The sequence below is a fragment of the Heterocephalus glaber genome, unplaced genomic scaffold (genome assembly GCF_053883595.1).
Source record: "Heterocephalus glaber isolate CG9 unplaced genomic scaffold, H.glaber_assembly_v1.0 deba00000347, whole genome shotgun sequence".
Classification (NCBI taxonomy): Eukaryota; Metazoa; Chordata; class Mammalia; order Rodentia; family Bathyergidae; genus Heterocephalus; species Heterocephalus glaber.
This window is the reverse complement of record NW_028258143.1, coordinates 64,398,907-64,543,085: the sequence shown is the minus strand read 5'-3', so window position 1 is coordinate 64,543,085 and position 144,179 is coordinate 64,398,907. Positions and strand designations below refer to the sequence as shown.

The 144,179-nt window shown below is 36.0% G+C and overlaps 1 protein-coding gene and 1 long non-coding RNA gene across 2 annotated transcripts; one reads left to right on the top strand and one right to left on the bottom strand.

Moving 5' to 3' along the window:
* Window positions 1-25,963: 25,963 nt before the first annotated feature.
* On the bottom strand, window positions 25,964-101,014 carry LOC101725840 (fibrous sheath-interacting protein 2-like). The gene is given in 36 exon segments (XM_087197485.1): window positions 25,964-26,179; window positions 27,549-27,618; window positions 29,935-29,978; window positions 32,965-33,012; window positions 41,847-41,946; window positions 43,391-43,882; window positions 48,593-48,822; window positions 49,529-50,137; window positions 50,140-52,170; window positions 53,121-53,384; window positions 53,387-54,201; window positions 54,203-55,338; window positions 55,340-55,867; window positions 55,869-56,029; window positions 56,032-56,425; window positions 56,427-56,543; window positions 56,546-57,937; window positions 57,939-58,285; window positions 58,288-58,894; window positions 58,896-58,922; window positions 58,924-59,457; window positions 61,253-61,289; window positions 62,125-62,164; window positions 64,722-64,773; window positions 66,692-66,795; window positions 68,252-68,297; window positions 69,122-69,234; window positions 76,079-76,156; window positions 78,512-78,620; window positions 84,530-84,640; window positions 85,081-85,222; window positions 86,760-86,899; window positions 87,873-87,962; window positions 88,686-88,847; window positions 98,561-98,688; window positions 98,963-101,014. Coding segments are annotated over 36 exon segments (11,532 nt in total). The 5' UTR covers window positions 99,060-101,014; the 3' UTR covers window positions 25,964-26,042.
* A 7,207-nt stretch (window positions 101,015-108,221) lies between these two features.
* LOC147829996 (uncharacterized) lies at window positions 108,222-136,306 on the top strand. Its single transcript, XR_015447472.1, has 4 exons — window positions 108,222-108,881; window positions 122,363-122,434; window positions 129,680-129,742; window positions 133,843-136,306. It is a non-coding gene; the product is annotated as an uncharacterized LOC147829996 (long non-coding RNA).
* The last annotated feature ends 7,873 nt before the right edge of the window (window positions 136,307-144,179 follow it).

Below are 144,179 nucleotides of genomic sequence, written 5' to 3'. Positions count from 1 at the left end.
AGAAATACATTAAAGAACAAAATAGTTTATTCAATTTTTAAAATAGGCTGTCAGCAACTTTGAAATGCCTAATTTTCAAAAAATGAATGTATAACTAAAACTAAGACATATCAATTAATTATTCTAAAAATTTTGAAATATTTTCAAACATTTGTTTCTTGGTCAAAGACTGTCTTATTTCAAACTTTTAAAGAAGATTTAAGTATGCAAATTTTGGGATTCTTTATGTAGTTATCTACAAAAGATGATCACATATAAAATTTGAACATATTTAATTGCATCAGATCCTGGCTTATATTAGAAACAGGAAATTTGAACAAGTTTGAAATGCAAAAATGTGAGCTATTTAAACATTCTCAAGTAAATAGCAAACTAGTAAAGTACACATTTGTTTTGTTTTGTTTGTTTATATGAACATGTCTTGTTAGTTGTTTTCTGAGGTCTGGTAATTCATATTTGGTAGGCTCAAGCTCAGAAGGAATTCATGTGCACAATGTAGAGTGTATGCAGTATTGTCTCTTTCCATGGGCAAGGGTAACAGGCTGGATTCATTCTCTCACTTATACAAAAACTAAATCAAAAGGCAGACAAAAATATAGAAAATAATTTTTCCCCAGAATTAAACAGATATTAATTTAAGTCTGCAAACCTTTGAAAGAAAGAAAAACAAACAAGCCCAGTCCTATGAACTTCCCAGATTATTACCTGGAAATTGTTTTCTCTCTGTAATTTAAGACAGAGAGCCCAAACAAACCTTGACACAACACCAAGTTCAGAAACAAGGGTAGAGTTTTGAGTGCCAGAGTCAGAGCCCCGGAATGGGGAGAAGGGGTTGTGGAAAGAGAGTCTGAAGATCCGAAGAGAGATTCCCTTGAAACTTTGCCTTGGCATTGATCTGCAAATACATGAAAGTAAACTGCCCAAAGGAAGACAAACAGAAAGACTACAGGAAAACAGTAGTTCAAATATATTCCAAATTTCATACACAAAGAATACTTGTGCTTTGTCCAAGTAGACTATATGGACATTGTCATACACAAAACAATGGGGGAGAATTCTTAGGAAGTTATTGCCTTGGTAAAGGCTTGTTTTCCCTGCACTAAAGTTGCTTTCATGTTTACCAACAAAATTTAAAGACAAGTCTAAAATGGAGAATCCTGATTCTAATTAACTGTACCCAAACCTACACTACTTAAAAGATTATAAAATAAAATTCAGTAATCATCAATATAAAATTCATAATATCCAATATCCAAAGGAAAAACTCCCAGACAAATAACGAAACAGTTAAACATAACACATACTCAGGAGAAAAAATGCTAAATTGAAAAAGAACCAGAGATAACATAGGTGATATAATTAGCATACAAATACTTTAAAATTGCTGCTACAAAATGTGCTCAATATGTTGAAGAAAATAAAAAACCCATAATTATCATGTTGTTTTTTTTGTTTGCTTTTTTTTTGGTACCAGAGATCAAACTCAGGTCCTTGTGCTTGTGAGGCAGGCAGTGGAACCACTGAGCTAAATCCCCAGCCCAAAACATAATTATCATGAAGAGAGAAAAGGAAGGTATATAGGAATGATAAAAATGCAATACAACAAAGAAGAATTTTAGTTAACTTGAATACATAGCAATAGAAACTATTCCAATAAATCATAGAAAAAATTTAAATAATCATAGTATGCCAGTGTCCTTTGAGAACATATGAGAATATATTAAGAGAGTTAACAGAAGTATAATTGGAGTTCCCACTGGAGAAGAAAGAGAATAGTTATAAAAAATTATAACTGAAAGTAATATACTTCCTATATAGTAAAAAGCTCAATAAATCCCAAGGAGAATAAATATAAATGAAATCATAGAAGGCAAATAATATTCCAATTCTTGAACATGTGGTAAGTGGAAAAATTTTAAATAGAGCCAGAGTAAAATCATACATTACAAAGAAATATAACCTGACAGTAGATGTCTTGTTACAAATGATGCAGGCAACAGCATTTTGCTGAAAAAACAGCCTTAAAATTAAAATCTTATGTTCATTGAATTGTTTTTAAAAAATACCAAATAAATATTTCTTAAAAGCTGAAAAAAGTTATCACTTGACCTTTTCAGCAAGAAATTTTAAGGATAATTTTCTGGCAGCTAGAAAATAATATTAAGGACATTTGAATCTATGCAAAGAAATAAATAGCATGAAAAATATTTAATTCATCAGTAAATACATATATTGCAATCATTTTAAATATACATAATTGTTCAAAGTCAAAATGTATATTGCTCAGTTTAATAGTTGCTGAATTGGGTTTTATGACTTCAATAGGATAAAAAGTAGGAAGAGGGAATAGGAATATGTAGATGTCAATTTAAGAAGCAAATTTCAAACGTTAGAAGCAAAAACCAAAGATATGTATCTAATAAACAATAGTGGAAAAATATTTAAATTATGTAACTGAAATGCTCCCCATAAAAGGCAGAGATTTTCAGACTGGATAATAAAACAGGAGTCATCCATGTGTTATCCACAGAAAGATCACTTTATATGAAAAACTTAGATGGATTAAAGGTTCAAAAGATAAAATATGTATGCCTTGTCAGGACTAATCAAAAGAAACAGAAAAGTTATATTAATATTAGAAAGTACTAGATTTCAGAAAAAAGATAATCATAGCTGCCAGTTTATCAGATGCTGCAATAATCCTAAATATGTATGAATTTAATAACAGTTCTTTGATATAAATCATGAAAATAACAATAGAATTGAAAGGAAAAATAGACTTGATTTCTCTATTGTCTAATGAACAATTTCAGAGTATTAATGATGTGAAAATGAATTAAGCATAAAAAGGTATATTTCTAATTCATACATTCTACATTTCTTCATTGTCATGATACATTTAAATTATTTTTTCTAGGCATTAAAATACTAATATAAGATATGCAAACATAAATGCAATAGGATTACCATTTATGATTAATGGGAAGAGCAGTCATAGAAAGAACTTTAGTTCTTAATCTTTGAATCAACATGTTTTGAGTTTTTCTAGATCTTCCAATTATCCTGATCACTGGAAGAATTTCTGTTGGCTGGGTCATGCCTTCTGCATCTTGTATTTCTCATGGTCTTCTTCACAGTGACTCTATTTGAATCCTATGAAATGTCCATTAATTCTCTGTGCAGGACTTGTACCATACCATTGGCCTTCTACACCAGTGGCCCGCATTTAAATCATGAGCGGCACTGGCACATTCTTGCCTTTTCCCAAGTTTTGCAGGTGCAACCAGTTCTCAATGCACCCAAATCTGGCATTCCTTAAGGGCATCACTATAGCCTCTTTTCCCTAAGTTGCTTGGAAATGTGAGAAACATCATACTTTTGTGCTTTCTGTCATTTGTAATTTTACCTCTACATATAAGTCTACTGTTATTGTTTTTATTTTTTATGAATTTAATTATTTCTTAAAGCTGCTTGAAAAAGATAAAAATATATTCTCCATGTATTCATATTTTTACCAATTCTAAAATCCTCCACTTTTTTGTGTAATATAAATCCAAGTTTCTACCTAGCTTTGTTTTTTTTTTCAAATCCTAGTATTCTTAGTTCTCATACAGGGTAGCACCAGTCAGTTGGAAATATATTGACAGTTTGAATAAAAGGTATTTCTTTCATTTTTATTTTTGAAATGTATTTTCAGTAGACATGGAGTGGGGCCTACATGGATAATTTCTTTTATATTTTTAAAACTAGTGATCAATTATCCCTATTTTATATTGTGCTTATTGAGAACACTGTAGCAATTACCTTTTTTCTCCAGTGTATAAGTATATGTTATTTTTAGAATTACTTTGAAAATGTTGGTTTCATCACTTCTATTTTAATATTGCATTATAGTGTGTGTGTGTGTGTGTGCGTGCATATCTTGGTTTGGAATTATTAAGATTTTCAGCTTGTTTGTGGTTTAAATTTTTCTCATCATAAGGAACAGTTTCACTACTACTTTTCAACTATTTTTTTGCCACCCCACTCTTTTCTGGTGCATAGATATTTATGATTGTCATCTCTTCCTCTTAGATTCTTCCCTTTACACAGATATAGTGTCCTTCTTCATCTCTCTTTATCAGTTTTGGTTTGAAATCTACTTGATCTGCCAAGAGGATAGCTACTCCTGCTTTTTTTCAGGTTCCTGTCGCATGCAGTATTGTTTTCCACCCTTTAACTTTCAGTCTATGAGTTTCCTTTTGAATTAAGTGTGCTTCTTGTATGCAGCATATTGTTGGATTTTGCTTCTTGACCCATTCTGCTAGTCTATTTCTTTTGATTGGTGAATTGAGACCATTAACGTTGATGGTTATAACGGAAACGTATTGAATTGTCACTGCCATGACTTTTTCTTTTTGTTAGGTTCTCCCTCTTTACATTTAATTTCTTGTCATGCCAGATGGGTTCATTCTGCTTTGCTTCCTGGGGTTGTGATCCTCAATGTCTGTTCCTAGGATACTGTGTAAAATTCTTTGGAGTGCTGGTTTGGTATTCACGAAGTTCCTAAGGTGCTCTTTGTCATGAAAGTATCTTATTTCTCCATCCATTTTGAAAGATAGTTTTGCAGGGTACATCAATCTGGGTTGGAGGCTGTTTTCTTTTAGGGCGTGGAATATGTCACTCCAAGCTCTTCTTGCCTTGATGGTTTGTGTTGAGAAGTCTGCTGTGATTCTGATGGGCTTTCCTTTGTATGTGATTTGTTTCTTTTCTCTGATTGCTTGGAGAACTTTGTTCTTCTGTTGTGTTTCTGGAATATTAACAATTATATGCCTATGTGTAGATTTTTTTTTATCAAGGCTATTTGGAGTCCTATATGCCTCACTTATCTGTATGTCAAGCTCTTTTCCCCTGCTTGGGAAGTTTTCTGCCATTATTTCTGTGAAGAGATTTTTTTATGTCATCTGCACTCTCTCCTGTTTCTTCATTGAGCCCAATCAGTCTTATGTTATTCTTTTTTGCATCATCTAGCAGCTGCTGGATTGATTTCTCATGTTCCCTGATAATTTTGAAGCAATTTTTCTTTTCCTGGTCACTAATTGCAATCTTATCTTCTGTATCTGAAATTCTGTCCTCACACTGGCTCCTTCTGCTGGGTAGACTTTCAATGGAGTTTTTCATGTCCTGGAAATCTCTTTGTATCTGTTTTATGGATTCCATTTGTTTCCTGTGTTGGGATTCCATCATGTTCCTCAGCTCCTCTCTACATTTATTAATCATGTCTTGCACTAGGGGGACAATTTCTCCTGTTATCTGAGAAATTATTTCTGATTTCCTTTTTTCCAGATCCCCTTTTGTTGCCAGTTCAGTGGGTCCAGGTGGTTGTGTATCAGAGTGTTCTATCTCATTTCCCTTTGGGGTTGCTGTAGGTGATCTGGAAGTCTGGTTTTGAGACTTATTTATGTGTTTTCTCATTTCGACTGGGGCGGGGGGCCGTTAGTGCCTGCACGGATTACCTCCTCTGAGCTGGGTGAGGTGGGACAGGGGCCGGGAGCAACGGTAGGGATGGTGACCCAAAAGCCCTTTCCTTTGGGCTGGGAGCAGCCGGAGGAATGGTGGCCGAGAAACCCCTTCCTGTTGGGAGCAAAGCTACATAATTTTAGGGAAAAATCATTTGGTTAGCCTATTTCTCTTGCCTACAGCCCAGCTATGGAATTCCAAGACATAATTGCATTTTGGCTTCCGGTCTCAACTGAGACCTCAATGATCTGGTGATGCTGTGATTCTCCAGGACAAGAAACATCCTGGGAGCTGAAAACATCCTGGGAGGAACAAAACATCCACTCAGTTCCTCATTTTTCTTGGACCTTTACCATCTTGTTTAGGCGGATGTACTGAACTCTCTGCAAGCCATTTGTTACTTTTGTTTCTCCTGATGTACTGAATAAAAGGTGCAGTAAGCTGGGGGCTTTTGTCTTTGCTGCCCTGAGCAGCACTGATCAGACCCAAAACTCAGCTTCTTCTCACTTTCATTTTTCTATCTTTTCTGTAATTCGCCGTGTGCTGCTGTGGCTCACAGAAGACTAGAACTTACTGCAGAGGTTCTGGTAAGGTCCCCTTCCCCTGTTCCCTACACCTTTCTCTGGACCAGGAGCAGTGAGATGGTTGCTCAGAAGCCCCTACCTCTGGTCTGGGAGCGATGGGAGGGATGGTGGCCCGGAAACCCCTTCCTCTGGGCCAGAAGCAGCGGGACACAAGGTGGCCCAAAAGCCCTTTCCTCTGGGCTGGGAACAGGGGGGAGTGATGGTGACCGGGAAGCCCCTTCCTCTGGACCAGGAGCAGTGGGACAACGGTTCAGAAGCCCCTACCTCTGGGCCGGGAACAGTGGGACTCAGTACCTTGGTCTGGTGGTCTGGTGTCCTCTGTGTCTTTGTAGTGTGCAATCAGGTGGCTGCCTGTCTGCAGCGGGGTGATTCAGTGACTTCCGCGCAACTCAGGACCTTGGTAGGGCGTGCACAGACCTGCCTCTCTGCAGCGGGCTGATTCGGCGTGTTCTGTGGGACTCAGGACCTCGGTAGGACATGGGCAGGCCTGCCTGTCTGCAGCGGGCTAATTCGGCGTTTTCTGTGCGACTCAGGACCTAAGTAGGGAATGGCCAGACCTGCCTGTCTGCAGCGAGGTGATTAGGCGTCTTCCGCGCGTCTCAGGACCTCGGTAGGGCCTCTAGTTTGGTTTCTATTAGGTGAGTTTTCTCCTAATTATGGGATGAATTTTTCTCATCCCTTCACATACCTACGAATATTTTCTTGAATGCCCAGCCGTAAGATTGCAATATTATTGAATGTCATTTTCTCTTCAAAGATGTCAGAATTTGAATGGGCAAAAATGTTAATTGATTCCTCCTCAGCTTGTTCCTTGTGGTGTTGTTGGAAGCTTTTCTTGGGCCTCCTTTCCTGGAAGTAGCAGCTCAGTCTTCCTAAGCACAGGTTTGGGATGAGCTCTGGGCACTTTCTGAACATATGCTTCGCCATCTATTTTGTTGTTGTTTTGTTCATGGTTGACTTTATATAAATTTATCATATACATGTACCGCTTAACTCAATGACATTTCTAGGCAGATTTATGGACTTGACTATTTTCGTGACTACCCCTATATGATATTAAAACAGACCAATTTTAAAGATAATACAAAAAGTTATATCCAGATTAGTGTATTGATAGAAATAAAGTTAAAAAGATATCCAATTAGTAAATTAAAGTAGGTAGCTTATCAACCATTGAGACTGAAGTTAAAATACATGTTAGAAAGGTAAGACATCCTAAACCACTTTATTTTTTTTTAATTTTTATTTTTTATTTTGTACTTTATTAAATTCTTTTATTGGTACATTGTAGGTATACAACACAATTACATTTCTCATTGGGAATTGTACCTTTACATAATGCATCTTGGTTCTTATTTTTTCCCCATTCCTAGCCCTCCCTTCACCCCCTCCACCCTTCCCTATTTACAGAGACTTTATTTCCATTTTTTCCATTTCTCATCATTTTTCCTTTCCCTTCTTTCTTTTCCTCTGCCCCTCCCACTACCCCTACCCCTTTGGACCTTTTCTTCCTATTTTGCATTATCGATTATTCATTCTAATCATTGGTACATTTTAGGTATACAATATAATGACATTCATCATTGGAAATTTGCACCTTTACATAGTCTCTCTTGGTTCTTATTTTTCACCCTTGCCCAGCCCTCCCTTCAATCCCTCCATTCCTATTTACAAAGATTTTGTTCCTATTTTTCCATTTTCTCATATTAATCCCATTCCCTTGTATCCTTTCCCCTAGCCCTCCCACTTCCTTCCCCTTTGCCCTTTTTCTTCCAATTTCACATTACCTATTATACATTTAGTCCTTATTTACACTTTCAGTTTCTCACACCAGAGAAACTATTCGGTATTTACACATTTGTGTCCTATTTATTTCACTTAAGAGTATGATCTCAATGTGCATCCACTTAGCTATACTCAGCCATCTCATCTTTGATAAAAGAGCCAAACACCATCACTGGAGGAAAGATAGCCTCTTTAATAAATGGTGCTGGAAAAATTGGGCTTCACCTTGCCAAAGATTAAAACTAGACCTATATCTCTTACCATGCATTAAACTAAAATCAAAATGGATTAAAGATCTAAATATTCAAATAGAAACTCTGAACCAGTTGGAACAGAGGTTAGGTAGAACCCTTGAAGACATCAGTGTAGGAAAAGATTTTATGAACAAAACCTCAGTTGCCCGTGAACTAGCACAATCAACAAGTGAGACCTCTTCTTATTGAAAGGCTTCTGCACAGCAAGAGAAACCACCAGCAGTGTGAAGAGACAACCCACAATGTTGGAAAAGTTCTTCACCTGATCTTCCTCAGACAAAGGTCTACTATCTTGAATCTATGAAGTACTTAAAAAGATCAGACCTCCCAAATTTAAAGACCCAATCCAAAAATGGTCATCTGAAATGAATAGACATTTCTCAAAGAAGTAGAAATACCAAATAAATACATGAAAAAATGTTCAACATCCCTGGTCATTGGAGAAATGCAAATGAAAACAACGGTGAGATTCCACTTCACTCCAGAAAGAATGGCTGCTATCATGAAATCAACCAATAACAAATGCTGGCAGGGCTGTGGGGAAAGAGGAACTCTGCTCCACTGCTGGTGGGAGTGTAGACTGGTGCAAGCACTGTGGAAATCAGTATGGAGATACCTCAAAGAACTAGGACTGGAAGTCCCATTTGACCCCTGCTATTCCACTGCTGGGGATCTTCCCCAAAGAATTAAAAGAATCATACCCCATTGATATATGTGTGCCCATGTTCATAACAGCACAGTTTGTGATAGCTAAAACTTGGAAACAGCCCAAATGCCCATCAACTGGAGACTGGATAAAGAAAATGTGTTTTTTTTATAAAATGGAGTACTACTCAGCCATAAAAAATGAGAAATTAGAGACATTTATAGCTAAACTGCTTTATTAATAAGGTCATCTTGATAATTACAAGCTAATACCATGTTACAAGCTTTGCAAATGTGATCAGTTGTAATCATCAAGGCTATTTATAAACACTTTTTTTTTCATTCTGAGAGTCATTATAGAACTGTACTTTCCACTCCTCTTTGAAGTTAGAGGCCAGTAATTTATTTAGCCCATGGCCTATCAGTGGAAATTAGTTTCATTCATTGGTAAGGAATATGATTTAGACCTAAATGTTCTCCCAAATTCTCATGTGTTTGGAGGGTTATTGGGTCATGGGGGTGCTACCCTCATTAGTATATTAATCCACTGATGAATCCATAGCTGATTGTGCTATTAGAAGGTGAGCCTGTTCAAAAGAGATGCCTCATGGGACCATGACCTGGAAGGGTATATATCCCTCTCCAGCTCCTTCCTTTGCTCTTGCTGCTTCCTAGCTGCCATTATATTAGCAGCTTTCCTACATGGCAGGCTTTTCCACCATGCTATTTCTGCATTTTAGTTAGCCAGCCACGGACTGAGTCTTCTGAAAGTGAGCCAAAATAAGCCTCATTTAATTTGTGGGTGTCCCAGGCATGAGAAAGTGACTAAGACAGTATATTATTTTATCAGTTTGGTACAATACTTACTATATCTCCTTTCCCTTCTTACAGTAATTCTGAAAGGCATTTGAGAAGGAACTTCCTTCCACCAGATGCTTTAATGATCATTAGGAGAAGAGTTCATGTTCTTGACTTGGCTTACATATAAGTTATTAATAAATAAACTTGTTAAGCTATGGAAAGTTTTGGACAATTACACTAAAGCATATCTTAACAAACCTGACTGCACTTGACATTTTTCTTCAATGTAAACTTAAGTCCAGTTAAATGATATATACTTGTCTAATATTCTTTTTTTTCACTTTGTTTGCTTTTATTTATTAGTACATGTTTGCAGTACATAATGTTTACATTCCTTAGGGCGAGTTGGTATGTGTGCATTCCTTTATTCATCCTCCTTCCCTTCCCTCACTCCATTTCTTGATCCCCTTTTCTTTTGAGAAAGATGTAAAATTCTATGTTAAATTAATATCCTTGCATAATTGTTATGTTGTGTTTATGTGGCAGAGAGCTGGCAGAAGTTTGCTAGTGAACAATGGCAAAAACTAAATGGAAAGTAAATGATTCATTTGTAGCATAGAAGGAAGACTACAGGCAGAAAAGCATTAGCTTTTGGAAAGATAACCTTTCTTGCTTTTGTGGTCCACTTGAAATTTTTCAGAGTTCCATGATATTCCTGATAATTGTTACATTCCCAGTATTTTCTTCACAAAGGTTCTCATCCCCTGAATGTAGGAATTTTAATGTTCTATGTCCTTTTCAAATATTTCACTGATGTCATCCATTTGGGTTTCTATAAGAAAATACTGTAGACTGGGAAGATTATCAAGAGCTCAGATTCATTTCTTCCAGTTGTAGCTGCTGAGATAGTGGGTTCAGCAAGACAGACCTTTATTCTTCAGTATCATAATACAAGGTGATTACATTATTAGTCACACTGCATATCTGGATGCCAAAGAATTTGGAAAGTGTAGTTTTTAGCAAGTATTGTATGTATCTAGTTAAAACACCTATCACAATTTGGAAGAAAGATTTGAGGAAGTAGCATCTTTCTCTGCTATTATTCTTTACCTATGTAACTTTTATTAATAATTAATCTTTCAGTCCCCCAGTTTCCTCACCTACTAAATAGAAGATAGCAATATCAATTTCATAGGACTGCTGAAGTATAATGAACTTTGGGAGGCAGAGGCAGGAGAATCACAAATTCGAATTCAGCCTGGGCAATTTAGCTACTTAACAAGTCCCTGTCTCAAAAGTTTTTAAAAAAGGACTAAGGCTCCCAAAAGAATTAAAAGAATCATACCACAGTGATATATATGCACCCATGTTCATAGTGGCACAGTTTGTGATAGCTAAAGCTTGGAAGCAGCCCAAGTGCCCATCAACTGGAAACTGGATAAAGAAAATGTGGTTTTTAAAATAAAATGGAGTACTACTCAGCCATAAAGAATGAAAAACTAGAGTCATTTATAGCTAAATATAAATATATAACATAATATTTCACTTAAGTGAAATAAATAGGATTATAATGAGTAATTGATAATTTGAAATAGGAAAAAAGGTCCAAAGATGAAGGAGTGAAGGGAGGGGAAGGAGAAATGAAAAGAGGGAAAGGAAAAACTATGAGAAAAAAAATGGAAATGAAATCTATGTAAATAGGGAAGTGCGGAGGGGGTGAAGGGTGCACAGGTAATGGGGGAAAAAAATAAGAACCAAGATACATCATGTACAGGTACAAGCACCCGATGATAAATGTAAATGAATTGTATACCTAAAATGTACCAATAAAAGAACTAAAAAAAAAAAGGACTAAGGCTGTAACTAATGTGAAGATCCTAAATTCAGTCCCCAGTATCACTTCCTTCCCCCACCAAAAACCGTAAGTTTCCTGTGAGTCTGAGAGGCAAATGTTGCTCAGGGGTCAGTCAGGATTTAAAGCACACCTATTTAAAGTTACTGTGTGGCCTTGAGCTCCTTAAGTAGCTGTTCTTAGCCTGTATTTCGTTATCTCTAAAGTGGAGATGAAAGCTGGGTGTGGTGGTGTGTGATCCCAGTATTCTGGAGGCTGAACAAGAGGATCATGAGTTTGAGGCCAGTTTGGGTTATACAGTGAGACCCTGTCTCAAAATAAAGTAAAATAGGGCCAGGGATTTAGCTCAGTGGTTCCCCGCCTGCACCGCAAGCACAAGGTCCAGAGTTTGATCCCTGGTACCAAAAAAAAAGTAAAATAGAGATAAAATAGTACTCTTCATAGTTGTGAAGATTACATGAGATCATATGCGTGTTGGTTTGAGAATATTTATTGAACATCTGTGGCAGGCAAACAATTCCTGCCTTCTAATAGTGTGTGTGGCGGGGGGTGGTTGCGGCAATAAACAAGCATACAAATAACAGATGATAGCTCAAGTATGTAAGAAAAAGTAGTGGGACCTGACTTGTGAAGTCAAGACTCTGGCTGCAGGTGTAGCTCAGTGGCGGAGAGTAAACCTTGTGAAGTGGCATTTAAAAATGAAATCTAGGATTATAAGGAAGGAACTTCCTGTGGTAGAGTCTGTGGATAGACAATGTGGACCAAACTAAGGAAGGCCTAACAGCTGGCTGTCAGTTGTGCCCATGGGAGTGGTGAGATATGGGGTAGACTGTGCTTTCTTCCTGGTATTTTGTTATTGTCTGAATTACTTTTTTATGATGAACATGTATGCTATTGAGAAATATATTGTCTGTCTTTGGGGAAAAAGCTGTATGATCCATATCACATTTACATGATCTATTATTCATTTACAGAATGACAACGTAGGATGAGGTCAGACTTTCCCAAGGATGTTGATTCATTATACTAATATATTATATGTAAAAAAAAAAAAAAAAAAAATCCAGAATTTAAGTTAATTTAGAAAATATTTAGCTACAAATACTTAATATCATCAAAATTTCAGTCATATTTGCATAGATAACAAAGTAAGTGACCTATTGCAATTTCTCCCATGGTTGTTGTTTTGTCTCCCTATTCTAAACAGGAACCTAGAAAATATATTCTATTTTCCTAGATGATTTTGCTTTGCAAGGGAAAAAGTAGAAAATATTTGAGTAAAAATGTCTTTTCCAAATATAGAAGTTGTGATTTTTACTACAGGAAGCTATAGTGAGGGTTTATTATGAGTGGTGACAAAAACACTGTAAAATACATGGCTGTATTTTTCACAGAATGAAAGAGTAACAGATTAGTTCAAAAGAAATGAGTTTCCTTGGTCATTCTGTTATAACACACTTAGGGTGGTGGAATGATGCAATTCTGGTAATGCTCTACACTATTTATTTCCAGATTCTACCCTAAGGACTGGAGTTTCCAAGCTTGACAAGGAATTTCATAATCCAAGATTAGCAAAGATTGAGCCAAGTCACTGGAACTCAAAAGAGTCACAGGAGCTTAGTGAACAGGGATGAAGATAAGAATCATCATAAATTTGATGCTAGAGTTCTTGTCTGCCATTTTCCAGGGAACACTTCTGGGTCTTTCATCCTCATGTGATGTTATAAGGGACACAGCTAGAGCAATGCCTCACATTTAATTTATATTTCCAGGTAAAACCTTTCTAAATTCTAGATTCTTGTGTCTAACTGCCTACTGTGTAACTCCAGTTGCTTAATACATACCAGCAACTCAGACTGTCCAAAATGGAGCCCTTGCTTTGCTCCCTACACATTTCACTCAGATACATAGCCTTAAAGAAATTGGTGTCTTCACCCACAGTGGATGTTTACACTGTGCATTTTTTCTTTAGAATTTTGGCAGGCACAGAGACCATGAAAAATCTGCCAACAGATAAGTCCTTTTACATCTGCTTTTTGTTTTCACTTTTTGTTGTTGTTGTGTTTAACAGGCAAATAAAAAGTACTTAATAAAGAATCATGAGTTTCTGTGAGCAATGAGCTGGCCCTTCTGGTAGAGAACAATGAATGACATTGACACACACGGTTGTTAACAAGCAGTCTGTGATAGAGATTTCAGTTCCAAGCGCTGACTCTCTTCCTAAGTGAAGTGTCGACCATCTGTCTTAAGGCCCCTTAAAAAGGGAAGCTAATGACTGTAGCTCCTTCTTTACTAATACAGCATGCACTTCATCTCTTCTGTTAACGTTTTCCCCCAAATTTAAATTTTTAAGACTTTATTAAATTAAGTACCCGAAACAAATGCTATTAAGATAGCAGCACTATTATAGCAATTTTTACACTCACTTTCAAAAATTTTCCCTCTGGTTGTAAACTATGAAATCTTGATTTTAGAAAGGTTCATATAAAATTGCCTTAAATATGTGAAACTGTAATGCATTTACACATATTTTATTTCAAAACACTCTCTCTTCCATGGTTTGAAAATTTGTTGCTGTCAAATTCATTTTGATTCTTTTTTTCATTGTCTTTTTCTAATTCATTTTGAAACCTAACATATGTGGTGGTTCTGAGAGACAGCGATTTGGGGAGGGGATCGGTTGTATGGACACTGCCCTCGGGAGTGGGACCAGTGTCTTTGTGAAATCCCTTTGGCTGTGTGAGCACATGAGAAATGTGCCATTTTTTGGAGACAGATTGGGAGGGACATTGAGTCCTCTGGTACCTCAATCGTGGCCTTCTCAGCCCCTGGAAGGCTGTGAGCAATAAATTTATTGTTTACAAATTATCCAGTCTAGGGCATATTATTATAGTACCCTGAATGGACCAGCATTCCATTTATTTATAAGTTTAATTAAAATATATCAACAATGGAATAACATACTTATTTAGTCAGAATAAATAGTTGTAAACTTGGCTTTAAATTTTACAGTCTATGGTATTGGAGGAGTCTCTTAACTTTTTTGGATTTCAGTTTCCTCATGAATAAATGAAATTACTAGAAATATCAACATTAGGTATTATTAAAGTAATAATAGTTACCTAGCATCATCTACATATTTTAATCATATAATTGTTATGAAATAATATTTCTTAGTATCTGTGTTAGCTTTCTAGTGTTGTCATAATAAAATACCACAGATGGGGTGATTTACTCAAAAGAAACTTTTCTCACAGTCCTGGGGCTTCTATGTCCAAGACCAAGGTTTCAGCAGGGTTAGTTTCTACGAAGGTCTTGCTCCCTGGCTCATACATGGTGGTCCTCTCAATGTGTCCTCACACGGGCTCTGCTCTGTGGACAATCATCCCAGGTGTCTGTTACTCTCTTTATAAGGACACAGTCAACCACTCTGAACCTCAATTACATCTTGAAATGCCTAGTCTCCTAATAGAGGGGTTGAGTTTTCCGTACACAAACTTGTGTTTGGATAGAGAGTAATTCAGTCCATAATCGCATCTACTGTTTTCAGTAAGAGTAAGCAATTTCAAAGATAAAAGAGCTACCAGATGTCAGAAAGAAAAACATGTGTGCTCCCAACACTGTTTACGTACCACATTAGAGTGCCTAGGCATGCATGAAACACAAACCCTCCATCCTGATATGCATCTCAGCAAAAGTTGGAATACACAATGATAGATGATGAATGTAAAAACAATAAGAAAAGTATTAGTGACTACCTACATTTTCCTTCTAGGAAGATTAATATAAATAAATACAAAGCCAAATTATGAAATAAGAAATCTTAATCTTACAATTTTGGGCAAATAAATTTTTTTCCCCATTAACTTTATTGGTACATTTTAGGTATACAATACAGTCACATTCATCATTGGGATCTTGTACCATTACATGAGTATCTTGGTTCTTATTTTATTTTCCCTTCCCTTGCCCTCCCTTCACCCCCTCCACCCTTCCCTATTTGCAAAGACCTTGTTTCCATTTTTTTCCTCTTCTCATATTTTTTCCTTTCCCTTTTTTCCCTTCCCCTACCCCTCCCAATTCCCCTACTCTTTTAGACCTTTTCTTTCTGTTACACAATATCAGTTATACATTTTTTAAATTACAGTATTAAGATCTAGGAGACATTACCACAGATTTTACAGAATTTGAAAGGATATAGAAAGCATATTACAAAAATCTTTTTTGAAATAAATTTGACAACTTCTAAGAAGTAACTTAGAAGACAAATTAATAAAACTAACTCTGGAGGAAATATAAAATTTGAATAGCACCTATTAAAGAAAGTATCTTCCTAGCTTGAAAATCTACCTATATGACAACAGCAGGCTCATAAACATTTTAACTGATAAATTAATTATATCAAACAAAGCAGAAAAATGAAGGAACACATCTCCCCTCATTTTAGGAACTCAACATTGTGCTAATCCTAAAACTGGATAAAGATAATAGAAGAAAAAAGTATGAACATAGAAATTTGTTTAACAAAACAAATTCTTAGAAGTCAGATCTGGCAGTATGTAGAAAGTGGTTTTGTTATAGGGATGGCAGTGTTGATTCAGCATTGGAAGATCCACCCCCAAAACTCATCATTTTAACAGAGGAAAGGAGAAAGCCATATGATCCTGTCACTAGTTGGAGAAAGAGTATTGGGCTGAATTCTACAGCTGTTCATGGTAAAATCTATCGGGAGACTAGAAGTAGAACAGAACCTTCTCAACAGATCAAAGACATGTACTCCATACTTCCAACAAAAACTCTTTCTATGATTGGAGATAATACAATGTTTTCTCCCTAAGGTGGGGAACAAGAGCATATATGCCTACTCTTCATCTGTCCATTAGACTTTGAAACATAGGTCTAAACCAAAATAGTCTGGCAATAAAATGACACAACTAGGATAGGATTGTCATGGCAGAAGCAAAATCTGTATATGTAGATGAAATGATCATCTACAGAGAAAATACTAAGAAATCTCTAGGAGTCCCTAGAACCTGTACTTGAATTTAGCAGGATTAGAAAACACAAGGTATATATAAAAATTCAGGTCTGTGTATACTTGCTATAAATGAAGAATTGGATATTGAAATTTAAAAGTTATTTAGGAGTACAAAGGACCCAAAAAAGCCAAAAACAAAAACAGTGTTGGAAGACATTTAGCACCCAATTTTAAGACTTCTTCTAAAGCTACAGTAATCAAGGCAGTGTTGGTGTAAGGAAAGACATATAGATCATTGGAATAAAACAGAGAATCTAGAAATAGAACCACACATATATGGTCCACTGAGTTTTGAAAGATTATTTAACATTAGCATTTTATAGAATATAAACTCGATTCAAGAGCTGAGGAAGAGATAGTGTGTTCAGCAAACGAAACTAGAACATCTGGTATCCGTATACAAAAAAATTAACCTCAACCCTTTTTTTCTATACATGAAAATAACTTGAAGGGATCTATGAACCTAAATAAGAAAGCCTAAAAGTATAAAACTTTAAGAAGAAATTATAAGGGAAAATATTTATGAATTCAGGGTAGGCAAGAACTACCTAGGATACAAAAACCATGATGTATAAAAGAAAAAAATTGATAAATGAGATTCCATCAAAATTTAGAACTTTAAATGACATCATTAACATGAAAAGTAGTCCTTAAACAGACCATATTTACAATGCATATAACCTATGAGCAGAATATATAAAGAATTCTTAGAGCTCATTAATAGACAACCCAATTAAAATGTAGACATAAGATGATAAATAGCCAGTATAGCACAAGGAATGGTGTGCAATTCTAGAATCAGAAAAATACTAATGAGTACAATAATAAGATTGAATTATACACTCATTAGGGAGATGAAGTCAAAAGTTTTAAAAGCCTTGTCATGACTTTTTCTTTTTGTTGGATTCTCCCCCTTTGCATTTAATTTGTAATGCCCAATGGATTCATTCTGCTGGGTTTCCTGGGGTTGTGATCCTCATTGTCTTTTCCTAGGGTATTGTCTAAAATTTTTTGGAGTGCCAGTTTGATATTCATGAAGTTCCTGAGGTGCTCTTTATCATGAAAGCATCTTATTTCTCCATCAGTTTTGAAAGATAGTTTTGCAGGGTACATCAATCTGGGTTGGAGAGTGTTTTCCTTTAGAGCTTGAAATACGTCACTCCAAGCTCTTCTTACCTTGAGGGTTTGCATTGAGAAGTCTGCTGTGATTCTGATGGGCTTTCCTTTGTATGTGATTTGTTTCTTTTCTCTCACTGCTTGTAGAATTTTATTCTTCTGTTGGATTTCTGGAATCCTATTATATCCCTATGTGTAGATTTTTTTGATTAAGGTTAGCTGGAGTATGCCTCACTTATGTGTATGTCAAGTTCTTTTCCCCTGCTTGGGAAGTTTTCTGCCATCACTTCTGTGAAGAGTTTTTTTTATGTCATCTGCACTCTCTCCTGTTTCTTCATTGACTCCAATCAGTCTTATGTTATTCTTCTTGCATCGTCTAGCAGCTGCTGGATTGATTTCTCATGTTCCCTTACAATTTTAAAGCAATTTTTCTTTTCCTGGTCACTAATTGCAATCTTATCTTCTATATGTGAAATTCTGTCCTCACATAGGTTCATTCTGCTGCGCACTTTCAATGGAGTTTTTTTTAATCTCTTGGAAATCTATATCTGTTTTATGGATTCCATTTGTTTCCAATGTTGGGATTCCATCATGTTCCTCAGATCCTCTATTTCTTTTTATCTGTGTCCTCTCTAGATTTATTAATCATGTCTTGCACCATGAGCAAAATCTTTGCTGTTATCTAAGTAATTATTTCTGATTTCATTTTTCCCAGATGCTCTTTTGTTGCCAGTTCAGAGAGTCCAGGTGGTTGAGTATCAGAGTGTTCCGTCTTGTTTCCCTTTGGGGTTGCCGTAGGTGATCTGGAAGTCTGTTTTTGAGGCTTGTTTATGTGTCTTCTCATTTCCACAGGTGGGGGGTGCTTCTGGCGCCCACGTGTCTCACCTTCTGTGCCCTAGGAGCTTGGGATGGCAGCAGGGGAGCTTCCTTCTGGGTTCTGGGACCGGCTGAGCTTCACTGCCCTAGGAGCCTGGGATGGGGGTGGGGAGCTACCTTCCGGGTGCTGGGACCGGCAGAGATTGGGGCAAATAAATATTGATAGTCCAATAAGCTTCAGCTATGATGTGAGCTATTCACCTTTGTCATTAGGGACAAGTTTACCAATATCTATTGGAACAAAATTTTTATATGGAAATTAAGATATCTAAATTATAAAGTGTTACACAAATGAAAATGAAAGATTTAAAATATATTCAACTAGAATTTTTGTATTGAGTCCTTTAAATTTAATTCTAGAAATATGAAGTTCCTAAACAATCTTTCTGTATTATCATTTAGTTATATGGATGAATACCCTGTATTATCATTAGTTATGTGGATGAATACCCTGGGAAGCTGAGGGAGAATTCACGTTCAAGCTGAGCCTAGGTACCTTAGTGGCTTAGCTGGACTCTGGCTCAAAATAAAAACTAAGAAAAGGGGTGCAGATGTACCTCTGCATGAATCCCTAGTTTCAGAGCCAGTACTGAAAAAGTATCTATCATTTAAAAGGACTATGACATCTTTAAGTCATGGGAAAGCTGTTGTACAATGGACATGATACAAAAGAACTTATTGATTGTCATAAACAAGATAAAATTTAAAAGCATTTTTCTTTAGAGAAGGAAGCCAGGATCAAAAAGTTTTGTATTATGTAATTCTAGTAAGACATTCTGAAAAAGTAAAAAAAGACAGCTTATAGGCATTAGAATAGATCTGTGTGGCCAAGTGCTTGCTTAGGAGAGAAGATAGATAAATACTGATAAGGATTCATATAAGGGAACTTTTAGTGATAGACTCTCGTATGGTAATATGGTGATATATAGCTTGACATATTTTTCATAACCTAGAGAATTTTACATCTACAAAAGCATAGATTACTCAATTTTTTTTTTAAAAAAAGAGGCTGTTGGGTACTCTCAGGCTGCATATATATGTATGTGTATATATATATAGAGAGAGAGGGAGGAATCTAATTCTACTATAATATTTTCGCTAAATGGGGAACACTTTGAAAACAGTGTTTTGATAGGGTATTGCACTCTACATGTATATTATAGTTTGGTGAGTACATTTGTTTCTTACAGAGACAGATGAACAATTCTGAACCTATTTACATTTATACTAGAATTGAACAAATAAAATGTCATAGATCAAGAGCCAGACTTCTCATTTTTTATATAGCCATTTAAGCAAAGAAACAATGGATAAGGCTGGAAAAAGCATTATGGTACCAGATTAACTTTGGAGATATTAGTATAAAGTTACATTTATTTTTACAGAGTTAGGTAGGTAGGTAGACAGTTAAGTAGGTAGGTAGGCAATAGATAGATGGATAGGAAGAAAGAAGGGGGGGGGAGAAAAATTCCACTAAATCCCACTCACAGAAATGATAGAGTAGAAGGTAACTTGTTACTAACATTATTTTTTGGAAGAAAAAAATTAGTAATTCCAAGTTCAAAACCATTCAGTGTGTATTTTACTTATTATTCACACAATGAAAACATTTAAACTAGATTGTAAAGAATTTCAGTAATATTTTGTGGAAATTTTATAGCTTTAGTATTTATATATAGATCTGTGATTCATTTTGAGTAAAGTTTTATTATGTGTGATGTGAAGATTTAGTTTTTGCCATAGAGATAACATATGGGATATACTTAAGTATAAATTTTATGGTATCAATTTATTTTTTCTCTATAAATGACTAATCAGTTGCTTCAATATGTATGCTTGCTTTATTAAATACTTGGTTGCTGCTAAACCATATTGGAGGAAATTTAGTTCCAAATATAGGGAGACATTTTAAATTGTTCTTTTCTATACATAACTCTTAATAATATAGTGGCTGTTCCCAAATACAAGACACTATTCTTCTAAAATAAAAGTCATTTGGCCTTATGTTTGGATTCTTTTTATTTCAACTTTTCTCACTGTGTTTTGAAAACTATATAGTGAATAGTAAAGGTTGTATCTTCCCCCCATGCAGCCTCCCTTTCAACTATATTCAAAGGATACATTCATGAGGTTTTGCAGAACATAAAGCAGTGTTGCAGTGCTATTTTAGAAATAGGAATTACAAGCTGACCATTTTAAAAACCATTTCTTCCATGTTTTTAGTGTGATGAGACTGCCATCATTGTTTAGTTTCAGTATATGTTTGTATTTCTCTTAGCATTTTTTTCTGGGGCTATTTTGTTAAGTTGTGGCAAATCAAGGTAGAGAGAAGATAGTTAACACTTTGTCTTATGCCACCATCTGTTCCAGAATTGACATTTTATCTTATTGATAGAATGTTCAGAAAAGCTTCAAATCTTCTTTAGCACCTTTTAATGCCTCTTAATGTTTAACTTTAAGCATTGTAGAAAGTTTTTGTCAATGTTCTTTGAACTCATCTTGCATCTATACTTTCAATATATGGACTTTTTTCTGTATATGTCATTGGTGTTTTTTCTTTTCCCACTCCTAGAACAACTTCCATTTATTTCACTCAATCATGGCTTGATAAAATAACTTAAACATTTAACAGGTACTGTATATTAACATTGCGGGTCTGATTGTGTAGTCATTTGGTGCTTATCTCCTGTAATATTTGCTGAATAAATTGAATGAGAATATTTTGTTGAGACATCTCATACTTGATTAGACCCAATTTGACAAAGGTGTTTAATTTGCTTATTTACTAAGAATTCATTACAAGACGGTTTTGAGAAATGATTTGTACTTGTAAAATTATTAACATTGAGGATAAATAATTGACAGTGTCCTTTAGCTATTATGTACAATTTCATTTTGTTTAAGTATTAGCAATCTTTTGGTGAAATGCAATGAAAGTTTAATTAGTTTTGTGTCGATGAGTTGAGTGCATTGATTATTGTGCTCTACTAAGCATCAAGGCAGTGCCCTGTTACCTAATATGTTTTATTAATAATTAAATGCAGGCTCCCACCTTGTTTAAAATGCCTCACAGAAGCACAACTTTTATACTGCTCAAACTAGTGTGAAATGTGATTATTTGGTTAAGTTTATCTAGGTTATTCAATAAAATACTCATGAGAGAATTAGAAATTATTTTGTTTTCTTTTTCTAATATTTATTTCTCTTGGGAAAATATATTTATAGAATCCTGAGAATAAATACGGACAATGTGTAAGGACATTTTCCCTTGTCATGTGACTGCATATCCTAGTGTTTGAGGGGTAATGCAACTGAGAAACGAAGCACTTGTGTGAGGTTAGAATGTTACTCATTAAATTCCTGTTTCAAATCTACCTACCTGAATATACTTGTACCGAGACAAATGAGGCTGACAGAGGTGGATTGCTAAGTCATTCTTTCACCACCATTGCTAAACTTACCGATATTTCTGCTGGTACTTAAACTTCTGTGGTTATTAATGCCTGAAAATTTTGACAATAAAATGTAAGAGAAGTAATTATTTAACTTCCAAAATGCATATGAAATTAAATAATAATGACTTTTATCTGAAATTTTTTTAAAAATATTTTTTTAAAATGAGTGATACTCAGACCTAACACAGTTGTTTTGAATTCCCTACTGCCTTTCAGACTTCTCTGTGTATATTGATAAATGTTTTTTTAAATGTCTTGGTATCTGACTGCTAGTCTTCCTTATAGTATCATTAGTGTCATTTATAATGTGATTTAGGTTTGTGTTTTATTACAAAAGATGTAACATTTATATTTTCCTTTTCTTAAGTTTATTATTATAATTCCTAAAGAACTGAGGTTCAGTATTTTAAAATTATGTAATTTGCTATATTTAGTTATGCATGCTTTTCATCTATATCTTTATCCTTCATGCTTTGCTTACATTGGTTAAACCACTTATGACACAGTGATTAGTAGCTACTGTGTGATTTTTATAAATATTATCCTGAGCTGCAAGTTGTTTTCCTTTTTTTTTCTTGTTATCAACTGCTGTACACAGTAACTGAGACAGAATAGAAGCTCAGTAAATATTTGATATCATCTCTGTTATCATATTAATGAGCACTGTAAACTTGAAATCCTGTGGACAATTTAAAGTAATGTTAATGTAGCTTTTGAGATCTTAGACACAGCACATGTAGTTCTTGTATACTAAAGGTGAAAAGTCATTGTCAGCTCTCTCATCTTAGATCTTTCTGAGTGCCAATGAACTGCTTTCTGTGGGTGTTACTGTGTCCAGTGGAAAGAGTTCATTCCCTCAATAAACCCCTCTATGTTTTGGGGGATAAAACCTCTTTCAATGAAATATAAACTAACATGAATAAAGAATTTAAGCATCTCTTAAATATATTTTTATCATTTTTCCTTACAAAAGGTTTTACATATCTCCAAATTTGACATTTCACATATATGAAAAGATCATAAGAGTTGGGCTCAATGGTAGGGGCTGGAGTTGAATCATCAAGAACAACAACAACAAAAACAAAACATGCAGAAGACATTCATGCCATAGATACCTTAGATGTCATTATATGTCTTTGAAAATAAAATTGCATAGCTATTAACTCCTCTATTGAGCTACCATAAGCTGAGTGCCATAGATGAACCCAAACTGGTTTTTCAATATGATATTATGGATTATTTTAATTCCCCAGAAAAGAAATTTGGACGCAGACACTACATGGGACTATGGTCATGATTTCATGTGAATATTTTGCAGTTAATGTCATATTGTCCTAAGTGTTATACATATTAGAAATCATTCAATGTAATTCATCTTCCCAAAATTACCTATCATTCATCAGCTTCTTAAAATTTCAAGGAGTTTTTGTGGTTGTTGTTGTCTTTGAGACAGTGTCTCTATGTGTAGTTTAGGGTGGCCTTGAACTCACTGTATTCCATAGGCCATGCTGGCCTCAAACTCCTGAGGATCCTCATGTCTTAGCTGCCCAAGTGCTAGGATTACAAAGGTTGGGCACCATGCCCAGCTCAGTGAGTTTTCAAAGTAAGATTTCTTAGAAACTCCAGTGTGATGATTTTAGTCCATCAAAATAAACTATCATATACACTATAAGCTATCAGATACACTAACATAATGTTCCTCAAAAAATGGATTTCATTCTGTTTCAATGGTTGAAATCTTATATTAGCTAGCATTCTTTAAATGCTGTAGCATCCAAATGTGTAATTAACAGCACAACTTTACAGTTTTGGAAGAATGCATAATTTAGTGATGTATGTGCACACTTTATATGACTAATCTAAAGTATAATGTGACAATGTTTACACCAGTTTGTTACCTATATGAGACTTATTATACATCAGATTCCTATATATGCTCATCATATATATGTGCTGTGCTGTGTCCTTTGTCTTACAACACATTTGGCCCCTCCATTCTCCACATCAAGGGTAACCACTATTTTATTCTTCAGATTTATATTTTTAATTTTTTTTAATATATCAGTTACATCAAGGGTATTTTTCTTTCTGTGTTTGACCCATCCATGTTGGACAAATGGCAGGAGCTCCATTTTAAGGTTCTGTGATATTCCACTGTATACATATACCATATTTTCCTCCAGCATTCATTCATCAACAGACACGTAGGCTGTTTCCATGCCTTAGCTGGTAAATAATACTGCAATGAACATGAGAGTGGAAGGCAACACATTTCCTGATTTAAGATTATATCATAAAGTATAATGAAATGATATAGTATTAACACCAAAACAGTAAAATAAATCAATTGACACAAAAAGAGAACCTAGAATAGCTCCAAACTTACATGATCAAATCATTTTTTGACAAAATCACTGAGGACACAGTGAGGGAAATGATAATCTCTTCAATCAGTAGTGCTTATCAATAATGAGTCACTTAAGAGATCAACAATTGAACTTTATGAACTAATTTTTTCTGCAATGAAATTTGAATTTTTCCTAATAAAAGTCACTACTTTGCATGAATAACCTGCACATCTCATATCATAATAAGCACATTCAGCAACAGAGGTCAACCATCTAATACCCAAGGGACAGATGTGGTCTGTCACCTACTTTTGACTGATCAAAGAATCAATTTTATATTTTCAAATTACTGAAAAAGATCAAAGGGGCAGTAGTACAGGAAAATACATGAAATTCAAGTTTCAGTGTCCATAAATTTAATTTTATTTGATCACATTATATTCCTTTATTTATATGTTGTCTACAGCTGCTTTTGTGCTCCTGAGCACATGGAGTAACTTTGACAGAAACTGTAAGCCCTACACTCCTAAAATGTTTACTAGTTAAACCTGTCCATAAAAAGTTTTCCAACTTCTTTTTCAGTATGATATAAAGAGAATGAACAACAAAGGTAAGGCAGAATCCCTGACTTGAAATTATACTACAAAGCTACTGTGATAAAAATAGCATGGTGCTGGCAACCCCCCCAACTCCCCTAAAATCAAAAATTAGTGGAACAGATTAAAAGATGCAGAAACAATTGCAAATACACTCAGCAACCTTATCTTTGACAAAGGAGCCAAACTCCTTCATTGGAAGAAAGCCTCTTTAATAAATGATGCTGGAAAAACTGGCTTTCCATATACCAAAGATTAACACTAGATTCATATTTTTTCACCATGCACTAAACTAAAATAAAAATGGATCAAATAGCTAAATATTAAAGCAGAAACACTAAATCTGCTTTAAGATAGAATGGGTAGAACTCTCGAAGACAATGGGTGCGGGTAAAGACTTTGTGAATACATAAAGAACTAAAAAAAAAAATCAAACCCCCAAATTTAAAGACCTAATCCAAAAATGGGCATCTGAAATGAACAGACACATCAGATGAAGGAGTAGAAATGGTAAATGGATATATGAAAAAACAATCAACATCACTGGTCATCTGAGAGATGCAAATTAAAACAATGCTGAGATTCCATCTCACTCCACAAAGAATGGCTGCTATCAAGAAATCAACCAGTAAGAAATGCTGGTGGGGTTGTAGGAAGAAAGGAACCCTTCTCCACTGTTGGTGGGAGTGTAGACTGGTGCAACCACTGTGGAAATCAATGTGGAGATACCTCAAAAAACTAAAACTAGAGGTTCCATGTGACCCAACTATTCTTCTTGGTATCTTCCCCAAAGAATTAAGCACATCATACCACAGCAATATTTGCACACCCATGTTTATAGTAGCACAGTTTGTAGTAGCTAAATCTTGGAAACAGCCCAAATGGCCATCAACCGATGAGTGGATAAAGAAGTTGTATTTTTTTCTTTTTTATGTGGTGGAGTACTACTCTGCCATAAAGAATGATGAGCTTCAGACATTTATAGCTAAATGGATGGACCTTGAGACCATACTCCTAAGAAATACCTTAGTAAATGAAATAATTTTTAAAGCATAACATGGTGTCTGATGATTCTTATGATGTTGAGCATAAGAGCCAAAGAAAATATGAGAGATCTGGGTAAAAGAAAAGTTTAATAAATACTTTTATAAAATTAAAATTATAGGCATATTTATATGTCAGATAAAGGAGCTTCAGTGGTCATTCTGGTGAGGTGGTCAGGAAGATTTGGGAATACAGGACTGAGAGCAGGAAAACACCTTCGATAGTGTTGAAGATACTCTTGCCAGCATCTTACGCACTTGTTTGGAAATACTGGGGTTGGGAGCATCTGTGGACAGAAAAAAAAGAAAGTAGATGTTTATTAGACATTTTAATTTAAGGTAGTTGTGTTAGGGTATTGATAATTTAGAATTCAGAACTTGGCATTTAGAAAATATTTTGTGTTATTCAAAGAACATACAAATATATTAGTTTTACTTGACGTTCGTGACTCTTTTGAAGGAAACATGAAGAGCAAGAATGAGGTCTTCAGTTTTAGACCCTGAAGCTTGGCAAGATCGGATCCCTGGCCAAGGTCACAGATGTAAAAAGTGGCCATGGTGGGAGCAGGGTGCGTGCTTTCTGCCCTTGTGGCACTGTTATGCCTACTTGACCTTGAGATTTTCTTTAGTCACATGTGGAAAGTCTTTTTGTAGCAAAAAACTCTGAAAATGCCTGATAAGCTGAGAAAGTAGATTTCAACTCTATACACTGAGGGTGTCTAGTTTCAGAATGCTCAAGTGAAAGCAGAAGCACCTTCAGAACGTTGTAATTTCTCCCCCATTGGGTAAATTTTCTGTTGATTGGACTACTCAAGTGACTTTTTATTATGTAAAATAGGATTATACAGATAATAAAAGTCTCTCTGTATGGCTTCTTTTATTTTTTTATTGCTTATCTAGCATATACCAGCTATTATCATTTATCAGTTGAACAAAATGATTATTTTCTGTGCAGTGATATCAATAAATATTTGTGTGTTTTGCTGAAAATTCATGATAGCTTGTGACAGGATGGGAAAACCTGTTACACCATACCCCATATTTTCTTAATTGCAGAAAGTCAGGAGTTGTCATACAAAACTTCAGCTTCTCTCAGAAATTGGGAAGATCTGCAGAGAAGACCTGGGAAGGACCTAGCTGACCAGATGGAAGCACCCTCCTTCCATGGAGAGTGCTATCTCCAGAAGCAGAGGCCCTTGCACAACCTGCTGCTCTTGCTCCCCCTACCTACTTTGCTCTAGTCACCACTTGTAGGTGTAAGCTCTGATGGCGTGGAGTGAGCTTGGGCTTTGCAATCATGCAGATCTGTGTGGGAATCGTGGCTTTTCAGTTTACAAGTCATGTGGTGACCTTGAAGAACCTACTGTAAATTTCCTCCTTAATTGTTCTTTCTCACCTTAATAAAAGGTGGGTAGCTAGGGGCTTAAGAACTGTTTGTTCCACTATCTGTTGCCCCTTTTGTGTAAATTAAAGACACATACTGCAGAATGAACTGCAAATTTCTCTTTATAAGAATATTACTTCTGTTCCATATTGGTAATACATGAAGGAAAGGCTTCTTGTTCTGAGATTGTAAGATAAAATAATTCTAAATTCAAAATGATGTAATTAAGACCTTTATTACACTAGTTGTTAAAAGGATAGTTTATTTCATACCTGAAATGGTTTTTTTTGTGGGAGATGCCTTGTCATCAGCATCCTTGGATCCTTCAAAAAGGGAGATAAACTGCCAAGATGAATCAGTACATTAGTTTAGTCTTACTTTATACTAGATATACCTAGAAATACTCAAAGGGTGGAGCAGGACCAGCACAGAATCTTACACTAATGAAATTCATACCATGCAGCCTCAAATGACTGTTCTCTGAGACCAGCCCATAATTTTTGCCAATCATGATTCCTAGAGTTGGTCTTGTGTATGAATGTGGACCTTGGTTACCACATAGAGAAGGCCAAATTCTCGACCACAAGAACTCATGAAAAATGTCAGCTCTGTCTGCTCACATCCCCCTTTGGATTTACTGGAGTCAGTTACAAGTCCTTTTCTAAGAATAGATAACAGGACAAGGGGAGAAGAAAAAGAATCTTTATAACTCTCAAGTTCTTTTTACAGAAATCTCAGCCCCATGGGATCTGGAACAATAAAGCGGTTGTGTGTGCCTGGTATTGCTGGGAGCATGGCTCAGGTATTACCTTTATTCCCATGGCATTTCTTTGAATACAGGAGCAGGAATTACCCCCATAAAGGCAGAGTGTTAGCTGCTCATAAGACTATGGTTCAAATTCTCAAAGCTTTTTGTCTATGAAGCGTAAAGTCAATTCCAGGCTTGCATGGCTCAGGGGAGACTTTAAGAGCATAAATCGAGATCCCTTTGCTTGAGGCCTTGCCTGCCTGCCTACCATTTCCCTCAGTCTCTGACTCTCAGAAGCCTCTTTTCTAGTGCCATGGTTAGAGTGCTTTGGCTGTCCCCTCTTTGTGTATGCTGTTCTACACTTCCCATGACTGCATTCTCTGTGATGGTAAAGTGACAAGAGAAAAAAATAATAGGTTCATCTCATATATTTCAGTGTTTTGGGAGCCATTTTCCTAATTCAGAGAGAAGAATTTTCTTTCAGAATTTTAACTTGTGTCTCAGTAGTCCTTTCTGCCACTGCCGTGCAGCTCCATGACTGAAATTTGCCTAGAAGTGTGGCCACGGTGGAGGAAATAGAGCAAGGACTGCCCCATTCCCAAGGAAACTGCTTCTAACTCAGATCAGGGAGCGATGCCTTCCCTTAGAACTTTGTTCTCTCCCTTCCTTCCATGAAATGCAGTATGGAAGTTCTCCAAGGCTAAATCAGGAAATGAGGGAAGAAAAAATACCTAAGAAATTTCTCACTATATTGGTTGTTGTTTGAGTTTTGATTTCCCACCCAAACTCCTGCTCTCCTTCCTTCATGTTGAGATCTTCAGTGTTTTAAGTTGTAGTCAATGAGCGAGATAGAGGGAATTGCGTTTACTCCACCTTACTTGGGACTGTAGTGGATAACAATTTTAACCACAGTTTTACCATGGAAAAGGTAGCAAATGAGAGAAAGAACAGAGTGGCAAGAATGGAGGTTTGCTGGGAATTGAACTTGACACCAGGAATGTCAACAGATTCCTTAGATAGAACCTCTGCCCTTGCTCTTCATTTCTGTATGATTTTCTTTTTGGAGTGTGGCCTACATGAAGTCGGAAGTTGTTGTGCAGATGTTTATATTCATAAATAAGGATTAGGTCGAGTATAGAACTGCCATAGCATCTTTGAAAATCTGGCAAAAATATGTGTGTGAGTTATAGGATTTGAAGAACTCTGCTATACTGTGATACTGAGAAGTGAATAAATGCTGAATTAATAAGTGTACACGGAGGTAGGAAAACATTGAAAGGTACTTGAATTGGATCAAGAAGATGACAGTATGATTTAAAAAAACCAGAGAAGACAATCTGTAATTTGATTCCCCATTGGACAGGAAGATTAAAGATGAGGAAATTTTGTGGCCTCACAGTAGGAAGGAAGTAGCCTTTTTGAAATGCTGCCTGTAGAGTCTGTCTTTAGGAATACAGGGAGATGGGTGAAATAAGGTCTCATTTCCGGCAAGCCACCTCCACCCCTGCACTGCCATGTTTGAAGCTACTGTTCACTTCCTATCACTACCAAATCCTCTCTGCGGTCCACTTGCTCACAGCAAAGCCAAGTGGTTCCCTCTCTCCAGTCTCTTCTTGAGACTGCAGTAATAGAGCTAATGGATAGAATTGCACTTGGGTTCCAGGAGAATCAGTGGCTTACTCTCTGTACCTAAACAAAGAATGGTAATTTAACCCCAGGGGTGAAAATTTTCACTGAAGGATCTTCGGAAACCAGGGATAGTCCCCAGTCATAGATTTGAAGGAGCTGTAAAGAATGTTTCCTGATGTTCCTCAAATTGTATAACCCAGTCTCTGATCAGACTGTGAAAACTGGGCTATTCTCAGTTGGATCTCAAAATACAACAGTTGGGAGCTGTTAACAATATTTACCTGAAGACCTGTTGAATTATCTGGTTTTCGCTCCAGACAACTTTCTATGAGAGAGGAAGAAAAAGTAAAATAGAATTTTTTTTCTAAGGCACATGTATTTGTTGACACAAATCACTTTTCATTTCCACCAAAAACTCATATAATTTAGCATATAGAAGAAGGTGTTATTATTAATACATAGACAATGGGAGCAGTGCAAAAGTAGGGTGGGCCCTAAAACGCTGGAGTATGTCCTAGACATTGATCTGGAAAGTAGGTAAAAGGAAGTAATGTGGAGGGAGAGGCAGATTCTGCAACTTATTAGCTGCACGTTTATGCAAAATCATTCACTCAGTTTATATGAAGCTTTATTCCCCTAGTGAGGGGTTGCCCTAAAGATGATTCCAGAGGGCCCTTCCAGCGGTAACAGCCTGTGTGTACCTAGTTAAAAGCAGATATTTGGAATAAAGAGGAAAGTCCAGGTATGATGAAATAGTTAACTTCTGGTAGGAATCAAGAGAGATTGAAAATCATGTTAGAAGAAATCTGATGAAATTGCTACAGAACTAAATTTGTCTAAGGTTCCAAAGGAAGGAGTCTATATACCAGTGCAAGAAATTTGGTCACGGAGTTAGAAATGACAGTGTTAGATTAATTCTCACAGAGATACAAAGCTAAGGAGACAGATAATATGCTAGGGGATCAAAAAGGCAACTGTGAGTCTTAGCTTCACTGCTTAGAGCTGTGCAAATATTGGCCAATTAAATCTAACTTCTTTTACTCTCAATTTCCTCATCTCTAGAATGGAAATGAAGCTATCTTCCATGGCTATTTCACAAGGTGTGCAGTGAAATATATGTGTGAAATCTATAGATTTTTATACACATGTATTTATCAACAGCTCACACAAGCAATCGCGCTGACTTACTCTTTGAGGTAATGCACATTCTAGGGGAAAATTAAGTAAAACCTCAATTTCACTGAAATATGAGGGAGATTGAATTGCCTGATAAACTTAGTACAATTTTAAGTGTGGTTAGTTATATTCTTAGTGTCTGAACTCCATATTGCATGTAATGGTACTGATCTTTGCATTTAAATGCCTGACCAACACTGGGATTTAAGTTTCTAGGCTATACAGGGTTTCAGACCTCCAGGACAAACTAGAAAATTACTGATATAATTTAAGAGGTCCAAATATTCAGATTTATTTTACCTGAGATTTTATTGTATATTTTACAAAACTAGGAATACGTATACCCAGCCTGACTTCTCCATTGAAGTCTAGACTAAAACATCCAATTGTTTATGTGACATCTCCACTTGAATGTCTACTGGGCATCTCGATAGCAGCAGCCCAAATGCTATTCACACGTGCAGTTCTGCCTCCTTAGTTCATACCTGGTCTCGCCTACCTCCCCACGTGCCTTCATGTACTACATGGCAATGGGCTGTTTTTGGAAATACAGCTGTGAAAGACATAAATCCCCACTTCATGAAAATTACATTCTAGAGATAGTCAAAAGTCAAATATCTAAAAATTTTCAGGGAGAAAAAGAAAGTAGAGAAGTAGGATAGGAAGAGCCATGATGGGAAAGAACTACAATTTCAGAGAGTGTGATCAGAGAAGGCCTTTCTGAAAAAGTTACATCTGAATGAAGATCTGAAAGTGAGGAATGAGCAATGAAGATACAGGGGGGAAAACCTGAGGTGTATCAGCAAGGGTAGAAGCCTCAAATGCCTGGAAGGTTGGAGGAACAGTAAGGAAGTCAGTGAGGTCCGAGTGGAGTGAGCCAAGAGGAGAAATAGAGGAGGAGGTTACAAAAGTAGGAGGGGTCTTAGGGTGCTGCCTGCATGGTTACTTGTAAGCCACTGCAGTGACTCAGAATCCTGTCATAAGAGAAGTGAGTACTTACCAGTGTGTGAAGCTAACTTCCATTCTTACCCCTGGACTCCCCACCCAGGTTAAAATGCAAATTCCATGACAGCGAGGACATGGACTCTTGTATCAGAAAGGGGACTCGCAATATATCTTTGAATAAATACACAAACTATTGATTTGGACAGCTCCCATATTATCAAAGGATATAAGAGCTAAGCATGATCACAACAATGAAGTCGGAGAAAACAAACTGTGTAGTGAACTTAAGGACAAAAGATCCAGGCAGAACTCTGGTTTTCACTTAGACTGATACTGGATGCATCTCTTCTTCACCCACAGCTGGAGTTTTTGCATTTATAGCACAAAGACAATTCTACTGCTGTATACAGTTTTTGTCTGGGCCTAACAGCTCATTATTTCATAGTTCAGAAATCCAATCAGTGTCTGTTGATACCTACAGCTTATGGTATATTGTGGGAGTTCATTCATACTTCCTGCAGTTCTCTGAATTATTTATATTATTCTATGGACTGCCTTAATGAAAATGATTTTCATTGCCAAGTCAGGAGAATGTTTCTTTCGAAAAACAGTCATGATAAAATGTGATTTGAGTTTCAAGAACACACAACACTCCACATTTTGTGCATCCTCTCTTTTAGAGAACTACAATTTCCCAACAGATGTTCTAAGGAGACCATAAAAATGAGTACTTAAAGAGAAAGAAAAGAAGGTCCATCCTACCTCAATTTAGTTTTTGAAAGCCTTGTGTATACTATACTACAGCCAAGATATGGAGCACCGAAAAATACCTTTTGGAGGAAATAATTAAAGTCCAAGATAGTGGGTCCTGGTCCAGATACAAACTAGCAGACAGTGTCCCTTTTTTTTCCTCACAGAAGCACCATAATGATAAATTTATAATACAACACAAACTATTTGATACTAAAATCATTAATGAAGTATTAACAGCAACTCAGACAAGGCAGTTTGTGCCTTTTAACACCCGAGAGATGTACTATCACTTTCCAACATCACATACTCAAAGGAAAACAAAGAATTGGTTTCAAATTTGATAACTTAGTTATCAAATTTTGATAATTTTTTAGTTATCAAACCAGCAGGTGAAGTTTCATTTTGAATACTTTCTAAAACTGAGAAAAATATCCAACCTTTTAATATCTTACTGGTTGGGATAGCATCAGAATCTTCTTGCCCACTGAAACAAAAGAAAAAGAGACATTGTTTTTTTATTTCTGTACTTAATAGATGAAATTACTAATAAAGCAAAAGAGCAATCAACATTATTCATATGGAAGCAAATCTGTGATAATGTATTGCTGAAATTGCAAACTATATGAAAATGACTTCCAAATTGCCTTTTTCCACTTTAAAAATTGTGAACAGAAAATTTACCAGCTTTACTATTTTAAGTGTATAGTTCTGAAGCATTAATTATATTTACACTGTTGTGTAACATCAACATGTACAATGCGTCTCAGGAATATTTTCCTCTTCTCCACTTGAAACTGTAATTGCTAAACACAAAGAGCCCTTTCCCTCTCTCTCTTCTCCTCCTGGAAACCACTATTCTACTTCCCATCTCTAGGAACTTCACTACTAAGAAGAGCGTCATAAGAATAGAATCATGCAGTTTTTGACCTTTTATAACTGACTCATTGCAATTAGCCTAACGTCATGGCGATTCTTGTGTGAGGTAGCATGTATTTGGATTTACTTTCCTATTAACACTGGATTATAATGTCTTGAGTACATATGACAGATTTTGTTTTTCTATTCTTCCTTTGACAGACACTTGGGTTGCTTTCACTATTTATTGCAAATGATGCTACATGAGCATAGGTAGGTGTATAAATACCTGTTCCAGTTCTAATTTCAGTTCTTTTGGATATGTACTCAGAAGTAAAATTACAATACTGGACCACATGCTGATTCTATGTTTAGTTTTTTGAGACAATAATCATGTTTTCTGCAGTTGCTGCACCATTTTATATTCATATCTCCCATGCAAGAAGGTTCTAGTTTCTCTACATCCTTAATGAATGCTTGTTATTTTCTTTCTTCTTCTTTTTTTCCTTACCCCTCCTCTTACTCTTTCCCTGCCTTTCCCCCCAATAGCTCTCGTAATGAGTTTACAAGAGTATCTCCTTGTGTTTTTGATGTGCATTTTCCTGATCATTAATGAGGTTTAACTATCTTTTCTGTGCTTTTAGCCATTTGTACAGCTTCTTTTGAGAATTTTCTACTTAATTTGTTTGCACAGTTTTTCACTCAGGTTTTTGCCCTTATTGTTGTATCACAGTTCTTTATATTTTTTTACATATTAAGCCCTTACCACATATATAATTTGCAAATATTTTTTCTCATTCCATGTGTTGACTTTTCACTCTGTTTACAGTGTCCTTTAAAGCACAGAAATTTTTAATTTTGATGAAATAAAATTCCCCATTTTTCTTTTCTTGCATGTACTTTTGGTGTCATATAAAAAATTACTGCTAAATCCGATGTCATCAAGCTTTTCTCCTATATCTTTTTGTAAAAGTCATTAGTCCTGATTTTTAAACATTTGATTCATTTAGAGATAATTTTATATGGGATAAAGTAATGGCCCAACTTCATCTTTGTTGTTATTTGTCTTTTGCATTTGGATATTTATTTTTCCCTGGTATCATTAGTTGAAAAGGCCATATCTTACCCTTATCAAAAACACTTGAGCAGGTACTGAAAGGTTTACCCCTGAGGTCTCTATTCCATTTCATTGCACTATAAGTCTGTCTTTATATCAGTACTGCACTTTTTGTTAACTGTGGCTTTTTATTAAGTTCTAAAATCAAAAAGTGAGAGACCTCCAGTGTTATTTTTCAAGGTCGTTTTTGTGGCTAAGGGTCTTTTAAACTTCCAGTAAACTTTAGGATGATTTTTTCTTTTTTTTTTTGGTGTAAGAATTTCTTTGATTCTGTAGATCACTAAGGAGAGTATTGGGATCATAACAATATTAGGTTTTCCAATTTCTCACAGGAATGTTGAGTAGTTTCTGGTGTACAAGTCATTTGCTTTTTCAATGAAGTGTATTCCTAACTATTTTATTCTGTTAGAAGCTAGTGTAAATGGAATTTTTTCTTAATTTTTGTTTTAGAGAGTTCATTGTACATATATAGAAAAATAATTCTGTGTGTTGAATTAGTATCCTGCTATTTTGGTAAATTTCTATTTTCAAGATTTGGGAGGACACATTAGAGTTTTTCATATAAAATCATATAATCTGTAGATCATATCATCTGCATATACCTTACTCCTCTCCTCTGTCTTTGAATGCCTTTTATTTCTTTTCCTGACTTTCTCTGGGACTTCCAGGACCATAATGAATAGAAGTGGAAAATGAGTCTTTTTTCTTGCTGTGGATCATGGAGGTAAAAACCTTCATTCCTGCACAGGGAGGACAATGTCAGCTGTAAATTTTTCACATACGGTCATCTCACCAGAGCTTGTCCTTCTGCTCCAAGTTTGTTGAGTGTGGTTATTATGAACACCTGCCTAATTTTTCTATTTCTGAAAAAAGTTTTTTTTCTGCATTCATTGAGCTAAGTGTGCACATGTGTGGATGTGTTTTCTGGTTCATTCTGATAATACAGTGTGTCACCCACATTTGTTTTTGTATATTAAAACTCCCTTGCATTCCCAGAGTAAATCTCACTTAATCTTAGTGTAAAAATCTAACATGCTGCTAAATTTGGTTTGTTAGTATTTTATTAAGGGCATTCTTATTTGATCGATACACAACTGGCATACTGGTTTGTAATTTTATTTCTTCATAGGTTCTTTCTGTGGCTGCAGATTCAAGGTAATGCTGGTATTTTGAAATTAGAAGTTTTATCTTCATTTTTTGGAAAAGTTTAATAATTGATATTAAATTCTTTAAATTCTGCTGGAATTCACCAGCATAATCATCTGTCCCAAGCCTGTCTCCATTAGGAAGATATTGATTACTGAGTCTCTCTACTTACTACCTACTTACTATTGATTACTGATTCTCTCTACTCTCTCTCTTACTACAAGTTGAAAACTTGTTCGGGTTTTTCTAATTCATCCTGAGTCTGTGTTTGAAGGTTGTGTGCTCAGAATTCATCATCTCATCCAGGCCATTCAAGTTATTTACATAAAACTTCATAGTTTCTTCTTATAATCCCTTTTCATTTTTGTGAATTCATTGGCAATTTCCTCTCTTTCATTTTCTCCTCTTTTTTTCTGTGGACTTATTAGTGAATGTTAATACTGCAGTGAGGTTTGTTTTGGAAAGTTGGTACATGAATGTAATCTTGATGGTTTGTGATCTCATCAGCCCCATTCCTTCACCCCTCATGATAATCCCCTTCTGCATCTCCAAGAGTCTACCTCCTGGTATTGTTATCTCTTCTTTATTTACTAATTTATTTTTACCTTTCCCATATAAGAAAAAACTTGCAATATTTAATTTCTGTGTCTGGTAAATTTCATGCAATACAGTGGTTTCTATTAACCTGCGTATGACACTAATTCAGTGTTCTTTTGTTTGAGTAATACTTCACTGTGTACATATACCATATTTTCTTTATTCATTCATCTGTTGATGGGCATCTGGGCTGTTTCCATAAATTAGCTATTGTGAATAGAGATGCTATAAACATGGGCATCACTGCAATATGTCTTTTAATTCTTTGGGGAAAGTACCCAGGAGAAGTAGAGCTGAGTCTGGTCTGGGGATGTAGCTCAGTGGCTCTGTGCCTGCCTGGCAGCATAAGGTCCTGAGTTTGAGTCCAGGTACTAAAGGAAAAAAAAATGTATAGCTGGGTCAAGTGGAATTTCTACTTGTAGTTTTTTTGAGGAATCTTCATAGTGATTTCCATAGTGATGATACTTAGATTCTCACCAAGCATGTAGAAGGATTCTTATCCCCACATCCTTACCAGCAATTGTTGCCTTTTTGTGTCCTACATAATAGCCATTATGACTGCACTAAGATGGAATCTAAGTGTGGATTTGATTGACATTTCCCTAATGGCCAAAGATTGTGAATTTTTTTTCACAAATTTATGAGCCATTTGTACTTTTTCATTTGAAAAGTGTCTATTCATCTCATTTTTCCCATTGAGTAATTTGTTACTTAGAAGTCTTTTCTTTGTGTTCTTTATACAGTTGACATATTAATTCTCTGTCAGAGGATTAGCTGGCAAAAATCTTCCTATAGTCTACAGGTTGACTCCTTACTTTGTTGATTGCTTTCTTTGCTTTGCAGAAGCTTTGTAATATAATACATACCATTTGCTGATTCTTGGTATTATTTCTTGTGCAATTAAGGTTCTTTGCAGTAAATCCTTACCTATGCCTATGTCTTCGATTGTTTCCCCTATTTTATTTCCCAGCAGATTCAGTGTTTCTGTTTTTATATCTCAGTCTATTGTGGATTATATCTTAATGTCCCACCAAAGCCTCATGTGCTCAGAGGTGGAGTTTTGGGAGGTGATTGTATCATGGGAGAGTGATTAAGACTAATTTACTAATGAGTGTATACCTGCATGTATTATTGGGAGGTGAAGCCTGGTCAGAGGAGGTGGATCACCAGGGGCGTGGCCTGGAAGGGTGCATCTTCTCCCTCCTTGCTCTCTTCCTCCTGTTCTCACCCCTTCCCTTACTCCCCCTCCCCCATCTCTCTCTCTTCCTGTTCCTGCCTCCATGGCATTAGCAGCCCTCCTCTGCCATGCCTGACTCCAGTGCCATCCTGCCTTGGAGCCCGGGCACAATGGATGGAAACCTATACAAACTGTGAGCCAAGTGAACCTTTCCTCATTTAAATTTTGGGTGTTGGGTATCCAATTTGATTTGATTTTAGTACAGGGTAATATGTATGGGTCTGGATTCATTCTTCTGCAAGTGAGTAACCAGTTTTCTTAGCACCATTGGCTAAAGAGGCTATCTCTTCTCCAGCATTTGTTTTTGGGCACTTTGTCAAAGATCAGATGGCTAACGGTGCCTGGGTCTGTTAATGTGTCTTTATTCTATACCATTGGTCTACATGTCTATTTTTGGACAAAACTACGATCTGTTTATTAGTACAGCTTTATAGTCTAACTTGAAATCTTGAACTGTCATGCCTCTTGCTTTGATCTATTTGCTCATAGTTGCTTTAGCTATTCTAGGTTTCTTCTTGCTCTGTGTGAATTCAAGAATCATTTTTTCTACTTCCATAAAGAATAATGATGGCTTTTAGATTGGAATTGCATTAAATCTATATATAATTTTTGGTAAATGGTTATTTGATAATATTGATTCTACATATCTTGATAAGATCTTTCCATTTTCTAATGTTTTTTCAATCTCTTCCTTCATAGTACTAGGGATTTTATTATAGAGGTATTTTACCTTGTTAGGATGATTTTCAGATATTTAAGTTTTTTGATGCTACTTTAAATGGGATTGTATTCCTGATTTCTTGCTTTGTGGGTTCTTTATTGGTTTACAATAATAATATTTATTTTTTGTATGTGTTGATTTTGTATCTTGCTACTAAGTGCAATGAAAATGAAGACCCTTGTTTTGTTCCTGCTTTTAGAAGAAATGTGTTCAGTTTTTCTCCATGTAGTATGATGTTGGCTATGGGTTTGTATAAATACCTTTTATTAGTTTGATGTAAGGTTTTTCAATACCTATTTTTGTCAGCGTATTTTTTTTCTTGAATGTATGTAGGATTTTCTCAAAGATTTTCCTACATCTATTCAGATGGTCATGCAATTATTATCCCCAATTCTACTTATATAGTGTATTGCATTTACTGATTTATGTATGTTGTACCATGCTTGTATCCCTAGAATGAAGATGAATTGGTCATAATGTATGATCTTTTTAATAATTTGTTTAATTATGTTCATATTAAGTGCTAATACTGAAAGTTATTTACCAATTCCTGTCATTGTATTATTTCTTCAGTTCTGATTCCTTTATATTTTCCACCTCTTTAACTACTCAGTTAGATGTACTCTTTTTGGGGGGCTCTTTGTCTCTTGAGTGTCTAGAATTCTCTTGAATTAGTGGTCATGAATTTCTTTAAATCTTCTTTGTCATTAGAGATTTTTATTTTTCCATCCATTTTGAAGGATAATTTTGAAAGATATAATAATCTGGATTAGCAATTGTTTCCATTCAGGACTCAGAAAACTTTGCTCCATGCTCTTCTGGCCTTTAAGCATGATGTGTCATGGAAAGGGTTTTTTGTTTTTTGTTTTCCTGAGCACGTCTATTTGGAGTTATATATGCTTCATTTACCTTGGTGAGCATTTTATTGCCTAGAGTTTGAAAATTTTCCTCAATGATCTTGAGGAATAATTTTTTTATAACTTCAGTTTCTGTGTTAATTGCTCTCATTGTCACTAGGTCAAAATATCTAATAGCTACAACTTTAAACAAGTGGAGGTTCACTTCAGTCCACATTTTAGCAGTTTCAGACCATGCATTTTTGCAGCATGGCTGAAAGGATTGGTGGAAGGAAGGTGCTCACCCCATGGAAGCCAGGAAGCTGAGCCGATGAAGGGAGGAGCTGGGAAGGGAGATACATCTTTCCAGGAGATGTGCACAGTGATCTGTCTCTTCTGCCCAGACCACACTTTATAACAACACATTCAGCTACGATTCTTCCATAATAAAATCACCTTCCAAGCACATGAGCTTTGGGGGTCCATGTTAGATCTAATGTATAACATTCTTTCCCTGCCTCCCAAAAGATCGATGCAAATCTCTTCATGCAAAATACATTTAGTGCATCTCTAAGGGTTGCCAAATTTGAACAGTTTAGCATGTGTTAAAATTCTAAATCTGAAGCCTCCTTTGAGACTGCTAGAAAACTCTTGACTGCGAGCCCCTACAAAAATTAAAGGGAAAGTTAAACATTCTAACTTCCAACAGGGTAAATATTCCTATCCCAAAAGGGAGATAAAAGCATATAGAAAGCAGCAAGACTCTAAAGCAAAACTCAACCACAGCATGGGATACATTGAATGCTCTAGCTCCCTGTCCAGTTCTCAGGGTGAGCTGTGGTGAGATGTGAATGCTAATAGGCTTAGGCAGCCCCATCCCTGTATCATTGCTGGTGACTGTAGCCTTCATGATTTTTCTCGGGCTGGGATTTGCTCAGTTGCTGTGGCTTTCCTCAGATGTTTTATGTTTCTGGCTTCTCCAACTTTCTGGGGGAGGAGGATGTACTTTTGGCCTTTTCTCATAACTTCCTGCATTGTCTTTTCAGCAACACAATGAGCCTTCTTCTGAGATCTGATTGGAAGTTTTCTCAACCCCACAATCACTGCATTTTTCCACCATGTGGATGACAGCAAGATCTCCTGCCAGCTTTCACAGTAGTCAGACCCCCTTAAATCATGGCTACAGAAGCCTCCAAGAGCTTGGATAATTGAGGTCTATGAACCAAATCCTCAGGAACCAATTTCTTAGTCAGCCTTTCTCAAGCAGTGTGCAGATCCCTGCTAATAGTAACTCAGGTATAGCACCACCATAATCCAATCACATTTCAAATCCGTGAGGCTTTGGGGGCTGTTTTCAATCAAAACCATGTTTCCTTTTGCACCCCTTCTTGACATCTATAATTCTTAGATTTGTTCTTTTAAAGCCATTTGGGATCTCTTAAATCTCTCATACTTTCTTGTTGTTTAGAGCATCACTGAGTCTATACCTTCTTTTCCTCAAGTCTTAATGTTTTCTCTTTTGATTTTTCCTATCTACTTGCATGGTTTTCAGCTATATATTTCACTTCCAATATTTTTGCTTGATTCTTTTTTGTAATCTCTAAGTCTTTATTAAAGTATTCATTCATATCTTTATTTGAATTTTCTTTAAGCTCATTTATCAGCTTTTTAAATAGAACTATTTAACTATGTCTTCTCTGAGCTCACTGAACATCCTACTAATTGCCTTGTGCATCTGTCATTTTGCCTCATCTGTGGGTCTCTTTAAATATTCTAAAATTTGTCTTTTAAAATTTTGTCTGTAAATTTATGCCTTTCAGTGCTAATGAGGGCAGCTTATGGGGAGGTAAGAACTTTTGAAAGTATCTTTTTGCCTTATTGGCTCATATTTCTACTGTTTTGTATTGAGAGTTGAAGATCAGTTGTGGTAGAAAGTTCTGTGAATACTGTGGAATCTCCTTAGTTAATGGGTATCTTCTTGTTATTGTAACTTTGGCTTTGGGTGTGCTTTGGTGTTGATGCACCTATTCAGTCTATTCAATGTGTTAGGATCAGTTCTAGTTTCTGTATGCAAGAACAGAACCAGTTTTATTAGCATCTATAGAATCAACTATGTATCAACACATAATGCAAAACTTGTTTAACAACTGCACATGTTTTTCAATAACTAAGGAAGACAGTGGATTAGTACTGATGACAAGTAGGCTGGGATAGGGAGAATGAGAAAAGGAAAAAGGAAGAAATAAAGGAAGAAAAATGTTCATTAAAAAAGGAAAGAAAAGAAGGGAGATAATAGAAAAAGACAGAAATAAAGATAGGCCTTTTATGACCAGAGTAGAAAAAAGTGGGTTTGAGAGCTTTTTTTGCCGGGGTGGGAAGGAGGAAGGAAAAAGGAGTAAATCTAATTAGAGATTAAAGAAGGTTGAAAATATGTGATATACTAGTAGAAAGCTTGTTTGATCCTCAATATAGAACTCTTGAATAAGGTCAACCTGACGTGTCAATGTATGATGTTGAATACACAAAAGCGATATTTAACTCATATACATATTCTTAGATAGCAAGAGTGAAAAAAATAAAAATGATAAATAATAAAAATATGTTTTTCTAATAAGTATTTGTGTCATGAGAAAGCAAGAGAGAGGGAAGACTTGAGAGGGTGTGATAAGGGTTGGAAAGAGGAGTCAAGGGAGGAAAGAATGGCAAGTATGGGACAATCTGAGGCTGAATACTTGTGCCTTTACCAGGCACCTCATTCTTCCCATAAGTGCTACACTCAGATTTCTATGTTTGTTCTAATTACATTTATCGGGAAGATGACGTGAGATCTTCTTGGTTGTATGAAGATGTGCTCGTAATTCTGTGTATGAAGTGATGTATTGGTTCAGTAACAAGACTTCTTCCTTCATTCTGCAAATTTGCAAATCAAGTATTACACAAAAGTAGAATTTCATATGTACATTCTCATCTTATTGGACATTTTGCAATCTAATTCATACTTTAATGAGACAGTGTTTCAGAGATTAAAGATGGATGAACCCCACAGTTCTAATTGAAATGTCCTTCCTTGTATAATTCTTTTGAAATGATCAGTGAAGATATTCTAAATTATGAGACTGAGTTTTGAGTAGATTTTAAACATAACATAAACCTAGAGGAGTCTGAAGGATATAATTTTCAAAGTTTTAATGGATAAAGAATAAGCATATCTGCCCTTGTTCCCCACCTTAAGGAGAAAGCATTGTATCTTCTCCATTCATATAAGGTGTTCTCACTGGAAGTATGGAGTGCATGTCTTTAATCTGTTGAGAAGGTTCTATTCTACTTCTAGTCTCCTACTAGTTTTTACCATGAACAGCTGTAGAATTTTCTATTTCTAAACTTTAAATCTATCTTCATCATAGTTTACTAAGTTTAAAAAGCAGAACAGAGATATAACTAGAATTCAGAAGCCTGCAAGCTCATTTATCTTCATACTCTGGTCTATTTGTTGGGAAAATGTGTGTGTCTGAATTGACCAAAGGTGTATCTATTAGTTTTCTCTGGCTCATCTCAGCTCTTGTGTTAATCTGGGAATCATATAAATTGAATGATTAATTCAAAATTTTCTCATTAGGAATTCTAAATCGTATATTCTCCAAACATAGGAACAGAGCATATTTTTAGACAAGGATAAACCATTGAAGCCTACATTGTCCTTTGAGGTTTTGGAATCGGTAACAAGAACTGCCCAGTACAGTGAGAGTGGAGTTCACGGCTGACTGTAAGAGTAATATTAAAAATATTTTCAGTGACTTGTTACATTTGGGCAAGATGGCAGACTATTATTTAAGAACAAAGTTAGCTATGTAGTATTTCCAAAGATTGTAACCAATTAAGAGAAAGGATTTAAACACAGCCAAATTTTCCCCTCCCTCCTTTTTTTCTTTCTTTTCTACTAATGTAGTTGTTAGGCAATAATGTCAATTTCTATGAATATTTTAAACATTTTTCTGTCTCAAGCAGCTCTTAGATCCATCCTTTGGCATGAGACTCAGAGAAATGTTCAATGACCAGTCCAAATACAAAAGGGCTAGAATCTATAATTTTAAGTAATTACCTTGTGTTTCTCCTAACTGGTTTCCATGTATCCCCTCAACTTCTAATTAATCTGAGTTTCTTTGCATCATCTGCTTTCCCTTAGTTGAAGTTCATTGGTATATCTTATTTTACCTAGTTTGTAAATATTTACAGGCTTAGGAGGCCAAATAAGATATTTTGATATTCTTTTCTGCCTAATGAACGTACATTCTTGGATAGAATTTTTTATCTTCTCTACTCTTTCGTATCACTGGGAGTCATGTTTTTCACTTACCTTGGGGAGTGATTCTTTCTTCGTGGAAGAGTGTGCTTCAGTCAAGGTTTTGGAAGTGGTCATGCTGAGCTCAGCAGTAGCCCTATTACCTTGTGTCTTGTTAGAGCCGATTATTTGATTTGAGGCTGCCTCTGTACATTCAGTATTTGAGGTAGCTGTGGGCTGAGAATGTTTTGTTGAAGACTTTTTCATGCTGTCCGAGACAGCTGCTGCCTTGGAAGAAACAATTGTGCTTTGCATGAGCTTCACAACTTCTTTCACTTCATCTTCAGATGGTTCTCCTATGGATTTTTGTCCAAAATACTCTCCTAAAACAATTTCATTTTCATCGGTAGTTATATCATCTTCTGTATAATATTCTGTATCTTCCTGATCAATATCATGAGCCACTAACTGAATGATTAGGTCTTTTTTGTTTCGAACATCTTTTAAAAGCTCTACCTTTGAGATATCAGGCTTTCTTATATTTTGAAATGAATTTCTGCAAGCAGCCTGAAATTGAAGGTGCAAAAAATATTAAACAGAAACATCTCAATTACTTTTTCCCTAGCACTATTATGACATAGCTATTTTCTTATGATTTGTTTCAATTTAATATCTTCAAAGGCCACTGACTGGTTTATAAGTAATATTTTTTTTAAAAAGACAAAAATACATTATTTTCTGATGTTTCTAATTTTTTTCACTTTCAGATCATATTCCAAAAATTAACTCTAACATAGGTTCTATTTTGCTTAAACTTTACATTTTTTACAAAATAATTACTTGGAATTTTTGTCATTTCTCTTAAAAATTTTGTGATAGAAGTGATAATTAAGTATTTGATCATAGAGAAATTTAAATACACACATATTTTTTAGAAAATGATCAAGATATTTCCCGATCTTCACTTGTAAAACCAATGAGTAGCCAAATGTGTGGAATCTGAATTTTCACTTCATAACCTTCCACTCTTGATCCTTTAGGAATATTGTCCAAAATACTCTTTAAAGCATAAATCTTTATGTCTTCTCACTTCCCTGCTCAAATTTCCACTTCCATTTTCAATGTTAAAGACAGATCAAAGATAAGACTGTTGTAATTAAACAACAGAATTGCCCCATTCCTATATCCTCTTACCACATGTTTTAACCTGTAAATTTATTCAATAATTTTAGAGTCTATCTTCCTTCCTTTTCAGATAATAGTGTCTTTATGAATACCTTCTGTGGAAACAAATTATTAGAAATAATTCTTCTAAAAAAATTCAAACAATCAATTTTGATTATCCATTCTAGTAGAGAAGAGTGGGCTAGAAATTCCGCAATCAGTCTACATGGCTTTGGCATTTGTTATTCCAAGAGTTTTTACTATGCAGATGTCAGGAAAGTTGAGAATTTATGGTATTTCAAAGCAGAAAATTAAATTCTATGGCAAAGTAAAAAAATGTCTAGACTAGTATTTGATCTAGACTAGCATTTGATCTAATCTCTTTTTGTCTTTTACTTCTCTGTCCCTTTGTTGAGGACAGACCATGCCATTCTCAGACTGCTGCACAAATTTTATGTGCCTAACTGACTTATCTATGGCTGCTGCCTCCTTCCCTCCATTTCTAGGTTTGTTTTGCTTTCTCTTAAAAAGACACAAGTAATTGTTCTTGTTTATTCTCACTTTTTGCTTCCTGAGGTTTATAAATGTCTTTAAAAGAGGGTTGGTACCTAAAGTAGGATTTGTTACAAACAATTCTATAATTTAAAACTGATTTTCAGTAATTATATTCTATAATCTTTTCACAAAAATTTGATTGCCAAGTGTTACTTATATATAAATGAATACCACTAAGTTTATGCTAATGTAGTGACAACCTAGATGAAAGGTAATTTTAAAACCTGAAGAGAACTAAGTTGCAAAGAACTAAGGGTAAAGATTACTAGAGGAGGCTCAATCCATGCCAATCTCAATATTTGTTTTAAAATATAAAGAAGTAATTAACTCATTTATGAATCTTGAACCTTAGTTCAATGGATGATGAACAGTGTTGGAAAAAATTCGTTCTGAGTGGATGCCCCAAGGAATATGTTTATAGAAAACCTTGTTTGACATCTCCAGGCCACAGGCCATGCCCCTCAGCACACATGAACCTCTTAGCAAAGTCCCACTGCAAACACAAGATGCTTTCATATACATTAAAATGAGTCATGGAATAATATAACTTGATACATTTCCCACACAATTTTGTTTTCTTCACTAGATGCTTTCTTATAAAAAGCAAATAATTTTTGACATTTTGAAGTCTCAGTTAATTTAATTTATTCATGGCCTGTGTATAGGGCTACAGGACACAGCTGTGTCTAAACCAAGCAGAAACTGTTTCATAAAAATAGCAATGGGGAGCTGTGTCTAGAACAAGGGTAAAAGAGGAAGGAAACTGGGTATCTCTTGAGAGGATAGAGTAAATGGGAAATATCAGCATAATTAATTTAAATCTCAACAAGTGTAATCTAGGAGTTTGGAGTTTGCAGTCTAATGTTTGTTGAGGAATGTTATTAAAAGAAAAGCAACACTACTGTGGAGCTTTAAATGTGTGAATTAAAATAACTTTAGATGATTTCATGCACCCTGATATTCTACTAACTGGCCCATTTTGAACATCTTTAGATAGCCAAAGGAAGGCCTAAAGGAATTATACAAAATTATGTTTCTTCTGAGACTTGAAATAGCAATTATATCTTCAGTTTGGTATTATTGTCAAGGATATGTACTTATATCCCTATTATTAAGAAACTTGCTAGACTAAGTGGATTATCTTTGAAAAAATAGCCCAAGACCTTTCAAGAGAGTCTCAGACCTGATGAAGCCAGGCCTGGTGAGTCATGTGACTGTACAGATGAGCCAGTGCAGCCAGTGCTCTGCCCGCCTTGGCAACAACTGCAAACGTGCACTCCCACATTTGCTAAGGGTCTCAGTGTCACTCGTTTTTCTGCATTGCCTTTGCACTTAGCTCAAAGGGCTTTATATCGAGTCGACCTGTAGTATCCAAAGAGGTACGTCTCTCTCTCTCTTTCTGTTTTCTAAATCAGGGGAGCTTACAGCGGCATAACTCCTCCCATTTACTGATGCTTGTCTCAGTTCCTCTACGCTATGTCCAGTTCTTTTTAAACATTCTGTCTTCATTTTCTCTAGTGGCTGAGTCTTCACAGAGATGACTACTAAGTGCTGGGAAATAATGTGTGGATTTATTTTGATTGCTTTTCTTCCAACATGTGGAATTATTACAACTGAGTATTCTTCTCCAGATTTATCTTCCTTCAACTTACTTTTGCCATCTATCATTTTCTCAGCATGCTTTTCTGTTTTTTTGGTGATTCTATCAACGGCCACATCTCCAAAGATACCCATATATGAACTTGTCGAGGTTGCCCTATCCAGTGGAACTTTTGAAACTCCATCAACAATTAAACTGGCCACCTTAGGAAAGACTGTGTTTGTATCTTTTAGGTCATAAAGTTCTTTTTTTGATTCTTCACCACGTAAAATGGTTGTAAATGAAGATCCATAATTTCCTTCATAATGAAGCCAGCTATTTTACTGAGAAATGACCCTCCTTTTTTTGCTTGCATCTTTCTGTACTTCAGCTTGGAATTCAGGTTTAGTCAAAATATTGTTACATATGGAGTCAACCAAATTCTCAAGGACTTCTAACTGCATGCTTTCTGCGTTCTCCTCTGTGGTGGCAAGTTGGATCTCATGTTCAAAAATTTCTTTTATAATTTCATCAGTCATTGCTGAAGCTGCAGCTGCAGAATCATCATCTGGAGTCAGTTCTTCCTCTGTTGGTTTATTTTCAGTGTCAGCTGGAGGAAAAATACGCACCAGGAGCTTGTAAATCATATCTTCTAAAAGAGAACTAGGTAACACAGTAATACAGGATGGCAAGGTGCTACCGTCACTCAAGATGCCGCTGAGGACGTTTCTGATGATGTTGTCAGCTCGAAGGGAAGAACAGGAAGAGGACCCTAATTCTCCTGAAACTAATGACTTCACCTGATAATCATAAATTTCTTCCAATAGAAAATGATATATTTTTCTTCCTACACAGGTAGTGTCACTTTGTATAGCCCTATTCACGTGAACTAAAGATTTATATTCGTCCAATAATTTTTCATAAATCAAGTCAACAGTTTCTTGAACCATTTCTTTATATTCCTCTGAAAAGAAGATTTTCTTTTCTAAGCTATCTGCAACTAAAATCTCTGATGTGGTAAATTCTAGAATGATAGATTTTACTAATGTTGTAACAATGCCAGCCATTTGGGCTTTTGCTATGTCTGGGTTTTCAACAGCCAAGACATTATGTGGGAATGCATGAAGAATTTTGCATAAAAGCTCAGAAATAACTTCCTCCCAAAAGACAGCTGAGTTCACAATGAAAGACAATCTTTTTTGTTTAGGATGTATGGCTTTCTGTTTGTAAATGTGATCAACTGAAGCTGAAAGAGGATGTTTATCACTAGATGAAAATGACTGTAGATGATGGTTAAAGATTTATTATAAGACTTGCTATTTTTGGAACAGGTATGTTACGCCTTTTTTGTCTTCTGTGAGAGACTTGTATACTTTTGAATGAGAAAGATCAGCATAAATAGAATCAATCATAGATTGTATATTTTTTTCTGAAATCATATTTTGTTTTTCATTTCCATGTTTAGTGATACATATTGCATTTTTTGAAATTATTAACATGATCTCATTTATGGGTTTTATGGCTGTCTTACTTAAGCCTGATCGGGAAGTATCTGGATGTTCTACAGTGGATGTCAGCAGATTAATCTTAGATACAAGTTGAGTGACTATTTTTTCCAAATGACTTTGTGATAACATAGTAGTATATATTGTTGAAGCCTGTCTTTTGAATCTTGACTTACTAATATTACATTGGACTCTGTGTATCAAAACATTTTCACTGAGTTTGGAATGGGACTTAAAAGGCAGATTTGCTATAAGATCTGGACGAATTTGGAAATCAAAAATTTCAGTCAGGATGATTTTAGTTATCCGAGCAGCCAATGTCCTTATATCATTCAGAAAATCTTTATGAGGCATGATTTCCATTTCATATTCTTCTAAAACTCTACTATATACTGCATCAATAATATTTTTTACTATGTCTCTCTGCATTGGAGGCAAACACAACTGTTCCTCAGCATTTTCTATAACACTAACCTGATCTTTTGAGAATTTCTCTGTTATCAAATGTATGAGTTTTTCAGCGTTATCAAACAGTTCATCTTCTGAATTTGTCATTTGTACAATACCAACCACCCTGTGGAATATTTTGGTTAAAACTCCAGATACCACATCCTCCAAAAAAGTTGAGGAGTAAACACTGGCATAAAATGACTCCTGTCTCTTATAATCAAGATGCCGTGTAGGATGAGGAAGATGAATTGACATTCAAAAATGGCTGAAGATGTTGTTCGCAAACATATTTAATGATGAAACCTGCTGTTCTATCAATAAGAACATCATTGTTGTTTTTAATATTTTGCTTCACCAATTCTTGAGACTCAGAGTTTTGTAAAATATTTTTGAATACTGAATCAACAAGATTTTGAACATCATCTTCTGAATAAACAAACTTGGTTTCTTTTTCATCTTTTGAAAATCAAATTTCATGTTGGGAAATCTTCATCCTAATATCACTGATTAGGTTGGAAGCAATTTCATTAAAATTCACTTTTGACTTATCTTTTGGAGATCAAGGAAAGAATCTTGATAATAGTACTCTGATCATATCTTCTAAGAATGTATATGGCAGTAAGGTGTTATATGGAAGTAAGCTCTGGTCTGACCTGGTAGATTGACTTATGTTACTAAGGACATCTTGAACAATGTTCTCAGCCATCAAGATGGAATAAGATGAAGTTGACAGATCACCAGCAAACAACAGATGAAGAAGGTAGTTTGAAATAGTTGTTACAATTAAATTAGTAATATTTCTCACAAAAATATCACTATTTTCACTCTCTTCATGAGTGTTAGGGTCTAGTCCCTACTGGTTCAACACATTTCTGTAAACTGAGGTGACAAGTTCATCTAAAATATCTGTATCTATACAGGGCAAAGACTTCTTGTCATCACATAAATTGTGAATTTTACCTGTTTCAAAATACTTGTTCACAGAGTTTACTATTTTTTGTGTCATGGTTTCCAGCTCAAATTCAGTGCTCGGCCTAGGGCTAAAAATCTTTGATAAAAGTTTGGTAACCATCTCCCTTACAAATAAATAGATCAGGGCAAATACAAATGGTGGCTTCTGGGGCCTGTATGATTCTAGGACTTCATCAAGAACCTGTTCAACCGTATTAGATACAGCATCTGGTGGAGTCCCTGGACAAGGTAAAACCTCTCCATGCAAAAATGGATGAAGATGCCATTCAATAATTTCTTGGATAATAAAACTGGCTATGCGATCAACCATAATTGGGCTTTGGCCAACTATACTTTCCTGTACTGAAACAGAGTCAGACATCTGTAAAATATTGCCATACACAGAGTCCACCATCTTTTGGAGGTTCTTTCCTGAACAGAGGCATTGATTTTCATAGCTAGTAAACCAGATTTTATGTTTTGAAATGGCCGACATAACCTTATTTATGATACAGGTGGACATCTCATTAAAATCTGAAATCATTCCGTATGTTTTTTCCAAAGGGGAAGATTTAATAGATGGAGGAATGAGCTGAAGTAAAAGTCTTCTGATCACATTTTTAAGAAGGAGTGTGGTAACATGGTCCTATAGCTTTTTGAAGACCTGGTTTGGAAAGTAAGATTTCTTAGATTGCTTTGAAGCTTCTGCAGTATAACTTCAGCTTCGAGAGGGTAACATGAATGAGTTCTGAGGTTTCCCTTGAGGGAAGATGGGAGTTGGTAGTCTGAAATCTCTAATATACCATTTGTTACTTGCTCAGCTATTGCAGCATTTTCATATACCAGGTTGTTACCACGGGTCACTTTCAATTCATATTGCTGTAAAGCATTGTAATAAACTGAGTCAACAATCTTCCTGACCATTTCTTTAAGGATGGGTGGAAAATACAGCCTTTCTTCAGTATTCCTCAGAACAGTGACTTGAGCATTATTAAACTCATTTACTACGTGGTTGACGAACAATGTATTCATCTCACTGAGCTGGGCCTTGGTGATGTTTGCCTTTTTTTTCCACAGGGACGTAGAGAAATGAAAAAACAACTCTGATATTATTTCCTCCAAAAATGTGGCTGGATAAACACCTGTGTTCACATCTCTTTGATATATGTTACGAATGACTACTGTATCCAATTCCTTTGTTTTCTGTCTGTTAAGAGGTGACCAAGAAGAGGATTTTACTGTACACTGCTCACCAAATGATGACTGTATTTGGGAGCTAGCCACATGGGGATTATTCCGGGATTCTGTCAAAGAAGTGCTGCCATAACTTGCCAATTCTGAAGAGCTCTTACCCTGTCCTAACTCCATGAGTTTTGGCCCTTTTGCCTTTGGAACATTAGATTGTATTTCTCTTGTTCTATGGTTCTCATATTTGTTTTCAAACAATGGATTTTCAGGAGCTTCTTGTGAACTCTAAGATAATTTATCCATCAATGATTTCACCAAGCTGTGAGAAATAATAGTAAGTATACAATCTGATGACAATAAATCTTGGTCCATTTCTATCACGTTTTCCAAAAGATTTGACATGCAATCTCCTTGAAGATTTTTGCAGTCCACTGATCTCTCACAATTACCAAGCTCTCCATCTTCTACCCTTTGAAGAGTTTTTAAAAGATGATGTACTTCTGCTGATATTTCATTAGAAAGACCATCATCAAGAAGGACAGTGCCTGTGCATTTTTCCAGAAGGGTCCTAATGAGTTTCTCACATACAACATTGAGAAGAAAGACTGATTTGGGGGAGAGCCCTTGGTTATTTCTAAAGAGTCTATTACTTTGTTGATTGTTTGAAGAAGAGGAACATCGTCTTGCTATTTTACCAGAGTCCACAGCTCCACCTGGGAATTCATCTGGCAAAAATAAATCTATAATAATATTAAATACTTTATTGACTACTTCTTTGGATTGATGAGTTTTTAGGCTGCCAATAAGGCTGTCTAACTGAGATGTCATATAATTTAACTTCTCTTTTTGAACCACTTGACCAGTTTGGTAAGTTGATGATTTCCAACCTCTGGAGCATGTATGTTGGTCCATGGTATTGGTTTTATTGCAAATAGACCCACTACTGCTTCCAAGCAGGGAACATGATTTGTTTCTTCCATTGTTTTTAAAGTGATGATTTATTCCTATTTCTTCAGACAGTACTTGAATCACTCCTGTTAAGAAATCCTGAAAAAAATCATCAAAGTTGACAGAAGTTATTCCTGGACAATAAATGTATTTTGTTTTTATTGACACCATTTGCTGTCCAATGTCTGCCTCTATAATGTTACTGTTAGAAAGAATTTTAATAATGATTTCATAAATACTTAAAGCAAGTTCTCCAACAGATATTGATCTGTTCTCAAATACTTGAGAATGAATCAAAATAATCTTGTTAAATGCTGCACTTTGGATTTCCCATACTTTGTCTTTTTCTCTACCTTCTTTGCTATCATCAGAAATGCTGGAAGTTAAATAGCAAATGACTGACTCAGTGTGATGATTGCAGAAATGGTTAATTGAAGAATTACTGTACATGCTTCTTAAAGGCTGTCTTGATTCACAGTTTTTACTTGACAGTGTAGAAACAAGAGATACCTTCTCTGCAGTAAAAACCAAAAACAGAAAACATTGCCATTTTTAGTACACATTAAAGGAATATTGGAAATTCCACATGTGGTAATTATACATGTTGGTAATTACCTATTTAGGTGTATTTTACCTCTGGAGTACCGCACTATAAGGAAAGAAAAGCCTAATGAAGAAATTGTGTTTTTCTCAAATATTTATTTCTCATGCTGTGGAATCTTAATTTTACCCAATAAGTTTAGAAAATAACATCAAAACTCAAACCTCTAAGCCATATGTTGGTATTTGTCATATATAGTTATGGGCTCTAAGATAGAAATTCTAGAGCAGAGAAATATTTTACAGGTTTAGTGAAACCGTTTATTTCTCCAGTGATGCTGAACGTCTCAGATAAATATTTTATAATATTTAAAGTTATCTTTTGTTTTACTTTAAGGATGCTAAGGAGTTTGTTGCAATGTCATCTTGACTAAAATAAAGGTTACAAGTCCAAAATTGTTAGTAATAGATTATGAAGGCAGAAATATGCCTATGATCTTTGAAAACCCTGGAATCCATGCCTGACATTCAAGCAAAATCCCTTGCTTTAAAGTTGTCTCATTTTTCCCCTCATCTACAGATATGGAAAAGCAAACAACAAAATCTTTCAATTTAAGCCATGCAAATATTTAAACTTTTGGTATTTTTTTTTAGCATCCTGGGAGATTGCAAAGCTGTTAAATAGTCATCTCACTTTCAAGGCTATTTTCATTAAAAAAAAAAAAAAAAAAGCACCTGAAAATGCATATATGCATATTCTTGGACAGGAGATCTTTTAAACATGTCTTTTAGTATTTTCTCTGAATCACATCAACTTTTTAATTTAAAAATTTTTATTGGTACCTTTGCAGTACATAATTACTACATCTATCATGGGAAGTCAGTAAAAGTACATAACACATCTTAATGGTTATCTCTTGCTTACCTCTAGTTTTGAAGTTCTTCAAATATGTGATCACAGATGTGGTAACATGCACTGCTACCAGACGAATTTCATTTGGACCCAGTTCATGATCAGCAAACGCAGTGACTTCAACTTCTTTGCAAGTCTCTATTGACTTAATCTTTGGAGTCTTGTTTTGCCATTTTTGCAATAAAGAAAAATCTCCCCCACAAGCTTCAGCGATTTCATTTTCTTCAGGCCCACACCTGATTCTTTTAGCCCATTTACTAAGTAAACTATTTTTGTTTGTCCTGTAGATATTTCAGATAAATAGTTTGTCTTTGACATAAAAGACGGTTTCATTGCTTCCATGCTTTTATTAGTGTGTGGTTGATTTGGAAAACCATAGCTCAACAGCACAGTATTGACAATATTTTCTACAGCTAAACATATTCTGAGTGGAGAAACCGTTGTCTGAATTCGGTCTGCCTCAACAACTGCTTTTAGGGTCCCAAAGTGAAATACTCTTGGATTTTCACTTTTTCCCAATGGATAGTTTGTAAGCAGAGGTAATGAACTGTTTTTTTCCTTCTCTTTGTGTCCCAGCAATATTTCATTTGATAGAGTTAATTGTGAAAAGTTAAGATTCTTCTCTGAGGAAAAATTAATTTCCTTTACAGATATTTTATTATGTAAAATCTTTAAGATACTGTCTATAATTTCACTCACAATTACATTTTTTTGGAATAAAATATTGTTTGGATATGGATGCATCTTTTGGATTTCTAAGTCTAAGTCATTTTTAATAAACTTCAAAGTAGCACTGGCAATGATATCAGCATACTCCTTCAGGCTAGCTTGTGATAAATGAATTATGGCTCCAAGTTTTTCTCTGTAACTGGCAAAAGTGGGTTCTGTGAGCTCTTGGCTGAGAATGGTTTTAGTTGTTGATCTTCTTGGGACACTCACCTCTAGTTACTCTTGGCTTGATTCATGAAAAACACTGTCATCTTGTGTATAATTCTCCAATTCTGGACTAACAATTGACATTCCTTTAGGCTGAAAAGTGAGAGTAATAAGTGAATCTACTCTTTCTGCGGCAAAAGTTTGCAGCTGATCAAAAAGTTTTAATGATGAAGTCAGCACTTTCCTGACATGCTTCAGGAACAGAGCTCTTGGTGTCCTCTTTCTCCTCTAAAGCTGTGTGATCATCATTGCCGTATGCTTGTTTCTTATTGCTTGAATATGAAAACCACTCCGGTCTTCCTTCATTATTTGACTCCATAAAAAGAGATGCTTGATATTCTGCTTTTGGAAAGATATCACAGAAGGTTGATCTTGCAAAAATGGGATCCTTCACATCTATGCCAAGCATGGCAGCAGAAGTGATACCATGAAGAACAATATGCACTACTTCCTTGGTTAGCAAAAGGACATCTGACTTAGGAACTGCAAGTTCAGGAGTAATCTTATTCACACCCTCAGGGAACATTTCAGAATTTGGTTCTGAACATTCACCAGCTCTGTTATCTTTCAGGGTGAGTGTGGGAAATGAGAAATTATTCTTGTGCAGGGTTTTTTCATAAATATCACATAAGACACCTTCAATGGTACCTTGTATTTGAAACTGAAGTTTTTTTCTATACTCAGTCTTATTGAACATCTTTTCAATAATGCAGTCAGGCTGAGCAGAGTCATTCTCTTCCTCACAGCTGTTGTTACATCTGTTTTTGCACGATATAATATCTAGCATTGTGTTAACAACTTGACTTGTAATACTTTCAGAAACCACAATGTTATGAATCAAGAAAGGACTTTCCCTTTCTTTATCTAACTCATGTTTGATCCTCTGTAAAATTTTTCTAGCCACTTCTTTTGCATAAATATTTAGTTTAGGCAAAGAGATTTGGCAGGATGAATTGGTCTTATGATCCACTAAGCAACACAAAGATTGCATGTCAGAATATGAATCTTCAGCTGGTAGTGCTCTGCTCAGTGAATGATCTTGCTGAGTAGACAAAACCTCTGGGACTGTGAAGTTGACTTGGGAACAAAACAGAGATTTTATTTTGGAAGTAGCAAAAATTTCCAAGTTTTGAAATACTGCCTGTACAATATCTTCAGTCATCTTTACCTTGGTCTGTTTGTCAATATTGAATCTGTGCTGAAAAGTGCAAAGATTTCTGTCCAATGTAGGACCAGAGTTCCCTCCATAGGTATGTTCACAACAGGAAACAGGTGCTGAAAATGTGATGTTTTTAACATCTGTTTTCACTTACATTTTCTTCTGTTATGGCAGCTGCATAAAGCTTGTAAAATACAATTCTAACAATATCATTTGCCACTATAATCACATCTGTTTCAGACACTAAAGGACCCATCATTTTATCTGGAAATTGAACCGATGTTTGAGTAGTTGACTCATGAACATTGTGCGGCTCGCCACCAAAATGAGTGTGGGAGAGAGAAAGCACATTTAACTGATTGATCAAATTACTTTGAAAAATTTCATTCAAAATATTTCTTATAATGGGAATGACTGGAGATTTAAATGATTCTTTGAGTTTCATTTCAATTTCATGTAAGCTTGTTTCTAGAACCCTTTCTTTAGGAGAAGAGAATTTAGCTTCCTGTCTCAGTGATGTTCTCTCTCTAGTGAATTTTTTCTCTGTATGCATATCATCTTCTAGAAATGAATCTGATTCAGCTTCTCCAGGAAGAAAATTTCCATAAGTTGGTTGGTATCGGTAGGTTCTGATGCCTCTGTCTTCTGATTCAGTTTCAATTAGACATATCTGAGGATACTGCATCTAAAATTAGATTGACTATGTCCGTAAACATTTGTGTCTCAGGTGATGGCTCTTTTACATTTTTCCTCAAATCATCTGTGCTCACGTTTAATTCTGTCTGAATGGCTTTCAAAATAGCACTTGATACCTTCTTTGCATGTATAAAACAGACTCTAATGGTTCTTTGTGGATATCTGAGAGAAGACTGTTACCGTCACTTTCCCTGTCTATCCTATTGTCTATTTTATTACCACCACTAATATCACCTTGAATTTCTAAATTTCCATTGGCAAACCCTTCCAGTTTAGTAAAAACCATATTAAGAATATCCGAGGCAACAGCTTTCAGGGTATTTTGGTGAGTTTCTTTTGAGCTCTCTGATTTGGAAGACAAAGAAGAAATACTTTTTGCCTTGCTTTTAGTCACCTCTTTAGTATCATTCTGTATCTTTCTGGAGATGATGCTGGATATCATGTTGGTGCATTTGGCAATTTCCTCAATAATTGAAACAAACGATAGCTTGTCAATATCAAAAGATTCTGAGACAGCTGTAAGTCCAGGACTTTACAAAACTGGTATCCACCTCAATACTACATAATTTTTCCAGGATATATTCTAAAATTGTTTTGGAAATGACCTGAATATTAGACTTCTGTGCAGCAGCCTTTTGTTGATCTTTGTATTCTCTCTGTTTTGCCAGCTACAAGATGTCTGAGAATCTGAAGGAGTACCTATCAGTTTGCTTAACATTTCATGTACTGTTTCCCCAATCCTATCTAATACCTGCAAACTGTCATTTTCTTTGAGATCTTTTCTGTTTGCGGCACTGTGGATAGTAGAAGGAGTAGCCAAATATTTACAAAACATTTTTTTGTCCTGTCTACTTAGCAAAATGTTTTGTTTGTCAGTACTGTCATATCCCAATGAAGCTGTAGACCCTGGTTTATCTGAAGGGAGTGAAATATTCTTTTGATTTTCATTTTCACTTAGTAACATTGCACAAATCCAAGTTAATAATGGGCTTTCCAAATTGGAATCTCTCATAACAAATCTCGATGACAATTTCTTACCAATATAAGTAAAAAGCCCTTTACTTGTAAGGGATTTGTTATGGTCTAGCTTCCTGAGAATTACATTTTTCTTATTGACTTCCAGTTCATTCTGGATAGCATGTAGAACAATATTTACTACTTTAGTTGTATAAGTATTAAGTTGAGATTTCAGTGAAGATCACTTGGCAGATGAAGGTTTGAATTCTGCTTGCAATTTTGGACAAACAAGTAACTTCAGCCTTTTAAAAATTGCATTAGTGATTTTATCAACAATTTTATCTACACATTTAGGTTTCCTTTCTCCGGATCTTAACCAGGAAGGCTTTGCGGAATCTACATCAAGTGAAGATAAGTATTTCATTTTCCTGTCACTATCAAACCATATTTTTAGTGGCTTTTTATCTGGTGCTTCTTTGCCTATATGGGTAATGTCAGAATTATCTAGAAAAGTTTGATGAACCGATGATGGAGCAGAACTTTTCGTGGTTTTGGACAAGCAGTTTGATGCCTTAAAAAGTATATTTAACACAGACTCTGTTATTCCTTGGGCCACTGCACTTATTTCAGACCCAGAGAACATCTGATCCATCCATTCTTGATCTGAGAGTCCTTGAGATGCTTCTGAAACAAGAATGGAAGATTCTTTGCCAATTTTGCTACCTAGGTGACCAGGAGAAACAGAAGATATATCCTTGAGCATTTCCGTTAAAATGTGTTTAACTGTGTTCTCTGAAGCCTTTCTTATTTGATGCTTTTGATCTTGGCTAAAAATTGAAACGTCTTTATTTAGGCAGTGTTTTCCCTTTAAAATGTCTTCATTGATAAGTGGTGGTAGCTCAGTCTTTAACTTCCAATCATGAAATGCAGTGTTGCTGTGAGAAGTAGGCTTGGCTGGTGATCTAATATTTCTTTTGTATTCTAAAGAAGTGTTTCTTTTTGTGAACCAGTGATTAGATGTTGGTTCACATGATTTTGCTTTTTCTTCTTTGAGGGCTGAATCAATCACATTTTTCATGATTGTTGTTTATTTCTTCACTATCATCTTCAGAGTAAAGGACCATGCCTGGAACATTAACACGTGGGAGTGGTCTTTTACACTGAGCACCATTAGACACTGCAGTGCCAGTGAGCCTACACTTTTCTTTAGTGTCAGAAAGATTTTTTTGTCTATATTGGTTTCTTTTTTGAACACTTGGTTTTACTGGCTCCTGGTGAAGATGAGTGAAGATATCATTAAGTAGCTGAAGTAATATTATTTTTTGTTCAGATCCAATAAGTCTCTCATAAAGTTTGGTGTGTGTGTAACTTAATATTATGCTGATTGCCTCCTCTATGTAATCAACTAAAGAGGACTGTGAAAAAATGACATTAAATTTTGAATTTCTTCATCCACAATTAAATTAGCTGTCTCATGTTCAGGAGTAGATTTGTTTTTGCTAGCTCTTTGAAGGATGGTATATGTTGGGTCTGTCCTTTGTTGCAGATGGGAATGTTTAGTTATGTCTTTAAGAGGAAGTTCATTTTGCTTGAGTGGTACAGGTGTCATCAGCTTTTCTAAAATGCCATGCACCATATCTTCTGCGATATAACACATAGGTTCCAAAGTACAAGGCAGTGAATCTTCTGAAGGTTTTCTGTTTGATGATGTGAAATATTCCCCACTAGCTGTTAAACTTGATTTAATGTCTACTGACAAATTTTCTTGTGAAAAGACCTCAACACATTTTTTCTCGACTGCAGACTCTAGTTTCTCAAACACATTTTCTACAATGTCTGAAGCTAGTGAGCAGATATCAACATTGGAGACCAAGTCTTCTTTTTCAGGCTCACCATGGTCAACAAAAACTTCAGCAGTAACAGAAGAAATAGAGGGAATGGCCTGGGTTAAATCAGACATTGTTTCTTGAAAAATGCTCTCCAAAATCAATTTAGTTTCCCCTTTCAAGTGGCACTTAAAGTTAACAAAAATACTCTTTTAAATTCTTCAACTCATCCATGGCTTTATCTTTTTTTATCACAAGGCAATGGATGCACTAAGGCATCTGTTTGTGTGGTAGCATCCTTAGATTTCTTTGAACCTGTTGGCAAAGGTGCTAAAAGTTGACTATTGGACTGACAACTTCGGAGTTTGGGGTATGAATATACCAAACTGGCCTTGTTATAGTTGAGCTCCGAAGTTGCAGTTTGTTCTTTCCTGTGATGTGTTTTACCCATAACTGCTCTTTCCACCTGGGCAGAAGGAGGTTTTAAAGGTGGGGTTGGTTTCCTTGCTGACCCATTAACAGCAAACGTGCAAGTCTCTGCCTGAAATGTTTTAGTTGTTGCAGGTGTGTGGCTTCCATATGTAAACTCTTCACCGCATGTGCTGCGAAATCTTGAACCATCCGAAGAAAGGGTGGAGCTGTCAGACACTGGGTGGGAAGAATTTTGCAACCTTTCTTCATACCTTGTGATGGCTGGGTATAGTATACTAGTCACAGTAGCCACTACACAAGTCGATATATTCTGAATTATGCTATTTAGTTCGTCAGAAGTTACCTGCAAAGGAGACAGGGATAAAAACAATTATGTAATGCTATCCTTTATATTTTGTGGACTGACAGTAATATTTAATTTTTATAGGAAACAGTGCATAGCTGGAATAACATTATAGTTTGTGAAGAAAAAATATTACAATCTATTTACAACTGTAGAAGAATTTTAAATTGTTTTTATTTCACACTACATAGAAATACTTATGTATATAATTTTTACTCAGTCACATTCTTTCAGAAGGTTTTATTTCTTTAATTTTTCTAGTTCATTGCTGAGATAAATGAGTTTTTGGTAGGGAAAAAAAAGGAGAAAACACCAAGTTACCATCTCAGCACATGTCAGGCAAATATCTCGGCAAAGAATGTGATAGTCATACACACCAAATTATTATTAAGGCACACCAAAGTATTTCTAACAGGGGTGCTCGGAATCTGTGTGTTTTCAGAGGCGTCTATCTGAGCGTGGACAGGAAGATGGAAAATAAGCCTTCTCATCCATATTCGCTACTGCAAGGGCGAGTCTGATCTGTGCGTGTGCTGAGAACCACTTGTTAGAGAGGTCACAGGCTTTGCACCCACCAGGAAGAGCAGTGCAACCTGTTCAACATCAGAAAGAAGAATAAGAGATGATCCTATGGAGGAACAAATTAATGGAGATGGAAAATAAGGAGCAAGCTAGAACCAGTTTGCAAAGAGCCAATGTTTAGCTGGGGTAGAAAAGTTAGAGTGGTGCCCGGTTTGAACCATAAGCAAAGGGCCAGAAACCAGATTTGTATAATAATCTCCCTCGTGGTCAGTGTGGTTGTAATTGATGTACACAGGATGAGGCATAGGGAAAGAATACACCTATGGGATTCAAAAACATATAGTTACTGACTGCATACATACCCTGGGCTTGCATATGCCATCTTATTTATAATACACCAGTAGTCTGTTTGTAAATTATTATAATTCTTAAAACATATATGCTTCAAACACAAATAACGGCAACAGAGTTGGAAAGCTAGCATGTGAGCAGGACACTATAAGATTATGCAAATGGGGCTGTTCCCACCCATAGTATTGTCTAAATTAGTCTGAAATTATTCATGTTTTGGGGTAAAATCAAAGAAAGTAAACCCCTATGTAGCGAGTTTGGGGGTATTAACACAAGAAACGCCATTTTGTTTGGCTCTAGTCTCTGAAATTCCTACTAGATTTTTTTCATTAATCTTACAGACAGTGGCTAGTGGTTTGAAAATATTTTGGGGTGACAGATTACTTTATAAAACACTTATCTTGCATTAATGTGCCATAAATCAGTATTTCTCAGTATGTCCAATAATAAAACCTAAATTTTAACAGAGAAGATAATGGTTGCAAATCAACTACAACATAGTTTTGGATGTAGTGAAACAACGTAAATGGAATTACATTTTTCAAAGTTTCTCATTATGATATTAAACTAAGAAGTTTCCCTTGAATGGAAAGCTTTGTGTGTGTTGACTGCTCCATGGACTTAGTGGGTGTGTGTAGGAAATAATGTGTCCAAAATGCAGCTCCACACTGCTCCTTTTGTTTCCTGACGGATCTATCTAGACTCTTTACGCTAGGGCACCAACTACCTTTTAATAGCAACTTTAGACCATAACGAAATAGGAGACTAAACTGAAAGTAAACATCAAGAGGATAAAAGGCAAAGGACTGGCAAATTTCACTGCATGACTCTCAGGTGTCTAGTTTACAACTGTTTTTCTACTATAACAGTATAAAAAGTATAATTAATATGCTGCTTTATCAGTGGATTTTAGGATACGTACTTTCGCTGGCACACAATTTTGTAGAAGAGTCTGTTGTCTGTAAAGAAAGTTTGTTCATTTAGTTAGTAGTTAGGGTGAATAATTTACGAAAAAGTTTCCAAAATTTTAGTCATCTAGTCAGTTTCTTTTATATCAGAGAATATCTCTACAGAAAATTTTTTTTAAATGTGGTAGAACTGTGTGGTCTTAAATGGTAATCTTGCTCCCCCCTCTCATGTTGAGAAAAATAAATACAAACATCACTAAAATAGATTGTCACCAAAGGTTGAGGAATGAAAATCACCTGGGCTTAAAAATATATCTTCCAAGTGTCTAAAGCTTCACTAGAAATTATTGTTTTGTTTTGTTTTGTTTTGTTTTGTTTTTGGTACCGGGGATTGAACTCGGGACCTTGCACTTGTGAGGCAGGCTCCAGAACCACTGAGCTAAATCCCTGGCCCTAGAGATTATTATTTTGGATTACACTGTGTATACCTTGTAGGAAGGGGATTATTGATTAGATCATTAATTTTATATGCTAAACTCTTTCACCATCCTTAAGAAGCCAATAATCCCAAAACGCATGAAGATGGTAAATCAGCTTTAAAGAGAAGAAAGCAAAGCATTCAACTCATGGGAAGCAATGTGGAAAAGAGGCATGAAGATCCTGAATGTAGGCAAAGTGAGGAGAAGGAGACAAAAAGGAGGAAGACAAACGCTGCCTGTAGCTACAAATTGAACTTAGTTCCAAGTTTTCAAAAAATGAAGTTTCCCTAATTCCAAGTAGAACTACAGGAAGAGAAGATTCCACGTAGCCATGTGCTATGAATAGGACTTGTGTGCAATTATTAAAATACTAACTCATGATTGCACACTAATTTTGAGATACTTACATATTTGAGACAATAGGGGCTGCAGCATGAGTTTGAGGTCCTATATAAGACGAAAAGAAAATTTAAATTTCTACACATCCTTGATTTACCAATTAGGTCAAGTTTAATAGGTAATTCATTTCTCTTGCTAAGCAGTAACAACATCCTCCAGTAGGTCTTTATTTTCTCTTTTGACTGACTTGTTTACAAGCCTTTAGGAATTCCCCATAGTAAAAGCCATAGGTAGGCAAAAAATACACAGGGGCCAGGGATTTAGCTCAGTGGTTCCGCTGCCTGCCTCACAAGCATAAGGTCCTGAGTTTGATCTCCAGTAGCAAAAAAACCCCAAAAAACCCCACAGTAAGGCCTGACACCCTCGTCCTCCTGCACAGGATCTCCCTGGCTAGTGTTTCATATGTATTCTGTGGTCAGGAACAGAGTTGCTTGCAATCTGCTGAATATATCACATTTGCTAGGCCCTGGGCCATCCCTTTGGCCACTTCCTTTGCAGCATTCTGCATTCTCTTTTAAGTTTTTAGTTCCCATTAAGCTTATGTGAACTACTCTTGAGAGCCATTCTTGAAATCTATCTAAATAAGTATTCTCACAAAATACTCTCAATATACTTGTAAAACTCTTCATTTTACTACAATTATGTTTAATCTTATGTATTCCCAATGATGATATGATTTCACCCCTCCATCGGCACACAAGGTGATGAGTACTCTTTTAATGATTTTGTAATTTGATATATGTGTTCACTGTAAGATAGTCAAGCCAATTATTTTATCTACCTCTTCACATAGTTACACTCCATGAGTGTGTGTGTGTGTGTTTGTGTGTGTGTGTGTGCTCAGAACACTTAAGGTCTATCTTGACACTTTCAAGTATATAATGAAATATTTTTAACTACAGTCACATTGTACAGTCACACTACTGAATACAACAGGTATAAGGATATGAGTACAAAACTTGAACAATTTTTTTTCCTGAATTTTGGTTGCCAGCATTGTTACAGACTCAATAAAAATAGCAGAAGATAAGAAAATAAATTACTTCTTATCACCTTTCATATCTCAAGTTTGATATTTTCTGAAGACTTCCCTGCTAGCTCTAGATGATCTTCCTGGGCCAAGGTAATAAGTACTTACTTGTTGAATATATGGCTCGTATATTTTTCCATAGCATTTAGCCTTTGGTCAGTCTATCATCTCTGGCTACTGAAATATTATCTACCTTTCTTTGTATATAATATAGCAAAACTCTCTTCCTGATGGTGGTAAATCTTCTGGATGTAGATGATACAGGAAGTTTTATTGCAAAAAACCCTCTATACTGGATTGGATTTGTGTGGATTTATACATGTCAATTTTTCAAACATAAAAATAAATGAAAATCTTAGGCAAATAAAATGTTTAGGAAGCAGATATATTGGGCTAGAAATCAAACTCATTTTAAAGCAATTGGTATTTCATTTCTCCTGAAGAATGTCTAATCGATAAATAAGGAGAATACATATGAAAGTCCTAGGAACGTTTTTGAATTTTGTGTGCATATATGTTTTGTGTGTGTTCAGCTTTGGAGATGAAGTAATTGAGATTTAGGACGCAGAAACTTCAGAATCTTAAGTGTGGAGCCAATGCTATTTTAAAAACAAACCAATAAAAGTCTGTGTATTCCTGAAAAACAAGGAGGAGATCCTGTCATTGCAACCACATGGATAAACTTACAAGACATTGTGGCAGGTGAAATAAGAGAAAAGTGCAGAAACACAAATATTGCATGATCTCACTTATATATGGAATATATAATGTCAAACAAAAAAAGAGAGAATGAAATGAGGTAACCAAGGAACGGGAGAAGGAGGATATGGAGAGATGTTGGTAAAGTGGAATAAAGTTTTATTTATGCAATTAGTAAGTCCTGGACAGTCAATGTACAATGTGACTGTAGTTAAAAATATTTCATTATGTACTTGAAAGTGTCAAGATAGACTTTAAGTGTTCTGAGCACACACACACACACACACACACACACATACACACTCATGGAGTGTAACTATGTGAAGTGGTAGATAAAGTAATTGGCTTGAATATCTTACAATGAATACATACATCAAATTACAAAATCGGTATATATTTTTAATTGTGCACTCAAAGTGTTTTGGGGCTGGGGAGGTACAGTATAGCAGAATACAATAGGTATAAGGATATGAATACAAAACTAAAACAATTTTTTTTCTCAGTTTTGGCTGCCAACATTGTTATAGACTCAATAAAAATAGCAGAAGATAAGAAAATAAATTATTTCTCATCATCTTTCATATCTCAAGTTTGATATTTTCTGAAGACTTCCCTGATAGCTCTAGATGATCTTCCTAGGCCTTCTGACTTCTGTGCATACTTTCTTTCTTTATTGCACTTATAGTGGAGTGTTGTGATTTTTGTCTTGACTATTTCCCTACTACACTATCACAGCTCTGTGTAAGAATGAAAACTTTCTCCTTCATACGTCCAATGTCTAGTAGTAGAAATAGTATACAATATGAGAAAAATAACTGTTAGCTGAGTGAGCTAATAGATTTCATGATTCACTCAATAATTATTCCTGATGTTTACCTGATTCATTGTGGTAACTTGGTCTTGACTTGGGCAGCCTTCCATTTATTTCCTACATAAACAAAAAACAGATCCTGAAAAAAATTGTTTTGCCAGACTTTGAAAATTGACTGTCATTTCTATATTTAAAATATAAAAATTTAAGATTTTGAAATATCTCTTAAATGTCAGTTTACAAGAAATACACACATTTTCATTATATTAGTATTATATCTGTTATTTACAGAATTCAAAAATTCATAGTTGTGTCAAAGGGTGTCCACGAGACCATCTACATATTTAATGTTTTGTGAAGATGTTGATACTCAGTGTATAGTTGTACACACATCTGCAGACTCATTATAATAAAAGGAAACACAGTAAGATGAGTAGGGAGGAAAGACAACAGGCTGAGTCTAGAGAAATCCATGCACTGACGTTTGTTCTCTTGGTCTCTGCTGTGTTTCCCCCTCAAAAATTCCTGAGAACATCAGCACTCAGCATTTCACTGAAGGCTGATCATGAAGACATCCTCTGACTGGGCACGTCCCAAAATTCCAGACCCATTGAAAGAAAGCAGGTGCTCAGCAAGAATCAGACTGCACAGTTCAGTTAAAGATAACCACTTTCCTAGGCAAGGAGAGTAAAACCATTTGCCAGTATGTTCCTGGACACCAGCCCAAGGCCAGACTCACAAGAAGGCATTTTAGAGACAGCAGTTGCAAGGCTGCCATGTTAGCTCTTTCCTGCACAATAGCATGCACTGGTAACCCAAAATGACTATCTGTGGGATGCAGATTAGTAAAGAAGTTAATAATCTCCACAGGAAGGAGAATAGGTTTTGTTTCATTTTTAAAGAAAGCTAGCTTTTGAGGGAGAGCTGCAAGGCAGAGAACATGTCCGTGTCCTTTTCATATGTAACTGCGTCTCTATTCTCAGGACTCAAACTGCTCTGAGAAGAAAATTCAGTACAATCAACTTCTCTTTTATTTTCCAGACCTCAGAGCTGAAAACAGGCCACCAGAAATATATTTTCTGACAATCACAGGCTGTGTGCAATGTTGGAAAACATTTTAATACTTACAACAAAATATTCATTTTGTTTCTCCTAATAAACTAGCTACCTCTGAACATCTGGCACTCACCTGAGATTAAGTTAATAGGGCACACATTAGGCAAAAAAGGTGAAGAGTAAAATTTAGACATAGCTTTTAAAGGAGATTTTCTTCCTTCATAAATAAAGACAGTCTTTGGAACATGTTGGGCAAGATGACAATTTCAATTGCCAATGTTCTTAAGGAATTTCTTTTTTTGATTATTAGCTTATTTAATCTGGCTTTTGACATTGGAGAATAGTAAACTACGCCCAACAAATGGTTGTCAAATGTTATTTATGATCAAATTATTATACAGAAGCACACTGTGATAACTATATTTCATTGTAGGAGTTCTGGATAATTTAATCTGTCAGTTATTATGCAGTATAGGACAAAGAAAATGATGTCACTTTCTATGGTGAGGAATTTGTTTCTTGCTGTCTTTATCAAAATGTGTTAACTCGGTAGCAGAGTGAACCAGTGGACAGTAAGCTAAAAATGGGACCAAGCATGTGGATTTGGTTCCCATATTAACAACCTGACAACCCACAGAGGCCAGCTATTTCTTTGCAGAGGCCGTGACCTGAGTCTATGATGGTAACTTTCCAATAGCAGGCAAATGTTCACTGATCAGTGCTTGAAGCAGCTGAACTCAAGAAGTCAAATTTGATTTTTCTGAAAGGTACAGATGCACATTATAAACTACAATATTATGGCTTACATTATGGCAGATTGTTCTATAGTTACCACGTTTTTATTATGGTATGACTAATTTCCAAACAACAAAGGTATTCAGTATGGTTAGTTAAAGAAAAACATTTGTAAAACCATGAATGTGTATAAGATCATCTCTCATTGATCGTTTATGTTTGGAGGAAAACAGATACTATATACCTCTTCTTTTTGATCCACAAATGAGTATGAAGTTCTGGGATGTTTTTTGGTAGGTGAATGTTGAGGTGAAATAATTGAACCTCGAGTGGACACATTTATAGCTCCTAGAGAAAAAAGAGACAGCTTTAAATAGGCTGGAAGGAGGGTGAAAGTTAATTTTTCGATGCTCTAACATTCTCCCTGCTGGGTGCCACAGTGACTAGAATTCCTACAGTCAGGAACTTTATCTATCTATCTATCTATCTACCTATCTACCTATCTATTTATTTTTGCTGTACTGGGGACAGAACTCAGGACCTTGAGCTTGCGAGGCAGGTGATGGCACCACTGAACTAAATCCCCGGCCCCAGGAACTTTTTTATTCTAAGAACAGCATGACTTTTTTGATGCTCATTTCCTACAAAAAAGTGTCAATGGTTCCCCACTGTCTTCAAAGCCAAGTTGGAAACTTAACTTCTGACCCTAATGTATGTATTCCAATAGCTTAATCTTAAGAAACTAACCATAGTCCACTGTCAAAATTAACTTTGTGTTTCATTGAGTAGCCAATGAGGGACAATTCACAACTTGTGTCTGGGGATAAATAAAGCAGTATTTTAGGAAGATTGCTTTCACAGTAAAATGCATGGTAGATTAGAAAGAGAAAGAGGTGATTGGAGAAAGGCTTCTGCAGTAGAGAAGCGACCGCAACATAAATGGAAAAGATAAGATAATTTATGGAAGTAAACAGAAGTGGCAACTTTTAGATGTAAAAATAAAAGAAAAAGGGAAAAGCAAAAATAACGTAGATTTTAAGGCAGCACTGTGGTGCCCACTGGTAATCTCAGCACTCTGGGAGGTTAAGGCAGGAGGATCACAAGTTTGAGCTCCTCCCTAGCAGTTTAGCGACTTAGCAAGACACTGTTCTTACAAGAAAAAGTAAAACACTACTGAAGATGTAGCTCATTCTGAAGGTCCTGGGTTCAATCTCCAGTACCACAAAACAAACAAAGGAAAAATATCTATTTTGTGCCTAGGTGAAAACAGGAGAGCCAGGAAAAATGACGAATTTAGCGTCCATTGAATCTGAGGTAGACCCCTACAGCTATGTCTACTGCTTCCATCTGTGCATGCTGGATATGCACAAAAGTGTTTTTTAGTTACTGACAGCATTTTAATAACTCAAAATCCTAGAGAAAGCATATTTTAAGGAACAATGGGAACCCGACATGTTGTTTATGGGGAAGCAGTGGTAGTGGGGCCTGAGGGATACTCCTGGAACAACTGTCTGTATTCCAGCCTTTCTAACCACAGCATGTAAAAATACCCTACCTACTACTACCAACAGCCATGACAGGGACTGTAACTGTTCCACACTTTGCAAATCACAAAACCTACATTCATCCAGCAGTAACTTACATGTATGGTCTAGTTACAATATCTATATTCAATAAATGATTTTATATCACTTTATCTTTCAAAATAAGCATACTTTTTATAATCAGGTAAAAGAACTTTAAAAACAATGATTAACCCATGATAATGTATTTAATAACAGAAGAATTATTATCCAGTTTTTACCTTTGTCATCACAAATACTTGATCTTTTAGTTATCATTGCATCTCTCTAAATGGCACAATAGGAAGGAGAAAAAACTTGCATGAGTAGCTATATTTCTGAAAAAGATTTTGCCTCTCATCAGTCAACCAACTGAATCCAGACTTTTTCCACACTTTATGCCTCAAATCTCTGATAAATGTTGTCAGGGCAAATATACATTATTAGCATCCCAGCATACCTTATATAGGATCCTAAATTTACTTTAAAACTGAGCTCAATATGTAGTAATGTACAAATGTACCCCTTTGCTAGTATTCTGCATTTTATTCAATGGTAATCTATTGAATGGATGGCTCTAAAAAGTCATTCAATTTGTCTCAGAGAAAGCCAACTCCACCCATTCATGTCTTAACAATTCAATATCATGTTTCTTGAGAACACTGCTTGAACTAACCAAAATTCATCGGTCCAGACTTATTTGTTGTAATAACATTTTGGGGTGTCTGTTGCTCCATTGGACAATAAGTCCTTGAGCAGAATGATTCTATCATTCACACTGCATTCCATGTGACCCAGTTTCCTTATTTTCCACCCTTCTGGCTTAGCTCAGTGCTTGTTAACAGTAGTTTAATAAATTCTAGCTACAGGTATTGTTATAGTTGCTAAATATTTGCTTGGATTAATTTCTTCTAAATTGCATAGTGTATTTCAAACATAGCTAACAATGTACTTTGCTGGAAAACAGAGTCTGTTTTTGTGAGTTAAACCTTTCAAATAGGTACCATGCTATCAAAAGAGACAGCTCTTGGAAGGGGAGAGAGAGAGAGAGGCAGAGAGAGAGGGAGAAATTTCAAAATCACTGCACAAAATTTGGAAACATAAAGCTTTACCTTTTGTTCTGCACCATTTTCTTGTACACCAGACTGATCAACAGCTGAAGTTAATTTTTTTGTAACAGTCTTTGAACTACTTTGACACTGAAAAACAGTATTTGCTGCAGGTTCTAAAAAGAAATGAAAGCAAAATCCTGTCATGTTTAAAATAACTACTGCAGGTATAATACACTGTCTTTATTTAAATTTAATTATTTAATCAACTTTGAAATATATAAAAAAACTGTGATGCCATCAGTGTAATCAAAATAACATTTTGACTATGGATAAGTGTTTTTTACCCTCCTTTGTGAGTCATCCATCTCCCTATTCCCATTGCCTGAGAATACTGCTCTGCATGTCTCACTCAAGTCTGCACTTCCTAGAATTTTACATGAACGGAGCCATATAACCATATGGGACTATTCTTCTCTATCATTTATTTTTCCTTCTGGCCTGCCTTCTTTCACTCAACACACTCTTACTGCACGCTTCAATAGTATTTTCTTTTAATTGCATGAATGTGTCATTTTAAAAAATCCACTCATCAACGAGTTGGACGTTTGGGTTGTTTCCAGGTTGGGCCTTTTATAAGTAAACTTCTATGCGTTTGATAAAAAAGTCTTAAGGGTACCTATTTTTCATTACAATTGGATAAACACCTGTAAAGAATTTCTGAATTCTATCCAAATATATGCTTGATTTTTAGAAAACCTCAAACCGTTTTCAAAACTGATCATCCTATTTTATATACCAGTCAGCAGTGTGTCAGAATTTGGTTCTTTAAAATTCTTGTCAATAACTAGTAAACAGAAGCAAGGAAATAATAATAATCAAAATAAAATACAAGAAATAGAAAAACAAGAGAAAAATGAAACCACAATCGAGCTAATAAGTATAGTAAAAATAATGTCATATTGATCATGAAAAAAAGCATATAAATCAGCAGAAGAGCTTACAGGTAAGTACTTCAAGGAATGATAAAGTCATATAACTAAAATCTGTGGCAATAAGTTTGAAAACATATATGCATGAGGCAGATTCTTTGAAGAACTCAAACTACCAATCCCTATACATGAGTAGATAATTTGAGAAGTCCTATATCTATTAAGGAAATTCAGTATGTCATTGTAACACTTTCCACAAAAAGGTTCCAGGATCAAATGACTTCATTCTTAAATTATATCAAATATCTAAGGAATAAATTCCACTAATTCTATACAGACTCTTTCAGAATACTGAAAAAGTGTGATTCCCAAATCATACTTTGAGATCAGGATCATTCTGATCCACAATATCATTTACCTAATAATATTACAAGAAAACCAAACCTTAAGCAATTTCCCCATAAGGAAGGAAAAAGAATTATCAACAAAAAATCAAATCCAACAATATATAATAAAGATCATGTCTGAGGAGTTTATCCTAGGATTTAAGCATTAGTTTACCACTCCAAATCAAAATACCTTATCAAATTACAGACAAAACAAAACAAATTTCATGTGACTATCTCCAAGGTACAGAAAAAAATTGAAGTTCAACACATACTCATTTTAAAACCTCTTACTGAATTAGGAATAGAAGGGAGTGGACATCTGTTAAAGGATATCTTCAGATACTTATAGGCAATATTCTCACTAATATTAATGACTTTTTCTTAAGTTTTAAAACAATATTAGGATGCACCCAACCACCACTTCTGTTCAGCATTCTATTAGATGTCCTACCTGGACAGAAAAGGAAATGACAATTAGACCTAAACAAAACCCCACAGGCTATTTGTTAGAAATTTAAATTTCTAAATTCTTTTGAGGAATTTAAAAAGCCCTAGAACAACCTAGAAAGTCATACTGGAAAAACAACAAAGACTGGATAACTCAAGCTGCTAGATTTTTTTTTTAAAGACTTATTATAAAGCTATCACAATAATAATGCTATAAGAATGAACAAGAACAAATACAACAGAAGATAATGTTTAGAAATAAACTAATTTATCTATGATCACTTTATTTCAAATTTGTCAACAAACTTAGTGGTGTTGAACCAACTGGATGTGTAACAGATAAGCTTGGTTCATCCTGTCTTTCCAGGTAGCAAGGAAACTATCAAAGATCACCAGAGTGGTATCATAAAGACTCTGGAGTTATCTCTAAGGGACTTCCACTTGGCAGAGTCGTCACAACTTTAACATTAATAAGAACAGTAACAGTGCTACTATACTGATAAGTGTCATGAATTTAAAAATTTAAATAACTTGATGTATTGCAACACATTGAATTTGTTTAAGTGTGTGAATTCCTCATAACATTAAAGAAAAGTAACAGCACATTATGGAGGAAGCTGTTGAAACAATTCATCATTGTGAAAACTGATGCATGATAGTAAAATATTTAGCACTTACTGTTTTTTTCAAAAACATTCACTACCACAAGATAAGAGCAAACCATGGGGGGGGGGGGGCTTTTCCTAAAAGTATTCTAGATAATCTAAGAAGAAGAAATGATAGAATTAAAATATTCCAACTTTGTTATCCTTAGATTTATTTATGAGTATACGTAGGGATCACAGAGAAAACCAGGTATAATATGCTTCTTAGAGGAGAGGTATACCGCCTCTATGACTCACTCTTGCTAAGACATTCAACATGAATACTTCTGGATCTAACTGGTACTTTATATAAAATAGAGAGGAAATAACAATACAGAACTAGACTATCGAGGTGGAATCAACAAGAGGGCAGTTTGTGAAGAACTCAACAGGATAATCAGGTCAATTTTCTTCTATAAACAAACCATCCCACCCCCAAAAAGAAGGGAGAGCCATGCATGGGAGAAGAACTTACAGATTAAAAGATACTAGAAAAATACCAATCCATTAATAAACTGATCACATGTATTCAAATATCAAAATATTTTGTCATATATAATACTACTGAAATGTTAAATAGTGTAAATATTTGGTGATATTATGGAACTATTAATTACTATGTTATGTAAGATGATAATGGTATTGTGGTTATGTATTTTAAAAATAATTCTTATCTTTTAGAGTTGCATGTTGACATACTGATGGATGAAATGATACTGTATGTGTGATGAACTTCAAAACAACATGGCATCAGATGGAAGTTAGAAGCACAGACCAAAGAAAATTGTCCATGAGTTAAAACTGGCCTAAAAGCAAGGAAGGCTTTACCAGGCTCTTCTGGTTTTTGTTTTGTTTTGTTTTGTTTTATATTTGAAATATCTGATAAGAAAGGCATAAAATACCATTAAGACTGTGGAAATTTTTGCCACAAATAAAAGATTAAAGTCTTTATCACATCAAAAAGAGCTCATCCAAATTAACCTCAAATAAAAAGTATCAAATGTACAGGCTGTAAAGAAAAAAGTTAAATTTATTGCACTGAAGTAAGAACTTCTGTAAAGATAGAATAGAAAGAAGTCCAAAGATAGAATAGAAAGAAGTCATAAATTATAAGATGAAATTTGCTATACCATATACATGAATATAGTAGGTTAGTATCTAACGTGACTAAAAGGTCTTCCAAGTCAATAAGAAAATCAACCTAGGAAGAAACTGGCTGAAAGATAAGAAATGGTAATTTTTCAGAAGAGTAGACATAACTCAGAATCCCTAAATAATCATTATTCATGTTTATAAAGTAATCTATACATACAAGAATGTTCAGTGCATCAAATTACCAAATTCTTTCACCTACAGAAAATGCAGATGTAGAAATTATAGTAAATTCACACAGTGTGATATGACTAACAGTGAAACGAATTGAAATTTCAAGCAACACATGGATACTCTGAAACAGTGCTGAGTGTAAAAAGCAAGTCACAGACTTAAAATATCACATCAATCATATTAAAATATTTTAATAATGGCATTTATATCTGCTATGGCTTGTGTTTAAATGTCCCCCCTAAAGCCTCATGCAGATAAAGTGGAGCTTTCTTTTTTAGAGGTTGCTGAATCTGGAGTTTGTGATCCTGGGGTTAAGGGCATCTGATTACTAAACCACTACAGCTGAGTGATTGGTTTGACCCTGCTCTAATCCCAGTAGTCTGGATGGGATAAAAAGGGCAGAAACATGCTGTTAAGGCCCCTTCTTGCTTTTGGTATCTTCTGGCACCATGAACTGTTGCCGTTCTGTCATGTGACACTCTGCTTGGAGCCAGCTGATTATGGACTGAAACCTCTACAAACTGTGAACTAAACAAACCCTTTCTCTCTAACTTTGGGTGTTGAGTATTTGGTCTCAGCAACAAGAAAAATTACTAGCACAATATCCATCTATAAATATGTCTATATAATAAAGTATATATTCTATTTTTAAAATATTTATGATATTCACCAAAATTATGTAGCAGTTCCCTTTGTCAGTGAGGAAATTGGCTTCAGGGAAATTTTTTAAAAGTTATCAATCTACAGTTTAAAGATTCACAGTGAAATTTAATGGAGGGAAGAAAGACACACAGATGTCCACACCTAGACATATCAGAAACTGGAAAATTAACATCCACTCCTAAAATCAAAAATAACCAGAAAAACAACACATTTCTTATTGAGAAAATACAATTAAAATATTGCAGCTACCTCATCAGAATCATGAACACACTGAAATGAAGTAACATTTATAAAGATCTAGAAACAAAGTAACTGTCAATTTCCAAGTCTATTAATAAAAAAAAAAGACATTCTCAAAAGAAAGAAAACTAAGATAATTCAGTGCCAGAAAGTCTTTTCTAAAAAAGATATCAAAGGAAGTTCTAAAGATTAAAAGAAGATAATAACAGAAAGACACCTGGAAGCCCAGAAGTTAAGCAAAAAGCAAAATAACAATTACTGTAGCAAATACAACACTTTCCTTCACCTATTGAGTTATCTAAATATATATTTGATGATCTGAAATAAAATAAATTACATTGATTAGAGGTTTGATGAATATAGATATAATACATAAAACAATTATAAAGGGGAAAGGAGTAATGGGAAACTTGTAATAGTGAGGTTAGTATATTCTATTTAAAATAGTAAAATGTTTACTTATAGTTGGTTATGAAGAACTAATTAATTGTGTAATATAGAAAAAATACTATTAAAACTATCCACAGAGAGGAAATACAATAATAGGCTACTTCAAAGAAAATTTTAAAAATTATAATAGTATCAAAATGAAGTACTCAGGTAAAAATACACCACAATATATTTAGGATCTGTATGCTGCCGAATGCCACAAAGCACTTCGAAAAGAAATTAAGGACGGCTTAAATAAATCAAAAGGTATTCCATGTTTATGTCTGCAAGACTTTGTATAATAAAGGTGTCATTTCTCTTTAAATTGATTTAAACAAGTACATTTAATGTACTTCATTAAAAATCATAGCATGATTTTACAGTTGTAGTTTTGCTAATTATAAACATTTTTGTAGAACAGCAAGTGAGTCAAAATAGTTAAAGCAATTTTGAAGCAGGAAAATTTGCTGTAAACATACTATTCTTTGCAAATATAGACAGGTATCCTTCCTCAGATAAAGACTGACATGGTTGTACAATTCCTTTGTAATGGGGCTATTTCTCCACACTGTGCTAATGAAGTGTAGAAGTCCAGTCTCTGGACAACTGTCATGGTGGCTCAGAAGCCTGGCAGGGCTGAAGCAGTATTTCCCATCTATGATCATCCCCTCAGATACCACCCAGTTCTCTGATAGCACGTTGCTCAGTCTGGGTTGCATAAAGCACTGTGTTTTCAGTGAATGACTTTGGCTGAGATAATTTTGCTTTAGAAGCAAAGAATTTAATTTTATCATATATGTTCACTAGATATGGGGCTGATGTTGTCATAGCTGTGTGTGTTTTAGTAATTCTTCCATGTTTAGTAAATAAAACAAAACAGAGCAACAACAAAAAAAGCCCAATCATTTGGACTTTGGGACCATGAATCTTAAGAGTGAATTAAGTGTTTACTCATAGTTGGTTATGAAGAACTAATTAACAATGTAGTCTAGAAAAATTGCTATTAAAAACTATACACTGAGAGGAAATACAGTAACAGGCTGCTGCAAGGCAAAGTTTAGAAATGACAAAAGCATCCAAAGTGGTCCTGAAGGGAAGAGCACTCAGGAGTCAGGGCTGTTTCTGTCCAGGCTGCTGTTTGGATGAAATTAAGCAAATTGCATATGCAGAAAGGAACAAATTTGTACTTTATTTTCTTTAGGCTTTCACTGACAAGGATAAGGATACTTATATTGACACATTGATTTTAAGTTTTAAATGTAATAGTGGGAGAAAAGTCGTACTGTTTGATTTTTAATATCATTTTATGATGTATTTATTAGGAGATACTTATTCTGTTATGTGGACTCACTGTCTAATCTAATATATCTAATGGCAAATATCAACTGACATAGGTAAGAAATGTGACAAGTGACATTTCAATAAGGCTGATGGTGGTTTTGGAGTTAATGCACTTAATTTCTGAGCCACTTAAGAGTTTTCTGAAATAATTTTAAGCATTAAAAATATTTTATAATTAGGTATTCTATATTGCAAATATATTTATAATAAACCTTTCATCTAATTTTTTTTTGAGAAAAGGTCTCACTATGTAGTGCAGGCTGGCCTTGAACTCACAAAGTAGCCCAGGCTGGCCTAGAGCTCAGGGTGATACTCCTGCCTCAGCCTTGTGAGTGCTGGGATTACAAGCATGTGCCATTCGCCTCCCAGCCCTGGGCCTAATTTTTCTAATCATAGTGCAATGGAAAATTCAAAACACTAAATCTGTTATCAAGTGATTAAATTCTGAAACCAAGAGCTACTATAAAGTCGTCGATGCCCATCACTCTAAGTCAGTCATTTTCCAAAAAGAGGAGAGAATTTCTGTGCACTAAAGACCATCACCAAACTCAGACTTTCCCCAAATTTGTATTCTTATCACTTAGTAGTTTTGTTCCTTCATGCAGTTACCTTCATGTGCTTTGTGGTCATCAGTAGAATGCAGTAATTTTCTATCATCTTGATTCTTCTTTTTCTTCTTTGCAGAAGCTTAAAGAAATGAAATAAACATTTATGTTTTTAATAAATGCTCGGAGGAGGTGATCCCTTTGCTGACCTGTATGTGAAAGTGTGGGAAACACAGTAGATGAAGAGACATGAAATGAGGATGAAGAATCACTCCTCCAATATCTCCCTCAAGGTCAAAGATATACATGGAAGGGCAGAGTTCTCTTCTGTGAGGTAGGTAACTATGCACTGGAATGTACTGTGGAAGCCTGTGAACTGTGGGTGTGTGTACCAGCTCAGGCATGGGGCCGAAGAGCCACCAGCCCACAGCGCCTACTGCAATTCTTGGATTAGCATCAAGGTGTGGCATAAGCAAATATATACAATAATACAATACAGGATACCATGGGCGGTTAACATATAACTCCTTCCTTTCTGACAGAGGAAATTATAGTTTCTTTTTGACTATTGGGTAGGCAGCATCCTCATTGCATGTGTGCTCAGCGGGCCTGCATTAGAGACATAAAATGTGAGAGTTATAGGCATGTCCTCCTCCCTGCACTGCAGCACTCTTCTGCTCTACTTTCCTCTCTCCTTCTCTGTCTCTCTACAACTTTTCTGCTTGGTGGAAGATGAGCTTATTAGAGTGGAAAAATTGAATTCTATTTGTGAAATAATTATTCTTGTATTAATTCAAGCATATAAAATTTTAAATATATTTCTACTTCAAAAGATTTGAGGTAACAGATGTTTATGATAGTTACTGGACATTCTTTTCTCATTACATGAAAATCTTGACAAAAATGTTGGGATGTGTGTAGTTACTGGAATCTGAAGCATCACTTCAGGTAATGTTATCACTGCCCCCAAGAATAAGCAGACTGAAATAATCCATTTGGAGAACCTATATAGTGTGTGTTTGTATACACAATTTATGCATATATGTATATAGTGTATATATAGTGTTTATATTTGTGTACATATTGTATATATCAATATATAGCTCTAAAAGGTGAGAGTGATTTAAACCAGTGGGAAGTATGTAATGCTACAGATGACTAAAGAAACTCAAAGCAGAGGGCTTTTCCAGTTATGGCTATCAAGAAAGACTTCATGGAGCAGGATTTAACCAACAGTAGGATTTTGACAGGTAGAGACAGGGAGCAGATTGTTCTAGGCTGAGAACACTGGATAAAGGAAGCCAGAGAAGTGGGAAATGTCAACTGTGTTTTTGGAACAGTCAGTTCTCTCCTCTGATGAGAACAATGACATGAATGAAGTGCTCACTGTATGCTAAAATACTGGGACTCTATCTTGGTTGTTTGGGGTATTACCTTTGTTTTTAGAAGAGGAAATGTTAACTGATTGGTTAAATCACTTACCTAAATCATTTGCATAGCTATGAAATGATAAAGCAGGAGTTAGACTTCAGCAATCTAGCTCCAGAGCCTGCTCATGACAACCCAGGTCTTCAATGATGTAGTGAAATAAAATTGATAAGGTAGGATGGGATTGCACTCGATATGGTGATGTATGCTTCCTTTAATAGACAGCAGATGTGGGGGCCAGGAAAAGAGATCATCAGAATAGTTTTAAGTGTAATTGGTGGTCTGGACAGTACACAAAATAGATTTGAGGTAGATAAAAATAAGAGTAAACAAACTGGTTAGTAATTTACTAGGGTGACGGGGGACTGTGACAAAGAAATATGGTATTTCCTAATACTATGAAGTATAGATAGTTAAAAACAGTGTACTGTCTTATGTTCTGGTCATCCAATTTTAACTAATATTGAGGTGAAAAACTCACTATACTTTTATAGTGTTAAAAATAAAATGAACAAGTTCTTCTTACTTCCCAGTAATAGAAAATGTACTAATAATAAAGGAAGAAAAAATAATAGGAAATAAAGTCGACAGAGGGTTGGGCATAGCAAAGTCATGGTGCTATTCCTTTCTCTTAAACTTTCTTCATATTTTTTTATTTTTTTATTCTCTCTTTTTCCTCTTCATTATATCATTTTATCCTTCCTTTTCCTGATTCTGTCTATTTTTACTTATTGGCAATAGGGGAGAACACCATGTTGACAAAGCAATTTAATCTTACAAGTTTTATGGTTTCTGTAGTGAAAGCAGCATTATTTTAAGTGTAGGGAGGCTGCAGTATAAGACAACCTGTCTGTTACATCCCTTGGCAGGGTTGTTTTGGCTTGTTACCATTTTTACACATGGCCTCCTTTGCAGTTTGAACTTTAACACGGAAGTGATTAGATGACGGCCTGGTTCCAAGTGTGTAGCAAGGAAGAGCACAGAATAAATACACAAGGATTTTTCTGTACATAAGCATTTCCTACTTAGTAGCATCCTTTTCTAAAGTTCTTACATTCAAAATACGCACCATCTTGTCCACTGCATTCAAATGCATTTTTATCCCCATCTTCTTTAAAGCCAGTTTCTTGAATTTTTTGTAAATGATAAGTCATTTTTTTCTCTAGCAGGGCTCGTTTCTAAAATATTAAAGACAACTATTGGTTAGTACCAATTTGCCATTTATAAATGCAAGACAAATATTTAAAATATGGTAGTACATTGGAAATCAGCTGTCATCACTCTCGCTTTGTAACTTGTGAGTTCACACTAATTACAAAAATGAGAGGGTGGTAAGAGTTGAATTTCCATTTGTGATCAAACATAAAACTGTATTTTTTTGTGGGTTATTTTCTGTTCTTGCTGAGACCAAGTCTGCTACATAGTCCAGGCTGGCCCTGAGCTCACCATGTTGGCTCAGCCTCTGAGTGCTGAGATTACAGGCTGTACCAACATGCCTGGCAAACAAGAAGAGTAAATTTATCATTTAAATGCAGTTAACATCACTGCATATTTCTGAGGAACTGCAGAGTTTCTGATCAGATAGGATCTCTTGCACGCAACTGTCCTGTTACCATTAAGTAATCTCCCAATCACCTTTAACTAAAAGGTCTTGAAAGCTTAACCAAGTCACTTAAGCCTCCATAGATAAACACAATACATGAAATGTGACTTCCCTTTGTGAATCTATGTGCCAGTATTGAACGTGGATACAACAAAAAAGAGATAGCTATGCAGATCTTTGTAGGGTTTTGAAGTATTCAACAAGAAAATGAATCTGCACAGGATTTCCTAATGAAGAATCAGACAACAGAATTTGGCATCTACCTAAAGATAGGACTCATGTCTATTCTCAGAGTCACACTGAGTAGAAGCCCAAGATGAGTCTTGCCTCAATAATAAGGAATAATAAGTCCCAGATGAAACATGACTCTGGTTCCATTTTTAAAAACCTTTTAAAATATGTATAATAAACTATTTCCAAATAAATTACATGCATCCCCGATAAAAACTAATGAATATTTATAAGAATATAAAAATATCCAATACACAAAATACAACTTACAATATCTGGCATACAAAGAATACCAGGCATGCAGAGAAGCACAGTAAAATGACCCGCACAAAGAAATAAATCAATCAAATAAAATCAACACCAAAGTGACACAAATATTATAAGGAATAGTAATATGGTCAATATAACTCCATTCTGTATGTTTACAAATAAAATTAAAAGTGTGGTAGATATAAAAAGAACCAAAATGAAGTTTTAGCATATGAAATAATTAGTGAAAAATATAAGTAATGGAAGAGGAGATACTACAGGGGAGGATAATGTGAATTTATTAGAAAGCTAGAAGGAAAAAAAATGAAGACTTTCAGAGAGATGTAAGGCCACTTCTAGTAGCCTGATACCTGCAAAGAGGAGAGAAAATATAAAATATAAAATATTCCAAAGTTGATGAGAATAATAAATTCACAGCTTCTGGTAGCCCCAAATACCAAAGAACAGAATAAAATGCCACCAAGATATATTTAATCAAATTTCTTAAAACCATCAAGACAGAAAAAAATTAAAAGTTGCTGGGATGGGGTCATATGTAAGAGAGGGGAAAAGAAAGTTAAGGACTGAAGACTTTTTTTTGAAAACAGAAAACACAGCTGAAAAGTATATTTAAAGTTTTAAAAGAAAATAAGTGGATGGAAAATTCCACACCCAGCTGATACTAACCACTATATATTAACCAATATATACTCAGAAAATCTTCCAAACATAAATGCAAAATACCTTTTAAGATGCTCAAAAGCTAATTGCACCAAAACAAACATTAAAGAAAGCCCTTCAGAAAGAAGAAATAAATGACACCAGAAGGAAAAACATGTAAAAAGTAATGAAGAACATCAAAAGTGGTAAATTCATAGCCAAATATATGACTTGTTATTTAAATCATATTAATACATAAATGTTTAAACAAAAATGTCAATGTGTGGTGGAATTTATACTCTCTATAAAAGTGAAATGCATGACAAAGACGGCATAAAAACCAGTGGGGGAGTCAAAGTGTAATATTATATTGTTCTTATACTATACATAGAGTTGTATAATAGCACTTTAAGTAAGATCTACTGTAATAAGCTAAACATGAGAATATGCTATTATCCCTAAATCAACCACTAAACCACAAAACAAGGGGGCAAAGCTAATAATTCAGCAAAATAAAAAGGAATATTAACAAATCCAAAGAAAATGAAGAAGAGAACAAGGAAAGGACAAAGAAAACAAATACTGAGATAACAGATTAATACTAAGTAATAATCATATTAAATGTAAATGATCTAAACACTTCAAATAAATGCAATGGTTTTAATACTGAAAAATAAAAAAGCAAAATCCTTCTGTATGAAAACTGCAAAAAAGAAACTGAAAATAAAGATCAAATAGAATTTTAAAAGTTAAAGGAAAATGTTATACATGCTAACATTAATCAAAACAAAGCTGTAGTCACATTATTAATTTTATATAAGGTAAGATACAGCAAAGAACATTTTGTTGGGAAAAAAAGGATATTTTTGTAACGATAAAAAGAAAAAAAACAGTCACTCATACTCAGAAGAATCCTAATGTACCTAATGACTAACCTTCAAAGATGTAAAACAAAAACTGATAGAACTACCAGAAGAAATAGACAAATCAAAAAATACAGCCATGGATTCCAACAATTCTTTCAATAGGTGAGAAAGAAGTAAATAGAATGTGAGCTATGATTCAGAAGAATTGAACTTGATAGCTGGAGCACAATACAAAATACTCAACCAAAAACAGTAGAATACAATTTTTTTTTTCAAGTAAGCATTGTATCTGAAGAAGAATGACAAAAAGGTCATTTTTTATAGTAAAAGAGGCTCATTTAAAAAGATACAAGAAATAAAAGTATGTTCTGACCCCAAGAAAATTAACTTCAAAATCAGTAACAGAAAGATCTTTAATTTGTCTAAGAAAAATAGGCAAATTAAAAATATTTTAATTGACTAAAAGTATAGCATATCAAAATTTGTGAGATCTTGATGAACCAACAGAGAAAAACACAGTATAAATTTCTCTATTGAAAAAGAAAAGTCTCAAATTAATGAGTTCCATTCGGAGATAAAAAGCTTATTAAAAACAAAATCGTATGCAAAAAGAATAGAAAACAATGAAGAAAAAAAAGAAAAAAACTAAAGTGTTTAAGAATAAACTAAATAGTTTAAAACTAATAGTTTAAAAACTAAAAAGAAAATAAAACAGTTTTAGCCAATGCTGGTGAAGAAAAACAAGTTATAAATTATTGATGTTAATAATAAGAGAATATGTCATCATTAGAGTCACTATATCCTCAAAGGATAAAAAAGGAATATTAGGAACTCTTTGCGCATAGGTATGGAATTTACATGAAATAGAAAAAGGTCCCTAAAATACATAAACTATCAAAGGTCTTTTAAAAGTAAACAATATTCCAAATAGACTCATATTAAGGAAACTGAGGTTAAAAACCTTCACATAAAGAAAATTCTAGACCCAAATGACTTCACTGATAAAAATTTAAGAAATAAAAATACCAACTGTAAACGAACACTTCTAGAAATCTGAACAGGGAATACAAACTTGCATGAAGACACCATTATCCTGATTCCAAAAGGAGACAAGGACATTACAATAGAAGAGAATCACACACTAACATCTCCTTTACAAAATTCTAAACAAATTTTTGACAAATTCAATACAATTTTGGGTATATACAATATTGCCAGATTATCATATATATATATATATATTAATTCCTGATATCATTTCTCAGAAAACTAAAAATAGAGAATTTCATCATCCTGATTGATGAAAGGCATCTGTGAAAAATTCAGTTAACCTTAGCAGAGATGTTTATAAACTTAATGCTTTCCCTTGAGGTCAGTGACAAGACAAAGATAACAATCCTTTTATCCAATGTTATACTAGAGATTTCAATCCTGTAAGAAAAACAAAACATATTCATAGTGATAGATAACAAGATAATCAATGTAGAATATCAATTTCCATGTAAAAAATAAACACTGGAACTAACTGATTTTAACAGTGTAAGAGGTATTATAAATAAATATATATATATATATCAGTTACTTTTCCATATACTAGTATCAAGTAATCAAAAATTGAAAATAAAAATACAGAGTACAGTAGCATAAAAATTATGAAATCCCTAGAGATGTATCTGCCAAACATATACATTGAGATATGCATTGAGGACTACATTGCATCGGTAAGAGCAATTAAGAAAACCTGAATAAATGGACAGATATATCTGGTTCAGGAGATAAGACTCAATATCATCAAGATGTCATTTGTGCCCAATATGATCTACAAAGTTAACACAAGTTCAGTGATTTCAGCAAGATTTTTTGATAAAAAGTTGATAAATGAACTCTAAAATATATATGAAAATGTGAAGAACTTAGATTAGCCAAAACAACTGAAGAAGAAGAAACCTGTAAGGCTAACATGACTAATTTGACAAATTACTAAAGGAACAATAATCAAGAAAAAGTAACAGGTAATAGGTCAAAGAATAGGAAAGAACTCAAAAGTCAACTCACAAATTCTTTTTGACAAACATGTTAAATGAAAAATTCAGAACTTTTGATAACTGCAATATATGCACATAATCTGAGGTGATAGTTACACATGATACTAAATATGAAATAAGACATAGAAATATTAAAACAATACAAATGAATTGAAGATCTTTTATATGAAAACAAGATTCAGAAAAAACAATTCTAGGATAACCCCACTGGACATGTGAGTGCTTCAAATAACTCCGCTGTTACCGTGTTGAGGCAGCCCAAGCTGTGATAACCATGTCTACAATAAGGGGCCACATCTAAGGGTACCCCATCCCGGGCCAAACGTCTCTCTATCATCTATTGCATAGTCTCCACTAACACTGAAAGGACTTCTTGAATAGCAATTGACATCAGGCAGAAAGTGAGGTGGAATCTGTAACACTGTATGGCTCTAACAAAACAGACACTCCCAGAGATACCTGGGAGCAAAACAACTTTGGAGGCTCTTGCACTAGAAAAAAATGAATGCTAGAAAACAATTACACTAAGTTAGAATCAACTGGGTCTGCCTCATGAGAAGTGAGACTCTCGTAATACTAAAGGTACATGTAACAGAATGAAAGACAAATGCACATACTAAATTTCCAGTGCTTAAAAACATTTTATATTGTATGTTCCAGCACAAATAAAACTATGTCAATCTCACACTTACACCTAGTTTGTCAAGAACAAACTAACTAAATTGCTATTTAGAATTTTAAATCATCGGGGTTTTTTTTGTCATGGAACATTGTTAACGGTATTTTATTAAGAAAAGGCAGTCTACAAAGCAATCTGTATGTATTATAGCTTTTATTTAATTATTGGAATAAATATTCTTAGAAACATTATTCATGAATGTGTGTATTAAAATGTTAGTAAGGTAATGGTGGGATTACAGTTTTTCTTATTCTGATTTATTCTTTAAATCACAAAATAGTATATATCTTTAAACAGTATATATCTTTAAAAGTGTCCAAAACAGGCTTAAAAACATTACTTCATTGGAATAAAATAACTTTTACCAAAAATTTCTGATTCTAAGAAAAAAATTATTAATTTTCATAAGAATTACAAGCACAACATATGGTGTAAAGATATAGCCAAAAGGAGTTACATCAAACAATAAGTACTTTTTACTTAGAAAGTAAAATAGAAAGACACAGCACTCAAAATACAGCAACCATTCATGGGTCAGCGCCTACACTCTCAGGACTAGCCAGAACTTCAGAGTCAGCCGGGGCGACCCAGTGAGACACCATGTTTAAAAGAGTAGTGTTTTAGTTTTGTAAAATGCATACCATTTAGGATAACTAGTGCATATCCATCATGCAAAGTGATTTTTACTTTGAAAACTGAATGAGCAAAGCCTTCTCTTCAAATAGGCCAATGGAGGGGTTAAAGCTCACTCTACCTTTTTGTCCCTCTCTTCTCTGCATTTTTGCCTTTGGTGTTCTACCTTCTGTTTTCTTTTAACTTCTTCTGGGATCTTTGTCAGAAAAAAACTCTCTTTTGTCTGCCATTCCTGCAGAGCAGTGTTATTACACTCAGTGTACGTCCCTTACCCCATGACACCTTTGTTTTCCTTAACAGAAATCTGGTCAGGTATAATGAAAGTCATACATTTGTTTTAGAATGGGCTTCACTCACTATACTCCTAATGGGAAAGCAGTATGATTATTTTTACTAAAACTCAATTTTTAAAAATTTTCCTCTCCAAGTTGAGGGTTTAGAGGGTACTTAAATAAGGCCCAGTGACTTCTCACACTGCTCTTGTTAAAAGAAGTTGACACACATAATTTACGGTGTTTGCCTCATTATTTTATGGAATAACGTACATCTGTGAAGAAAGTGTAATGGGTATAAATTATTTAGAATGAAATGACTTCAGTCTGACAGGGAAATGATCTACAAGTGGAAAAAGTTATCAGAAAATTTCCATGTTTTAAATATGCTACCTCTCACCTCTTCAATTTTTCTGTGAGGCAGCAGTTTTCTCCTCGCGTGTTCCCGCTGTCTTCTCTCCTCCCTGTCCATCCGGAGGAGGCGCTGCTCTTCTGCTGCACGCTAGGGTTTTTCTAACCCCTTACTGATCTTATCCAAATATGTGAGGAAGAGTGAAAATGTCGCTGAAGCTGAGTCAGCTGTTTCCCTCACTCTAGTGCCACCCTTTCTCATATTCTGAAACTCTCTTTTCCTGCTTTTCAGTTTTTGAACTACAGGCAGTTTTTCTGTTGGTCCTGCTCCTGGATCTTCCAGGCACCCTGACTCACTGTGTTACACATTTTAAAGTCTTCCTATTATATGCAATATGAGCTACGGAGGCAATGATGAAACGTGGCGCAAACCAATCGAAAGCATTTTGTACAGTAAGTATTCATGGCTCAGTAGGTTTAGAAATACTGATTTGCAGACAAAGCTGATGCAACTGAAGCAGTGACTTTAAATATAATAAAGCACAGTACTCTTGAATTTTCTAGAAACAAATTGGAGACTAGTTTCCTTGAAATATACAAGTCTTTGCACAAATCTCCTGTCTAGTGTTTGGGCCTCTGGTACATCAATACATCATAAGGCACCAGTACTAAATGAAATGATAAAATGCAAGTCTGATAGTGGGTCACAGTCTCTCACTCCTAGTAAGAAAAAAGAACGTAACATTCTCACACATCCTAAGAGATGGACTTGACAAGCAGTATTAATGACTGGATGCCCACTGGGTGATATCTGAGTGAACTTAAGGGTCTTTTTAGAGACACCACATGCTAATATTTACACCAGATACAACAAACTTCTGTTTCGGCTTTGAACTAATTTCTTCAAATTGAATGCCATCAGTCCTTAAAGATGGATCACAAAAAGTTTCTACTATTTGATACATGTGCTAAAATTATTTTCTTTCTCTCACCTCTTTGTAGAATTTTAAATCTGGTGTACCCTTCAGTTATTTCTTTGGTATATTTCTGAGCTTAATTGCTTTGGTAGAAACTTCCCATTATAGTCTTGGCACCTGTAGCACACGCCTCTGCCCAGTATTAGCAGGCTATCTTGGCACAAGGGTCTTATTTCAGCTGTGTTACATTGGAAGTAGTCCAGTCAGCTAAGTTCACTTCCAGCCGAGGTCAACTCGGCTCCAGCTAAATTCCTCCCCTCTGAACTGTCTGTTCTCTTCAGCAAAGATATGCTGTGCCTTCATTCTACCTACAGTCCTGCCTGCCTGATACTTGTTAGCAGCAGGGGTCCCAAAGCCTGCTCAGCGTGCTCTCTTCCCAAGCTTGTAATGAATAAACACTGGATGTCCCAGGAGTCTTTTTGTCTTTGTTGTGCAGAGCAGTTTAGATGGGCCCAAGGCTCAGTTTCTCTCAAGTCTCTGCCTGTGTGTTATTTACTATTTCCCACTTTCCTGTCTTGCTGAGGTCATACTAGCTTGCAGGAGATTAGGAGACCTTCAGGGGTCTCTGGTAACATCCCATCCACTTTTCCTATAGGCACCAAGTTTGCCAATTCCCGTCCCCCTTGGTCTCCCTTCTTTCTCTCCACTTTAAGGGCTATAGAAAACTTACCTTCCTGAGTCCTTTCCAGGATGTTCCAGTTTATCCAAGTCTACTACATACATGTGAAATACACATTGACTTGAATATTACCTGGGCCTTATTAACCGCTCCTGGTCTTTAATAGATTGGGTGCCCTCGTGCAACAACCAATTCTGGAACTGTGTAACATCGGAACACTCAGGGATTATATTGTTTCCCTCCAGTTTCTGTAGTTGTTTTACAAGCATTTTCTATTTATAAAAAAAATGTGCATTATAAATGTATAATGTTTTGTATACATCCCAGGAATAAACCTGCTAAAACTCCTATATTTTATCAATGATGAATTGTTTAACTATATTTAAATCCACCCTTTAGAAACATGGATAAGTGGACCAAAATAAAGATGTATCTCTCTGAAAATAAAAAAATAAGCATTTTATTTCTCCTCTAAAATAATTAAATAAAAATATCAAAAATGTAAAGGAAAATGTCTAGGCACAAAGAGGGGAAGAGGGAAAACAACACAACAAAAGGATAATAAAGTTATGTTTTCCTCATACTCTATTAATCTTAGAATATAAAAATGTAAAATCACACTTTCATGTTGAATTCTCTTGCCCCAATCCTGAATTCACTCACTGTCGTGCACATTTGCTCACACGTGCCAAATACAATTTCGAGTCAAAACTCAAAAGGAACTCAATATTCCCACTCACTTTACACCCAAACAATTGAATTCATTTTTAAGAACAACATTTTCTATCAGATAAATACAAGTACATGTGTGTAGGTACCAGGGCACTGTGTACAGGTCCCATGAGTCACTTGTAGGACAGTATGGATAGTCATACTCTCCTTCTTCTATTGCTTAAACTGTTTTGGGTTCCACTTGTAGAATCTTGATGTCACAATAGACGCTTCTTATTGGTCACAGGTCAATAAGAAGGTCTCAGGTCAGACAGAATTGATGGCTTTGCCTAGCCTCTTAATTACCAAGTCACATCAGCTACTGATGATGTAGTGATACCAACCTTCCCTTTCCCCTTCTGGGTGAAATACAGCAACTTCCAAGACGTCACATATTTCTACTCTAAGTTTTCATTTAGAAAAATATTTACTTACTTTGTCAGTAAGGTCAAAATATTACAAGAAAATATTCTACAAAGAAACAAACTGTTCTTCTAAATTACTTAAATGAACATAATTAAATACGTAACTTACTTGTTCTCTTACATAGTTTCTTTCAAAGTCTAATTTTAAGTCAGTGAGATATTGCCTGTATTTATTGAATTCCCTCAAGCTACAAACAACCTGCAAACGAAAATAAAAAGATATAAATATTGTAAATATATATTTAACAGTGCGAGCAACAATTATCCAGAGGAAAAAAATAGTTCTGATTTTCAATTGAATGACATTTTGGTACCAAGTAATGAATTACTGGCAATTTAATAGGTAATATGTCTTCACAGTTGTTAATCAAAAAGTAATTTCTGCCCAGAAATATTGTTTTATTAATATGACCTATGTTTTAATAAAGAATATACTACTCACCATTAATTGGTATTGTTATTAAAATATTATTATTAAAATAATAATAATGCCAGTTAATTACAACTAGGTTGTAATTGTAAATGTGATGGTAAGCACCAGTAAGAATTACTCTATCAAAATTCTTACAAAGTGAATTTTTCTGCATTCCTATTTCAAGTTTTTTTTTAAAAAAATCCATGACAAGTGTTCAGTCCCTTCAGAGAAAGAGGACTCTTTATAGCTGGCCAATTAATACATCTGTACCTCATCAAATTACTTGTCAATAATCTTTTGATTTTACAAAGAAAAATGTTAAGAAAGAAGCAATTTCATTTAGAAACAGTCAGATTTCCTTTGACCCAAATACTGAGTATTTCATGGAACTGAGCATGAACTGTCCTTTCATAATCAAGTTGATATGGGCCCTCCTGTGAGATATAGAAGCAAATTTATACCAAAATTTGAAGGTTTTGATTTAAAGAAAAGTCATCTTCAACCCACTTTATTATTTTTGGTGATGAAGCCACCTTTCTTCAGTCTCCTCAGGATATCTTTGCGTCTATAATATCCTTTTAAATGTGGATCATGGAGACTGTTACATTGGTTATCCAAAAGTCGACAATAAGGATCTCTCAGGTTAAAACCATAGGAAGGTCGAAAAAGCTGCAAACACAGATTCAAATATGTTAGAAATGCAAAATTAATGCATTTTCACTTTTACAGAACCCATTGAAGTGGGCAGAAAACACGACATGGGAAGAACCTGAACTGGAGAAAACTACCAGCAGGAAGATTTACTGTGCACAAGTAACTGCCTTTCACTTCTTTTACTCATCTGTGTGAATTGTTCTGAAGGCCCAGCCTCATGCATAAGTTCTTCACCTGTCCCACATCAGCCTCTGACCCAGAGAGTATGAAGACAGGAGGAAAGGAAAAGAAAGGAAATTGTATATAATTCATTCACAATAGAAAGCTAATGTTTGGATTTTCCCTTTTGTTCCCCTCTCCCAGATCAAAGTATTATATTCAGGAAACAGAGGGACAGTATTATTTATAATATTTTAATCATCTACAATGAAAAGAATTAAAAAATCACTATAACTAAATGGAAAATGGTTGAAATAGTAGAAGTTAAAACTTAAGTGTTAAATATTTTTGGATTGAAGACTCATTGTATCTTGGGGTCTTTAATGAGAGAAACCCGATATTTTCCAAGTGGTAAAGTCACAAGAAAATTCAAGGTCTATTGTACAGTTACTACATTTAAAAAGCAATTTTAAAGCATATTTAAAAGAACTCAGGTTTCTCCATGTATGTAAGGATCACATTAAACCTTATGAACTTATACGAGGAGAAAAAGACAATCAGCTAATAGCCAAGTTTCCTTTTCTTTTACTTTAGAGGAAAAAGCTGATTTATTTAATCTGTTTTATGGATTAAAACTTTACCAAAGGGAATTTTTGGGATGCATTCTTAGTTAATTTTTCAAAAGAAAATGAAAAATGGCTTTCATTTTGGAGGAATCTCTGAAGGACAAAAAGTGGAAAATGCAAGTAAGTGTCCAACTTTTTGTCAGGTAAAAGGGCCGAAGACCAAGACCAGACCAGGCCACAACAAGCCTTTATTAAGGGAATAGATCTGCCGGGCTGTCTCTGAACAAAGGAGAGACAAAAGCAATATGGCTGGGGCAGGGAGAGTCTTTTATAGAGACTGGGGTGGGGTTTGTAGGGGCTGAGGCGGGGTTGAGTGAGGTAGTGACTAGGGAATGGAGGAGCCGGTGATGTCACTAGGTGGTAGGAGGTGAGCGAGTATTAGGTTACTCTCTAGGTGGGAACAGGGGCATGCTGGGAAGAAGGGTTTGTTCTTTGGTGGGAGCAACCATCTTGGCATGATGTCACACAGGGGAGGTGGCAAGGCACCATAGGAAGAGGGCAGCTACTATACTTAATAGCTGCTGAGGTGGTGGGAGACCTATCATTCCAGGCTTTTGTTTTATGATAGCTGGGCGAAGGTCTCTTCTTCTGGAGCTGCTTCCTGCTGACAAGGGGCGAAGATCGGGGCTAGACCTGGATCTGATGAGGCACGTGGCAAGTGGGGACCTCCTCCTTTTGCCGTACTGGCTGGTACCCTGCCATGATGGACTCTGTGACTGGCTGGTGAATGCCCTCAATCATTTCTGCAAGAAATTTTGAAAACAGCGAACCAGGCACGGTCCAAAACAGAGAATTAAACAGATAATACTGAGGGGTCCCAAGAGTGGTAATAGCCAGGTGAGCCATGAGCTCCAGGAACCAAACGTACCCCACCATTGATTAGTACCTTGGGGGGCATATCTATCTGGCCCATTGAGTTTTAATTTTTTTCATTTGACATGTAATTTTTTATTTATTATTTACATAGGTTTTACAGAGACAGCTGGATGTTTAGGGGCTCATTTGTTATAGAAGTAAGAGACTGTTATGGAAGAGATCATAGCTCCTGATCTAAGGGCCCATGTGTCATGTCCTTGCTCTTAGAGAATGAGTGGAAAAGTGATAAACACAATTTATATAATCTTTATAATCCTTTTTTTGGGGCGGGGGGGAATATAAAAGGTGTATGTAACTGAGCAAATGTCTTTTGGAGGCCAACATACCGATGAGTGTAGTGTTACTATGAACCTGACTTCTTCTTTAAATTCAAGGCCAGGACAGTTTTATTCCTGTATCTCTCAGTTTTTGGAGGCCTCCTAGATATATTTAAAAATAAAGAGAACTGATAACCTCAACAAGGACACTGGACGACTTAAGGTGATCAAGTGTAACATAAAAGGCTTGATCTTTTTAGACAAGGGTAGGTATCCAGGAAATATGAGCACAATGAGAAGAGGCATCATAAACAGAGAACAAGGATGTACATTATTTTAAAAGGAATAAATCTTGTAGCTGCTTGGTATAGAACGTATCCTGACTGTGGCTGACAAGCACGTGATTTTTTCTCAATACTCTTACTTTATGGTTTGTTTGGGTTTTTTTTGATCATTACACGATAGTTAATTAGTTATCACAGAATCAGAAAAACACTTATCTAAAAGGAGAGATCTGGAGACCAGTGGTTTCTAGGATTGGTTACCTGTAAAGAATTTTTTAAATTTTTTTTGAAAAGAATCTGTACACACTTGTAGCTAATTAATGATTTTTGCTTCTATTTAGTACCCAAAGTTTTGTCTTTTTGAAATGGCTGTGTCATGAGTGAACCAAAAGATTTTAATGGGTGGGCTATGTCTTAATTTTTCTGAAGTCTAGCTTTATTATTATGTCATTGTTTTGTGCCTCTTTTGGTTATTTTTTCTGCTGGGTGTTTAAGACCAAGTTAAAGTGAGACCTGTGTCAATCAATATGAACCTCTTGTTATCTATTAAGGTCAGTTAAGTCTCCCCAGGCCATTACTTTGGAACCATGCATAGTGCCTCTCTGCTTCTCTGTCAGTGTCAGCCATCTGGATGGGTTATGTCCTTGTTTGACCAAGTTGTTTTCAGTGAAAGCAGTGGAGAGTTTTTTCTTGGTGACCCTCCTTTGGCACACAGTACATTGTCCTCTGGTGTCCAGCAATCTCCCAGTTTAGGAGGTTGAGTGACTTACCAAAGATGTAGGACCCTGTAGAGAAGGTTCCCTCATGTCCTGGAACTTTGTTGACCTTGAGGGGCCAGGGCCAAAATATTGGCTGTCCTCATAGCCCAGTTACCTTTTAGTTTTGGTCTCCAAACTTTAGTTGTTGAACACCCAGAAGAGAAGGTCAATAGCGTTAGCATTGTAACAAGAATAATGAACTTAACTATTATAGTTTTACCTGAATAATAAACAGTTTGGAATTTAAAATATAGAGAACTGTTACTGTTATCAGTCATGGTTGTTTTTTAGTAGTTGAATTCCTGTAGAATATTAACAGAAAAAAGAGCCACAAATAATATTTTAACATGACAATTATGATGACTTTACCTTTGTAACACATTTAAATGTCCATCTTGATATAAAATAGCCATCATTAAATGTACTCATTTTTTTTAAAACACCAAAAGTTTTTACCTAAATTATCTTTAAAAAAAAATAATAATAATCTTTTGATAGGATACCATCTAAAGAAAATAGTCCATATATGTATCTGTTATCATAAATAGCTAGAGTGTATGAAAAGGCAAATACCTGAATCAAAAAGAGGTTATTATCATAAACAAATATTAGAAAACCTGTACAGTCAGAAAGTATAAATACTTTAGTACACTAGAAAAAATAAAACCTTGTTATTGTTGTTTTTTACTGGATATGTAGTCCTTTGAAAATGACCAGTGTAAGCACACCATAATAACATATTTAGAATTTATCCCTTTGATGACAATTGATATAAACAGTATAATAATATATTTAAATAATATTTATTCCTGTAAGTCTTTTATAAGGCTATGAAAACTATCGGGTCAGTCTCTTGTAAGATGAAAACTGTTGAGGTCCCCCTAGTGAACAAAGACTGGAAAATATTTCCATGCGGCCGCTCCTTTGTTCACCAAGGGGAGCATGCCTTGAACTTAATAACCTTTATCTATAAATAAAACAGCTGTAGGATTGGACAAAAACAAAGATATAAGACAATTTCTAAAACTAGAGTGCACTCAAATATATTTAGCCCAATGGAATTATAATCTCTTTATAATTTTAGGTTTATAATTATAAATAAGACTATTTAAAACTTTTTGTAAGTCAATTAACAGAGATCTCTTGTAGAATTAAAATCAGAAGGAATGAAACCTATTCCTGTAAACCTTTTATAATAAACTTGAAACCAACAAGTAAACATATATATTTCCTTTATAAATCACTTTCGCACACCTTCTTGATGTACTTAGGCCTTTTGGTCTTGTCCTGCTAATAAGACAAACATATAAAATCCTTTTATATCAAAAATATATCTTTTACTTATGGCTTTTTAAATATTTTGTCTCCGACTCACTATAAACATTTTATACTTTTGTCCATCATTATCTCATCCCTAGTGGTCTTTGTTAAGTAAATAAAGTTCTAATTCCTGTTTAATGGTTAGACACAGGTGGTTTTTGTCACTGATTACAGCCCTAAACACATGACAGTTAAGGCACACATATCACAAGTTTGTTCAAGGATTTTCACTTCATTCTTTAGTTAGGATGTTATCTATAGTGGAGCTACAAATCAAAGAAGCTATATAACCTTCACTTTGAACAGCAGAAGCAATGGGCTAAGGCAAGTTTTTAAAGGGATACACTACCTAGTTTGTTTCCACAACTACTTTAATAGCTAATCTATTAAACTTTAAAACTTTTTCTTATCAACAGAGTTATAAAGTGGGGGAGGTATGAGCGGTGAGTGATCGGCTCAGGCTAGGAGTACTTGAGGAGAACAGGTTTGACAGAGGGAGGGTTAAGAGCATAGGTAGAAAAGGCTTGTATGTAGGGGATTTCTGACCATTTGCCATTGCGTTGACCGAAGTTGTGTAAATCACACAGCATGTTAAAATTGAAAGTGCCATTTTTGGGGCATGGAAACCCATTATCTAATTTATACTGAGGCCAAACCTGATTACAATAGAAAACAAATCTTTTTGTCTTAAAGTCTGGTCCCAACAATCCGAGGGGTTTGAATTGTGCCAGAAGGCAGCCCAGAGGCGTTGAGGGGCGGGGTTTGGATTGTTGGGCCCCCTGATTAGAGCGGGTGAGGAGGAGGCAGCCCCTGGGGAGAAAGACAAAGGGGAGAAGCGTCCTTGTCTCCTTTGACAATCTCCGAGTGAGTCTCCCAGAGGGAGAGAACGAGAGGAGGCGGGCCGATGGGACGTCTCCCAGGGGCACGGTCCTGGGCCCAGAGGCCGTGGGGGTTTCTCTGACCAAGCGCTTGGATTTCTGAGAAGTCCCCGGAGGGAGAGAGAACGAGACAGAGAACCCGACGAGAGGGAGGCTGAACTCCCTACTCACCCAGACATTGGTGACCAGTGTGGATGTGTAGCGTCAGCAATGGCAAAGGTAGAAAGCCCCGGAGGGTCCTGGCAACGGCAGATAGGTCCGTTGGAGATGGCCAAAAGGTCAATCAACCCCGTCCTGCGGGGGATCGTCCATTAATGGACCATCTACCATCCGAGTCACGGCACCAGAAATGTCAGGTAAAAGGGCCGAAGACCAAGACCAGACCAGGCCACAACAAGCCTTTATTAAGGGAATAGATCTGCCGGGCTGTCTCTGAACAAAGGAGAGACAAAAGCAATATGGCTGGGGCAGGGAGAGTCTTTTATAGAGACTGGGGTGGGGTTTGTAGGGGCTGAGGCGGGGTTGAGTGAGGTAGTGACTAGGGAATGGAGGAGCCGGTGATGTCACTAGGTGGTAGGAGGTGAGCGAGTATTAGGTTACTGTCTAGGTGGGAACAGGGGCATGCTGGGAAGAAGGGTTTGTTCTTTGGTGGGAGCAACCATCTTGGCATGATGTCACACAGGGGAGGTGGCAAGGCACCATAGGAAGAGGGCAGCTACTATACTTAATAGCTGCTGAGGTGGTGGGAGACCTATCACTTTTAATATCCTGGTTTCAATCCTAGTACTTAAAAAAAATGTGTGCGTGTTGTCTTTGCATTGTTTCTGTTTTAAGTTTTTGGTCACAAAAATACAAGCGTTAGTCTAAAGCAATTCCAGGAACCACCTGAACAGTAGCTGGAATATGCAGAGATTCTGAAAAGCCAGAGGGTAAGTTCCCTGTCTGCAAGTGTCCAATACAATTCATACCAACACACAACATTGTGTACCAGTCCACATACAACGGCACCCACCGTCTGTGACTTCCGTGTGTGCAGTTTGACTGCAGCTGCAACTGCATTGCAATTCCGAATACTCAGGAGCAGACTGGGAGGGACCTTACAGATAACCCCCAGAAAGTAGGTAGTATGGCTTGGTATGTGAGCAAAGGGGTGCACAGGGGGAATATGACTACACAATGGATTCCTCTACCTTGAAATGCTTCTTTGTTAATCTATGATCTCTTGTTTAATGCCAAACTTTAATCCCTTCCAAATGGCCTAATCAGAAATCTAGATTGCCTGATAACCAAATGGATCCTTGAGAAAGCAGAGAAAGGAATTCTACGGCATAGATACTCGAATTCAGTGAAGCTAAATACGAAGCCCACATTTTTCTGGGAAAAAATAATCAATAATAAGTCAAGGAGGGAATTAATTGTCTCTTTTAGACAGTAGCGTACAGCTATCATAGTGGCATACATCTGTCAGCATGGTTTAGTGATAGGTCTCCCACCACCTCAGCTGCTATTATGTATAGTAGCTGCCCTCTTCCTATGGTACCTTGCCCCCTCCCCTGTGTGACATCATGCCAAGATGGTTGCTCCCACCAAAAAACAAACCCTTCTTCCCAGCATGCCCCTGTTCCCACCTAGAGAGTAACCTAATACTCGCTCACCTCCTACCACCTAGTGACATCACCAGCTCCTCCATTCCCTAGTCACTACCTCACTCAACCCCGCCTCAGCCCCTACAAACCCCACCCCAGTCTCTATAAAAGACTCTCCCTGCCCCAGCCATATTGCTTTTGTCTCTCCTTTGTTCAGAGACAGCCGGGCAGATCTATTCCCTTAATAAAGGCTTGTTGTGGCCTGGTCTGGTCTTGGTCTTTGGCCCTTTTACCTGACATTTCGATGTTGAATTTTAGCTGTAACAAGCACACAGTTCTCAAAATGAAACCAGATTGCTTCACCTGTAAACAACACTTTTTAACAAATCTACTTTTTTGGAGTTATGGTAACCCTTCTGTTGTCAAGGTGAATAGTAGGTTTTGATTAAGTCATGCCAATAATAACAAAGTATTGCTTCATCAAATAGATCAAATTGAGGAAAAGAATAATCTCACAAAGTTGGTCTTTAGGGAACTAGTTGTCTACCTAATTATAATGAAATGAATGTATTTTGGAAGAATTAATGTAATAAGGAATACAGAGAAGATTTTTTAAAGTAAGACGTTTTTAAAAAGACACTTTTAAAAGCAGTAATAGAGAAGTGAATTAGCATAATATATTTGAGGAAGTAGACAAAAGACAAAGCTAAGTTTCTACACTAATTTGCATCATTTATCACTAGTAATGGAATAAATTTCAAGCACATTTTAGGAGAGTTAATTTGTACAGATTTGACTCAAATTTTTTAGACAAGCCTATTATTTTTTAACTAATACATCACACATATAGATTGTGTAGTGATGAAATCAGGGTAAACATATCTGTCTCCTCAGTATGTACCATCTCTTTATGTTGTAAACATTCAAAATGCTTTCTTCTAACTTTTTTTTTTTTTTTTTGGTACCGGGGATCGAACTCGGGACCTTGCGCTTGTGGGGCAGGCAGTGGAACCACTGAGCTAAATCCCTGGCCCATCTTCTAGCTTTTTTAAAGAAAAAGTACACAGTCATTATCTAGTCACTCTACTGTGGAGTATCAGCATGTCTCCTATAACTTAGCTTGCTCTATTCAAGTAGAACAACTTTCAGAAAGGTAAATTCCATTTTTTCCAGAAATGTTACATATTTTAAGAAATCAGATTTACTAGATAGTCTAGATTGAATATGTTCCTCTAAAACTCACTTCTGGCAATCACAAGCCTCAGTGTGTGAGTGTAAGAGGTGGAGCCCTGAGGGCACATGAAGTCATGAGGGTGGGGCCTCAATAGTGGGATTTGTGCCCATATAAAAGCCCTCAGAGTGCTATTATAGTTTTCTTTCTGCCATATGAGGGTTATAACAGGTCCTAACCAGAACCCAACCATGCTGGCACCTTCACCTCAGACTTCCACCATCCAGAAGTGTGATAAATTCTTGTTTTTAAAATACGCACTTTGTGGTGATTTGTTATAGGAATGATAGGAGCCCAAACTGACTAAGAAATTAAGCAAGTATAAAATACATTCTTGTAGAACTTTTTACAATACTAATCCAAGTAACTACTCAACAAGAACATATTAAACCTCCTTTGGAATTTCTTACTTAGTCAAGGGCTCCAAAGTTCTGGGGATGGCGGAGAGTTGAGGATCAAAAGAGAGTTGAGAATGAAAAGATTTCAGGGAAGTAACCATTACAGTGTTGGAAGGAATGCTACATAATTCTAGGGAAAAATCATTTGAGTAGGCCTAGTTTTCTTGCCTACAGCCCAGCTACAGAATAACTCCAATTTGGCCTCTGGTCACAACTGAGACCTCAGTGATCCCCGGATGCTGTAATCTCCAGGACAAGACCACACCTGCCAGGGAGGAACCAAATCTTCATCTGCATAGTTCCTCATTGTTCTTAGATTTTCACTGCCCCCCAGCCTTTTGTTACACCTTGTTTATCCCAATGTGAACTACTGAACTCTCTGCAAGTCATTTGTTACATTTGCTTCTCCCGCTGGACTGAATAAAAGGTGTGGTAAGCTGGGGGCTTTTGTCTTTGCCGCCCAGAGCAGCACTGATCAGACCCAAAGCTCAACTTCTTCTCAGTCTCATTTTTCTACCTTTCCTGTAATTCGCCGTGTGCTGCCATGGCTCGCAAGAGACCAGGACTCATTGCAGAGGTTCTGGTAACGTCCCCTTCCCCTGTTCCCCCCTACATTACAGTACAGCATGATTAAGTGTTGGATGAGATCATTCAACCAAAGACATGATTCCAAGCACAGATAAGCTCATTAGGGGCTGTGATAGTTCACAAAGAATCTTGAAGAATAACTCAGATTCATCAACTGAAGTGAAGAAAATTTATCAATTGAGGTATTGCAGACTTGGGAACAAGGTAGACCAAAGTACAGAAGAATTAGGGTGGAATGGATAGGGACATCATCCTGAGGAGCCTGAAGCTAGGTAGGGGCTGATCATAGGGTCCTCTCTTCATACAGGCAGGCCCTTTACCATTCAATTAAATTACAATAAATATAGGAAATTATTCCAACTCTACTCTTTTCTAACCTCGTGTGTGAAATAGTATTTAGTTTAAAATGCCATAAAATGTTTTATAGAGTTCAGTCCGCGATACTACTGGTAAAAATCACAATACACAATTAAATGGCAACCAGCAGTGATAGCCTTTCACTTTGCAATCAGACATGTTTCTAAGCAAACCAAAAATCACTACATAGATATATTTGAAATTTTATAATTTAAAAAGTTAATGTGCTTCCATACATTATAAATTAAGACAAGATTAAGGGATCTAAACTTGATGAAATCGCTTTATACGGTTTCTAAACAGTACCTTGGGTTAGACGTGGCTTTCACCCCGCCCCAACGTTAGGGTCAAACTGCATCAGTAGATTGTGTTCGCTGTCACTGATGGAGAAGAAAGCGCAGTGAGTTTACCTTTTCGCCGAGATTCGTAGTAACAAAGACAGGGTTAGTTCCTGGGATCATGGGCAGCTTCACCCCCAGGGGCAGATCCACGAGCTGAGCTGCTCCAATCTCCACAAAGCGGGTTTTGTGCGCCCCCGGTTTGACAGAATTGGGGAGGGTTGTGTCTCTTCCCTTATAGAACTCTCATTTACTCCAGGCCAAGTCTTCCCACTTCCACTGAGTGAGCGACGCCGAAGGGCCAGCCCAGAGGGTCGCTCCCCTCTCCCCACTCCCGTGACCCCGACCCCCGCGGTGACCCCCAAACCCCGTGACCCCAACCGCCTGGTGTCCCTGAATCCCCCGGTGACCCCGATCCCTCGGATCCCCCTGCCCCGGGGCCCCCGTCCCGGGTCCCCTGCGAGGCACTCACATCCCCGCACTGCCTGCTGTCCGCGGCCAGGGTGCTGGCTGCCGTCCTCGTGGTGGCGCCGTGGGCGACCTTGGCGCAGGTGCCCAGGTACAGCTCCATGGTGGCCTCTGTCGTCCGCGCCCAGTCCCCTCGGTCCTTTCTGACCCAATGGCCCCGGCCGCGTTCCGATGCCCGAGCGTTCTGGGTCGGAACGTGGGGTTGCGCGGGGCAACGAGCGCCAGCGGACAAAGGGGGCGCGTCTCTCTCCCGATCCCTGGCCTCCCGGGAGGCCCGCGCCAGGCCGGGCGCTGTGGCTGGAAGCGGCTGAGCCCTGAGCTCTCGGAGCTGGCTTCCCCGCGGCGGCGACACCCGCGAATGGCGGCCATCGGGCTGGGGTCCGCAGCTCCCATCTGACCCCGCGGTGCCTCCCCAGGTCCTGCAGGGCAGACCCAGCTTCCCTCTGCCTCTCTCCAGAGGCTCCCCGCTTCTTCCTCCTCACTGTCCTTTTCCCCTCTTCATTCTGCTCAGCCTTGCAGCCCCAGTCTCTAGATTCCGCCTTCTGTGGGCCCGGCATTCCTGTCTTTAGGCAGCTACTTAGATCTTACCTTCTTTGAATCTTTCCCTCAAGAAATGACACAACTCGTCAACCCTATGATATACGCAGTCTGACATTCACTTATTTTGTACCAAACCATTGCTTCAGCCTACTACCAATTCACTTCTATATTAAAAAGCATATATCTTTCCTTCATTTCAGTTAATTTATGTGAACATTTTCAACTGTTTTTAGAATATTTGTTTTATGTTTTCAAACAGATATTTCATTTTTTATATAGTTAACAAATCATGTGTGAATGTTTGTCATGTGGAATAATAGCTTGCAATATTGCATGACCTCATTATCAAGCTTAAATTAATTCTAGTAAGCAGTACATATCCACGTGGGAAGTAGAAATAATACTACAAAGAAAAGCGGGAACGTAAGATAGGACTTGCTGGATTCCTAGTGAATGGATTGCTATGACATTTTCAGAGCTGGGGAGGGTATGCAAAAGGCTTTATAAAGGAAGGCTGTACCATAGAGAATGACTGGATTTTGTTAAAAAGAATGTTTCCTGTCTGGTATTTAATTTAATGTGACTTCTGATCTACTAATGTACTAATAGAGTAATATAAAAGAGTTGCATTTTCCATTTCATCTGTCACAAAATGTAAAATAAATATTGCATACCTATAATATAACCTGAGCCTAAAATTCATTTATTAGTAAAATTGAATAATGTATGTACTTTCTAAAATCTAGAAATGATGAACCATAATTAATTCACAAGATATGAAACCCATTTGATATGAAAATGAAATGAAAGAAGATTGAGTTTAAAAATTGATTTTAAGTACTTGCCAGGGCCACAGGTGGGTGGCTGCATTCTTGTTCCCTGGGGGGAGGTTGGGAGGACAGAAGTAGAAGGGAGAAGCGGTAGGGTGGAGGGACCTGAGGGGAAAAGGCAGAAACTGTGGTCCTTGAACCTAGCGGTTTCCAGGCTGGCTGGCTCTGCCCTTTCCTACCCTAGCAGTGTGTCTTTGGGCAAGCGGCTTTCACCTCTTAGAGGCCTGGTATCTCCTTTATGAACAAATAACAATAACGATTAAAAAAAACCCTCAGAGGGGCGGGGGATTTAGCTCAGTGGTTGCGGTGCCTTCCTCGAAAGCACAAGGTCCTGAGTTCGATCCCCGGTACCAAAAAACAGAAAAGAAAAAAAAAAACCCAAAAAAACCCTCAGAGTGCCAGGAGGATTAAATGAGAGACTACATGGCAAGTGCGTGGCACGGAGAGTTTTGTTCTCCAGGGGAGGCAGGGACCTACGCCCGTCCCTCGGCCCCCGGGAGAGGCAAGTTCCACCAAGGCCCGCAGGGGCACTCTGGTGACTTTCCCGGAGCCAGCTCCCCCTGGGCTGCCCGTCGCGGATCCTCGGCCCGGCCGCCCCCTGCCGCACCAGCAAAGCCTGGCCTCATACAAGCGTCTTTGATCTGCAACCTTCAGGGGGATTAAGAGCCAGAGAGCCCCGCTCCCCAGGCTTCCTCGCTCCACCGCCGCCCTCCCCCGGGCTGACCTCCCAGTCGGCGGCCCGGGCTGGGGGTTGGCTCCGCCGGGGTGGTCCCCGCGCTCTGGCCGCCGCGCCTCCGAGCAGGCACCGTGGATTACCGGGGGCTGGGTGGGCGCCTCCTGGACATTTTGGCCCGGGATTCGATGTAAAGTGTTTAAAAAGAAAAACTCTCCGGAGGAGGACGTAACCTTTTCTTAACATCTGGGGCTCAATTAGCTAATGACAGCAAAGCCTTCTCCGGTGTCGCTGACCCCTGGGCAGCAGCTTGGCTCCCCCAAGCCCCGGTATTTAAACAGCTGCGGCCCCTCCCTGGGACGGGGGCAGGGGGTTTGGCTGGGTTATCTCTGCGGAGATCCACCGCCCACCCCCAAAAAGAGAGAGAGAAGGCTCAGCAAGGCGTCCCACCCACCGCCGGCCCTCCTGATCGCAGCTACTCTCCTCTCCCAGTCCCCGAGTTCTGTCTCCTTTCCCTCCTGCCCCTGCCTGCCTGTCTCTTCTCCCCTCTTTCTGTCTCCTCTCTCCCCAGTGGCCTTCCCTGCTCCGGCTCTCTGAATGGCTCCCTTGTTCGCCCTCCGGGTTCCTGTCTCCCTTCCTGGGCTCCTTTCCTTCATGCCTCCTGACACTGCCCGTTTTGAACTCAGGCAGACTCCCTTTCTACTCTGTCTTCCTTTGGTACAATCAAAACAGGCTGGAGTCTTTTTTAAAAATCACCAATACGAAGGAGAAGAGCAATAAATGCAGAAACTATAAATAACACCAAAGTCATGTCCAAAGGCAGTTCGGAGTAGCAAAGGAGAGACCAGGATTTGGAATAAAAGAAGCAGAGATCAACTACTACCTGTGTTGCTTACGAAAGTCTGTCATCTTGGGGAAGTCACGGGCCTCACCTATAAAACGGGCATAATGATAGTTATTAAACAATAACAAAACGAAACAAAAATTGATTTTAATCAGCAGATTAAACAAAGGTTCATAAAATATTAACCTGGGTATGTAAAAATTTACAAGATATTTAGTCTTTCTGCTTTATTTGGTGCAGATGAAGAAAATCATCTCTCCAAGTCATTTTTGGAAGATGGAAATTATTTTATATAATGTACTTATTTATGCACACATTTTATCATTCATTCTGTCTCTAGGATTTTATTTAAAAATTCTCATTTATGTTGATTAAAAATACTAAATCCTTACACGTTTCAAAATTTAATACAGTGATAGATCCTTTCCTTTTTTAGTCATGGTTGCTGAAGTCATATTTGAACACTCCAGAGCTGAGGTTCTACTAAGCAGAGCCATTGGAAAGATTGAACTAAGATAAGCTGGGGCAGAACCAGACATTTGTGGTTAATACTTAATACTGTGTAAGTGTACAGCATTAGTGTGTCCAGTCTACCTACCCTAATCATATATCTTCTTCTTAAATTTCATGCTTCTCTGAACATCATGAGAGTTGTAGAAATAAAGAAGACTATTAGCATAATTGGATTTATGAAATAGTTGCCTATAGCAGATATGGGAGAAATTATCTGAATTCATTTGATGTTGGTTTTAATGTAGTTAAGATGGAGGGTAAATGCCCACAAAAATATTTTATATACAACCTCTTTTTCATTCACCGGCTGATATGTGTAACACTTCAGATGTGAAAATTTTAGTCAGCTGCATATAGTGCTGCAAGACTATTGTCTGGCACAGAGCAGGTAGCATTTTCGTGCGTACAAGTAAGTTATTAACAATTTCAGAGGAAAACCAAGCAAAATGGAACACTTCCTAGGAACTTTTGCAGCTTAAAAAACAGGACTTTTTTTTTTTTTGAGAAGTGAAAGTAATACTTGGAAGACTTTATTGTGGTTTTTCCCTATGGGAAACCACAGTTGCAAAAGTGATAGCATCTTATTTCAGACATCTAGGAGGGAAATTTATGCAGTCCAAGCTGAGGAAACCAAATGATTGGGCTCCAGTACCAGAACTGCTGGAAAGTAGGAGAGGGGTCCCCAGAAAAGAAAGGTCTCTGCTCATTCCCTGAGTGATCACAGAACTGGAGATCCAACTGAAAGCAGTGTGCAACAGAAGGCTGAGAAACTGATGGGAGCACTGATCTCTGCACTCAGGTCAGGGTGAGAATCAGCATTTAGGATAACAAGTTTGTCTATTGCCAAAACAAACCTTAACATTCTTTAAAGCCACATAACAGAATCTAGAATATTCAACATTCTATTCACAATGCTCAGGACAAAGTCAAACTACTCAACAATCAGTAAAATGTAGATGAGAATCACTAATTAACTCAGGTCCTGGAATATTAGAGCAAGACATTGGCAATTTTGACTATGTTCATTGAAGTGAAACACACTATACTTATACTCAGAATATAGGAAGCATCAGCAGGGGAATAGACAATATAAAAAAAAAGAAACATTACATCTAAAAATAGAGAGATGAGGTTTCCCAATACTGTGTATAAAATCTGATAAGATCTCTGGCTGACTCCAAAACCATGCATATTGATGCCAGTTCAAGACAGCATTGGCCAACCTCATAGTCAATAAGGAAATGCAAACTAAAGGCATTGTGAGATGCTGCTGTATCTATTAAGGTGTCAATGGTGAAATGACTGCTGACATCAAATGCTGACAGGAAAATGGAATAACCAGACCTATAATACATACATACAGATGGTTGACTATAAAATGGTAAAACTACTTCAGAAGACAATCTGAAACTATGCTGTGACCTAACCTTCTTCTCCTTAATATTTATTCTTGAAAAAAGAAAGCTTCTTTTTGTTATTTTCATAAAATGGGACATAGGTAAATAGTCATCATGACTCTATTTTACAACAGCTAAAAAAATCCTGGGTGAATTAATAGAAAAGCTAAGCATTTTAACCAAATATGAGAATTCGTGCAATGAAATATTATACAGTGATGAGAAAGAAAAACTAGTGATTTATGCAACATGATTTATAAATCTCAAAATTATTTTCTTATATAAAATAAGCACTTTGCAGAGTACATCATTTTGCTTATTTTACTTACATGAGTTTGTAGAACAGGTGAAGAAACAAATGCTTATGGGAAAAAAATCGTAATGACAATTGCCTTTGAAGGAGTATGTAATTGAATAGGAAGGAAAATTAAGGAAATGTTTGGATTTTAGATAGTGTCTTTATTTTGACAAGGATTTGAGCTACATAGTAACACTCATCAGGATTTATTTTTAATGGATGAATTGCACTTAGGATATGTGCATTTTATTTTATGTGAATATTATGTCAAACAAATAAAAACTGTTATGCAGTGTTCAGATGTATATGTACTGATGTTTGCATTCACTTTGAAATGCTTCCAGGGAAAGCTAAAATGAATTAATGGGGAAAACTGGTTACTATAAGGAGCCACAGTTCAATAGCCAATTGGTAGGAAAACTATGAGCAGGAAAAGCTATAAATTTCTGATTTAAGTGTTTATTTCAGTGTAATGCTGTTTACATCAACTCCTAAAAGGAAAAAAAAGCAGATGCTCAGATTTCTGGGAAATTATATATAAGAATCAGATAATAACCAAATATTTTATATTTTGCATAATTAACTGATATCATGCATATCGTGTAAAAAGCAAATTCATTTTATATATTATCACTATGTAACCTTTAGATTTTAGAAACTTTAGATATAGGTCAAAGATGATTCAGTTTAGATGTGTGAGGGAGGCCTCTGAAGGAGAAAAAATGTGATTGTCTAGAGCAAAATGGAACTGGGAAACCAGTTTATGTGGATTCTGATTTTATATCAACTTGGGATTTCTTAAAGGAGGGTTTTAGGGCAAGTGATTCTCTACAAGTCTTCAGGCAGAAGAAAGTTGCACTTGGGTGGACTTTTGAAGATCTTGCCAAGAAAACAATGTCTGTGGTATTGTTTTGTGGGTTTTTTTGTACAATTTAGGAAGCATAAAGTATTGAGAAGTAAAAGAAATTCTCATATGATATTTCCAAGGACCCCAGAGAAAAGCTATGAAAGTTCTCTTTTGACCTCAGGAAGCCTGTGCTGATCGTACCCCTTATTTCCAGGGCTCCCGGTCCTTACTACCAGAAGTTTTATGGAGAGAAGCAGTGAGTCCATTGGAATGCACTGCTGTCCTCAAGCTCTCCTGCAGCAGGTGTGGCCATGCTCAGAAAGTAGACGGACAGGGCAGGCGGGGTTCTTGGAACACTTGTTGAAAATCATGTCTCTGGCATTTTGCCTTACCATTCTCCGTTCTTTTTTTCTGAAATACAGATACCGAGGTGAAGGACAAATAAGGGGGAAAGTCGCTAGAAGACTACTAAAAAGGTAGTCCTAAAAAGTAAACTAAAATTTCTACTAAAAAATAAAACAACAAAAAAAGGTATTTAAACTCTGAATGATCCATTTCTAATTGCAGCAGAAAAATAAACTCTTATCTCCTAAAACTACCATAATCAGTCTCTCTTTTCTTGTAGATGAATCCAATTTCTAAACTGATTTGGATAAGGGGACCAAATATCCAGAAACAAATCATTAAGGAAAGGGAATACAAACCTAAGATTGTAGTCAAAAGACAAACATGCACTTCTAAAACCAAAACCAAAACCGAGGTTAGGCTAAATAGAAACCAGTTTTTAAAATGCCTCAAAAGCAAGTTTCAAATTTATCTCCCTAACTGAGGAAGCTATGGTGTTAATACTACAGGAAAACCTATATGTAAGGGCAAGTTGGAAGAACACCTGTAAGACTGAAAGGACATGTGTATTCAGATGACTCTGTTAACGTGGAGACATACTTCATTGAGAAGGAGACTTCCTTTATAGCTGAAGGAGCTGAATAGTTTTTCTTTAAGTAGTAAATCTCCTTTAAATAAATTATAAACAGAGGAACATCTTTTATGCATATATCCATAATAATTTGTGGGAATTTCTTTGTATAGTTCAAAGTTCAATGTGGGATCATTTTCTTTCTGCCCTGAAGAAATAAAATAGTAGTTCTTGCAGTTCAGATCTAGTACTCAAAATTCTTTCAATTTTTGTGCAAAAATATTTTACCTTCATTCTTGAAAGCTACGTTCCCTAGATATGGAATTATAAATGGGATATTTTACTTTAAATATCCTTTAGTGTTTTAAATGTTATCCCATTCCTTCTTTATCTTTTCTTCCCCTCCTAATTCAGCTTAGCTTTTCTCTTTTCCCACAAAAGACTTTAGATAGTTTTACCTTTATTATACAAATGATGGACTTCTCAGTACTATTCCACACATCACCAAAAAACTTTTTCTTTCATTCTTTAAAGTTCTTTTGGTCACCTCTGTTTGTTTACTATTTTTTTGAATATACAGATCAGTTGTTTTAGTTTCTGATCTGCTGTTAAGAATATGGAGTGGAAGTTTTATCTACTCTATCCCAGGTATTACAGTTTTCAGTATTAGAATGAGTAATCATTTGATTCTTTTCCTATTATATTTATTTCTATTTTCCTTATATTTATATTTTTCTTTAATTTCTTAAGCATGTTTCTAAAAGCACTGTTGTGATGTCTTTTCTGTCAAACTTCATCTTCTCTCCTATTTGATTTTTTTCTATTCATTCTCTTTTGTTCATGGCTCTAATTATGCTATTTCTTTCCATGACTAGCAATTTTCTCAATGTTATTTTCAATAGCTCTTTTGAGACAAATTCATATAGCATGCAATTTACCCATAATAAGTAAACAATTCAGTGATTCATAGAATAATCATAGATATCATCAACATAGGACATTGCAGTATGGTTTTATTACCTCAGAGAGAAATCTATACACTTCACTTTTTATTGGTATATATTTGTAATACATAATAATTGCCCTCATCTTGGGAATTGGTATAGATGCATATCACACCTTGATCCTGTTTACTTCTCCTTCTACAGAAGCCTATATAATTTGCACATCATCTTTTTATTCCATTATCCTCTCAAACCTAATCAAAAGTTATTTTGCTGTTTCTATGGATTTTCCTATTGATATTTGTAAAGGATATCATATATTATTAGAAATTTTGTGTCTGTTTTCCTTTACCTAGAAAAAAATTGTTAAGGTTCTTCCTGGTAGTAGCATGAATTAGAATTATTTTCCTTTGTATAGCTGTTTAATGTTCAGCTGCATGGTTATACAGGAAGGGAGGGAAGTTGGTAAGATCAAAGTATGATATATGCATGAATGAATACGAAAAACAAAAAATATTATTCTATATAGTTAATAAAAATTATAGAAATCCAAAAAATACTACTCACCCATTAAGAACAAAATCATGTCATTTGCAGGAAAATGGATGGAACTGAAAATCACCATGTTAGCTGAACACGACAGACTCAGAAATAAAAAGGCATTGCATAGTTTTTCTCATATATGTTGTTATGGCTTGTGTCTAGATGTACCCCCAAAGCCTCATGCTGTCATAGGTGGAGCTTTACAGAGATGGGTGGATCTAGAGTGTATGATGCTGGGATTAAGGATGTGATGCTGGTATTGATTCATGGCATGATGCTAGGATTAACGGTGTCCCACCCTGGGTGTGTGTGCTACCAGCCCAAGAGTGGTTAGCCTGAATAAAATATATGAGACAGAAAGAAGGCTTCTGTTGTCGCTTGCTGCTAGTTATTTGCTGACTCTTCACTACTTTACTGCTTTGCTTCCCTCTGCCCACCATAGACTGTTTCCCCTTTGCCATGCCACCTTACCTTGGAGCCAGCCCACTAAGAACTGAAACCTCTACAACTATGCTCCAACATACATTTCCTCTTTTAACTTTGGGAATTACATATTTTGTCTCAGCAATGAGAAAAGTAACTAGGACATATAGAATCTGGAAAGAAAAAATACCTATATCTTGAAGAGTTTTCTGTGTTTTTCTAATCTAGAATAATTCTAATTCTAATTGAATAGTTGCAGGTCTTACATTTAAGTCCTTACTGCACTTTGGGTTTGTGTATGATGAGAAGCAGCAATGACTTGCACTCTCCTGCATGCAGGTATCCAGCAGTATGTATTGAAGAGGCTCTCATTTTTCCATTGCATGTTTAGGCACTTTTCTCAAGAAAAAAATTTGCTGTAGATGAGTGGGCTTATTTCTGAGCTCTGTTCTGTTTTACTGCCCTACATATCATTTTTATGCCTGTGCCATATTGTTTTGGTTATTATAGTTCTGCAAGAAATCCTGATATGTATTATGAAGCCTCCAGAATTGTTCTTTTGTGCTCAAGATTGTTTGGCTATTCCAGTTTTGTGCAAAATTAAAAAGTCCTCCACAAGGTTCAAATAATAGAAGAAATATTTTCACAGAAAAGAAGATAATGTACTGTCTTGTTCAAAGATTTTTAAATTACTTTAATGTTCAAATATTTTAAAATTTTTTGTTCAGGACAATAAGAAACTTGACAGCATGTTTAGATATTTAATTCACATAGTATTGACACATTCAGTAGAAATTTAAATTTGCTAAACAGAAACATTTAATAATATAATTAAGAAGCATATTGAACAGGATCATTTTATTCATGACCCTAATGTGAGTGATATTGGTATTTTGATGTGGGGAGAGAGGCAAGATGCTTCAGATGAAAGATTATTAAACTAGGAATTATGCACCCAAGCTGTAGTTTTAGCCTTTGTTGAAATGTATTTTGTGCCTTGGACAACCATCTTTCCTCCTAAGTGACAGCTTTGCTTCCCTGTGAATTTAGTTTCTATCTGAGTTCCTGTACCATCGTAGAAGTCACACGAAAGCTTGCCTCAGTCACTTGTGGTGTATTGTAACACAGAAGCCTGGCTCATCTAGACAGCTGAGAAGGTGAGTTCTATTTCACGTGTGTGACTATTGTGTGCTTTTTTGTATTTTTTCCATCTCTGTGTATCCTTCCAGTGAAGCATCTGTGGTTTACATTCTTATCGCTCAAAATTCTTTCTGTCTACTGTGCCATGTTTATCTTGGTGCAGCAGCCAACTCTGCGTCTGCAGCTCTCACAGGGGTGGCAGACTGGCGAGAAGGAATGGAGAGCCCGATTGCAGCCTGGCACACTCTGACAGGCAAACCTCCTTATTTTTCTGTTTGTTTAACAAATCATGTACAGACAAATTAAAACAGCAGGCTAAACATGTCTCTGTGCTCCCCAGGGGGCAGAGGCAGTCCTAATTCATGCATGGGCACGTGCTCCATGGTGACCCTGTGCAGTTCGTCTAATGTCTTAGCATTTTACTCAGCCTGCATGCCAGATGTGCTCTAAGCATTTATGACAAAATTGAGATTCTCTTCAGAAGACAAACAAACTCATTTACTGAGAATAATCCAGTTTTCAATAGTCATTTCCTGCCATAATACCAGAGAGTACAAAGGGCTGAATTTCCAGCTCCCAAGTATTGATTTCAACCAATCAGCAGAACCCCATGATGGCAGGTCAATTCAGTGAGATGTAGAAAATGTCTGTATTCACTCCTGAGTTATTCATATAGAGAAAGCAAATAATAAGAATTTATTATAAATGAACAAACTATCAAAGTCTCTCTGATTCAGAATCTAAATAGTAATTTTAGTTGATTTACCATTTAAGCAATTGATAACCACTCTATTCCTGGACAGTGATTTTTTTGGCTCATTAAATAGTCCCTAGGAGAAAGGCAATATTAAGAACATTTAAACTGATTTTTCCGTTGTCTATAGAAATAGGAAAATGTCTGCCCTTGCTTATGAAATATATTTTACTTACATCCTAAGTTTTCAGAAACTATTATTTGTTTTTTAAAAATGACACTGATTTCGTTATTTTTGCTATGAAAAAATGAGCAAAAGATTTGTGAAATAATTGTATTGGAATAATTTCTGTATTAAGTATTTACCTGAAAGACAAATATTTTTCTAACTATAATATTGGTCCCTTTGACTAAATTCTCCCCATTCCCTCCTCCTACTTAGCCTCAGAAAAATCACTTTTCTATGTTCAACTTCTGTTGATCTCAACTATTTAGATTTCACTTGCGACATCATGTGGCATTTACAAGTTCTGGTTTTCTATTTAACAGAAGTTTTACTACAGTTAGCACTGCTGTATATTTCAAAATAAATGAGAAATGTGAAATGAAAATGTCTAAATTAATAGGTCCGTTAATCATACCTACTTGATCATTGCACAAATAATACAGTATTAAAAATTTCATGTTGCATCCCATAAATATGTACAAACATTTTTTTTCAGTCAAAGATAAAATAAAATTCTAAAGAGAAAAAAATATTTTTCTGCCTTTATATAGACAGAGGAGAGGATTGTCTACGTAATTTTACTTCAGTGCTAAATTTAAAATAATTGAGAGCTAATTCTGAATTATGTGCAATACACTCTCTTCACTTTAAAGTTAATTGAAGATAGTCTTAATATAGTCATTTATTGCTACATACTTCCTCCTACTATTGCTTTAGCTATTTCCCATGGGTTTTGGTATGTTGTGTTTCCATTTTCATTTATTTCAAGGAATGTTTTTCATTCTTTTCTGTATTTCTTCACACAATTATTGAAAAGTAATTAGGATAATTTCCATGTATTTGTATAATTTCCAAAGTTTTTTATTATTGATGTCTAGTTTTCTTGCACTGTGGTCAGAAAAGATATTCGCCATATTTTCAAATTTTTAAGTTGTTGAAGTTTATTTTGTAACTTATCACAGGACCTGTTCTGGAGAATGTCCTATGTGCTATTAAGAATTTTGTGTTTTCTGTAGTTACTGTATGGAATGTTCTGTAGATATCTATTAGATCCATTTAGTTTAGGGTGAAACTTAACTCTCCCATTTTTTTATTGATTTTTTCAATATTGTCCATCTGTCCATTTCTGAGTGTGGGGTTTTAGCATGTTCTATTATTGCATTGGATTATTGTAAATTATCTTTATATATTTGGATCCTCTGATATTGAGTGCATACATATATAGAATTGCTTTTTCTTCATGGATGAATGAATCCTTTATATAATGACTTACTGTGGTGGTTTTCACTACTTTTTATTTAATTATATTGTATTTCATGTAAGTGTAGCTATTCCCACTTTCTTTTGGATTTCCATTTCCATAGAATATCTTATGTTATCCTTTCACTTCCAGTCTACGCATGTCCTTGGACATGAAACATGTTTCTTAGAAGCATTATATAGTAGGGTTTATTTTTTACAATTTATTCAGTCATTGTGCATCTTTTTTTTCTGTATTTGTGTTTCAATTTTAATTTCTTTTTTAGTACATATGTGTAGTATATAATGATCACATTCCCCTTGGAAGTTGGGACATATATATCACACATCTTAAATAGATTTTGGTCCTCTCCCCCACTTCCCCACTCCCTTGATCTCTTAAACTCTTTCCCATTTGCAAAAGATATGCCTCCCTATTTCCTATTGTTTATGTTTTGTTTTGCTCTGTTTTTACATTTGGGGATTTTCATAGTTAAACTTGTGTGTCTGATTTATTTCACTTAACATGATTGTATCAAGGTGCATAGGTTTACTATAAATGACTTAAATTTATCCTTTTTTATGGCAGAGTAATACTACACTGTGGATAAATATCACATTTCCTTTATCCATTCATCTATTGATGGACAGATAGGTTGCTTGCAAGATTTAACTATTGTGGATTTGGTTGCTGTAAATAAGTATGTATGTATCACTGTAATATGATGTCTTTAATGCTGTAATATGTTGTCTTAGAAAAGGAAGAGCTGGGTCAAATAGAATTTCTAGTTTTGGTTTTTTGAGGAATCTCCTCACTCATTTCCATAATGGTTGTATTAGTTTACATTTCTATTAATAGTGGATAAGGATTCCTACCTCCCATCCCCACAGCATCACCAACAATTTGCTATTATTTGTTTGTACATGGTAAGCTGTACCATGTATTATTTGTTTGTAGATGGTAACATTCCACGTTACTACAAATTCTACCCGTAGTAACATGGAATGCTAGTGTTATTTTAATTTTCATTTTTCTAAGGGACAATAAAATTAAGCATTTCTTCATGTGTCTATTGGCCATGGTACATCTTCTTTTGAGAAATGTCTATGCATTCCAGTTGCCCATTTTTTGATTGGATCTTTTTATTTATTTGGAGGGGCTCTAATTTTTTTGTTCTTTATATATTCTAGATATGAGTCCTTTGTCAAATGAATAGCTGACAAAACTTTTTTCCTATTCTGTTGGTTGTCTCTTCACTCTCTTGGTTATTCCTTTTGTTGTATAGAAGTCTTTTAATTTGATATGATATATTCCATCCAGGCTATAAGCCTATTGGTCATTGCCACCCACACAGTGTGGGGCTTCCCATGGACCACACTCAGAACTATACTAAATCCGTCAGTAGAGAATAGTGGTATCACGCACTATTAATCTAATATCACATAGGCATGATCCAGGCACTTCCCAAAAGCTTCACATATGACTACATGAAGCTTTGGAGGGACATCTAGATATGAGCTATAACATTTTCCCACTAGCCCAAAAGACTCGTGTGCAACTCTATGCAAAATGCATTTAGTTCATCTCTAAGAGTACAAAAATGCTAACAGTTTCAGCACTGCTGAAAAGTCCAAGTGCAAATTCTCTGAGATTGAAGACAAACTCTTAGTTGCAACCCTCTGTAAAAATTAAAAGGAAGTTAAACTTTTCCAATACACAAATGGCACAAAATAAATATTCTGTTACAAAAAGTAGAAAGAAAATTACAGACAGGAATGGGACCACAGCAGGACCAAAATTCAGCAGGGGAAACATTAAATCCCATAGTTCCATGTCTAGCATTGGTGGGAGAAAGGACCTGTGGCAAGATGTGAACTCTAAAAGGGCTTAGGCAGCTCTGCCTCTGGTGGTGGCTATAGCTCTCCTGGCTTCTCTCTTGAACTGGCTTTGCTCACTCTTTGGGGTTTTCCTCAGAGGATCCAGGTTCCTGGCTTCTCATACCTTCTGGGGACTCCACTGCACTTTCATCCTCACACACACAGCTTCACACACTGCCTTCTTCCCATGGGAAGAAGAGGCACACTGCCTGGCTTCCCATGTCTGCTTCTGAAATCTGGGTGGAACCCTTCCTGACCCTACAACTCCTGCATTCTGCATGTACCTAAAACCAGCACCACGTGAATGACACCGAGGACTGGATTAGTAGCCAAGCTGACTTCTCTCTGGGTGTAGGACTTGAGTGCCTAGATGGCTAAGTACTATGAACTCAATCCAGAGCAACTGGTTCCCTATGTCACTGCCATTCTGGAACTTTGTGCTTGAGGGCTCTTAAAGCTCAGTCTTTCACCATTGCAATCTTGAGGCTGCAAAGGGTACAGTCCTCCTGGGTCTTGTGATACCCTCAGGCCCTTTCTCTTGTTCAGTTCTGAAGTTTTTGACTTTTTATTGCTAATATTCTCAGCAGTCAAATTCTCCCGTTTCATTTCTGCAGGCCACGACTTTACTGGAGCTTTTCTTGTTGCAAAACTCAAAACTTGTAACATATTTTGGTAGCCCTTTGCTCTTGATTCCCAATATAGACCTGGCAAAAAGCCCCAACCGTACCCATGCCACTACCTCAATATTAGACTGCCTTGAAATTTCTTCTGTCATATTAATTAACTTGCCACACTCAGTCTGTTGCAAAGTCTGTGAACATGAGCAAAATGCAGAGAAATTTTCTGTCAGCTCATAACGTACATGGCCTGGAATTAAATGCCAATGGAGTCTTTCTTCTCAGTTGAAACTTCTTGAGCCTAGTCTCTTCCAGCTACACTGGAATCAACATTCTGGCCTTCTGACCCCTGACCAGAATCTCCCATCAACTTTGGCTCACAGCGTTCGAGGGTTGTTTCTGCAGCCAGTATCTCCAGCTCTTTCTAATCTCCTCTGCCAAGCCAGTTCCCAAAGCTTCTAAATCACTTGTGGAGGTAGTGTCACAGCAACCCCACTCTCGATACCAACATCTGGCTTAGTTACTTTCTTGTTGTTTGGACACAATATCTGATACCCACAAGTTAAAGTGGAAAAGTTTATTTTAGCTCAAAATTTGTAGAGGTTTCAGTCCATAGGCAGCTGACTCCTTTGGGGCATTGCTGGAGACAAATAGTTCATAGCATAGCAGGCAGCAGTCAACAGACTTTCTTCTCTCTTCTCCTTTATATTCCATACAGACTGCACGCCTATTCCCTTTTCTTCCTTATTTAATTTAGTGACCCTTCACCAATTTGAAGACCTTGATCAAATATATAGTCTGTGACTGTCCATTTACATTTTAGAATGAGGTACTGACAGGAATAGTCAGCTTTAACCAATTGGTGGCCTTCCCTACCCAGAGTTCAAGTGAAGGATACACATATTTTTACGTGACCCAAAGGCAGTAAGAATCAGTCCTTTCTCTTAGGCCAGTGTCTGCAGAAGAATTCTTGAACCCAACTTCTCGGCATACACATGTGTGGCTCCAGTGTTTGAACAGAGGAGGAAAAGGACTGTGGTGTTAGAGATAACAGGTCTGCATTTACCTATGGTCATCTTATTTTCAATTTAGTGCTTCACCCGTAAGGACAACTATGTTTGAATTCTTTAAGTTCAGAATATCTTACCTTCATAAGTTCTAAAGAAAACATTTATTACATGACAAGGTCAGGGGATAGGAGGTCTTTCTGTTAGAGTTACGAAAATACATCCAGGAATATAATTGCTCCTCAGAGAGACTAAACCCATGCAGCCCTTTTTGTGCTCAGTGTTCCTTTTTATTAACATTTGAGATATGACTATTATATCATAAATAAAGCCAGAGACTTCATGCACTGTGGTTAGTCACCTAGTTCCAAAATTTTTCACAAACATTTCAGACACAGATAACCAATGACAGACATTTAGGAAATGGGGTTGTTTCTGTTTGAGGCACCCTATTAAAAATATCCATAGAAAAAAATCTCTCACTCAGATTTACATGTCTTTAGGCAAAGATACAGCTTCAGCCCAGAAAAAATTAGAAATATAGTTTTTTGTTTGTTTCTTCAATGTTAAATTCCAGGAAAATATAATTCTTGAATCTTAAACTATAAACTACCACTACAGCCATGTACTTATACAATATTTTGTGATTAGTAAAATGCTTTTAAAGCCTCACTTTCATGAAAATTCACAATAATCATGTAAGTTTGTTGGAAAATAAGATCATTTGACAATCGTACAAAAAAATGGTGTTTAGAGAAATGAAATGTCAAAATGGAACCATCTTGTTTAAGTGTTTAATCAAGTGCTTGCTTCTGTCCTTAGCATAGAAATTAGCTACAATTGCTTTTTGAGTTTCTTTCAGGAATAAGTTAACCTTACATAGTAAGTACCAGAACATAAAAAAAACTAGAGTCTTTTACTGTCACTCTTCCTGACTTATTCTTAAAGAAGAGAGACTGAAAGAAGGAAGAAGTAGGGAGAGAGGCCTGAGAAAGAGAGAATAATTGTTTTCTCATCAAAATATGAGTACAATCTCATTTATGATCCTTAATGATAAAATAAAATTTACTAAAATACTTGTTATATTTTAAATATATGGTTACCTTTTTGACAGTCTCACCAGAATTTTAATAGTGTTTTTATCACTTACAGGGGAAAAATATTTCCAATAGTGATCAGTAGGTTTTTAATATTCACCTTTATTAATTGTGTCCTGATTGGGCACATGGAATGTTCTGGATCAGAAATCTATTTTTTAATTAAATAATTTAAAGAAAATAAGTCTGTTGAACTGTGAGCCAGGTCAATTGTCATATGTGAGGAGCCTGACACCTCATAGCATTGTAGACAGCTACATTAGATAGAAATTAATATACAATCAGAGAAGTTCAGCAGAAAAAGATAAAGACAGCAGAATTGTCACTGGAGGAGCATCTGAAGAAGACCAGGCCTCAGGATAAAGAGGCAATGACCAGACCTACATGCCTCGCTAAGGGATGAGCAGTAACTTGGAATTATACTGTAATTGGTATCTCCTGGTCCAGGAAGTGCAGACAGATCTCAGTTGCCCAGGTGGGTGACCAGAGCATTGGACCCATTCCCTCCCAAAAACGCCTTTGTTCTTTCCATGAACACTTGCTACCTGACCCGCTTCCCTATTGGATCAACAATATTACCTAAGTGGCTATACTTGCAACCTATAGGTTGAGGGCAGTTTGCCCACATTGCATCCATGTTGTGACTTTGCTGTATAAATTACCCCTGGGAAAGGGCCTCAGTGACAACTAACTTCTGGGACCTCTTCTATCTCTCAGCACCTGTTCCTGTTCCCCAATAAATACTCTTAACTTATTTTGTTCTTTGAAATTCATTCTTCAATTTCAGGGGACGTGAACTTGGTGTATTTGATGTCTAGCAGGTTGGGAGTTATATTTTCCTTGATATTAATAGTACAGAGATGAGAAAAAAATATTCTCTTTTTCCAAAAACCAGAGAGAGGTATCTGTTCCCTTCCCCACTTGAAAGGACCCCTTTACTAATCATCCCATTGTTATGTAAAGGCATTGCTTCAGGAGCCAGATAGACCTAGAAGCATTCCCTTGTTCCCGGACCACATTTCTCTTTGACATGTAAACACACAGTACAATACCTGGTCTGTCCTCCCTGTTCTAGGTGGGGAAGGTTTTGGAGACAAGAAAGGTTTTACTTTCACTAATCAGAATAACTGCATTAACTGTGTATGCTGTTCTGTTTGTTCCATTTGTGCGACACTTTATAGTCACTATTTTCTTTTTAAATTTTAGCCCTTCTGGTTATTGTGTCATAATACTTCATTGCACTTGAGTTGAATTTTCTTGAGTGAATGACATCGAGCACATTTATATGCCTACTGTTCATACCCTAGGTGAAGTGACTGTTCAAGTATTTTATCTATTTTTCTATTTGTATGCTTTATATTGGTTTGTTCAGATTCTTTAAAAATTATACACATATAAATATCTTTTACCTTTATGTGAGTTGAATTTCATTCTCCTAATACTCATTCAAATGAGGAGCAATTCTTAAAATGTTACCTTATTTCACTATATTAATTTTTTCTTTAAGTTCAAGATGTTTCTCTAGTTCTTAAGAAAATTTTGCTGACTGCAAGATCAGGGAATCAGTCTTCTAAGCTTTCCTGTGAAATATTTTATCTAATAATGGAACTTTGAATACTGTTCATGAATATTTTATTTTCTCTTCTTTTGAATTTTCACAGGTGTCATAAAATTAAGTTATAAATTTGCCAAATAAAAACAGTTCTTACATCTTCAAAATAGTGTCTCTAATTTATAATAATTGCAATGGTACTGTATATGAAACTTCTTTAATCTTTCCTCATGGAAACCACAGGGAAATGTCGCCCACTTCCCTCCTCCCACCTTGAAGTGTACTGGCCCATATTATAAGTATGAACCTAGTGGTTTTCTTTTCTTTTCTTTTTTAGGTGGATAATTTAAGCATTCATTGAACATTCCTTGAAATCTCTCTATCTGTCCCTTAATTTAGGATTGTGCTCCTGCTCACTACTTTCTCAATTAAGCCAATTTATTGCCTTACAGCATTCATGAGAAATTTGGGGTGTGACAGATATGGAAGGCAAGGAAAGGGGCCTACATTTAAGCAAGAGAATGCCATGGATCATCTTGGGAAAAACTTCAACCCAGTCTGGGACATTGCTGTCTTAAAAGTACAATTTTTAGTTCTGATTTTATCTCCTTTTAATGTAGTATTTATTTCTTCTATGGTTTCTCACTGTCATTAGACTGTTATCTATGGAAACGTTTTGATACAGTTGCAATTGATGCACTTATTAGTTCACAATCTTTATTGACTTGGTTAAAAATTTACTTTTTTGTGTCTAATAATTGGTCTAAATTCTCTTATTAATGTTAAGGTTGTAGATCCTCTTGAATTTTCTAGATTTGAGATAGGTCTAGATATTTACAGAATCAAGCATTTTATTTCTCTTCTGATTTTCACATGCTCATTTTCTTTAATTTGCCTTCTTACAGTAACAAGCATTTCAAGGGCAATGTCAAATGTGACTGATAACAGTAGCCTTTTCTCACTTCCAATCTTGTGAAAAACTTCCAATATTTTAATATTGATATGATATGTTGTATCCACTGGGTTTGTAAGGATACAGGTCATGGATAATTTCTATTTTATTCCCAGTTTGCTAAGTGTTTTAACATAAATGAGTGTTGAATTTTATCAACTATTTTCTCCATCTATTGACATGATCATTAACTTTCCCATTTATTCTAAATATTATTAATTTCCAAATTTGAACAAATTTATATTCCTAGATTAAGCCAACTTTATCATAATGCATTGTCCTTTATGAAAAAGATGGATTTCATGTAATACAATGGTGTTGAAAACTTATATTTATGACCGTGAGAAAGATTTGTCAATACTTTGCTTTTTTGTGGGAAGTTTTTGCTAAAATTTGGAATAGAATCTTTGTTAGCTGTATAAAACCAAATGGTAAATGTACAACCTTTTTATTTCTCAGGAACCATTTTTGCAGTATTTGTGCTCTTTTGAATTTAAATGTTAGGTAGACTTTCACCAATCAACTATGGCTGACCAACCAACTATAGCTGACTTTCTCTTCTGAGTGTGAACCCCAGGGCCTTTGCACTGAGCTCTATATACAGCATTTATTTATTTATTTTTAATTTTGAGAAAGTACCTCACTTAAATCACTGTATTGTCCAGGCTGCTTGGAATTCGTGATTCTCCTGCCTCAGCCTCCCAGATGGCTGGGTTTACAGAACCCTTCCACTATGCCTGCCTGGTGGTTCATAACTGAGGTTTTCTTTTTGAGAAGATTTTTATTTATAGATTGAATTTCAAAATTAAGTTCAGATATTCATATTTTTGTGTGCATTTTAAGTTGCATTTTCCTAAGAATTTGTATCGTTATTTTTCCATTTTTATAAAATTGTATTTCAAATTTTTACTTTTTTAATACCTGTAGAGTCTGTAGTGTGGTAATATTGCCTTTTTTGTTCCTATATTAGTATATGTTTATTTTCTTTTGATCAAGCCTACTAACTTTAAAAATAGATTTGATTTTATTAAATGACTAAATCACAGTTTTTGGTATGTAAGTAATCTCTGATTTTATTTTTATTTTGGGTTTTTTTTTTTTTTTTTGGTACCGGGGATCAAACTTGGGTCCTTGTGCTTGCTCAGCAGGCAGCGAAACCACTGATCTAAATCCCTGGCCTAATCTCTGATTTTATTATCTTTATCTTCTCACTATAGTCAAGTTTAATTTGCTTTTATAGTCCTAACTTTATAAGCTAGGAAGTCTAATTGATTTTTATTCTCTTTTATTATGGCATATTTTACATGTACTTAGACGCTGTACATTTTCCTGTAAACATTCTTTTTAAATGTTATATTTCCTTGCTTTAGATTAATCTGATTCTATATTTTTATTATGAGATGATTTTTGTAACATGTGAACAATTGCAGATATCTACGTGTTTATCTACCTTTATTTTCATGAAGTTGTACCTTGATATATTTTATTAGTTTGAGAATATTCTAATTCTCTATCTCTTAAAAGATTGCTTCTGTCTCTTTCTCTTTCATTTCTGGGACTCTAATAAGAAATATTTTAGTAACTTATATCAGTTCATTCGCCTTTTTTCTGTGTTTTCCTTTTTAAATATTATATATCAGTAAAATAAGTTTTTTAGTAATTTATTTAGTTATTGTGCCTTCTTTTTTGATCAATCTACTATTGAATACATCTATTGGGTTTTACATTTCACCTATATTTTTAATTCTGGAATCTCCACTTAATTCTTAAATACAGTATTCAAATCTCTGATAAAATTCTATGTGATGTTATTATTTTCTTCATCTTTGTACTATTATTTTAAAAATTTGTATGCCCAATATAAAAATCACTTGTGCTTATTTCTATAAGCTAATTTCCCTTGTTTCTCTTTTGTTTTCATTGTTGTGAGTGACAAATTTAATAACATTTTTGCCACTTTTATCTTCATCTTTAAAAGCAATGATTTTGATTTTCTTTTGGAGAATTCTTGCTCCATCCATCATCAGGCTGAACAGGGAGATCATCACAAAGTGCAGACTGAATGGGCTCTAGGTGAAGCTGTATTTTTGGACAGCTCAGACTCAATCACGCCTATGGCACAGTCTCTGATGGAGATCGTATTGCTGTGTTTACCGGGGCCCTTGATTCTTGGTGAATCCTGATTTACACTTTTTCTCTTTAGTATTATGAGAATGCCAAAGATTGTTTCTTTCTTGTTACCCTCTTGTCCTGCTTAGTAAGAATGCAGGAAGAGACTCAAGGAATCAACTGCTGCATGCAGGTTCACTTATACTCACCTGCATTTTCTTAAGGTCAGACTTCTTTTTCAGAGGAAATATGACTGGAGATCTTGACACCTTATGGGATAGTTATCTTGACCTCAATCCTCACTTAGCTCCATTCTTCACCCAGGACTTCCAAAGTACTTTAGTATAGTCTTCTAAGAACAAGTTCCTGAAGAGAAGAACTATACACACACACATATAAAATGGGTTCATCTCAAAGAAATTACTTTCTTCCAAGATCCTGACCCTACAAGCCCTGAATGACTTATCATTTTCTGTTTCCTTTATATTTATTTTAAACATTATATTACAGTTCATCCACTGGCTTTTGCTATTAGGCTACTGTAGCTTCTAGCACAGAATAACTGAGACTGGATGGCTTAAACATTGGAAATTTATTTCTCACAGTTCTGGAGGCTGGAAAGTTCAAGATCAAAGGACATGCTGATTCAGTTCCTGGTGAGGAGCCTCTTTCTGACTTGTACATTGCTGCCTTCATCTAGTATTCTCCTAGGTTGGAGAGAGAGAGAAACCAAGCTCTCTGGTGTCTCTTCTGATAAAGTCCTGAATCCTATCATTAGGTCCCCACCCCAATGACCTCACCTAACCCTGATTATTTGTCAAGGCCCTCATGTGCACATACAGTCACAGTGGGAAGTCAGAGCTGCAACATGTGATGGAGCAGGGGCTGCAGATATCCGTAGCATCTGTGTTCGTGATATCCCACCACAGAGGGCATCCAGTGCATCCAGACATTCCCTGTTCAGTGACCATGTAGGTTGTTAAAGGAATTGATTGCTAACTGAAGAATTGTATATAGTTTGTACATTGAAATATTCAGGACAAAGATATGATAAAAGGAAACTCCAACTTTATGACTTTGCTTTTATTTGTATAACTCCCATGTAGTACTGTAATGTATAACAGAGCATAAAACTACCATACTATACAGTACAATCAGCAAGAATTACAGTGCTATATAAACAAAATGTACTGTACAAAAATAAAGGCATCAAGACTCTATTATCAAGATGTTCAGAACTGTTAAGAAAAGGTTGTAAGTCCAAGCAGCAGACTGTAAGTTAAAACAGGGCACCTCAGTCATAAGTCTGAATAGTTGTTAACAAGGTAGGTCATTAAATGAGAAGTATCTGCAATTAGCTTGAAGAAAGAAAATGTTTCTGAGCAAAGAGGGGGTTTAAGTACAGTGTGTTTGTAATTTACAGTAGAAAGGTCTAGAGTAAGACTAGAAGAAACATACAACAGTATTTAACCCAGTAGAAAAGAAAGTTCATTCACATCAAAGGAGGCATAATGCTTAATACAATTGTTTATTCCTTGAACTATGCTGCTCATTTCATCAGATTCCCTGGGAAGAAATTGGGGGAAAAAAGTCAGAGGTCAAAGTGGTATCTGTCCCTTGTTTTCTTACCTACAGCAAAAAGTAAAGGGCCTTGTGTTATTAGTATGCGCAGAATATTTACCATGGGAAATAACATTTGAAAACTTATGCATAAGTCTCTTGATTTATTATAAATGTAGTATCTACTTAGGGTTTTTTTTGTTTAAATTATTATATGGAGTGACTTTGAATTAGTTTTTCTGTTGATTCCCATAGTCTCCATTTTAGGTAAACTGTAGAAAGTATAAAGTCCGGTGTTTCTTCTTTGTCTCCTAGAAGAATCCCATCACGTTGCAGTGGTACAGTCTTAAAACTTAATTGACACTTAATGTTTTCTGACCTCACCTCACATGAGCTGAGATACTACAAATAGTTTGACTCACTTGGGATAATAATGGTTTATTTTCTCCTGTTTTTAAAAAAATATTCTGGACTTGACATTTTTGTACTTATTCTGGCATTTCATATCCAGACAATAACATAAATATCTAAAACCAGTATTCTGGCCTTTTCCTTGTGCTTTATCAGGTGGAACAACTCTGTTGTTTAAAGAACATACTGAGGTGCTATACTGAGACTCCAGTCATAAATCTTGAACAAGTAAGTGGTTTCTTTCTTTCTTTCTTTTTTACTAGTTCAGAGATATGGAAGCACTACATGAAGACATATTGACAGGGTCTTTTGGGCTACATAGCCACCTAAATAAATATGCAGTTACTTGTACCTTGTTGCTCTACTATCAGCTAGGTTTATATACCTATTCCATATTCTGCATAGTCAGTGAGGATAGGGATCTGTCTCACTAGAACACTTTCTTATACTTCAGCTTTCTGAAAGCAAAAGAAAAATTACTCTTCTACTTTATGATCAAGGCTCAGACATTGTTTTTGTTTCTATTCATTTCAAAACATTATATAACCAAATGGATTTATAAGGGAGATACAGTTGGTACATGAGCTGTCACATGGACTTGGATCAAACTAAGGGAGTTATATTTCTAAATATTAGAGGAATACTTTCTATTAGAAGGTAATTTGCAAATCTGGCCTTGAGTCTGTCAGGAATCCATACTTTTCTTTTCTATTTTATCTTGTTTGCAAAGAATTTAAAAGACTGTCAGAATTTCTACTGGATCCATACAATTTCAAATCCATTATATTATACTCTTTCTATCTCAGTGGTGTTGGGTTTTAATTTTTATATTATCAGACATTTTAGATTCTTACTGGGTATTAATACTATAGGCTGTGAATCTTGATTTTATAAGATTCCTCCATTATGTGGGTCCAAGGTTAGTCTAATTAAATTTGCCTGAATTATTTGAGACCTGTGTGGAGACTTAATGATGAAAGAGGCTTAAGTTATGTGAATTATTGAAAGACTGTCAAAGGAAGTTATATTCTGCCATGTTAGGTTCAAATATACAGTCAGATTTGGTTGGCTACTCTGAGCACTGGGTTATGGATAAGATGCTGACTTACAACACACACAGTGCATTTACTTTTGTGCTTAGTAGAGGAGACAAATATTAATTATACAATCAACATTGGATATGTTATTGCTACTTGAGAGATATATATTGAAAGAAAATGATAAGTTTATAAAGGGAACATTGGAAAGTGACTTAGACTGGTGGGACTGGGAAGAAATCCCTGCATAAACTTCTATTATGTAAGTGAGGGAGGTCTCAGTAGTGATGTCTGCTGCCATCTTTGGAGGGGAATATTAGCAGTGTATTAATAATCCATTTCCTTTAGTTCCATGGAACTGTACCTAGACTATGCCCTCTGGTCATCCTGAGGTTGAGTGTCAGTGCAACTCATTCTAGCCAGTGAAATGTAAGTCCCGTGTACCATTTTGTGCTGATACCTTGAGGAGAAGTTGTGGCTCCTGTACAATGACTTGTGCCTTGTTACTGACTGTATTCAACAACAGAACCATAGGAGATGGTGGATTAATAGTATGGAAAGAATCAGTGTTTCTGAATCACTATATGAAAAAAAATAAGTGCTAATTCCATTTTACATTTTGGGTGAATTTATCATAACAATTAGCTTTTCTTTAAATAGTGTACTTTGTGACCATACTCTGATATGCAATAGAAACAAGTTATATTCATTCAGATATAGGCATTAGACTCAGAGTCAGCTTATCCACTGGTTAGTCCCAAATAATCAAGAATTCAGTTGGAAAATAAAGGAAGAATTTGAGTAATTTAATTCTACTCCTGGACAGAGCTGGCCAGCTTCATGAGTGTGTGGCTGATATTGGGCTCCCTGATCAGAAGGGAACCTTATTCAGTTTAATGTTATGCCTCTGTCACCTTGAAGTCCCTAGCGATTTTGGAACAAAAGGCCCCTGTTTTCATTTGTTGTTGTTTGGTTTGGTTTGCTTTTGAGCCTCACAAGTTCTGTAGCTGGTCTTCTTCCTCAAAGTAGGTGAATGGGAATGATCTTGCTTTGCAATAATAATTTAAGTGTTGAGTCGGTGAGCAAAGGTGAGGGTCAATGTCATGTTCAGGTAAGTGTAAATTCCATGTCTGGTGAGGAAAAGGGTGGCCAAAGAAAAAGTCAGTTATGTGAGAAGACAATGGATTAATATAAAGTAGAGAGACCATGCTAGGAAAATATTAGGAAGAGATCACTATCTTGGGTAGGTTAAGTTTCTGCTCCTCTTAAAGCATGAATTTTCAGCTAGATGTATTAAAAAATCATTTCCTTAGAAAATTTGACTGTTTTCCATAATCAAAAAAGCTTGATTAAATGTATCTATTAGAGTACCTGAGTATGGATTTCCCATCCTGCTAAACTATGTTTCCATTGAGAAATACGACTGGGAAGTTGGAAGAATTCAGTTCTACATTTCATCTGTATCCTAGTTCTGAAGTGAGCAGCATCACACTCTGGGTGCAAGTGGAACTGGACGTTGTTGAAGCTGCATCTAGATCTTTGAGTAGAGTGATACAGTGAGGGAAAAGATAGCATGGTGGACCTTGACCTTGTTCTGGTTGAAACTGTGTAGTCCTGGAGTAAATTGAGCTATGAATTGAGGTTAGAAATTTAGGTTCTTCTCTGCTTATGAGAGTGATGCATTTAGTATGCAAAATCATGTTAATTACTTATTACTTTGGCTCAGCATTCCTTAATGTACAAGTTTTTTCCCCAGCTTATTCCTGACGTGTAATTTCTTGTGGTGTTCCTGAACGTTACTGTGAGAATTTATTCTACTTATATCTAAAAGGCTTGGTGTGCCTGTTTATCTTATTGTCAATTTAACAGTAATAGGAGACTCCTGGAGATGTGATTGTGTAATAGAAGTGCTATACTTGTCAGTGAATCAATCCACTGAGGCTCACAGCTGCATGCTGTCAGGAGGTGGAACCCCACTGGAGGTGGGTCACTGGGGCATGCCTTTGGAGAATGTGTCTCTTATTGGCACTCTTCCCCTCTGCTCTGTTTCCCAACTACCATGAGGTGACCAGTTTTGCTTTACCATGGTTTTTTACCATGATATTCCTGCACAGGAACCAGCCTACCATGGACTGAAACTTCTGAAACCATGAGCCAAATAAACCATTTTGAATGTCAGACATTTGTCCCAGCATTGGGAAAGCTGACCAATACATTTGGACTCCCTAAGAAATGTATCTGAAATTAATTTAAGATACATTTTCTATAGGAAACAGCAGGAAGTTAAAGATTCATAAAAACATCATTTAATGCTAAATGTGACCTATGCAATTCAGTCTATATTAGGATAATAAGTTATTACTTATAAAATAATAAAATTACTTATAAAAAGTAATAAAATACTTATAAAATTACTTATAAAAGTAATAAAATACATGAAAATTTAAATAAAAATAAGAGAAAAATAAAATACTGTGATACATATTGAGGACCATTGGTATGGTGATTAGAAATAGTAAAGATATTCTGTTCCAATATCATTTTATGGAATATATTTTTTAAACCTTTTTTTGCTCAGAGTTGCCAAGAATCAAGCTTTACATATCCTTTCATGTATATTTTCTTTATACTTCTCTGATCACAAGACAACTTTCAAATGATCCACTTACATGTGTTCCAAGATACCTGCTCTCATATCTGTAGTTATATATTTTACCATATTGAAATCACCAAAATCCTATCCCTGAAATCCTAATTTGTTTCATGGGGCATCCTTAACTTTAAATCTGCTCTAGGAGGCCTCTGGGTTACATTCATTAAGTTTCTACACCTCTTAGCATCTGTTCATTTATCTCCTCGATCTATTTTTGTATTAGTATAATTCAAACTGAAGAAGATAGCACAGGCTATTTTATCTACTATCTAAAGGCATTATCCTTTCCATTTTTCATTCCTTATTCTTTCCATCTAGAATTTGCCAAGCTGGCCCATATTCATTGATTAGCCCTGGGGCATTCTCACCTCAGGACTTTCATACTTTCTGTTACTCAGCCTGGAATGATTTTCCTTCATCTTCCTCACTTCATATCTGTGTTCAAATACTTTTTCACTGAAAATGGCTTTTCTAACTACATTAAGCTGTCCTATTTGTCTGTCCCCTTGTCATGGTATGAATACTGTATCTCTGTCTCCTGATTATTTCTTAACATAATATTCCTTATGCCCTGATAATGCATTACATACTATCATTTTTGGTCTTTTTCACTTAAGAGAATGTAATCTTCAAGAGAAAAGACACTGTTCCCTCTTCCCCCACTATTGAAACTCTAGTGAGTAGAATTCTTGTTACATAGTGAATTCTTAGTAAAAATTAACTGAGTGAATATGTGGATAAACCAATGAATGAACTGTGAGAATGATCATGAGAATTGCTAAGAAGTTGGAAAGATGTTTTCCTAACATGACTCAAAGAAAATGTTGGCATTGAAATAGCATTAAACATGTATAAGATGCAATGAAATGGTAAATAGGTGGGCATATGAAAACAATGTTATCTCAAGGGAGACATATTCTCTAAGAATGAATAATATTCTACTTAAGGATAACACAAAATTAAATTATTTTAACAGGCACCTCATGAATATATGTGAGCCTTGGAACTTGTAACTTTCTAAATCACGTTTCTTCAAAATAATGCTTTCATAAGTTAAAATAAAGCTCTAGACAAAATGTGTACATTACTAGAAAACAAAGAAACAAAGTAAGTGAACAAAAGGCAGAATTTTGTATACTGAGACTTACTATTTAACAAGTGCTTTTCCTGAAGCTATTTTTTTTCTTTGAAGTGGACTTGAAAATGCACTAGATTCAGAGCCCAAGACCTATAATCTAGATTAATTAGTTAATTCTCAGTTTCACATAAAGAAATTGCCTCAAAGACATATTTATACTCATGGGGTTGAAATAAAGACTGCCCATTATGGTGAGTCTTGTCAAGATAAGTGGCAACTATTCATTTGTTAGGTCCCTAAAATTTATAACTTCTTTTATAAGCTAGAGAAAAACTAAGAATGTCCTGAAACAATAACAACCCCCCTCACACACACACAGAGCTTTTATGGAAATTAATTTTTTGGAATCAACAAATATAACTCACACTAGCCTTAAAATTACTTTGAAACATTTCATATATTTTTTTCAAATACTGACAGTATATAAAGCTTGTTCTTCACAAGTAAGGGAAGAATAATTACATGAGAAACATCCAAAATATCTCATATGTCTAAATTAAGATTATGAGTTCTCTTAAATACTACCAGCCTATGGAAAAATTGAGAAACATCCTAAGTAAGCTCATCTTTTGTACATGTGGGAAAATTTCCCTCACTCTCTGCAGTCTTTTGTTTGTTCATTTCATGACAACATTTGAGAAGTCTTTAGATCCCAAGATGACCTTGAAAAGATTCAAATTTCAATTTTATACAAAGTAGCCCGTTTCTCCTCTTTTACAATCAAATTGGATATATGTTTTGTGATGCAGCTGCTGTACGTAAACAACATTTGGTATGACATCATGAGATTAGCATTCAAATGATAACTACCCATATTACTTCTAGTTATATGATCTTGGCCAAATTGTATCTATTTCATTTTCTTGTTTTATAAAATTGGTGAAGATTTCATAGAGTTAATGGGAACTATGAAGGTGATAAAGTATTGGGAAGTATAAAAGACATTTTTCTGTCTCACGCTATTCATTAAAATGAATTATTTAGTTAGTTTCTCTTAACATTACATCTCTATTCTATAGGGTAAAGTTCCTGATCTTTTTAAATTAAAGATTTCGGGGTAGTAATGGAGTCTGTTACCAACGCAACCATCTCTTATGTCTTCAAAAATGTTTCACCTAATTTATCCAAGATCAAAGTAGAATATAAACCAATTTACTGTGTCAAAATAAAAATTTAAGGTCAGACTTAAATAAGGAAGACTACTGCAAAGGGAGAATGCGCCAAACAAATGATGAATAAATGTCTCAGGGTGAAAGGGAAAGGATCTTATTTCTTTTATAAGGAAAAGTATACACATGGTTAGAAGGAACAAGTTATGAGAAACAGGATAAGCAAATGGCACAATCAAGGAACTGAACAGAAAAATTTTCTTTGTGGTCAGCTGATTCTCAATAGAGGCCATTACTGGGCATTTCTGTGCTTAACTGCAAGAATGATACAAAGTTCAGGGATCTAGGAAAAGGAGAAAACCCCGACTAAGGTCAAGTCAAGTCATGTTAGGCAGTATTTGAAGAGTATTTGGCCAGACACAAGCATAATAAACATGGTGTATCATGAGATGGGCTGCATACATGTACCAATTCCCCAAACAAATGTAACTATGATGTATTGCAAGAGTACACTAATAAAAAAGAGTAACAGATATAACACAGCAGCGTGTTAGTCAGCTTTCCCATCACAGGAACACAGTACTCAATACACAATCTAAAGAAGTGAGGTTTAATTTGGCTCACAATTTCAGGGGATTCAGTCCATATTTGGCTGGCTCCAAGACAAGAGCCTAATGGTGGAAGGATGCACTAGAGCAAACATGCTTAGTTCACAGTGGCTAGGAAGCAGAGCAGGGGAAAAGTGCCAGAGCTGAAGGAGGGAGGGATCAGATATAGATATCAAGGTCACACCTCCATGACCCACATAGACATCCCAGACGTGTGCTTTGCTAATCCCCTGGGCAGCTCAAGCCAATGAAATTGACAGTCCTTTTGCATTGTCACATGCAATACTCTTTTACTTAATACTGAGTATCTAGAATATCATTATCTACAGATTTTATTCTCCTTTGGTAAAAAGCTAATCAGTACTGATTAACATTCTCTAGGTACAGATACAGAATACAGATACATAGAACAATAGAAAAATAGAAAGATAGATATTAATATACACAATCTGATGAACAAAAATACCAACATTCAAGCAGTTTTATGAAATTTCAAAAATTTAATAAATTCCTAAAAATTTAACAAAGTGATTTAAAGAAAGAATAATTATGGCTGAATAAGTAAACTTGTACAGAAAAATGGATAGACATGGAAAACCTGAAAACTAAAAAGTGTGCTTAAAAGAAAACAGATTTTTATACAAAAAGATATTTTAATTATAGCCTGAGAATAAACATATTGTCATCTCATCAGAAATAGTATATTAAAGATGGGTACATAATTAAAATATTGCAATATTTCATCACTAAAGGCTAAACAAATGATGGCAGAAAGGAAAATAATTCTGAAGGTGTCATAGATATGGATGGCAAGGACGTTGTGGACTAAATTGTTTCTCAAAATTAATAACTCCAGTCAATGTGACTTTATTTGGAGAAACTATCATTATGCAGATAACTAAATTTCTTTCTTTCTTTCTTTTTTCAGTACCAGGAATTGAACTCAGGACCTTGCACTTGCCAGGAAGGTGCTACATCCCCTGCCCTTGAGGTAGCTAAGTTTCAATCAGGTCATAAATATGGGTTTTAGTCCAATAGTTCTGTTGTCCTTATAAAACGGCCTTATAAAGAAGAGATACCAGAAATGTGCACTCACAGAGAAAAGACTGTTTGAGAATAGAAGGCTGCCATGTACACGTGAAGAAGAGAGGTCTCAGGAGAAAGCAATCATGCTGGCAGCTTGATCTTGGACTTCAAGTCTCCAGAATTGTGACAAGATCAATTTCTATTGTTTGAGCCATTCAATGTCTGTTGCTTTGCTTTGGCAGCTCTAGCCAATTAATATAGAGGATTGGAAATCAAGGAAAATATATAAGATTAGAAGTAGATTATAAGCACTAGGAAATGGGAGGAAATTGAGAAAGAAATGAAAACATAAAACAGATATCCAATCTAACAAGGGAGAAAAAATGATGATTAGGTACTCAATTAAATTAAGAAAGATAAAGACAAGAAAAATAAATTTACTGAAACTGATAAAACAAAGAATTATAGAAAGAATTTAATAAAGCATTTAAGTTGATGCATGTGATTAGACAATGCTCCCAATTAAAATAACTATTACATTTGGCAATATTTGTATAAATTAGGCAGTTTCTCAGAGCTTCAGATACACATCTTGACCATTAATGATTATGCTTAAGAATAGTGAATATGGTAATGAATCAAGAATTGTCATTTCCATTAATTATAATGAATGAACTATTAATGATATTAGTATTTATATTGGGAATACTATCATTAACTTGTTTGATATTGTATTGGTCAGCCTTTTGCTACGATAACAAAATACCTAAGGCAGGTTGACTTTATGTAGGACAATAGGTTTATTTAGTTCAGAGTTCTGGAGTTTGAATGTTCAAACTGTATGGTGCAGTGTCTGGAGAGGTCCACCTTTGCATGCATCACTTCATGGTAAGTGAGCTGGCCTTCATACAAAGCAACAGTACTGAGGGCTGATCAGACCTTCAGCTAACTTTTGGGGAGAACTACTAGGAATAAAAAGAAAGAGACAGAGACAATTTTCAAGATGTAAAGGGGTAACTGGGAGGAGACCTGCCTCTAGTGGACAGATTCAAATAAAACTCCATAGTTGGCCCACTTTTAGAGAAGCACAAGGGGAGCAGTAACACCCATTTCATCCAATAGCAACTATAGAGAATGGGTGGATAAGGATTGAGTTAAGGAACCAGATTTTCCCTACACCCAAATGCCTGTATATTGACAAGTGTCCTCCACAAGCATGCAGCCTTCCACATATTTCCCTGTTCCCCAGGCAAGATAACCCTGACCTCAAGACTGTGAGGATGTAGCCTTGTCCTCAACACAGCAGAGCCCAAATGTGGTGCATAGCACTAGGTGGGAAGACACATGGAGCACTGTGTCTTTCTGGTTTCTCTTCTTTGTCTTATAAAGTGACCCAGATTCAATCATGGGCGTTCCATTCTAATCACCTGTCTTATGCTGATCACTTGTCCAAGGCCTTATCCCTACTACAGTAAGATTAAATTACCACCATTTTAGTATCATTAACAAATGACTGTGGAGATAAAGTCTTGTGTAAATTCAGGGCACAATCTGTGTTCAAGTCATAGCAATTTTATAAATGCCTCATTGATTATAATTTGCATTTGGGATTACATATTTCATGCTTCAATTCTAAGAAAGTTTTTTAAATTCTAAAAATATAATTATCGGAATTGAATGCAGGAATTAACTATTTCTGATGAAGGGGATTACCTGTGAACTCTTGTCTTGTGGAAGTTAAAGATCTACCTGAGTTTCTTAAAAATAACACTGTAGCAATCAACATAAGATATTTTCATTTTAATCATTCGAGCTCCATTTTTTAACCTAAGATTTTAAGGAAAACCAACCCATTGTGAGCAGATAGGTTGAATATTTATATATAACACCTGGTCAGCATACCGTATTGAAATTGTCCTTCCTGAATCAGCAGAAACTATAACTGCCACATCGCCAGAGGCAATGGCTTGTTTTCTCCCTTATCCTTCATCTCTCTGCCATTCAACACTGTTTATTCATTATTCCTTCTAGAAAGATTTTCTCTCCTGGGGTTTTGTGAAACCCATCATACCAAAAATTCCTTCTCAACTTAATAAGCTCACTTTTACTCTTTTCTGTCCTATATGGATGACCATTGTACAATAACTATTGGTCCTTTGTTCTTTGTATTAGAGAAACCTTAATTCTCTCTATGGCTTCAAGAGATATAATAAAAGTTTCTATTTGTTAGTAAGCATTTGTGTTTAGAAAAATATGGTCATTATTCCCTTGAAGTAAAATTGAGTCCCTACACACACGCGTGCGTGCGCGCGCGCACACACACACACATACATAAAGGAGAGTAAGAGCAAGATTTGAGAGATTTAGAGTCCTTTTTTTTTTTCAGGACAGGATCTCATTATGTAGTTCAGGCTGGCCTTGAACTCACTATGTAGCCCAGGGTGGCCTTTAACTTGCAGCAAACCTCCTGCCTCAGCCTCCCAGGTGGTGGGATTATAGACATGTGCCACCATGCCTAGCTCAAGAGATTAGAGTTCTAATTGCTAGTACAAATAAGGAAGTAGGGATATTGGCAGAATAAAATAAAGAATTGAAGCTAAGAGCAGAGAATGTGATATAGTAAGGACATTATAGAACGATTGAAGAATCTTCAATGACAAAGATATGCAGTATTTGTTTTAATGCTTTTTAAAAAATTAATGGTCTTCTTTTTTCTCTTATTTTTACCTAATTATGCTGCTCCATATTCAGCATTTTAAAGTGACCACTTAAACTTTTCCTTTGGTAATTTGCAGAAACCTACAGAAAGCATGAGATGCTTCTTTAGCCCTATTACAGACAGCTAAGTTAGGAGGAAATTAGTGGGCAGACAGAGAGGGATTGGGCCCTCAAGGATGTTGTGCAGAATGTGATACACATCAAATTTGTGAGTGTAGGCAAATTTAAAGAGTCAGACATGCAAGCTTCCCTAGAGATGGCAGCTTGAGATTATAGTGTAATTAGCACCACCCGGTCCAGTACGTCTAGACAGTGCATGCAACAGACATATAGGTGGGTGAACAGGACACCCTGATGCATATTCCCACCCATTTCCAGGAATGGCTTTGCTCTTCCTACGTTAAAAGCGATAGATAAGCTAAAGTTTACCTTGCTCGCCATATACCCTTGCTACGTTCCTCACCTCAGTATCGGACCAATATTTGCTAAGCAACAATGCTTGTAATCCTAGAGGTTGATTGTAGTTTGACCCATAGTGACCCAAGCTGTGACATTGCTGTATGTCTCTGCTGCTGCCTCATGAGAGCCAGTGGCCACCCATGCAAAGACCCCTCCTGAAAATCCAGGAGCTATTCCTTTTCTTTTTATTTCCAATAGAACTCTCCAGACCTCCTCTTTTGGTTAATGGCCTCATTCCTGGATGATGTGAGACTATGAGCTCCATACATACAATGCCAACACCTTTTTTGAATACCTTTACTTTGGCATTGAGCACACTCCGGAAATTCTTCAAGTATCTGTTATCCCACCGGACTCCAGGTCACTTTAGAACAGAAATTATCGCCTTTGATTCTAAAATAATACCCCACTTCTAACTGGTACTTAAAAATGAGCAACTACATTATGACAATGAAGATCTTAATATTGGTTATTAGGAATTCTTGGTTCAAAGGAGAGGAGACATAAGTAGGCTGGGTAACAATGATCTGTCTTAAGAATTGGAAGTGAGCCCAGGTCACATTAGCACATTAAAAGTTGTGAAAAACCCAGTTTTCTGGTAGACTGTGTTATTATACTCCAGAGCACTTTGTTACTCTGATTTGAGTTTAAGCACATGGCTTTCCCATTTCCTGACTGTGCAGTTTGTTGCCATATACTTAATTTATCTGAATTAAAATTTTGAATTAGCTAATTTTATTTCATAGATAGTCAAAGAATTAAATTATCAAATATAGGAAAATGAGTTAGTAATGTAAAGTAAATATAGTGCCTGATCCGTTTTTGCAAGGGAGGGAGGATGTTACAATGGGTTTGGACTGATTTTGCTTAGTTTTCGGTTTCACCCAGGGCCAACTGAGCCAGCCTGCAGTCACTTCTTATTTATGTCTGAAGAGAGCATAGTTAAAGAACTGGAAACAAATTTTATTTCTTGTTTGAAGAACCCAACTTTTGTGTCTGAGGACATAAAGCCAAATCACTTAGCCAAGCAGAAACAATGCGGCTGTACTCAAGGGGCATTGTTTGGTGGGGGCTGTAAATTCCAGGTGAGTATGGTGACCTTGGATTCAGTAGAAAGTCTCTAACCTGCCACTCCCTGAAGACTTCAGGAAATCAACTATTCGTGATGAACAACAGAATGGGGAAAACAACTAAATTCATTTTCTTAAAAATATTTACTTTGGATTGTCTTACCTTCTGATTGCAAGAGATGGTGAAAAAAAGTCTAAAATTTGCCTGAACTGCAGCGCTTTAGCTTTACTGGCAAGAGAAAAAATATATCTGTAATTCGCTTTGGAAAGCCCATTTCTTCTAACTTACTACAGAGATAGCTGCCACATCTAATTGTGTTTATGTAGTTTCTTAATTTGCATGAAAGAAGATAAGATAAATGAAAACTCCAGAGAAAGACTAATTCACAGGACTATTCCAGGCAAGCGGAATTTGTTATTCATTAAATGCTAATGAGCTCAGCACCCATGTTTTATTTGTCTCACTCTCTTTGAGATTTGAAAGGTCTTGCAATACAGTTAAAGTCTACAATAAACAGATGTGTGGAATTAAAGTACTGCCTTTTCTCTTGTTTCTGCTTGATAGATGTACAATTATTGCTTAGCAAGGCAAGCTAAGTAAATCAGTGTGGAAAGGTATATTTTCTTTCTGTTTAAGAAAACAATATAATCAAAATTAAACTCTTGACATGTGCACATTGTGCTTAATTTCTATACAATGTAGACATTCTACTTGTGTAGACTGGAGTCAAGCCTACTTTTAAAAATACAAAAATCAGATGGAGTGTGGGTCAATTGAAACTACTACATCATATCCATTGTTTTTACCATTTAAACATTATTCATTAGATTCTTTATATTTTCTGTTACTGTTTTATACAAAATCCAACAGGTAGAAAATAATAGCATAGATAGTGACAGTATAAATTTTACGCTTGCTTTTTTAACATAACTTTTAAAAAACCAGTTTTTTAACCTAAGTGTTATTAGTAGATTATCTATAAATGAACTTGGTCATTATTTAGAATTACTGAGTTTATTTAATTTTATAGGTCATTTGTTATTGAAAATTATTCTATATGTGGTACTGGCGGTTACATTACAATATTCTATATATAATGGGTACAAGATGAGAATCATGTTTCATTAATCACTGTTCATCTACAATCAAAACCGCCAATCTTCATAGTATTTGGTAGCAATGTTTTCCTAGTTAAAAGCACTCTCACTTTATACAAGCTATGATTCCCAAAGAGATTTAATTGAGAAAAAGAAGCAACAAAACTTTCTTTTTTTCTTTATACTACATAAAATAGAGCCAGATATCTACCAATATTCCTGTGGTAGGAATAGGTAGATTACTATAGCTCTTGCAGGGATAGATTAGTTTAAGTTTTTACTAGGGAAAAATTTACCCATGTGGTTGATTAATGACTAATTTTAAGATGTGATATATTTATATAAGATCCACTTGAATAATTTTGCTAGAACAAATCACATTTTTAATGAGCTAGATTATTTTTTTTTAAACCTATTCTCTTTCTGGCATTCAGATATGAGCAACATTTAGTGGTAACAAAAGACAAAAGAAAAATGGTTCATTTCTTACAATTTAGGGTACTTTTCAACAAAATATCTTCCACAGATAAGCATAACAGTTGCTGAAGAATGCTAATTAGTTTTATTTGTTTATGGACCCCTTTTAAAGCCTCAGCCTGTAAACACCTACAGAGATAGCTGCTGCATCTAATTGGAAACTGAACATTTTTTTAAGAAAATGCTAATTTTCTTAAGGAAAGAGGAAAGAGAAATGGTGAATATGTAAAGAAAGAGCATGAGCTTTAGAGAAATAAAGTTCAAAACTGACATAGCTCCATGACCTTTCCAATTTATTTGTATCAAAATTTCTTTAATAGTCCAATAGCTTAAAGAAAATTTCATATCACTATTGGGGATATGGTTGAGAGGCAATGTGATTTCAAATTGTAGATCATTAGTATCTGATTCACATTAGCTCTAAATTAACAGCCTAGAATATTATTCTCTGGTCAACTTACATATTTATCCCTACATTGTTTATTGTTTTTCCATAGACAAATGAAGGCAGACCTTTATCTACTGTGTTTATGGCTATCTTTTAGAACCTAAAAGCAGAGCCTGAAGTGTCATATCCTTCAGTAAATATTTGATACAACAATAAATCACTTACTAGCTAATTTTTAATTGTTACTGAGTTTGCATAAATTTCATTTCAACTATCGTTTTTCTAAAACTTCTGAAATTTCTGCCTTAGGATATATTAAAATGGGGACATTTAAAATGTATTTAAAACTTTATTCTTCCCATTCTATGTCAGTCTTTTTTTTAAGTGTATAATAACAAAGTTTAACTCAGCCATATTAATATAATATGAGACAATTTGAAAGTGATTAGTAAATGGCAGACTGAAAATATTTTCTCAAAGCTCTATGTTTACTACTACAAATGAAATAAACCTACTTTTCTTGACTGTACTACTTTGACTTACTGCTATTACTTCATGGAGAATGTGTTTTGAAAGATGAGCTCTGTTTTATAACACACAGATGCCAACGCACTATTTGCAACTCAGAAAATAACTTTAAAAAAAGAATGAAAAACAGCACTGCCTGCTCTCTTTGACCTCGTGGTCAGAGTCCAAATTACTTCTTGAAATTGAGAACTGAAACAGTGGCCTCTCTTGTGGATGCCCTGTGGACCCTGTGACCTGTTGAAATATTTGTGACAAGCATAATCCTCTGTTGATGGAAAAATTTGAGATGCACTTATTTTATTGAGTTATTGGATAGTTCAACATTATCTTTTTGTGTCAGATTAAAGTAAGAGCTTTGCTTCTCAATGAAAAGTTTATGGAAAGGCTAAAAGGTTATTTATTGTTTTGTTTGCTTAAGATGACCACAGTGGCACAAGAGCCATAGGCTGCAGGTCACATATGTCAAGGCTGTTTTGAGGTTGACGTGAAATATAGCTTGACAGAGACACTGTTAGACTCTGAAAGTGAGTACTGTATATACTTAAGTTCTCCCAGTTGGCCACTGCTACTTTACCCTTTATTGTAACAAAGCAAGCTCCCCTCAGCTTCTTCCACCCACATCCCTCTCAAACCAAAATCTGGAAAATGACCCTAAAAAGTTTCAAATTGTTTTGCATTTAAGAAAGAGATTTTATTCCACTTCCCATCTGCACTCGGTGGCAACACCACTGACTTGTTAGGCAGACAGGGCCGAGAATCTTCTCTAGATTTCTTCTGGCCCGTAAGTCACAGAAAAGCAACAATGATGGCGGCTGAACATAGCCTGAAAGACTCGGACACGGCAGACTTCACTGTCTAAATGACTGAAATTCATGAAGAGATGTGACAAATTTAATCCATGAGTGCTGAGGTCAACAATGAGATGCTCGATCACAGGGTACTGTGAATTTCACAGTGGGCGTCATCCAGAGCAAATCCTGAAACGCAAGGCCTCACAAGACGACCTATTGCTAGGCTGGATGCCTTTTTGTTAGTTTAGTTTGTTATTACCTTCAGGTTAGTGCTTTATCCTCCTATCTGCCTTTTACCTCTTAGTTTTCTCAGAGTCTTTCTTTAAACTAATCTGATCTCCAAACTCAGCTATACGCTCAGTATTCACCTGACCGATTCCTCAAAAAATGAAAAGTAGAAATTCCACTTGACCCAGCTATTCCCCTTCTAGGTATCTTCTGGAGAGAGTTAAAACATAATACTACAAGGATACATGCCTACTCATGTCTGTAGCAGCACAATGCATAATAGCTAAATCTCGGAAGCAGTCATCACCAGATGAAGAGATAAAGAAAATGTGCCACACACTATGGAGTATTACTCTGCCATAAAGAAAGATAAACTTGAGTCATTTCTAGGAAAATGGATGCACTTTGAGACTATAATGTTAAGTGAAATAAATCAGACACACAAGGTTAAATATCACATGGTTTCTCTTATATGAGAAACCCAAATTATAAATAAAGAACAAAATAAAAGATAGATAAAAGGCCGTAGGTAGATGATCTTTCTCAAATTGCAGGGAGATCAAGAGAAGTTTGGGGCAGGGGGTGAAGGGAGTTGAAAAAAGGAAATGAGATGTGTTGTGCACTTGCAGCTACTCCACATGAGGAATGTACACATTATGTACTGAAAACATGTACTGACTAAAAAACATTCTGAATTATTTAATACTTACATTTGTATTGATATACATTATATACATGTTTTGTTCTACTATAACATTATGTATCTGTTTAACAATACAAATTTCATGGTAATTTTTCTCTTTATTTATATAATTTCACCCTCCTACAGAATAAAATACAAGACTCCAGCACATCCTGATCAAGTTCTTGTGTGGTATAATTATCCAACCTCGGCTCACACTAATCCATCTCTTTTCTCAGTTTATCATGTTCCCAAAGTATTTCCCAGGACATACATATTAAAAGTCCACACATTTGGGCTGGGGATTTAGCTCAGTGGTTCCTCCACCTGCCTCGAAAGTGCAAGGTCCCGAGTTCGATCCCCAGTACCAAAAAAAAAAGGCCCACACATTCATTTCATGATAATTCCTCAGTTTGTCATTTCCTCTTTTATTCTAATCTTCTGAGCAGCACACAAAGAAAATATAAAGGGAAGTGTGGGGTGAGAAAGGTGCTGTTGCCTGGCCGTATTATCTGCTGTAGGTGTAATGGAAGAGGGAATGGAAGACAGTGAGGGCCGGGCCTCATGAATAGGTGAGAAAAAAAGTCCTTCACTGTTGTCTAACTGTTTAACAGACCAAAATTCAACATAATATAATTTATATAGAAAGTATAACTACTCATTTCAAGTTACCTGGCAGGTTAAAAGCAGTGAGAGCTGAAAGAATGCTAAATTCTCTGAAATGACAGAAGCGAAACTTGTCATACACCATCTTTTGACAAGACCCTTTTATCATCACATTCTTGAGCAAAGGACACTGGCCCTGCCTGGACTCTGACTGTATTTTTATTCTAGTGACCAAGTTTTATTTTCTGATGTTTTATAGAGCATTAGAAGTTTCTTTGCATACATCGCTGTTTACTTTTAACTTTTTTCCATTATCTTGCTTTTGTTTGTGAAGAAGGGAAATTTTAATGACCCAAAATGATACCATATTTTCTTCCATCCTTGCCATTTGTTTGTATTCTTGCAGAGGCAAGGCAAGAGGAAAATAAATTATTTCCAGCTTAATCCATTAGCCTTGTGTGAATAAAATCTACACTTGATCTTAACCAAAAGGCCAAGAAGTGATTGTGTAAATAAAATCTAAATGTAAAGGGACCTTTAATCATGCTAGTGGATTGTATATTGTCGGCTTGTGTTACGTTGTGTAATCATTGCAGCTTCTGCTACAAATAAAATAAGAAAGATTTTTGTTTTTCTAAGTTTTACTCACATTACTGTCACTTGCTGACATTTCTGAAATGTAATAGGAAGTAGTTTCACTTAAAGTAAACCAAACATTCCAACATACTCAGTATCGAATCTTCCTAGTGCTGTTACTTTATTCGCTTATAATTTTTGCTCATGAAGACTTCTTCCGTGGGAGATGTCTGTAAGGATCTGGGTTCAGCTGTGTTGTACTGTATCTTCCCGGCAGACTTGGTTTACTTGTTCCAGATATCTCAGAAGTTAAAAAGCCAATGACTGATTTTTATGTTAACTTATGTCTTGGGGGTTTATGAAGGTTAAACTGAAATAGAAGCTGACCACCAGTCTGAAGTCTTCTGAGAAGCTTGTTTTCCCTGAAAACTGCTGATAAAGAACAACTTAGTCTCCATGTGTTCTCTGTGTGTTCTCCATACACTTGCTTTTCAGGGTTTACAGAGAGTTGAAGGTCACTGTTTATTATCAGTGATATTATTTGCTGCCCTGTACCCAACATGGGCACAAGGCCTCGTCTGCCATCCTTGTGTTGGTGTCACCTCTTCTGAATGTGTACTCTTGTCCCAGAAGACGTGGGGTCAAGAGCATCAGCTCCTTAGCCTTCCCTTTTAGGGTCAAGCTCTCACCTTATTTTTGGAAACTGGAAATTTCCTTTTATTTAAGACAAAATCTGATTTAATTTTAAAATAGATATGTTAGGTTTTATGTATGATTTCTAGTGTTATGGTAGAATATTTAAATTCCTTAAAGCCACTGTTTTACAATGACCACAACCTATTCTATAAATCAGTCTCTTTAAGCGACTTAGGAGGGTTTTGTGCTCATTCACACAGAGACATTTCATGGTTTAAATTCACAGAAAAAAAGGGAACAATAGTTACATTAAGAAATCATTTAAAGACTCTATCTGGTCTAGCACAGTGGTATATATGTTTGTAATCCCAGTTACTCTGGAGGCTGAGGCAGGATTTCCGGAGCCCAGGAATTTGAGACCAGCCTCAGTGACATAGAGAGACACTGACTCAAAGAAAACAAAAAGGGCTGCTTCTGCTGTTGTTATTCGCTGCTGGATGCCTCCTGCTTGCCCTTCTATGCCATGGACTGTTTCTCCTCTGTGATGCCCTTCTGCCAAGCCACGCTGCCTTAGAGCCAGCCAACTGAGGACTGATACCTCTACAATCTTTCCTGCTCCTGATTCATTCCGGTGGATCTAGAGCCACAAGACAAAAATGGCTATTTAAGAATTTCTCGGCCATCGCACAGAACACGCCGAATCAGCCCGCTGCAGACAGGCAGGTCTGTGCACGCCCTACCGAGGTCCTGAGTCGTGCAGAAGACACCAAATTAGCCCGCAGCAGACAGGCAGGTCTACTCACGCCCTACCGAGGTACCCAATCGTGCGAATACACCGAGTCAGCCCGCTGCAGACAGGCAGGTCTATGCACGCCCTACCGAGGTCCTGAGTCGCGCGGAAGATACCGAATCACCCTGCTGCAGACAGGCAGCCACCTGGTTCCACACTACAGGCAGGTCTGCCCATGCCCTACCGAGGTCCTGAGTCACACAGAACATGCCGAATCAGCCCGCTGCAGACAGGCAGGTCTATGCATGCCCTACGGAGGTCCTGAGTCGCGCGGAAGATGCCAAATCACCCCGCTGCAGACAGGCAGCCACCTGGTTCCACACTACAAAGACGCAGAAGACACCAGACCACCAGACCAAGCTACTGAGTTCCGCTGTTCCCGGCCCACAGGTAGGGGCTTCTGAGCCGTTGTCCCACTGCCCCTGGTCCAGAGGACGGGACTTCCCGTTCACCATCCCTCCCTCTGCTCCCAGCCCAGAGGAAAGGGCTTTTGGGCCACCTTGTGTCCCGCTGCTCCTGGCCCAGAGGAAGGGGCTTCCAGGCCACCATCCCTCCCACCACTCCCGGCCATTAAAAGCATCATACCACAGTGATATATGTGCGCTCATGTTCATAGCAGCACAGTTTCCAATGGCTGAAACTTGGATACAGCCCAAATGCCCATCAACTGGAGACTGGATAAAGAAAATGTGTTTTTTTTAATAAAATGGAGTACGGCTCAGCCATAAAAAATGAGAAATTAGAGACATTTATAGCTAAGTGGATGCACATTGAGGTGATACTCTTTAAGTGAAATAAATAGGACACACATGAATAAATTCCGAATAGTTTCTCTGGTGTGAGAAACTGAAAGTGTAAATAAGGACTAAATGTATAATAGGTAATGTGAAATAGGAAGAAAAGGGGCAAAGGGGAAGGAAGTAGGAGGGCTAGAGGAAAGGATAGAAGGGAATGGGATTAATATGAGAAAATGGAAAAATAGGAACAAAATCTTTGTAAATAGGGAGGACTGGAGGGGTTGAAGGGAGGGCTGAGCAAGGGTGAAAAATAAGAACCAAGGGAGACTATGTAAAGGTGCAAATTTCCAATGATGAAAGTCATTATATTGCATACCTAAAATGTACCAATGATTAGAATGAATAATCGAAAATGTAAAATAGGAAGAAAAGGTCCAAAGGGGTAGGGGTAGTGGGAGGGGCAGGGGAAAGGAAAGAAGGGAAAGGAAAAATGATGAGAAATGGAAAAAATGGAAATAAAGTCTTTGTAAATAGGGAAGGGTGGAGGGCGTGAAGGGAGGGCTAAGAATGGGGAAAAAAATAAGAACCAAGATGCATTATGTAAAGATACAATTCCCAATGAGAAATGTTAATTGTGTTGTATACCTACAATGTACAAATAAAAGAATTTAATTTAAAAAAAAAGAAAGAACAAAAAGTACAAATTTGAAATGTATTTCATTTTTTAAAATCACTAACTCAGTTACTTGTTGAGAATCAAACATTCAACATTCACTATTCAGACATTTTTAATAAAGGAGAAAGAAATGCATATGTATCCTATAGTTCACAGTAATTTTACTGGTTGTGTGCCTACTATACTTGTACCTATCATGATGAAGGTGTTCCACGTTTGCTCATTTTTATTACATGAAGTTCCACATCCTCCTTTGGCTATATTTTGTGAATACACATGGGCAATGTGTGGTAGTTTTTTGGATTTACATGCTTAAGCAGCTGCCATTGTACTTCAGGAAGATGCTTCAATGAAGAGCTTCCACCAGCTAAGGACCATTTAACCAACCTTGACCCTGTAAGACAATCATTTCCTTTAATCATGACTTAATGCCTATGACCACATAATTCTATCAAGTTTCTGATAATGTTAGGAAGATACACAGGGATGTATTTATATTAAATAGACTCACTAGGATGATAGAGTTTTATTTTATTGTAGCCATACTAGTTAAGTGGAGAGGATATTTGAGAGTACAATATCAATTCAAATAATCATTACACCCTATCATAAAATGTTTTCTTTCTAAATGGTGATATTTTGATTTTTTCCTTGAAATTAGTTTATCTGATTGAATTAAATTAAGTGGTATGTTTATAGGTACTCCTGTTGCAGAATTCATGAGACAGGAGAGACCACTGGGAATCAGAAGGATTTTATTCCAGGAGTTTAGGTGCACTGATTACAACCAGATTCATGTCCAAAGGGCTGAGCCCTGAACAAAGGAAAAGTAACAGTTTTTATACATTTGTCAGAGGGGTTGATGCAAAACAGGACAAAGACAATCATTCATTTACTGACAATTTAACCACAGAACTTTGAAAGAAGTCAGACGCAAGAAATTCTAGTGTGTCATAAGTCCTTGGTTACAGAAACATAGTTGTCAACCCTTATCTGTGTCTCTTGAAAAGAAACAACCAGGAGACTCTGTTTACAGGAACATAATGGTCTACCATATCACAGCCAGAGCAGGGGCCAGCTTTGCAGGAAGGCAGGCTCCTGAGAAACCAGGACATCACAGAACCCATTTGTAAGAACTTTGCTATTTACCTTATCTGCAGGAGAGCAGATCAGCAGTAATGGGGAGGAGGAACCCAAGAGGGAATTGCATGGGCCTGGAAGAAACTTCTTAGGCTAGGCAAAACTGATTTTCTCTAAATTCTGCTTTCCTCCTTTGTCTATGCTTTTAAATCTGTGGTTCAAGAAATAAAATTATAACTTTTGATGTGGCTGAAACATATTTTCTTTTTAAAAAACTTAGAAAAATTCTTAAGAAATGTTAAAAAGGTAATAGAGCACATTAACTCACATCACTCACTGTATAATTTGAGGAATTCAAAATGGATCATTAACTATAATTTAGCAACACTATTCTAAGTGGGAAAAAACAGAAATGTTATTACAAGCTTGATACTGTATTCCATTTGAACATGTATAGTTATCACACTAATAAAAGTATTTGAAAAGCTTTTTCTTTTGACTATGAAATTTAATTATATGTGGCATCCTTCATAGAAAAGTTTTAGTTGGAGCTCTCAGGCAAGTGGTACTTTTAGTTCTGTACAATCCATCTATAACATCAATTTTCTATTATTTGAAATTATATTATTAATAGAAAGCTACATATATTCAGTTGCAGTTGCTTCAGGAAAAGTAAAATTCAAGTTTTTAAACTCTATTTTTCTACCAAGTGTTGAATCCAGATAAGATCGTCATTTTTAGTTAAAGCTTTGTCTTATCAGGACTCATCCATATGATAACTATAATATTTAGTAATTTATTTTTGAGAGAAATCATCATGTAGCTTAATAGAAGGTAAATATTTTAAATTTATAAGTGAAAT